A 144179-nucleotide genomic window follows, 5' to 3' on the forward strand; every position below is an offset into this window, starting at 1 on the left:
CAGAGCGCCACAGCATTGCCCCCATTCATTGCAGAGCGCCACAGCATTGCCCCCATTCATTGCAGAGCGCACAGCATTGTCCCCATTCATTGCAGAGCGCCACAGCCTTGCCCCCATTCATTGCAGAGCGCCACAGCCTTGCCCCCATTCATTGCAGAGCGCCACAGCATTGCCCCCATTCATTGCAGAGCGCCACAGCATTGCCCCCATTCATTGTAGAGCGCCACAGCCTTGCCCCCATTCATTGCAGAGCGCACAGCATTGCCCCCATTCATTGCAAAGCGCCACAGCATTGCCCCCATTCATTGCAGAGCGCCACAGCATTGCCCCCATTCATTGCAAAGCGCCACAGCATTGCCCCCATTCATTGCAGAGCGCCACAGCATTGTCCCCATTCATTGCAGAGCGCCACAGCCTTGCCCCCATTCATTGCAGAACGCCACAGCCTTGCCCCCATTCATTGCAGAGCGCCACAGCATTGCCCCCATTCATTGCAGAGCGCCACAGCATTGCCCCCATTCATTGCAGAGCGCCACAGCCTTGTCCCCATTCATTGCAGAGCGCACAGCATTGCCCCCATTCATTGCAGAGCGCCACAGCCTTGCCCCCATTCATTGCAGAGCGCCACAGCATTGCCCCCATTCATTGCAGAGCGCCACAGCATTGCCCCCATTCATTGCAGAGCGCACAGCATTGCCCCCATTCATTGCAGAGCGCACAGCATTGCCCCCAACCCATTCATTGCAGAGCGCCACAGCATTGCCCCCATTCATTGCAGAGCGCACAGCATTGCCCCCATTCATTGCAGAGCGCACAGCATTGCCCCCATTCATTGCAGAGCGCACAGCATTGCCCCCATTCATTGCAGAGAGCACAGCATTGCCCCCATTCATTGGCAGCATGATGATATACTACTTACCACCAGGCGATCACATGCTGGCGTGCGTGCAGTGTGGGAGACTGGGAGGGGGAGGGATCGTTGGCGCCAGACTCCAGTTGAAAAGATGCACCAGGCAGCCAGAGCCAGCAGCACCGCCGTCCACCGCGCAGGCGCAGCCGGCCAGCCGCCCCGCCGTGACGTCATGCCGCTCACAGGCACAGCGGGAGCGCAGAGGGGGCCGGGGCAGTGCACGCAGCCTGGCTGCACAGCGTCAGCGGCCGCCGGCCAATCGGCGAGGAGCGCCGCGAGCGGCCAATCAGCGGCGAGCGGCCCCAATGGAATCCTTAAAGCGGCACCCAATGGAATCCTTAAAGCGGCCGGCAATATTTAAAGCGGCGCTCTGTGGGCGGCCCTATCAAAGCGGCCCCTAGGGCCGGCGGCCCACCGGGAAATATCCCGGTATCCCGATACGCCAGTCCGGCCCTGGGTCTAGCTGTATATACATGTGAGTCATTTTAGCAACCTAGGACAGGTTTTAGCTGGCCAGCTACATACCTCTCCCCCTTTTTTATCCCCTCTATCTCTGCGATTAAGGGAATACCCCTGAATGATTGCCCCCCAATCACGAGCTGTCAAACCAAGTCTTCAAAATTCCCACAAAATCAAAATCCTCCTCATACATTAGCAGCTCCAGTTCTCCCATCTTGTTGGCCAGACTTCTAGCATTGGCATACAAACCACGTAATTTTGTCCAGTAGCATACTATATCCTCATTAGATGTTATGAGGCTGCACTTTTGATTTGTCAGCCTACCTACCTTGGGTTTTGGATTTCTGGGCACCCTACCGCTAATGCCCCCTTTAATGCCCACTGAACCTTGCTCCCCGCTGGCTAATTCTACATCTGGACCCTCCCCCCCATCACCTAGTTTAAAAACCCCTCTAACTTTTCGGCCATCTTTTCTCACAGTACGGCTGCACCCTCCCCATTTAGGTGCAGTCCATCCCTACTAAAGATCCGGTAGCCGACTGAGAAGTCGGTCCAGTTCTCCATGAACTCGAACCCCTCCTTACTACACCAGCTCCCCAGGCCACTTGTTAACTTCCCTAATCTCCCGCTGCCTCTCTGGCATGACTCGTGGTACAGGTAGTATTTCTATTTACAGGGCAGCCTGAGGAAGTCATGTGTCTGTTGACGTAACACGTAGGAGGAGCTAGTGAGGTCAGACTCTGCTGTCTGAATGCGATACAAGCTGGGTAGCCATTGAGCGGGGCTCCTCCAGGCTAGATTGAATCAAGACAGCCTATACTACTGCTATTAATGCCTGTATATACCTCCATAAATGTGAGTGTTCTGGATTACTTTTTAAGTAAAATAAAATGTTTTTAAGGATTGCTGTACTATGGCATTTCCTTCTCTATTTTACATAATTGTGGAGCTGGTCCACTGAGACAAGTGTAGCACCCTCCTAGGTAGGTGCTAGTAGGTAAACTATAGTTTGCTCCATCTGCTTATAAGGGGAGCCTGATCGGCAGTTCTGCCTGTTACATGTGTCCATGTATGATTCACTTGGTCTGAGGGAGTGTCCCTACTGTGTCCAATAGGTGAGCCTATTGGACAGTGGAGGAAACCCAGCCAGTGACACACAGGCTTTGTGACTGTCCCAGAGGGTTGGCACAGGCAGCGGTGCATCCTAGGTTTCATTATATAAGCCAGGGGCACATGTGACAAGGTATCTTTGGGCGGGAAGCCAGGTTCCAGGAGGAGGGTGATGGCTGTCTCTCCTCCTGTTGCTGAGAAAGGTGGTCACAGTCGGTCGCCCTTGTGGACCAGAAGTGTGGTGCTGAACCAGGAGGTCCAGGGGATGCTGACAAGGGAGTTGGAGGCAGAGTGACCCAGGGAAAAACAGTGTCCGTGAGTACCAGGAAGCTTGCCAGGGGTCTGCCCAGGAAGGGGACCACTCCGGTAGAGTGTCACCGGACAGGAGGTCAGCACACACAGCAAGTGAGAAAGGGGGTGCCAAGTTAGACCATGAAGAGTAACCTAAACAAGAGTTCATATTCTTATCTTCACTTCAGTGGCAAAGTGAAGCAGCGGCCTTGCCGCACACACTGCAGATAGTTGTCCTCAGGATTGTGCATAGTTCAAGTTGGAGTATCCCACTCATTCTTTTCTCCAATCCAAGTTCTTCTAAAATAAAATACAAAAAAAACACATCCCCTGGACTGTTTATTGACTGAACCAAGAACTGTTAATGCCGTGTATCTGCTATCAGTTGCTAATGGTAACCCAGGGGAACCCAAGAAGTGTAATTCTCAGCAGCTCCCTAGGGGGCAGTGCTACGCAAGGAAAAGTGTTCATGCAAAGCTGATTAGTCCCTCAAGTGGAGGACTCTGACATCTTATTGTACGCATTTGCTACGCTGCACTTAAAGGTGCCTAGGTAGAAGTGTTTGGCACAACGGCACCCTGTCTGTATATGAAAGAAGAGGCACTTTGTTACAAACGTTTTTTGTTTGGTTTTAATGAAGAAGCACTGCATGTAAAATCACGAAACTATAATACTGATCACTATTATTATTTGCTCGTTAAGGAAAGAGTTTAGGCTTTTGATTATTGTTTTGCTAATTTTAGTTCATTTATGTTTATAGTGAACACATATGAATAGCGCACCACTATCAATTCACATATTATTGATCATTTCAAGTTTTTAAATACTTGAACACGGTGGGAGCAGCAATTCACATCACATAATTATCAATTTTGTTGTCATACCACATCAGCGCACCTTTTTTCACTTATTCACTATACCCCACTGTTAGTGTCGGTGGAAGGCATGGTGCCTCATCCTTGGTGTCAGTGGAAAGAATAAGAGTAACAGCAAGAGTAACAGTGCTCCAAGGGCAAGATACCACTGCCATGGACTAAACAAGCAATCAACCCTTGCATCAAGGACGCAGCCCCACTGCAAAGGATCCCAGAGAATAAAATGAACTGTCAATAAATGGACACGTACTGTAGATATTTATGCCTGTGTTAGGCATTGTATAGAAAGGAACGTCTTAGTGCCTGAAGGCCAACTTCATTCCCCACTCAAGGCTCCAACATACATTGCACTTGACCATATAACATACGGAACACATGAACACACTTGGGCTTTTTTTGGAACAGAAGCTGTAGAATACGTCCCCGTGGCTTTGTATGTGGAGATTTAAATGCGAGGACCCTGAAAATTAAACAACAAGGGAAGCTGTTGCCTTTTAAAATAATCCTGACCTTTCGAGCTGTCAGTGGGGACATTCCTGGCTGAAGAGCTATTCCTGTGCGCTGCACTGCTGCTGGGAAGCAGTTACCAGTTACTGATTGTTAACTAATTCACCGACCGAGGGCCAGAACTGGGTGACAGATGTATTTTAAGCATGCAGGTGCAAGAGCCCAGTATCGTATATTAGAGTAAGAGTCATTTTAAAAGCTACAATGGGACCTGCCCATTCTGTAAGTAATTATCATGGAGTTTCATGGTATAACTTCTTCACATACAGGTATGTTATGGATCTCTTGTAAAATAATAATAAAAAAAAAAAAGTAAAAAAAAAAAAAATACTGCACTAAAGGCTGATGTTGTATGGCCTTCTTAATCACATGTGCTATGGATCTCTTGGAAAATAAAAAATAGGAAAAAAAAAAAAAAAAAAAAAATATATATATATATATATATATATATATATATATACATAAACATAAATAATAAATAAAGCATTAAAGGCTGCCATTGTATTGTTTCCTTCGTCACATACACTATGGATCTCTTGTAAAAAATAATAAATATATGTAGCACTGCCTCCTTGGGGACTGCTGAAATGTGTACCTCGGGACCCCCCCTGGGCTACCGTTAGCAACTGCAGCATGCACAATTTAACTCTTTTCTTCCTGGCTCAGTCAATAAACAGTCTAGGGGTTGTAGTTGTTTTTGTGTTTTTATTTTAAATAGAGATGGGAGAAGGGAAGAGTGGGATATTCCACAACTGAACTATTCACAAAAGATGAGGACTCCTGTCTGTAGATGCAGACAGGCTGCTGATTCACCTTGCCACTTTAGGATTAAGTCTCTGAGTAGATGACTTAAATGAGTAACTATATTCAGGGTACTCGCCTAGCACCCCCCTTCACTCCACCAGCTGACACCCGTCCTCTGACTATACTACTCCGGGGTTTATTTGGATTTAGAGTGATCCTCCACGGGTGTGCCTCCCTCATTTATCAACAACAGATACGGAGTGTTATTCGCCTGCTGGGACTTGTGGTTCCTCTATTCATCACCTCTTTTTTCCTTTAAAATTTTTCACTGATATTGATTGGATTTTTATGGACTTATTTGGACTCACTATCACTTATAATGCCATTTAATGATATATTTGAATAATTCACTGGTTGTTTTTGTCTGTCTTTATTATTGGTTAGCGCTACACATATTTGTATATTGCAATTTTTAAGTCTTGCCACAGATTCTCAATTGGACTTAGGTCTGGACTTTGACTGGGCCACTCTAACTCATGAATGTGCTTTGATCTAAAGCAGGGGTGTCTAACTCAATTTCATCGCGGGCCGCATCACCATTATGGTCGCCCTCGGTTCTTTCTGTAGCTCACCCCTATCAGAAGTCAAGAGCCCCCACCCTCCCTTACATCACAGTGCATCTCTTTACCATGTGCTCCTACTGGGAGTGGGAAGAAGCTGGAAGCAGCAACTGCAGGGTCTGGAGGAGGGCTAGAGTCAGCTGCCAGAGTCTGCTGAATGCTGAGACCAGTGGAAGGAGAGAGAAGTGGCTGCACAAAGAGGTGCAGGATCTGGCAGAGGAGTTGTGACCTCCTCTCTGCTGTCCACTGCTGAGTTGGGGGGGTCCTCTCTGCAGCTGCAGGGGGCGGCACAGGATCTGGGAGAGGAGTTCTGTCCTCTCTGCTGCGGTCTGCTGAGACAAGGTGGGGGCAGAGATGAGGGAGATGCTGCAGAACAGGTGCAAGGGCCACATGAAATGGCCTGGAGGGCCGGATTCGGCCCGCGGTCCTTGTGTTTGACACCTGTGATCTAAAGCATTCCATTGTAGCTCTGGCTGTATGTTTAGGGTGATTGTCGTGCTGGAAGGTGAACCTCCACCCCAGTCTCAAGTCTTTTGCAGACTCTAACATGTTTTCTTCTAAGATTGCCCTGTATTTGGCTCCATCCATCTTCCCATCAACTCTGACCAGCTTCCCTGTCCCTGCTGAAGAAAATCATCCCCACAACATGATGCTGCCACCACCATGTTTCACAGTGGGGATGGTGTGTTCAGGGTGATGTGCAGTGTTAGTTTTCTGCCACACATAGCGTTTTGCTTTTAGGCAAAAAAGTTAAATTTTGGTTTAATTTGACCAGAGCACCTTCTTCCAAATGTTTACTGTGTCCCCCACATTGCTTCTCAAAAACTGCAAACGGGACTTCTTATGGCTTTCTTTCACCAATTGCTTTCTTCTTGCCACTCTTCTATAAAGGGCAGATTTGTGGAGCGCACGACTAATAGTTAACCTGTGGACAGATTCTCCCTCCTGAGCTGTGGATCTCTGCAGCTCCTCCAGAGTTCCCATGGGCCTCTTGGCTGCTTCTCTAATTAATGCTCTCCTTGCCCAGCCTGTCAGTTTAGGTGGACGGCCATGTCTTGGTAGGTTTGCAGTTGTGCCATACTCTTACCATTTTCGGATGATGGATTGAACAGTGCTAAGTGAGATGTTCAAAGCTCAGGATTGTTTTTTATAACCTAACCCTGCTTTAACCTTCTCCACAACTTCATTACTGACCTGTCTGGTGTGTTTCTTGGCCTGCATGATGCTGTTTGTTCACTAAGGTTCTCTAACAAATCTTTGAGGGCTTCACACTCTATTTTTATTGAGATTGAATTACACATAGGTGGACTCTAATTACTAATTAGGTGACTTCTGAAGTCAGTTGGTTCCACTAGATTTTAGTTAGGGGTATCAGAGTAAAGGGGTCTGAATACAAATGCATGCCAAACGTTTTGGATATTTGTAAATACATTTGAAAACCATTTTCCTTCCACTTCACAATTATGTGCCTCTGTGTTGGTCTATCACATAAATCCCAATAAAATACATTTATGTTTTTAGTTGTAACATGACAAAATTTCAAGGGGTATGAATTATTTTTACAGGCACTGCATATAGATCCCACTCAGCAGACTGGAGGTGCAGATTGGGCCAGTTTTGGCAACTTGAGTGGCTACACTACATTAGTTCCGTAATTGCTCACTTTAGCTTCATGCTACCCAACATTCCCAAGCAATTTACCACTCAAAACCAAGAAAAAGAACAAAGAGGAACATTTTTATCAACTTTTATTGCTGGCAAAAAGTGCAAACAAGTACATAATATGACAGGAAGAAACCAGTAAAAGACTGCATAATGACTTATATAAAACTACATTAATCAATATGAAATGCAAGAAGCTGTAAAACCATTCACATTACAAAAATAAATCTCATTTCACTATAAAGTATTCTTATCTTTCCATATAAAATATCAGGCCAGATTCAAAAAGCAGCGATAGCTCTTAAGGTGGGCCAAAACCACTTTAGTGGTCACTTTAGCCTGCCTTGATTGCAGCTGCTGTTTGATGAACCAGGGCCATTAAACACTCAAAAACAAAAAAAAAGAGCAAAAAATTGCATCAGTCCAATTCTTTAATTTCTGGCTTACTGGATGGCTTGTGGCCTTAGCAACTAATGACTTCCTCACCGCCAAGCATAGTGCACATAGGTATACTTCTGTCATAAGTGATAGGTGTAGTCACTGAAAGTAACCAATCGGATGTCAGTTTATTGTAATCTTATCAGACGAAGATGAATTCTGATTGGCTGCTTACACTTTGTATAATGCTTCTTGTCCTATCAAATATCACATTTTGTGTTTGCATAAAAAAAAAAATAAGGTAATAGGTGAATAAAAAAAGACCTGATGCAGAAAATTTGGAGGAAAGGATTATAGGGGCATTGCCTTCAGTAACCAAACTGATTTTAGGTGTAATATTTCCAACATTCAGAAAATGAAAGCTATCAAAGAGATGTTCTCTTTAAGTAACACTGACAATTTCTTGTTTCTCATTCTTTTCTATTTGAGAATGAAGGGAGCCAGAGGAGTAACTATAACCTTCAGGGCTCAAGTGCAAGAAACCATAAAGGGCCCCCCCTTACCCAACCCATTAATCCTGGGGCCCTTTCCATCAGTCCTGGGGCCCTTTCCTTTGGTCTCATTGCCCTTCCCTCCAGACCCTACTGATCCTTTTGCCGGGCCTTTGATTATGGGGCCACAGTGGAACCCTTTCACATGTTTTGCAGTAGGTCCCGTTGCTGTCCTCTTGGCGCCCCCCCCCCCCCCAATGTAACGGAACACCAGGACCCAGTCGCAGGTGCGACCTTTGCGACCCTGGTAATTCCACTACTGATGGGAGCTTTGATGGAAGATATAGATCTATGTGCTAGAATTGTAATTAAAGTGCACCTGTCATTATGGTGTTTTAGTAATAGCATTCATTCATATTAACACGTTACAAGCTATGTTATCTGCCTATTGGCTCCTTCCTCCTTTAGGTGTATGCCACCCAACTGAAAATCAATAATAAAAAATGCCAAAATAACAAAGCTGTGTGCAGGGGTGGCTACATACAGAGTGCAGAGTCCAGGGGTGCACTACATACAGAGTGCAGAGTCCAGGGGTGCACTACATACAGAGTGCAGAGTCCAGGGGTGGGCTACGTACATAGTACACAGGTGTGCTACATACAGAGTGCAGAGTTCAGGGGAGCACTACATCCAGAGTGATCGGCCAATATCGTTTTTTTAATGCCGATACTGATATTTTGGTAATCGGATATCGGCATCGGCGATATTTTTGGACATGTAAAAAAAACATTTTTTTTATATTTTCCCACAAAGGTACTCCTTGTGGAGCGATCTGGGAGTCTAAAAGACCCCAAACCCCTCCTCGGCACTGAAAAGCATTCAAAATGCCAAGTTTGGCTGTTTTGAATGTGGCAGTTTTTTTAATTTGGCGCCGAGTACCCAGAAGTGATGTCATGACATCACTTCCGGGTTTTTTACATGGAGACCCGATCAGAGCCGAATGCAGCTTTGATCGGGTCTTCTCTTCGGCAGCGGTGGAGGTAGGATGCAGAAGGCGGCGGGAGGCTCCTTGTAATGACAGCCGAGCGGCTTCTCAGCCGCATCGGTTGTCATTACAAGTCAGCCAACCGTCGGCTATGGACACCGGTACCGGGGTGATGCCTCTAGCTGCAGGCATCACTCCGATACATGCACTTTCCCTATATATCGGCAATATGGGTAACCTCAGGGGCCGATTCCGATATATCGGGGAAAGTGCATATCGGCCCCCGATATATCGGTGTTGCCGATAATCGGTCGATCCCTAGTACAGAGATGCGCTACATACAGAGTGCAGGGCCCAGAGGTGCGCTACATACAGAGTGCAGTATTGAGGAGTGCGCTACATACAGAGTGCAGGGTTTAGGGGTGTGCAGGAATCAGCTCTCATTGCAGGCTGTTCATATCACTTCTACTCCTTCCCCTGGGTGCGAGGGCTGAATGAAATGGCCTGGAGGGCCGGATTCGGCCCGCGGGACTTGTGTTTGACACATGTGGCTACATGGTCAAAATGTTCAACTATATTTGTTACCATATGGCAGCGGTTCCCAACCTCAGTCCTCAAGTACTCCAATAGGGCATATTTTTAGGATTTCCTGCTTAAAGCCTAATAATTTAACAAGTTACCCCCAGAAAACTGACAAGCCCTCTGGGAATAGTTATGCGCTATTTTAGCATCCTAGAATCCCTAGGATATGATTTTATTATATACCTGCTGTATTCACAGAGCCATCTAATGTCAATGGAGGGAAGATTCACATTTGTAGGGAAACAATGGATGCCAGGTTTTATCAATTTTTTTTGTTACAGCCGCTTGCAGTGATGCTCAGAAGAGGAGGGGGGAGCCACACATAAAGGGAGAGGATTATTTTGCTAAATTCTTTCAGCAGGACTTTGTTAAGGGTGCAGTTTAGATATAAAATACCAATTTCTGAAGTTTTTCACGCCATATAAAATAAAAACAAGATTAGTAAATACGCTTGAAAGCATTACTTTTTACATTGCCCCACCTTTTAAAATTAACCCTGTAAGCAAAAGTGCAATTTTGAGTATGATAATTTACTAATAAAAATTGTGGAATAAAACAAGCAAAAAAACACTTTTGTTAACTCATGTGCAATAAGCTATCAGTATACTATCAAATCTGTATTATATTTCCAGTATGGTAGAAAACCTAGCCACGCCTGTCCTTTTTTGATTCGGTTCATACACTTGACAATAAAAGATGTTTCCCTCAAGTATGAGGGCTTTGTTCACAACATTTCGGTGTACTTTTTCCTTACCTTAAGGGCTTTGAAAGCCGTCCACCCCAGGTGCATCCACTAGACCACCCGGCTGGACTAATCTTTTTCACTCACTTATTGATTCAATTTTTTATATATACAATTCATATTTGCCACATTGGAAATGTTTTTGCAGGCAGGTCTTCCACTGTCTCACTGGGAGTTCCAAACGTGACCCCCTGCATGTCAGTTCCTTTCTCCACCTGCCCTGAGTTTTGGGAGGACTCCTTTGGGATGATTCTGGACCAATGGAAATATTGTTTGGTAAAAAGATATCCATCAGCTTTATGGTAAATATACAAGTGTTATTTTTTAGCTATTTTATTATGTGATGTACACTATATCTCTAACTTTATAATGCATTTATAGGCATCACATACCCCCTGAAGAAGACCTTACGGAATAGGTTGAAACGCGTCGGGGTACAATTTTGTTGGTTGTGATTGTTAATTCATTTTTTGTATATATTCTTACCAGTTATGTTATTACCTTTGATGGATCAACAGTGTAACCAGAGCTCATATTTTATCCTATGTGGAAATTATTTTAACAATTTGTCAATACAATTTAATTTTGTAATTACTGTCTAATAAGACTTTTTCGCTGCTTAAAAACCCCTGGGGGAATCCCTTTTCCTTTTTTTTTGCAATTAATTTGGGGTGTGCAGCCCTCTCCTTCCTATATGTGTTTTTCTAATCTTTAAGTACGAGGGCTGTACCCAAAGTCATGCAAAAGTGCAGATCACATTTTTTATTAACTTACATACAGCAGATTGTTCAAATTGAACACGTTGTTGGAGTACCTCTTTCTCTATAGCAGGGGTCTCCAAACTTTGTAAAGAAAGGGCCAGCTTACTGTCCTTTAGACTATAGGGGGGCCAGTGGGAGTAAACAATGTCCGATCTTTGGTATTAGGAGGAGAAATAGTGCCCCATTTTTGTTGTCAGTGGAATGAATTATGCCCCATATTTATATAAAACAAGGGGGGGGGAACGATTTGGGACTTTGTATGAGACTTGTGACCAACAGAGTCTCCATCCCTGTATGCAATAAAGCAAAAGGACAAACACAAATTGGGACTTTATATGAGGTGTGACCAGCTAGCTCACCTCACACCTCATATAAAGTCCCAATTTGTGTTTGTCCTTTTTCTTTATATGCCCCATAATTAATGTCAGTGGAAGGAATAGTGCCCCATTGTTGGTGTCGGTGGCAGGAATAATGTCTCAAAGGCTGGATAAAGGCAAGCAAAGGGCCACATTGGGCCCCAGGGCTGAGGTTTGGAGATAGTAAGTCTTTTTCTTTTTTTTTTTTATTGCAGGTAAATTTTGGAATCCAAGCAGAAGCAACTTGTTGTCATTGAGATCTTGATGAAGGAGGGGTGCAGGCTGTCAAACATCCACAGAAGGCTACAGAATATTTACAGAGATGTCACCACCAATGATAGGACATTGCTCTTGCCAATGGGGTAATCTCTGGTAATATTTGGTAGCCTTCTCTTAGACAGCCTACACCCCTCCTTCATCAAGAACTAAAGGGGGGCACGTTGCTTCTGCTTGGAATCCGTTTACCTGCAATGAAGAAGAAGAAGAAGAAGAGCTACTATAGAGGAAGAGTTACTCTACCAACATGTGAAATTTGAATAACCTGTATAAGTTATAAGGGAAGTCCACCCTAACACTAAACAGTCTCTGCGAAACATGTTGGACCCCATCTACATATCATATTATGTTTATATTGGACTGTACTGTCTCAGCTGTACCAATATTGAATTTTATCAATGATGTTTTTACTGAATTGGAATACTAATAAAATCTGTAAATTTTAATCATGGTGGCATTGTGCTCACCTCATTGACATCAACACTTCCTCAAGAGTCCCTTGTTCTTCTGGGATACATCCTAGATACATGATCCAAGCCTAACCTATCTAGCCCTGTAAAGAAGAAATCGCGATACATACCTTTTTTAAAGGCTGCTCTGGTCCAGTCTCCAGCGGCTGAAGCTCTGCAGAGGAGACAGTTGGCAACAGCTGTGAAATGAATGGGAAGTGACGTCACCTGTAGACTTACTATGGGGCTTCCCGCTTTCACAGCAAAGCCGCCCCTAACAGCTCATCCTGGGACCGTACCGGAGCGGCTTCAAAAAGGTATGTATAGCGGTTTCTTCTTTACAGGGTTAGATAGGTTAGTCTTAGATTGTGGTTGCCTGTAGACTTAGATATTTTAGTGTTAGGGTGGACTTCCCCTTTAATAAAAAAAAAGGCATGTCCACTTTTGCATCACTTTCGCTACAGCCGTCGTATATGAAATCTATTTTTGGTAAATACTTATTTACATGTGGGCATTATTTTTAGTGTACTCATTATAGAAAATGGAAGCAAATTATCAACTGGTTGAGTCTTTCAGCAGCTACTAGTGCACTTATTTTCCTAAATGATCCCACGTGAGCTGCCATGTTTATGTCTGGAGGTCTCTCTTGAGCTTTGCATTTATATCATGCATGTAATGTTAAGTAGTCAGTCTTCTCACCTTACCTTAAATGTCACAGACAAGCGGTCTTTAGGATCTGCATTGTTGGTGTGCTTTATGACCTGGCATCAGCAATAACTTCATACCTCAGGCTCGTTTATTTATAGAAATATACACTGTGTGGTTCAAGCAAGTCAATTAACGTGCCTTAGCTGTGCGCAGAAAATGGCACTAAAACTGTCTACAGAACATAATGGGTACTTAAAGATGCCCCCATGTTGCAGTAATTATGCTCTGGAGTACCCTGGGAACTCCAAAACTTGGCATGCATATGTACATATTGACTATAGGTGATACCGGAGCTCTGCCTGTCATCTGCTGATCACTTTTGGTTCCTTAGAGTGTTTGTTACCCTAACATTTCATATTCCTGATATGTGCCTGCTGTACTATGTACTTGTATGAGAAAGCTTCCTGTTCTCTTTGTGTTTCCTCCTTTGTGTGAAGTCCCTGGTGTTCCTGCCAGTCCCTTTGCTTTCCTATGAAAAACTGACCACACTAAGTAGGAGAGCACACCATGGTCAGTTCTCTAGCTGTGCTGGGAACTCAGCCTGCTCTCCTCCAATTATCAGATTTGTCCTGACACGCCCCTGCTACACAGGCAATCACTGGCAAGCCCAGTGTGCTGCTGCTTCCCCCCCCCCCCCCCAGCTCTTATGCGACTGAGAACAGAGGGACTGTGATCAACTCTAAAAAAAAGAGAAAAAAGGTATTTATAATGTTTTTTTTTTATATCTATACAAAAATGTTGTGCATTGCATTTCTATTTTAAACTGAATGGGTTGTTTTACAAGGTGATTGTTTACAATCACTTTAACCTCCCTGGCGGTATCCCCGAGCGTGACTCGGGGTGGATTTTTTAGTCCAGGATCGGTATCCCCGAGTCACGCTCGGGGTGGATGTGCAGAGAGCGCAGCGGTGTCTCTTACCTTCTCCTGGCGATCCAGCGATGATCTCTCATTGCTGTGACCGCCAGCCGAGATCCCTGCCGCTCGTCCGTCGGTATGATGACTTCCTAGTTCCGTTCCCTGCAGCAGCAATGCTGCACGGGAGCGGAACTGGGAGGGAAATTCAAACGTTGCACAAAACACAAACATATAACACATTTTATATAATATATATATATATATATATATATATATATATATATATATATATATATATATATATATATATATATAGCATGTATATATATATATGTGTATATATATATATATATATATGTATATATGTGTATATATGTATATATATATATATATATATATATATATGCACACACACATATATATATATATATATATATATATATATATATATATATATATATATAATTATATTATTGATTCGATTATAATTCATGCGTTATATATTATATATATATATATGTGTGTGTATATATATACACACACACACACACACACACATATATATATATATATATATATATATATATATATATATATATATATATATACATATATATATATATATATACACACACACATATATATATATAATATATAACGCATGAATTATAATCTAATCAATAATATAATTTTATTATATATATTATATAATAAAATTATATTATTGATTCGATTATAATTCATGCGTTTGTGTTTCAAATTTATCACATCTGGGATGTCTACTAGACTCTTGTTTTGGTCAGGTTTAAGTCAGTAATTACTAAGAATTGTAGGCCTATAATACATAACGGCAAATTTCCATGAAAAGAATTGTACCGCTTTTGGTACATAATTCCTGACATAATCATACCGCCAGGGAGGTTAAGGCCCAACTCCAATAATGAATTAAAATCTACCCTTGAAGCAACCCCCCCCCCCCCCCACCTCCACACACACACACCTTTAAAGAGTTGATTGGGGCCCCCCACACTGCAAAGAATACTTTTTTTTTGAATTATTTGTATTTATATAGCACAACATACATACGGTATATATTGTACATTCACTTCAGTCCCTGCCCTCGGGGTGCTTACAGTCTAAGATCCCCAACTCACATTCATTCACATAATAGGGCCAATTTAGACAGGAGCCAAATGACCTACCAGCATGTCTTTGGAGTGTAGGAGGAAACCAGAGTACCCCTCAAAACACATGGAGAACATTGGAGAACATGGAGGTTTTAAATCAATGGAATTTCATTGTTGGTGAGATACTCCCTAATGCAGGGTTTCTTAACCAGGGTTCCATGGAACCCTAGGGCTCCTCCAGAGGTTGCTAGGGGTTCCTTGAGCAATAAGCAATTTTTGATAAGTTTCCACTGACAATATTGATCTTTTTAGCTATCTGTAAAGAAGTAATTTCCTCCCAATGACCACAAGTGTAAGGAGCATTCTTCCCACTGACCCCCACTCTAATGTGTCATGATATGTAGATATTGTCTTTTTTAGTAGGGGTTTCCTGAGTCCAGAAAGTCATTTGAAGGGTTCCTCTGTGTTCAGAATGTTGAGAAAGGCTGAGCTATGGTCACAACCTTCCACTACTCTGAAGGCCTCTTACAGCTACTTAGGATATTACACTGCCTACTCACTACGAGGGGTCCCTAAGCCCACTCACATGGCTAATTATGGTCAGTGCTGTATTTTGGCCTAGGCCAACAAGGCCCAGGCCTAGGGCGGCACTTTTGCTGGGGGGCAGCAAAAAAGCTGCCCCCCCTCCACCTGAGACTCTTTTGGCCACTGGTTGCTAGAGCTGCCTCTCTCTTACCCCCTCTCTCCTCTCTCATTCCCCCCTCTCTCTCTTTCCCCCCTCTCTCTCTCATTCCCCCCTCTCTCTCTCATTCCCCCCCCTCTCTCTCTCTCATCCCCCCCCGCTCTCTCTCTCTCATCCCCCCTCCCCCACATCCCCTTTCAACCCCCTCTCGTGAGATCTCAGGGGTTCATGCTGGGACTTGCAGTCCTTCAATTTTGGAGGGAGTCACATCTGTTAAAAAAGGAGTGGGGCAAATTTACATAGGAGGAGGAGGGGGGGGGGGGGCGCAAATTTTAGTCTTGCCTAGGGCAGCACAAAACCAAAATACACCACTGATTATGGTGACAAAAATTGGCCAAACTGAGGAATTACAGCAGGCACTCTGTGCCCCTACTCTACAGCATGTGTATGCAGCGCATATGAATGATCAGTATTGCTGCCCCTTCCTCCCGCCAATCTGAATCCTTCTTTAGGGGATTACAAGAGGTTTATATCAAGTCAAATTAAAGCTGAAAGTCCAGCCTCACCTAACTGAAACTATTTCCTCTGATTTCACTACAGTGTGAGTAAGTTTTTTTTAGGGGATCACTGAGACTGGAAAGTTATTTGAAGGGCTTCTCCATGTTTAAAAGGTTGAGAAAGACTGCCCTAAGAGTTAATAACTTCTAATGCAAGGCCCTGCAACTTTTCTAATTAGAACACTGAGAGTGCACCAAGTGATTATAATGAACCCAACCTTTCCATTCAGTCTGCAGGACATGGTGAAACAAACAGCTTTTTTCTTCAGAGCAGAAAAGGATAAGACACCCTTTCTCAACCTTTTCAACACAGAGGAACCCTTTAAATACATTTCTGGTCTCGGGGAATCCCTGCTAAAAATTTAAAATCTACAACTCATGACACATTAGTGTGACAGTCAGTGGGAAGAATGCTCCTTACTCTTCTCACCATTGAGAAGAATTACCCCCTTACAGAGAGCTAAAGGAAACAATGGTGTCATTGGGAACATATCGGAAAGGCAGAAATTGCCCATTGCTCTAGCAACCTGCTCTAGTACAAGTTTGTTAAAATCCCTGCAATGTACATAGATCACCGAAAGGGGATTGTTTTTTTTTTTTTTTCCTCAACAAAAGTGGATTTAAACCTTAACCCCTTTATGACTGCCTACCAAATATGTGCAGTGGCAAAAAAGTGGGCTTTAATACCCACACGCGGCATATATGTATCACTGGGTGGCCGATCTTTATGTGCTAAGAGTACGCTTACTGGGTGCTCCCAGCACAAAGACTAAGCTGTCAAAACAGCTCTTGGTCCAGACTAAAGATCAGTAGCTGGCTTCTGATCATGTGAAGGCCCAGGGGCGACCCGTCCATTGGGGGCGCAGCCCTCCCTATTCATGCGTCCGGCCCCCTAATCTACATGCAGGGCGCCGGACGCATGGATTTCAATAGGGGATTTTTTATTTATTTTTTGAAGCACGGCTTAAAAAAAGGGTGGGATTGGGGCACAGAGCACTGCGCCCTGAGCCCACCCAGTTGTGTGACAATAGCGAATGAATATTCGCTATTGTCACACTGACTCTCCTCCCAGCCAATCAGGAAGAAGGTTGTGAGACCCCTTTCCCGATTGGCCAAAAGGAGAAGCGATTTTACTGGCCAGTGGCCAGGAAGAGGCAGAAGAGACATGGCTGGAGGAGAAGGACATCGGCTCATCCATCCAGCACTCCCCGGCTCGGACAGGAGGAAGAAGGAGGTAAGGAGGCAGACCATTGGGGGGAGGAATGTGTCATCTGCCAACTGACCGAGGGGGGGGGGGGTGTGCATTGGCCCCCCTCCGAATTACTGAGCACCAGCCGCCACTGTGAAGGCCGATCCTTACTGCCCCCCACGGGGTTCAGAACTGACTAAAGGGATTGAAGCACGTTTACCCTCTGTACATGGTTCACTCACACAATTCCCTTATCCATACCAGTGCAATTTGAATTGCTGCTAAAAACTTTATAATTAAAATTCATTGACAACAGAGGCTTCTGTATGACACAAAGATACTTTTTTTCCAAAACTGCTGTTTTTGGCACAAATTGTAATTCTGCTAAGTACACCGGGGACTACGTAGGGTCAAACTAAAAAACTATTGTTATTCTATCATACTCACCCATACCGCATACCAACTGTGTTTTTAGAAGTTTGAAGGTAATGACAGTGGGGACACAATGATGAGTCTTCCTAATCACGCTTTGCTACATCAGATCCATTTTGTTTTTTAAAAGCCGCATGGGGCATTTTGTGAGATAAAAGGTGCCTCATTGGAATCACAGGTGGGCATCTGCTGAAAACTGTTTTTTTCAAAGTTGAAAACCCAATGTTCCAAAAACACTTTTCCAACAGTAGCCTAACATTTGGGAAATTGCCTGTCACTTTTCATCGACAGTGACTGCGTGATCTGTTTATTTTACTTCCCGACTGATTGTCTGTACTAGCTAAGCTTGGCAAGATCATTCTACTGCTAAGCCACTCTTTCACACAAACTGAAACCCTATGGTGTTCATCTACTGAATGACTCTATTACTCATCAAAGCTAGGTGAACACATTACTGCAACACAGAAAAAAAGCAATAGGTATACAATAAGTATACAACGCATCAGGTACAGGCTTTCAGATACACAGGATGAAGCTGTGCGCATATAAACCTACTATAAACAATAATAACGTGAACAGCAACCATAATACACACATGGAAAACGTGTTATTAAAAAAAGTTATTTTTGCAGTTATGTACCTATCAGATATAAGACACCTCCACACACACCCCAATTTGTAACTATGCCCAGATTCTAAAGGGGGGTAGCTTAAAATGTATCTTAGAAACAAATGATACCATAGGTATCAACCCCCAGAGGGTTTTTAGGCAGCAATAGTGATAGTCAAAAACATGAAAAGATTCTAAGATTCTATAAAAAATATATTCTTTATTAACCTATCCAATATGACAAGAAAAAAATAGTGCGTATGATAAAAAGCCCCATATTGGGGAAATGTAGATTATGAGCTCCGGTTACAAAAAATGGTAACAGCATAAATCTCATACAATATCATCACATGATCATAAACGGCATCAACCCCAAATTGTAGGAAGTGGGGGAGCAGAGGCCCGACGCGTTTCAACCTATAAAAGGTCTTCCTCAGGGGGACTGTAATATCTAAAGATACCTACTTTGCTCCCTGCTCTTTCTTTTTTCTTCTGTCTTTCTTTCCCTCTCTTTTCTCCAGTCTACTTGGCTCCAATTGCTCCCCCGTCCTTCTCTACCATACTGCAGCTCCATTAATCTACAACCTATTACTCTTTCGGTAAATTCTTAAATGAATTGGATCATAATCTTCACAATCCCCCATTAGGTGTTCCGTACTCCCTTGCTTGGTGGTATCTTTTGGTGACTCCCTGCAGACCTTCACGCCTGTCTTGCTACCTGGGGAGGGAGGGGGCTGTGCTTTCCGGTCTTAGAGGATGCTATGAATTCTTTACTTGCTCCTTGGTTCCCAGCTGACCTCATCCTTATGGTAAAGTTCAATACATAGCTGCATGAATATCACTGATCTGCTCTGCAAACATATTGTAAATTATAATGTGTTTTCTTTAGATATTACAGTCCCCCTGAGGAAGACCTTTTATAGGTCGAAACGCGTCTGGGCCTCTGCTCCCCCACTTTCTACAATTTGGGGTTGATGCTGTTTATGATCATTTGATGATATTGTATGAGATTTATGCTGTCACCATTTTTTGTAACCGGAGCTCATAATCTACATTTCCCCAATATGGGGCTTTTTATCCTACGCACTATTTTTTTCTTGTCATATTGGATATGTTATTAAAGAATATATTTTTGATAGAATTTGACTATCACTATTGCTGCCTAATAACCCTCTGGGGGTTGATACCTATGGTATCATTTGTCTCTAGTAATTATTATTGGGTGAGCAGCTACTCCACTTTCAGTGTTGTATCTCAAGCTTAAAATGTATCTTAACCCAAAACCAAAAATGTAATATGAGGGCTGTATCAAAAATAATGCAAATTTGTGGCATAACATATTTAATAACTTGCATAGGTCATTAAAATTTCATGTTGGTAGAGAAACTCTTCCTCTATAGTAACTCTTCTTTCTCATTGATGGTAAATAATGGATTCCAAGCAGAAGCAACCTGCTGTAATTGAGTTCTTGAGGAAAGAGGGGTGCAGGCTGTCCAACATCTAGAGAAGGCCACAGAATATTTATGGAGATGACACCATTGACAAAAACAAAGCCTTATCATTGGTGTCTCTTTGTCTAGTAACTCTTCTTCTTTTTCATTGCAGGTAAATAATGGATTCCAAGCAGAAGCAACGTGTTGTCATTGAGTTCTTCATGAAGGAGGGGTTCCGGTTGTTCCACAGAAGGCTACAAAATGTTTAAGGAGATGGCACCAATGAGAAGAACATTGTCTTGCCATTGGTGACTCTCCTCAATGGTGTCATCTATGTAAACATTCTGTTGCCTTCTGTGGATGTTGGACAACCTCTACCCCTCCTTTATCAAGAACTCAAAGATGGCATGTTGATTCTGCTTGGAATCCATTATTTATCTGCAATTAAAAAGAAGAAGAGTTACTAGACAAGAGTCACCAATGATAAGACATTGAGGTTTATTTACTAAAGTCAAATCCACTGTGCACTACAAGTGCACTTGGAAGTGCAGTCACTGTAGATCTGAGGGAAACATGCAAGGACAATAAAAAACAGCATTTCTGCTTGCACATGATTGGATGATAGAAATCAGCAGAACTTCCCTTTATTTCAGATCTTCCCCTCAGATTTACATGACTGCACTTCCAAGTGCACTTGTAGTACACAGTGGATATGCCTTTAGTGTATAAACCCCAAAGCTTTTGTCAGTGGTGTCATCTCCGTAAATTTTCAGTGGCCTTCTGTGGATGCCGGACAGCCTACACCCATAAGAGGAATATACATCATAGGCTGTTGTTGCTTTGGATTACGTTTTGAGTAACTGACCTGGAACAAGCATGCAGCAGGTGAGGTCAAGATTCCAGATATATATACTTTCTCTGGGCCAGTAGTTCAAAAAATACTTTAAGCAGTATTGAACCCAAAAACAAAAATGTATTATATTGCAGCTTACCAATTCTTGGAAGTGGTGACTGCCAAGTGCTTTCTCCAAAGGCATCTATCGGTCATCAAAATATAACTGCTTGAGTACAGCTGGGCAAAATCTGTTAAGTACATCCATTAAGCGCCCACAGTGGAAAAGGTTAAATTGGAGACACTTTAGTTATGATCAGATTGTGACCTTGGCCAACTGGTTCTGCAGAAATTACAACATTTTGGTACAAGGAAAATTTGTTACTAGTGAAGCGGTAGGTTTTATGATACCTGGAAATTGGTTTGGTCCATAAAACCACTATCACCACTGTGAGTAACTGACAGATGTATTTTAACTAACAAGTAAATATAAGTTGAGTACTTGCCCATAACAGATAATGGGGTTGCAGGAACAAAATGGGTTGATTCAGCTCTTAAAAGTATATTGTTGCAACAAGTGTAAGATAAGTGCAGTACTCAATTCAATTCTTTAGCAAATAAAATTTCAGTGCATTATGGCAATTTCTAATTTATACAAATGCTAAAAAATTCACGCCATTGGGCCACGCTTTGTGTGGTTGTGCTAGTCAAAGTTTATCTTTTATATATACACTTTTTTTGGTTGGCTGTATATGGATTTCAGAACGAGCGCCTAAGATAATCTTGATCTGCATCCTCTTCCTCTTCTTCTACTTCTTCTTCTTCATCAAGATACACAATGGCCACTTTTTTCTCAGAAGAGATCATATGACCCTGATGTATCATTCTTTTTATTTGAACTTCTTTTTCAAGCTCTGATGTTTCAGTGATGTTCTGGCTCTGGGGCAGGATTTCGTAAGCAAACTGAGAGACGCCAGCAATTTCTTCCTCACCGTATCCACTTTCTGCCACCTCTGGGTCATCCATTAATTCAGTGCTTGACTGACTATATCCTGGCTGACCTTCAGATTTACTGGAAGTAATCACCATTCCACTATCTTCAGCTCCTTTTCCTTCTGAATGCTTTGTGGCAAATTTGGTTATGTCCATCTGAAAAGTGAATGTCTTCTCTTTTGGACCCAGTTTGATATGCTTTATCGATCTTTCACTCTCAGTGGAATCTCCAGATGGTGAAGAAACAAAAAAATCTGAAGATTCGTAAGATTCTGTAGTTGGTTCTTCAAAGGTTACTGGCATATGTGTTTCTGGGGAGCCGAGCTGTATATGTCTAATGGGTCTGTTTGTATCTTCTACATATGTTTTGTCTTCTCCACTAATGTGGAAATTTGCAGAGAAGGGGCCTCCAAAAACAATATGTTCTTTGCTTGGACTCAGTTTTATGTGGTGGATAGAAGTGTTGACGTTGGTTTGATCATTTCTCTCTGCAATGTTGCCATGATCTTCCAAAGTATGTTGTTCAGAAACATAACCTTGATACTTAACTTGTTTTGTCACATTAATTTTCTGAGTAGCAGAGCTATGTTCGATTGGTCTGATGTCATCTTCTGAATTATCAGTTTCTACTCTGCTAGGTCTGCTGAAGTCATAAGTTGTGGGAATGCTGCCCTCAAACATAACTTGTGTACTGAGGGATTCACTTGGGTTCACCTTAAAATGTGATGTTGTCTTACTTGATCCTGCAGTAAACTCATTGCTATGGCTTGTAGTTTCCTGACTACCAACTTGGATTCTCTCAAAGAACGAGCTGTTATTTGCCCGACTAACACGCTCCACATATTTTTCTTGAGCTGCTAATTCTCCTGTGGCTCCAATGCCAAGAGTATTGAATAGAGGTCCCTGAAATATGATCTGTTCTGTGGGAACATTTTCTGTTGGACTTATTTGTATATGTCTTATAGATCTGTTCTGTTCAGATGTTTCTTCTGTGTTTTTCACAATGTCCAGTTTAAGGGTTTCAGAGATAGGGCCCTCAAAGATGATTTGTTTGTTGTACAATGGTTCCTTGGATGCAAGCTTAATATGATGCTCAGATCTGTTTGATTCTGTTGGGGAAAGGGAGGCAGCTGAACTCTGAGAACTTACAGGCTCCACTTGAAATATCTGCTCAAGGTTATCCAGCTCTATACGTTTTATGAATCTGCTAGCATCAGTGGAGCTTTGCCCAAAGGAGACTTCCTGTGTAGGACTAAATTGGACACTTGCAGAAGTTGGGCTTTTTGCAACATTTTCTTCAGATGTGTAATGCTGTCCTCTAGTATTTATTCCCAGTGTAACAGAATTGTATGAGTCTTCACTAGTATTATCGGTAATTATGTTTCCAGCAGTGCTCTCTTCTTTTTGCAGTACATCTTCAGTGGACATTATCTGATGAATAGTCCTCTCTTCGCTTTCAATGATTTTACTTAAATCTAGATCATTGACATCATCTGCATCTAAAGTTTTTGATATGTTGATTTCTGCCACGATGGTCATAAGGCCACTTTTATCTGCTTGGTCAAGCTTTTTAATATCCATCGTCATGCTGCTGATTTGTGTTTGCTCTTCCCCAGCAAGTGTTGACAGCTCTTCAACTAGCTCCTTAGGAAGGCTTCCTTGCAAACAATCTAGTGTCCCTTTTAGTTTTTGCTGGGAATCTTTGAGGTCTTTAGAAAGAAAATCAATTAATGACGACTGCATTTCAGGAGAAGCTTTAATTGTTTTCTCAATTACAACAGTTTCAACAGGGCACTCTCCTTCGTGTCCCTCGGTGTCAAATATTTTGCTGCTGTCCATTGAGGATCCATAGCTGACTACTTTCTCAATACCAATAGTTTTGATATGTAATTGTCTGTCTTGTTTTGTCATGTCAGAGCTATCATCACTGTCCACTGATGACCCATAGGTGTTTGCTTTCGCAATCCAGCTAGCCTCAACATGTGCGTCTTCGTTTTGTTGTTGTGTTTGCAGTTCATTATCTCTATCCACTGAGGATTCATAGGTGTTTGCTTTTTTAATCACAACAGTTTTCACAGGAGATGTTTCATTTTGTTCTTCTTTGTCTAGTGTGTCGCTGTATTCTGTTGTGGTTCTATAGTTTGTGGGGCTTTGTTCAGTGGTTGCAGCTTCTTTTAACATCTCACTCAAACTTTTACGACCTTGGGAGCCCTGTAAGAATTCATCCTGCCAAGAATACGTACCATGGGACTCTTCCTCTGTGTAAATTTGTCCTCGTATAGTCTCCTCTTCCTCTTCCTGTACATATGGATTATCATCTGGAATGGAAACAAAGTAATCGATTTCTTCATCGACATGCTCACCCTCTATTATTTCCTCAACTCGAGCTGGACTTTCACTGGGTTGAATTTTATCCTGTGTTTGAACTGATCTTACAGAAGCAGGTATTTCTTCAGTATTTACTGATTCTTCCTTATTATAGTTATCCTCTGCTTCTTCTACATGGAATGGTATAGAGTACTCCCCTTTTTCATATGCAAATGTGCCAATGGATTCTTCAACTATCTCCACATTAACAGATTTTCCTGGAGACCCCTTAAGTCCAGTGTGAATGGCGTTTCCTATCCATTCTTCTGCTTCTGCTCCTGTAATATCTTCTTGTGTTTGATCTGTTCTTATAGAAGCAGGTATTTCTTCAGTATTTACTGATTCTTGTTCATTATAGTTATCCACTGTTTCTTCTACATGGAATGGAGGAGAGTACTCTCCTTTTTCATATGCAAATGTGCCAAAGGATTCCTGAACTATCTCAACATTAACGGATTTTCCCGGAGACCCCTTTAATCCAGTGTGAACGACATTTCCTATCCATTCTTCTGCTTCTGCTCCTGTAATATCTTCCAATATTGTTTTCTTGATTTTCCTGCTCTGACGTTCTTCAACTGGGAATTGAGCTGCCTCAGTCTTCTGAGATGATGAAAAAGATGCTGTGTTCCACAAATCGGTTAGGTCAGGTTCATCAAACAAATCCAGCTCTTCTTCCACTTTAGACTCTACCAATATTTCTGTTTTTATGGATCCATCACTGCACTTTTGTTTTCGTTCCAAATAGGTAACATTAGTATCATCCAAGTCTGAAGGATGACCTAATTGTTTAAGTATATCGGTAACTAAGACTTTGTTCTCAATGGTATCTGATAAAATACCTGAAGATGCCTCTGCTCTGCTAAACTCATTGTTTTCAAAGTCTTTATGTAAATTGTTCTTCGTATCAATTCCAACACTTTCTTTTTCACTAATATTAATTCTATTTACATTTTCTGAAACTCTGCTTTGCCCTGATTTTTCAACATTTTCTTTGTATGAACTAGTTTCTTTTCTGTTATCGTCAAGTTGTATTGGTATTTCCATGAAGACTTGCTTATCTTTTGATGTTTCTCCAAGAACAAAAGTTTTTATTAACTTGTTGCCCTGATTATTTTCTCCCAATACGATTTTAGTCTCATTCTTGTCAAAGACAGAAGACTGTCCTAACTGTTTAAGATAATCATCAACCAATATCTTTTCCTCTCTGTGTTCTAGGCTAGTTTTACCAGATTCCCCAATTTTCTTTTGAGAAGTAGTTTCTTGATTCACATACGTTTGACTAACGTTTCTTGCTTTGTGTTCTTCAACGTCTTCTTGTTTTCTTTCCTCAAATTTTATTGGCATTTCATAGAAAATTGACTGATCATTTTCCTTATCACCAAGGACAGTTGTTTTCCTCACCTGGGTAGTTTCATTTACCTCCACCCATGAACCTCCTGCCACATTCGTGTCACCTATCACAACATTCTCCTCTTCTTCTTTTCTTTTTTTGGCTTGTTCTCTTTTTTTCCTCTCCTTTTTCACAGGCAGCTCTTGTGTTTTAGGCTCTTGAATTATCGCTTTCTGCACTGTTTCTGTTACACTTACTGTTTCATCATAATTTTTTCTATTTTGATTTGCACCCATTTTTTCATTGCCCTCCATAACATGCTTTGCTTCTCTTACAGATTGTAATTCTAATTTCCTGTCTTTATCAACTTCCATTGCAAATACTTTTTGAGAATCAGATTCTTGTTGCTTGTTTTCCACCTTAATGTCAACCTGACCTCTTCTAGACTCTTTAGAACGAGATCTTGGGCGAGCTACTGGCTTCTGATCTTTTATTTGCTCTTGTTGGCTTGTTTGACTAAATATTGTTGATTGCGTGGATGAATATGGTGCCACGGGTATTGGTTGTACTGTCTGATACAGCACAGTTGGTGTGGCTTCTGACTTATGTGAAGAGTCATATCTTGGAGACAAGCTTGAGCCCCACCTGCCATATCTTTGTTGAGATGTAGTTTCATAAATATGTGAGCCAAAGGAATTGCTCGTGTTTCCTAAATTTGTATACCTTGGTGAAATCTGTGTTTGTGGTAATGTCCGAGTCAGGTATCTGCCTGAATCAGCTGCCTGAACTTTCCATTGTGTCTCGCCTTGGCTTTTAGTAATTGGATATTGAAAGTTTTCTCGTCCTCTGTTAGAAAATCTTGTGGTCTCCTCCAATGTTGATGTCACGTACCCTAGACAGAAAAAAGGATTATTAGTATATGTCTAGGTTTATTTTATTTTTTACATCCTTTGCTATGAAACAGAAGAAATAAAGACATGAAGGGGGAGATTTACTTAAAGCAGAGTTCCACCCTGGGAAAGTTTTTTTAATAAAAATACCCCCAGGATAGTCAGGGCTAGTGCATTCCAAAATGGCTACCCTCTGATCTGTCCCGGGTTGCACTTACCTTTTAGAAGAAATACTTACCTTGAAAATTTCTTCTCCAGCGCTGCCATCTCAGGTGGGCAGCTTGAAGCCAGCGCGATCCTCTTCTGTGTCCTCTTCCGTCTTCTTCGGTCCCACGATGCACTGCACCGGCCCCGCCGTCACTTCCGGTGCCGCAGCGTCATCCCTGCACAGCTTCTAGGCAAGCCCAGAAGCTGTTTAGCAAGGTATGATGGCGCCTGCACCGGAACTGACGCCGGGGGCCGGTGCAGGCGCATTGATTTCTGGGAGCGATGACGTTCAGCTCCCAGGAATCATTGCAAGCCATGAAGTGACAAATCGCCGTGGCCGCCGAGGGGAGGAAGAGGAAGTAAGGTAAGTATATTTTCTTCTAAACAAGGTAAGTAAAAAAAAAAAAAAAAATTGCGATTATCCATTTGTTTTTCAGGTGACCCGGAGCAAGAAGATGGAGGTAAGTATAATTTTAGGGTGGAACTCTGCTTTAAGGCTCATACACATGATCAGAAAATCGGATGAAAAATACTGCTTTCGAAGCGATAGTACGATAATCTGATCGTTAGTACACAGCTTTCCTCCCAAATTATCCAAAAGGACAAACAAGAAAATTTTTCTTGATACGAATTTCGTTTAATCGCTACAATTTTCATCCAAAAATACAATATAAATGCAATACAATGCATTACATAACTTCCGAGTTTTTATTTGTCGTATGAGAATTTTCATACTTTAGTAGCTTCTTCTTTTTTGATATGGAGACTGGCATGCAGAAAAAAAACAGACGATAATTTTTCCTATAATCTCATCGTGTATCCCAGGCTATAAACTGGTGAACACAGATTATGGTGCACCTGTGCATACTAACCAATCAGCTTCTAACTTCAGCTTGTTCAATCAATCTTTGACAATAAAACCTGGAAGCTGATTGGTTACTATGCAGAGCTGCACCAGATTCTGTGTGCACCAGTTTTAGTAAATTTCCTCCTAAGTATTTTCTTTTTAATTTGCCTAATTTATTGTACGTTCTTTTCTCTGTTTAAAGTTTTCAAATTGTGATCTGAGATTTATATAAACATTAAATAAAACACCAAAAATATGTACTTTGGTTTTAAGTTGTAGATAACAATTCACCATATAAGGAAAACTGTATTCTACAGAGTAATTCAAGTAATTGTAAAGGATAGGAACCATGGTTGTTTTAGGAAAATATTTGTTTTATCAAAGGAAGATGGCCAGAAGTATTCCATATTTGGAGCGTTTCACTATTTTTCAGTATGATAGTCTATATAAAATATCAGCAGGTATATTTTCATAGGTTTCTAAGAGTCGGTTCACACTGGGGCGACACGACTCTGTACTACTTCGGGGGCGACTTGTGCATTCCCATGCACCACGACTTTCGGAGCGACTTGCATGGACTTCACATAATGGAAGTCTATGTAAGTTGCTCCGAGGTCGCCCCGAAGTAGTACAGGACCCTTTTTCTAAGTCGGAGCGACTTGTGTCGCTCCTATTAGAACGGGTCCTGTAGCGGTCAATGGGCTGCGAGGGAGCGCGACTTGTCAGGCTGACAAGTCGCCTGACAAGTCGCGCTAGTGTGGATCGGCTCTAAGTGTTTTAAAGACAATTGCAAACTAACAATATGTAACAGGTCTAGACATAATTGTTTTTCTGTTGCTTTGCTATTTACAGCCATGGCCAAACGTTTTGAGAATGACACAAATAATTGTCACAAAGTCTGCTCCTTCAGTTCTTATGATGGCAATTTGCATATTCTCCAGAATGTTATGAAGAGTGATCAGATGAATTGATCCTGATGAACTTAATCCCATAAAAAACATTTATACTGCATTTGGGAAGAAGGCTTCAGGGCGCCTAAGAAAGTCCAGCAAGCGCCAGGATCATCTCCTACACTTAATTCAGCTGCGGGATCGGGGCACCACCAGTGCAGAGCTTGCTCAGGAATGGCAGCAGCCAGGTGTGAGTACATCTGCACACATAGTGAGAAGACTTTTGGAGGATGGCTTGGTGTCAAGAAGGGCAGCAAAGAAGCCACTTCTCTCCAGGAAAAACGTTAGGGACAGATTGATATTCTGGAAAAGGTAAAGGGATTGGACTGGGGTAAAGTCATTTTCTCTGATGAATCCACTTTCTGATTGTTTGGGGCATCCGGAAAAAACCTTGTCCGGAGAAGAAAAGGTGAGTGGTACCATCAGTCCTGTGTCATGCCAACAGTAAAGCATCCTGAGACCATTCATGTGTGGGGATTCTTCTCAGCCAAGGGAGTGGGCTCACTCACAATTCTACCTAAGAACACTGCCATGAATAAAGAATGGTACAAAAACTTCCTCCGAGAGCAACTTCTCCCAACCATCCAAGAACAGTTTGGTGAGGAACAATGCCTTTTCCAGCATGATAGAGCTCCTTGTCAGAAGGCAAAAGCGATAACTAAGTGGCATGGTGAACAAAATATTGAAATTTTGGGTCCATGGCCAGGAAACTCCCCAGACCCCAATTCCATTGAGAACACAAATTCTGACAAACTCCAAGCATTGATTATGTAAGAATGGGGTGCCATCAGTCAGGATGTGGCCCAGAAGTTGAATGACAGCATGCCAGGGGGAATTGCAGAGGTCTTAAAAAAGAAGGGTCAACGCTGCAAATATTGACTCTTTGCATAAACTTCATGTAATTGTCAATAAAAGCCTTTGACGCTTATGAAATGCTTGTAATTATACTTCAGTATCCCATAGTAACATCTGACAAAAAGATGTAAAAACACTGAAGCAGAAGACTTTGTGAAAATTATATTTGTGTCATTCTCAAAACTTTTGGCCACAGGTGTACTAGCGAGACATTAATGTATAACAAAACTCACCCATAAAAATGAAAAATACACTGAAAAAATAATGTGTTCTTTTTTTTTTTTACTATGTAGAACCGTTGATCACTGTTCCTACACCTCAAGCCACAGCCAATCACAGTTAGAATCACACCCCTAGGGACACACATAACCCCTCCCTCTAAAAAAAAGTTAACCCCTTCACTGCCAGTGTAACTTTAAAGTAACAGTGCATATTTATAGCACTGATTACTGTAGTAATGTCACTGGTAACCCAAAAAGTGTCAAAAATGTCAGTCAAGGGTCCGACCTGTCCGCCGCAATGTCGCAGTACCGCAAAAAAAAAATCACAGATCGCCGCCATTACGCGTTAAAAAAAAACAACAAAAATCTTTCCCTTTGTTAGTAAACGCGATAACTTTTGCGCAAACCAATCAAAATACGCTTTTTGCGATTTTTTTTACTAAACATATGTAGCAGAAAACAAATTGGCCTAAAATGTTAAAAAATTTAGATTTATACATTTTTTTGGGGGAATTTCATATAAAAAATGTGAAAAATATTGTTATTTTTGCAAAATTGACGCTCTTTTTTTGTTTATATCAAAAAATCGCACAGGTGATCAAATACCACCAAAAGAAAGCTCTGTTTGTGGGAAAAAAGGACGCCAAATTCGTTTAGGTAAGGCGTCACACGACCGCGCAATTGTCTGTTAAAGTCACGCAGTGCCGAATCGCAAAATACCCCCTGGTCAGGAAGGGGGTAAAATCTTCCGGGGCTTAAGTGGTTAACAAAGACTGGTGCACGCCAAATAATGCACAATTTTCTATATGTATGCTAAAAGTGACACTAAACAATATCCCTATTCTCTAAAAACAAGCCATACACATCCACTACCTATCGTCCCTGTAATCTGATTTTCTTGTTCAATGTTTTTATTCTTTTCAAGATTAACCTCTTGCCGACTGCTCACAGTAATATTACTGCGGCAGTACGGCTCCCCTGGGTCCAGCCACGTAGACCTACGTCACTGGACTGCTAGTGATTCTGGCGGCGCGCGTGCGCCACCGGATCCGCGCTCCCGCTGTGTTTAGACACAGCGGGAGTCTGGCCGCGGGAGGAGCGGCTACGATTGCCGCTGCCCTCCCCCGATCGTCAGGGAAACGGAGAGAAGACCAGCCTGCTTATGTAAACAAAGCAGGCGGATCTTCTGAGTGATAGACAGGAAGAGTTTAGCAGATTCAGCATAGCTGAAACTGCGATCTCTGTGTCTGTCACAGAACCCCCCCCCCCCAACCCCCCACACGTCAGCATACATTTAACTCCTTGATCACCCACAGTATTAACCCCTTCCCTGCCAGTGTCATTATTACAGTAACAGTGCATATTTTTAGCACTGATTACTGTAGTAATGTCACTGGTCCCCCCCAAAAGTGTCAAAAATGTCAGTTAGTGGTCCGATCTGTCCGCCGCAATGTCGCAGTCCCGCAAAAAATCGCAGATCACCGCCATTACTAGTAAAAAAAAACAATAAAAATTACATAAATCTTTCCCGTAGTTAGTAGACGCAATAACTTTTGCGCAAACCAATCAAAATATGCTTATTGCGATTTTTTTTACCAAAAATATGTAGCAGGAAACAAACTGGCCTAAAATGTTGAAAAATTTTGATTTTTTTATTTTTTTTTGGGGAATGTCATATAGCAGAATGTGAAAAATTGTAGTTTTTTTTCAAAATTGTCGCTATTTTTGTTTATAACGCAAAAATTAAAAATTGCACAGGTGACCAAATACCACCAAAAGAAAAAAAGGACGTAAATTTAGTTTGGTTAAAGTAACACAGTGCCGAATCGCAAAATAGTGCCTAGTCAGAAAGGGGGCAAATCCTTCTGGGGCTGAAGTGGTTAAATACAGATATACAAAATAGGCTTTGAGTTACAGGTAAATGCAATCAAAGTAGTTTAACAGCAGTAAACCTCAAATTGTTGAGATGCGGAAGGTATTACCCCCTTCGTGACCAGGCCATTGTTTGCTATTCAGCACTGCGCTACTTTAACTGGTAATTGCGCGGTCATGCAAAACTGTACCCAAATTAAATTTACACCATTTTTCCTCAAAAATAGAGCTTTCTTTTGGTTGTATTTGATCACCACTGGGTTTTTAATTATTTATGATATAAAACAAAAAAAGATTAAAAATTTGAAAAACAAAAAACAATATTTCTTTCTTTCTGCTATTAAACATATCCATTAAAAAAAATAAAAAAAAATAAACTTTCTTTGTAAATTTAGGCCAAACTGTATCCTGCTATGTCTTTGGTAAAACAAAAATCCCAATAAGTGTATATTGATTAGTTTGTGTGACAGTTATAGCGTCTATAAGCTATGGTATTTACAGTATACTGGAATTTTTATTTATTTATTTTTTATACTAGTGATCAGCGACTTATACTGAGACTATGACAGTGCGGCGGGCAATCTGACACTAACTTGGTGGTTTTGTGTATTTCACAACACGTTTATTGTTGATTCATCATTGTATGTATTTTTTATTTATGCATTTTAATGTATAGGTATTTGTAGAGTGCACTTTCTATTTCACAAATCTGACACTAACTGACACTGGGTGGGAACTGACTAACACTGACATTATAGCGTCTATAAGCTATGGTATTTATAGTATACTGGAATTTTTATTTATTTTTTTATACTAGCTGTGGCAGTGATCAGCGACTTATAGGGAGACTCTGATAGTCTGGCGGACAATCTGACACTAACTGACACTGGGTGGGAACTGACTGACACTGACATTATAGCGTCTATACGCTATGGTATATACAGTATACTGGAAGCAGACAAGCGGAGCTTCCCCTTTTGGCTGGAGCTTCACTTTAATGTGATAACTCTTTCTCTTGCGGTAAAAGTGCACAGGATTTGACCCCATCTTTAGTGACCAGGTGCCTCACTTTTGTGACATCCCTTTTATCCTGCATGTCACTCCTTTCTTCTGGGTTCCAATTTATATACCAGAGTTTGTAGCTGCTATAACTTTCACACAAACTAATCAATATACACTTATTTGGATTAATTTTGTTTTACCAAAGACATGTTACAGAATATATTTTGGCCAAAATTTGTGAAAAAATTTAATTTAAAATGTTTTTTTATTGGATATTTTTTACAGCAGAAAGTAAAAAATACTGGTTTCTTTCCACAATTTTCAGTTTTTTCATCATTTAAAAAATAAAAGAATGCAGAGCTGATCAAATACCACCAAAATAAAGCTCCATTTGTGGGGAAAAAATGATAACAATTTTATTTGGGTACAATGTTACATGACCACACAATTGCCAGCGGTAGTAGACCGCTGAAAAAAAAACCTGCAAGACAATAGCATAATGTGCTAGTAAGCATCGCATACTAGCACATTATGAAATACTTACCTTAGGACGAGGTCCCCTCAGTAGCGCCTGGTCACCGCTGAGGGTCCTGACACTTTCCCCCAGCGTTTTTTCCGTGTTCGTGGGCTCCGCCGCTGTTAGTGGCATGCATGGGAGCCCTTCGTTCCGACGAGGAGCTCTGAAGTTCTGGCATGATACGCCGGACTGTCAGAGCGAATGCGCTGCTGATATCAGCGGCTGCATGCAGGGTGAATATCTCCCAAACTGTACAGGTTTAGAAGATATCCATTTTACCTACAGGTAAGCCTTATTATAGGCTTACCTGTAGCTAAAAATCACCAAGTGGGGTATACAACCGCTTTAACCACTTCTGGACTGGAAGATTTTTCCCCTTAATGACCAAGCCATATTTTGCGATTTGGCACTGCGTTACTTTAACGGACAATTGTCCTTTTTTTCCCACAAATAGAGCTTTCTTATGGTGGCATTTTTTACGCTATAAACAAAAAAAGCAACAATTCTGAAAAAAAAAAAAAAAAAAAAAAAACAATATTTTTCACAATCTGCTATATCACATTCTCAAAAAAAAAAAGAACTTAAAAAATCAAAATCTTTTTACATTTTAGGTCAATTTGTTGTCTGCTACATATTTTTGGTAACAAAAAATCGCAATCAGCGTATTTTGATTGGTTTTGATTGGTTTGCGCAAAAGTTATCACGTTTTTTTCTTTAGTAATGGCGGCGATCTGCGATTTTTAGCAGGATTGCGACATTGCGGCGGACAGATTGGACCCCTAAATGACATTTTTGACACTTTTGGGGGTACCAGTGACATTTCTACAGTAATCCGTGCTAAAAATATGCACTGTTACTGTAATAATGACACTGGCAGGGAAGGGTTTAACAGTGTGAGTGATCAAGGAGTTAAATGTGAGCCTAGGGGAGTGATTCTAATTGTGGGGGGGGGGGGGCGTGCCTTGTGAAATGGCCATAGAGACCTGTGATCCTATATAGAAGGATCACAGGAGCTCTGTGGTCATTCCAGGGAGAATAATGGTCAGCTGTGTTTACAATAGCTGACCGTTCTTTTCTCTCAGCGGGGAGCGATCGCGGGTGTCAGGCAGCAATCGGAGCCACCTGCCCCGTGCATCGGCTTTCCCGCTGCTGAGTGGGGACGGGAGGGTGATGTCCCCACTCAGCATTAACCTTTGTTAAATGTAATCATATTGCTACACTTAGAGATGACCTCTCTTCTCTTTTATACCCTGTAGCTCCTGCTAGATTTTGCTTCTAATCCCCTTCTGAAGGCGCCATTTGTGGATGGACATTTTATTATTACACAACCTATCACATTGCTATAATCTTTTTAATGGACTATAAACTGAAGGACTTATAAATAAATAGTTGTGGAACCATTGTTGAGACTCCCCTAGGCACAGCGCGGGTGTGCGTGCCTAGGGGAGACTCTGCAGACACCGCTGCCCACTTCACATGGACCCAGCAGACCCCAGACAAGGCTGTTAGCCATGATAAAAGCCACCCCCAAGGACCAGCAGTGGGGTTCCCTGGATTATGGGTCATTTAGCCAAGACACCAGGGACTGCGTCCAAGCCTAATCCACACCCCCAACGGTGTATGCGAGCAAATGAAAACAGAAAACAAAATATGCATAAACATTATGAATAAACACATGAAAATAAAATAAAAAAAGCTGTCAATACCATATAAACTAAATGCCATTTTGGCCATAAAAAAAAGAAAACAATAATCGAAGGTCTGAGTGGCAGCAGCATCTCAGGATACCAAGGCTGCAGCCCTGGGGTACGGAGGGAGACAAGGAGACTCAGAAGAATTGGCGTAGCGGAGGTCCCTGATCCGCTCACACCAGGTGATTGCTCCTATACAAATTCTAGAAGTTAAAACAAACTTAAGTCAACACCTCAATAGGAGAGAGGAGGAAGAGAGGGGACTCTTCTGCAAACAAGGAACAATCAGGGAAGTGAAACATACCCATGTGTAGGGTTAAAATGGTGACGAGACCATGTAGGGGATCTAGAAGAATAGTCAAGGTGTGCTCAAATTGGCTGCCGATTGAGATGAGAATGTTGAGGTGTAGAGGAGGGTCTTCTCCCTCTTCCCCTGACTGGGGTCCAGATCCTGGATGGAGCAGATGGGGCCCTTGGTGTGGAGGGTAGCGGCATCAGATCTTCAGCATCTAATGGTGGAAGGCCTAGGTTCCAATAAAGGCGTCCCCTTCCTGCAGGTCACGTAGAACATGTTGGACCCCTTCTTTCATGACACTCACGAAATGGGAAACCTCAAAAATAAGGAATTTTTTGGGGATTGGAGGTGGGAGGTTATGGGTTGTAGGGAGCGTCTTTTTGCCAGAGTGATAGGTGAAAGCTCGCTAAAGATCTGGATCCCGTCTCCTTTGTATTCAATATGTGGTTACGGGTAGCCAAGGTAAGGGCTTCTTTGTTCTCATAGTAATTAAATCTTTCCACAATATCCCACAGTCTGGCTCCAACAGGGGGTTTAGGGGCCAGTGATCTGTGGGCCTTATCCAAGCGCCAATCAATGTCCCCAGTGCAAGGATATTGAACAGTCCCATAAGATACGATCAGATATTTTTGTTACTCACATTTTCTGAGACTCCCCGTATCCGGAGATTTTGATGCGGTTCTCATTTTTCAAGATCTTCTTGATGTAATTGGAGCTGAGACACAGTATGTTTGAGGGAAGAGTTCTCCTCCTCCAGAGCATGGACATAGTGATTCATATCATCAAATTTGGTCTCTAGCACATTAGTACGTTCCCCCAGTTGGTCCAATTCTCCACGTAGTTCCTGGGATATCTTCCCTATTTCCTGAGCTATATTATGGGTGATTCGATGTAGTAAAGTCTGGAGTTTTTAATCCAGCAGCTTGGGGGTTAATAGAGATTGGGAAGCCTGGGGCTGTAGTGAGGAGAGGCCCTGTGGAAATATTTCCCGGTCTGTGTCGGCGCGATTGTGTTCGGCCGGGCAACTTGTGAAATTGAGGCCAGGGATGCAGGCCTAGTTAGGAAGCGGTCAATAGTGGAAGGAGGCCGCGGCTCAGAGGGAGATTGGGGAGTGGATCTTTGATATCCAATCTTTACCATGAGGTGGGCCAGCGATGTAGGGGATTTAAGCTGCCTACCCCTAGAGCTATTGGAAGCTGATAAAGCAGTACAGGGGTCGATGAGAGCGGAGTCGGACCGGAGCTCTCTTAGTGTGGGTCCGCCATCAAAGCCTTGCATGTGCCTGCTGCATTAATATTGCTTTTTTAAGCAACCAGAGATGAGGTTGATGATACTGAATAGGTTGTCTTATTCATGAAACAAGTGGCCAATACACTCAAGTGTTAAGCCCCGTACACACGCGTCTAAAATTGGCAGGGAATTTTCGTCCAACGACTGATCTGCTGATTTTCGGCTTGTTAGTACGATGCTTCTGACAACCAACTTCCGACTTTTCGGCCGAAAAAAATCTGGTGTGCAGGCTATAAAATTTTTTTCTGCCATCAAAACACGGCTGATTTTCGTGCAGTCAGTACAGATTTTGACAGGGAAAAATCTGATGAGCAAGTCTGGGCATGCTCAGAGAAGAAAGAACACAAAGAAAGCAAACCAACACATGACATCACTTCTGAAGTAGAATTTTGTCGGGCGAGAAAATTTGTGTGCAGTCTTGGCACATTCCAACCAACAAAACACCACTCTGGACAAAAGACGGACGACCGGTCGGCTGATAATCGTTGCGTGTGTACGGGGCTTTATTTCCACTTACCCTGTGAAGGGGTTATATGCTCTGGCAAGGTGAGGTTTCATAGCTTTCCCAAGCAAAACATCCCTCTTCAGACTCTACAAGAGGAAGACGCGAGTGGGCATGACAGTATGTATCCTACTGGCTCAAGCAGCCAGGGCTAGAGATGACACCTAATAAGATGTCACATTCAATAAGCATGTTGTCGATACACTGTAAAGGAGTGGTTTCTGCTCACCCTTTGAAAGGGTTATCCTATCCTAACCATATCAGACGAAACAGCCTGTTTTCTGAGTTTCCAGATGGACACGACTGCATGAATATTGCTTTGTTCAAGCAACCATGAATAAGACACCTAACAGATTTTCACATGATGAAAGGGTTATCTTCTCTATCAGTGAGCAGTCTCATAGCCCTCCTGGCAAACAATATTCTTCTGACTCTTGCAAAAAGAAGAGATGGATGAGCATGACTGTATAAGCCCTACTGGTTCAAGCAGCCAGGGATAAAGATGCCCACACCTGCCAGGTTGTCACATTCATTAAACATTTGTTCAATACATTCTAAAGGAGTCACTTCCACTCATTCTGTAAAGGGATCATATATTGTGCCAATGAGAAGGGCCTCCTCAGGCAAATCAACCCTTGAATGGTCAGATTCTTCCCAAGAAGATGTCAATGAACAAGGCTGTGTGATTCCTACTTTGTTCAGGGAAACCGTGATTAAGATGATGGTGACCAAGTTGTCACAATTAAGCATTCTAAAGGAATTACTGAATTCATCTTCTGCAAGGGCCATCTATTCTGGCAATGTCCACTGTCCAGTCTTCCTTTCAGGACTGGTCTCAAAACCACAAGCCAATCAATCCTCTTCAGTCTCTTCTGAACAGGTCGACCTTTGTCTAGATGTTTTATTCCTCTTTTGGTAAGGTTGGTGAAATGCCTTGAAATGGAAGCGGAGCTGTGGAAGTTTTTCAAGTGCCTCCAGAGGACAGCTTGACCATTCCCTTTTGGTGGCTGAATCAAATACTCGTTCTACAAGATTGGAGCATGTTGTCACAGGAGGATGTCACAGAGGATGGCTCCTCTGTGGACATCAGTACAGCTTTGGTGATGGACTGGCAGACTGAGCCGTAGAAATCTCGCTCCAGCAGCTCAGGTAGGCTTAGTTGAACTCTCGCTCATATTCAAGTTGGGTTTCTGGACCAGTTGCCTAAACTTGTGGTTGGAGAAACTAAATCATATGCAATGTCATTCCCTTCTGAAGACCTAGTGGCTGGTGGTGCAGTCAGAGTAGTAGCAAAGTAGTTGGGGAGACCTACTTCAAGAGCAATGGGCTCAGGGCCAATGGTCTTTTTCAAGGGTCCAAGATGGTGTCAACATCCTGGAGTTGGGAGCAGAATTTCAGACTCCTAGCCTTCAGTCACCCCATCCCGGTTGAACATGTCCTGGTGAAGTTAAACAGCGCAACGACTGTGGCCTACATCTGGAAACAAGACTCAGTCTCCCCCTCCTGAAGGAGGTTTCTCTGATTCTAGAATCCACGCAAATCAATCTCCTGCAGCTATCTGCAGCCTATTTTCCTGGTCAGAAGAATCTTCAGGCAAACTATTTGTCCAGGACAAGTCTGGATGACTATCAGGTATCAAGTGCTGGAGGCCAATGGAGAGAGGGCTTCCCTTGCAGCTAAGTGCCAAACTCCCCTGGAGATGAGACAGGAGGAGTTAGGCCCAAAGTCGCACAGGTCGCCTGCAGAGTTGCTTGCAGAAAAGGGTTCAGGGATACCGCTGTGGTGCTGCGGGGTTACTGCAGGCAGGTGACACCTGTGAGATGAAGCAGGTACTTAGGATTGCTGAGACAGAGGGTGGTTGATTCAAGCCGAGGTTCAATGCCAGGTGGGTAGCGGAGGAGACAAGGTCAAGTGGTAGCCAAGGTCTGGACAGGTAGCAGGCAGAGGAGATCCGTTAAACAAGCCGAGGTCAAAGTCAGGAAGCAAGCTGGAGATGAAGGTGTAACAAGCCGAGTCAGGAACCAGGAATCACAGGAAACAGGATGTTGGTAGAAGCTGAAGATCAAACAGCAATTAGAGAAGGGCTGGCTTCCTTATAAAGGCCCAGGTAAGGGGCTGACAGAGTTGCTGGGTCCTAGAGCCCTTCTCCTATTCTGACGGACACTGGGTCCTAGAGCCCTCCTGCTATTGGTACCCTGACAGTGCCCCCCCCCCCCCCAATGGGCAGCCTCCGGATGCCCAACCGGGCCATCTTCCTTGGATATCTGGCATGAAATTCCCGAAGGAGTCTAGGGGCATGGATGTTGATCTTTGGTCCCCAGAGCTTTCTTCGGGTGGATACCCCTTCCATTTGATCAGATATTGTATTTGCCTGCCTTGTTTCCTGCAATCCAATATTGACTCCACCTCATATTCTGTTTCTTCATCAACAGTTACTGATGGAGGAGGAAGTTCCACTCTCCCAGGAAATGGATCTAGAATGGCCGTTTTTAGGAGAGAGGCATGAAAAACTGGGTGAATCCTATAAGAATCCGGCAGGGATAATTCAAAAGCCACTGGGTTTACCTCTCGTTTAATTGGAAACGGACCAATGTATTTAGGCCCTAGCTTCTTCGATGGGCAAGGCAGTTTCAGATTGGCCGTAGACAGCCATACCTCATCCCCAATTTTAAAGGAGGGATTCCCCCTGCGTTTCTTGTCAAAAAATTTCTTGTAGTCGGTTTGAGCCTTCAGTATGCATTCTTGAAGGGTTTGATAGTTTTGCTGTATAAAAGCAAGTCTGTCCTGGACCGCAGGTACTGCAGATTCGAATATAGTGTCAGGCAAGGCAAGTGGGTGGAATCCATAGTTGGCCCAGAATGGAGACTGGTTTGTGGCTGAGTGTAGTGAATTGTTATAAGCAAACTCCGCAAATGGAAGCAACGAGGCCCAGTCATCCTGTGAAAAGGCTGAGAAACAGCGGAGGTACTGCTCCAAGGTTTGATTCGTACGCTCTGTTTGCCCATTGCTCTGAGGGTGGTATGCTGATGAGAGGCAAAGTTCTATTTTCAGGGCGTTACACAGAGCTCTCCAAAACTTGGAGGTAAATTGTACCCCCCGATCAGAAACAATGCTTCCGGGAAAGCCGTGGAGTCTCACGATTTCCTTGAGGAAAATGTGGGCAGTCTCAGTTGCTGAAGGAGTGCCTACCAAGGGTAGAAAATGGGCCATCTTCGACAGGCGATCCACCACCACCATAATGGCAGTAAAATCCTCCGAGGGCGGAAGCTCCACAATAAAATCCATCGAGATACCTTCCCATGGACGGTTAGGAATAGGTAAGGGTCTCAGTAGTCCCCAGGGCCTTGTCTTGTCACCCTTGCTACGTAGGCACACAGAGCAGGATTTAACATAGGCTCTACAGTCTCGACTAAGGTTGGGCCACCAGAAGGACCTTTGGATGAGCTCACTTGTTTTACGAAATCCAAAGTGGCCGGCTAACTGGTGGTCGTGGTACGTCTTGAAGACCTGAAGCCTTGCCTCCTGAGGCACGAAGACCTTATCCTGGTGCCAGAGTAATCCATTTCGTTTCCTTAACGAGACCTGCTCAGATTCAGGGCATGAAGCAGAGGCTCGTTCAATGACCGATTTCAAGCTGGGTTGAATCAATAAAAAGTTCTGGGCCGAAAGAATAGTGCTCGGTGGAGCAGGTTCTGTGGATTCAGGGAACATCCGGGACAAGGCGTCTGCCTTCCCGTTCTTGGATCCTTTTCTATAGGTTAAATGGAAGTTAAATCGTGAGAAGAATAATGCCCATCTAGCTTGTCGGGGTCTTAGACGTTTGGCGGACCTCAGATACTCTAAGTTTTTGTGGTCCGTAAAAATCATGATCGGGTGATTGGCGCCCTCCAATAGATATCTCCACTCTTCAAAGGCCACTTTAATAGCCAGAAGCTCTCGGTCACCCACGTCGTAGTTTCTCTCAGCCTGGTTTAATTTCTTAGAGCAGAAGGCTACTGGGTGTAATAGAGCTTTTGGGCCCATCTGCTGAGAAAGCACGGCTCCCGTCGCCACTTCAGAAGCATCTACTTCAAGAACGAAAGGGAGCGCTGGGTCCGGGTGTTGCAGCACCGGAGCAGAGGTAAACAAGGTTTTGAGTTTTTCAAAGGCTACTTGGGCTTCCTGATTCCAGAGGAAACGGGTGTGGAGACGTGTGAGTTGAGTAATTGGGGCGATGATAGTGGAGAAGTCCTTAATAAATCTCTGGTAGAAATTGGCAAAGCCTACGAATCTTTGGACTCCCTTTCGGTCTGTAGGTGCAGGCCAGTCTAGGATTGCTGTGACCTTCTGGGGATCCATAGAGATTCCCCCAACGGAGATTACGAGGCCCAAAAATTGAATAGATTGTTTTTCAAAATCGCATTTCTCGGCCTTGGCATACAAACCGTGCCTGCGGAGGGTACTCAATACCTTCTTGACGTGGATTCGGTGGAGCTCGAGAGAGGGGGAGAAGATCAGGATATCATCCAGGTAGACGATCAGAAATAAGTCAAGGTATTCTCGGAATATATCATTGACCAGGTGTTGAAATGTTGCGGGGGCGTTGCATAACCCAAATGGCATTACGAGGTATTCGAAGTGGCCAAAGCGTGTTCTGAAGGCCGTTTTCCACTCGTCCCCCTCTCTGATGCGAACAAGATTATAAGCCCCTCTTAAGTCCAGTTTTGTAAATACCCGGGCTGCTCGAAACCTCTGGAACAACTCCGGAACGAGGGGAAGAGGGTACCTATTCTTGATGGTAATTTTGTTGAGCTCCCGGTAGTCGATGCAGGGTCTGAGGGAGTGGTCTTTTTTTTCAACAAAGAAGATGCCTGCGCCAGCAGGTGAGGAAGAGGGACGAATGAAACTTTTGGCTAGGTTCTCATCTATGTATTGTCTGAGAGCCTCCAATTCCACCTCGGACAAAGGGAAGATGCGCCCGAAGGGAATTTCCGCTCCAGGGAGCAATTCAATAGGACAGTCATATGATCGGTGTGGAGGCAAGGTTTCAGCTTTCTTTTTGTCAAAGACGTCAAGGTAGTCATGGTAGACTGAAGGGACTACTAGGCTGGTGTCTGTTGCTGGTTGTATGGTCAGGCAGGTATGGGGGTTGGTTAGCGTGGGGATACCGCAATGCTGGCAGCAGTAGCTGGATGAGAAGGTGACCTCCCCTCGGGACCAGTCCACTGATGGGTTGTGGGCTTGTAGCCACGGGATTCCAAGAATAGCTGGAAAAATTGGAGAACTGATCACATCAAAACAGAGAAGTTCCTGGTGCCCTGTGTCTGTGGTTGTGAGAATAGGGACTGTTTCTTGGGTAACAGGTCCTGAACTAGGTTGACTTCCATCAGCTAGGTGTATGTCTAGTCTTTGATCCTTGGTAGTCAGAAGAATGTGCAGGTCTTTAGCCAGGTTGATGTCCAGGAAACAGCTGCAAGCTCCAGAGTCAATTATTGCCTGCAGTTTGACCTCCCTTCCAGCCACATGCAGAGAGATGGGGAGAATAATGTGAGTAGATAGTGATCCGGACAGCTGAAGATATGTAGGGTACAGGTACCTGGACTTACTTGGCCGAATCGGACAGTTGCGAAGGTAGTGTCCTGATGCTCCACAGTAGAGACAGAGATTGTTTTGCCTCCTGCGTCCTCTTTCTTCTGGGGTTAAAGCGGGTCGAAGCAGACCAATCTGCATTGGTTCTATATTGGAGGTATTTAGAGGAGCAGCGGCAGGAAGTGTTGGAGCCGGGACCTTGGGCAGTACCCAGGTTGGCCGAAAGGTCTGAGAACGCTCAAAGCGTCGCTCCCGCAGACGCCTATCTAGCTGGATGGAAGTTTGGATCAGAGTCTCTAGCGTGTCGGGAGCTTCAGACCTGGCCAGCTCATCCTTGATTGTTTCGGATAGGCCTAAACGGAATTGAAACTTCAAAGCTGCATCATTCCATCTGGTATCAGCTGCCCATCTACAGAACTCCCCAATGTAATCCTCTACTGGTCGTCTTCCCTGCACCAGGGAGTGAAGGGCAGACTCTGCGGTGACAGTTTTCTGTGGGTCATCATATAAAGTAGCCATGGCTTCAAAAAACATGGAGACTGAGTTCAGCACCTCATCCTTTCGTTCTAGGAGGTTATGGGCCCAGGATTGTGGTTCATCAGATAGAAGGGAGATGATGAACCCCACTCGGACAGTTTCTGAAGCGAAGGTCCTAGATTGCAGGGCAAAGTAAAGTTCGCAGGCATTCCTGAAAGCTCTGAACCTCCGCCGGTCCCCTGAAAAACGCTCAGGAGTGGGAACTCTGGGCTCTGGAGGAGGCAGTACCACAGCGGGTGGAGCGGCAACAGCTGATGTGGAGGACGCTGGTGTAGAGGCGGGGCTAGAGGCTTGGTTGGATTCGGTGGAAGTCATGGAACCTGTGAGGGCATGGAACCGCCCCTCAAGTTGGAAGTAACCTTCCTGCAGATTTTTGACTGCTTGTGTCAGAGCCGTTATCTGCTGACATAGGGTTTCAAGTGCAGAAGCACCTCTCTCGGCCTCAGACATCCTGGCTGTTTGATACTATCAGGTATCAAGTGCTGGAGGCCAATGGAGAGAGGGCTTCCCTTGCAGCTAAGTGCCAAACTCCCCTGGAGATGAGACAGGAGGAGTTAGGCCCAAAGTCGCACAGGTCGCCTGCAGAGTTGCTTGCAGAAAAGGGTTCAGGGATACCGCTGTGGTGCTGCGGGGTTACTGCAGGCAGGTGACACCTGTGAGATGAAGCAGGTACTTAGGATCGCTGAGACAGAGGGTGGTTGATTCAAGCCGAGGTTCAATGCCAGGTGGGTAGCGGAGGAGACAAGGTCAAGTGGTAGCCAAGGTCTGGAAAGGTAGCAGGCAGAGGAGATCCGTTAAACAAGCCGAGGTCAAAGTCAGGAAGCAAGCTGGAGATGAAGGTGTAACAAGCCGAGTCAGGAACCAGGAATCACAGGAAACAGGAAACAGGATGTTGGTAGAAGCTGAAGATCAAACAGCAATTAGAGAAGGGCTGGCTTCCTTATAAAGGCCCAGGTAAGGGGCTGACAGAGTTGCTGGGTCCTAGAGCCCTTCTCCTATTCTGACGGACACTGGGTCCTAGAGCCCTCCTGCTATTGGTACCCTGACAATGACAATGAATGGTCCAGACTACTGCAAGTCTTTTGAGAACTAACGGAGCTTGGTATTTTCTTCCAGAGGTAGACCCGCTCGCATCCCCAATAAACACCAAGTTGCTGGAGTTCTTTTCCAGGGTCCAGAATCTGCAAGCAATCAGGGTGGAGGTGCTGAGTGGATCTCCACGAAGGCTTATGCCTCTCTGCTGTTCCCTTTGATTCTCAGTTTCCAGTTGAGGTTGTGGCGGGGGAAGGTGATAGTTTTGGTGATGATCCCAGATTGGCCAAAAGGGCCTTGGTACCCTCTGCTCCTCCTAATGAGTGTCAAGGATCGACTCCCTCTGCCTGTAAGATCAAATCTTCTCTAAAGTCCCATTGGTCAAGCATCCGACAGGCTCAGGCTGATGGCTTGGGTCTTGAGAGGCAGAGACTAATGGATCTTGAATGCTCTGTAAAGGTTGTGAATACTCTTACAAAATCAAGAAAAGACAGCTCTAACAGTGCCTATAGTAGAATATGGCATAAATTCACTGGGTTACTGCTGATCAAGATTTTACACTGGACTCTTCAGAAGTCTGTCATGTTCTAAAGTTGCTGCAAGCGGGGCTTGATTTAGCTTTGTGTAAGTATGCTATAGCCACACATTTCGACTTTCTCTGCCTTCACTGGCATACAGTGGGCATCTAAAACTTAATTATACCGTTTTTCAAAATGCTATTTGGTTGAAACCTTGAACTGTTTCTGAAATGGGATCTCCCATTGGTGTAGGACAATTTTGCATCAGATGCCTTCAATCACTCTATGGCACCTCTCACTGAAAACCACTTTCCTGGTGGCAATTACATTAGCCAGAAGAGAGTCAGCATGGGCAGCCTTAGGGTTTAAAGAATCCATACTCACATTCTTCGTAGACAGGGTGGTATTCAGGCCAATGCTCAAATTTGTGCCTGAAGTGACCTTCAGAGTCCATCACACAAGAGTTTGTGCGTCCTAGATTTCCTTTTGGGGAGTACCCAAGAAATTAGCCCATTGGATGTGGGCCAAGCTGTAAAATGTTTATTCAAGGCGAGTTCTGGCATCAGGAAGTCGGAGCATCTGTTTGTCATCCAGGTGGAACGCATAATGATTTCATGTCTTCCAACAAGATTATTGCCTCTTGGTTAGTGAAGCTCATCTTCTTGGCTTACAAGTTGAAAGGGTTGGCTGCGGCAGGGGAATCATGGCACTCTTCAGTCTTCACTAGATGGGGTTTGACCTTGAGAGTGACAGCAGGCAAGTGTCCCAGAGAGGATCTGCAAGGCAGCTACGTTGGCATCAAAATATATATACAGTATATTCATGGCTCATTACTGTATGGAAGCTTAATCACAGTTGAGTTTGGCATCCTGGCTTTTGTTTTTAGCCAGAATTGAAGAGTGTGTAGCATTATCCCTCCACTGTGTGGCTAGTTAGTTCCCAGCTGTGGTGACATGGAGCCATCAGGAAAATGGAAAATTGAATGACAAATACTTACCGTAATTTTCCTTTCCTGATGAGCTCCATGGCTTGGTAGGACTAGTTACAGAACGCAGATGCTGTAGGTAGGCTCAAATCTATATGAGTTAGGTCCTGGGAGCTGGTTGGGGAAGAGCCTATACCCAGCTGTGTTGCTATGGAGCTTGCCAGGAAAGGAAAGTTACGGTAAGTATTTGTTATTCAATTTTCCATTTTAATTTTGTTCCAGTAAGGCTGGCCATACATTATACTATTTTCTTGTAAGTTTTTCTTTGGATTTACCAAAACCATATATTATGAGGTCAATCCTAAACAATTTGTATGTAATCAGACAGGACTTTGTACTACATAGTTCAAGGTACAGTGCTTTAAAAAAGTATTCATACCCCTTGAAATTGTCCACATTTTGCCATGTTACAACCAAAAACGTAAATGTATTTTATTGGAATTTTATGTGATAGACACAAAGTGGCACATAATTGTGAAGTGGAAGGAAAATGATAAATGGTTTTCAATTTTTTTTACAAAAAGAAATCTGAAAAGTGTGGTGTATTTGTATTCAGTCGCCTTTACTCTGATACCCCTAACTAAAATCTAGTGGAACCAATTGCCTTTAGAAGTCACCTAATTAGTAAATAGAGTCCACCTGTGTGTAATTTAATCTCAGTATAAATACAGCTGTCCTGTGAAGCCCTCAGAGGTTTGTTAGAGAACCTTAGTGAACAAACAGCATCATGAAGGCCAAGAAACACACCAGACAGGTCAGGGATAAAGTTGAGGAGAAGTTTAAAGCAGGGTTAGGTTATAACAAAATATCCCAAGCTTTGAACATCTCATGTATGTATGTATGTATGTATGGCACAACTGCAAACCCACTAAGACATGGCCGTCCACCTAAACTGACAGTCCGGGCAAGAAGAACATTAGAAAAGAAGCATTCAAAGAGGTCCATGGTAACTCTGGAGGAGCTGCAGAGATCCACAGCTCAGGTGGGAGAATCTGTCCACAGGACAACTATTAGTCGTGCGCTCCACAAATCTGCCCTTTATGGAAGAGTGGCAAGAAGAAAGCCATTGTTGAAAGAAAGCCAAAAGAAGTCTTGTTTGCAGTTTGCAAGAAGCCATGTGGGGGACACAGCAAACGTGGAAGAAGGTGCTCTGGTCAGATGAGACCATAATTAAACTTTTTGGCCTAAAGGCAAAACGCTATGTGTGGCGGAAAACTAACACTGCATATCACTCTGAACACACCATCCCCACCGTGAGACATGGTGGTGGCAGCATCATGTTGTGGGGATGCTTTTCTTCAGCAGGGACAGGGAAGCTGGTCAGAGTTGATGGGAAGATGGATGGAGCCAAATACAGGGCAATCCTAGACGAAAACCTGTAGAGTCTGCGAAAGACTTGAAACTGGGGCAGAGGTTCACCTTCCAGCAGGACAACGACCCTAAACATACAACCAGAGCTACAATGGAATGGTTTAGATTAAAGCATATGAATGAATTAGAATGGCCCAGTCATAGTCCAGACCTAAATCCAATTGAGAATCTGTGGCAAGACTTGAAAATTGCTGTTCACAGACGCTCTCCATCCAATCTGACAGAGCTTGGGCTATTTTGCAAAGAAGAACGGGCAAAAATGTCCCTCTCTAGATGTGCAAAGCTGGTAGAGACATCCCCAAAAAGACTTGCAGCTGTAATTGCAGGGAAAGCCGGTTCTACAAAGTATTGACTCAGGGGGGTGAATACAAATGCAGCCACACTTTTCACACATTTATTTGTAAAAAGTTTTGAAAACCATTTATCATTTTCCTTCCACTTCACAATTATGTGCCACTTTGTGTTGTTCTATCACATAAAATACCAATAATTTTGATTGTAACATGACAGAAAGTGGAACATTTCAAGGGGTATGGATACTTTTTCAAGGCACTGTAAATCTAAAAGAAATTGAATAAGGAAATTGTATAATGTATGGCCAGCTTAAGATTGATAACATAGTTTTATGTCAGCATAATGTAAATTTATGTGATGAATAAAAAATCAACATCAAGAGATTCCCACCATTCCTGAATGTTTCTCACCTGCAGGCCTGTCTCTGACAGTGTGCTCTGTGATGATTACTGATCCTTTTTTGCTCTCTGCTTCCAGCAATGCCCTGCAAACACAAAGCCAAAGAATACTTCAGAGTAAATAGCAAAGAGTGGATGTCATCGTGGGCAAATTCGTGTGTAATAAAACAGATGATGAAATCAATCATACACTGAAGGTCAGTTTGGAAGTCTGATCTCCCGGGAGGCATTCAGCAAATACTGCATTATATATTTAAACCTTTTAAAGCTTATTTATTAAAGTGGAACTAAACTCTCTTAATCAGCATTAACTATTGTTACTCCTTGTGCTGTTAGCATTAGTAAATACTGATAGGAAGGTACACTAGCTAACCAAAAGTATTGGGACACCTGCTTTTACACGCACATGAACTTTAATGGAACCCCAGTGTTAGGGCCCTTTCACACGGGCGCTCCGTATGTCCGTATTTCATCCCATTTTTTTTTGCGGATGAAAAACGGACATATTGCATGTCAATGGAATTGCGGATGTCAGCGGATGACCATCCTCTGACATCCGATTTGCGTCCTTTCCTATGAGTTTCATTTTTTGGAATCCTATTTTTCTTCCGTTTAAAAAAAACGGAACGGAGGCAAAAATGGATGTCAGCGGTGTCATCCGCTAACATCCGCAATCCCATTGACATGCATTATCTCCGTTTATCGTCCGCAAACGGATGGAATGATAAACGGACATACAGAGTATCAACCAAATTCCATAAAAAAACACGATACAAATGTTATAAATTGAGTTGTAGTTCAGTGAGTAAAATAAGTATTTGATCCCCAAGCAAAACATGACTTAGGACTTGGTGGAGAAACCCTTGCAGGCAAGCACAGAGGTAAGACGTTTCTTGTAGTTGGTTATCAGGTTTGCACACATCTCAGGAGGGATTTTTGTGTACTCTATTTACAGATCTTCTCTAAATCCTTAAGGTTTATTGGCTGTCGCTTGGCAACTCAAGGTTTCAGCTCCCTCCATACATTTTATATAGTATTAAGGTCTGGAGACTGGCTAGGCCACTCCAGGACCTTAATGTGCTTCTTCTTGAGTCACTCCTATGTTGCCTGTGCGGTATGTTTTGGGTCATTGTAATGCTGAAAGACCCATCCATGACCCATCTTCAGTGTTCTGGCTGAATGAAAAAGGTTCTCATACAAGATTTCACAATACATGGCTCTGTCCATTGGCCCCTTAATGTGGCAAAATCAATCTGTACCTTTAGCAGAGTAACAGCCCCAAAGCATAATGTTTCCACCTTCTTGCTTGACTGTAGGGATGGTGTTCTTGGGGTCATAGTCAGCATTTTTCTTACTTCATTCCACTGTACTCAGCTCCATGCTGTAGCAGCATTGTGACACTGCCAACTCTAAGACCAAGGGCCAAGCAACCACCCAACTGCTGATCAGTCGGCTCTTGGTCTGCTTGCAGATGAGGTCACTGCACCCCATTTTGCTCCTCCAGCTCCGTCTCTCTGTAAAGTAGTGAGTGTACATCTTGTATAACAGTGTAAATTTGCTGTCCCCTCAAAATAACTCAACACAGCCATTAATGTCTAAACTGCTGGCAACAAAAGTGAGTACACCCCTAAGTGAAAATTAAAAAATTGGGCCCAAAGTGTCAATATTTTGTGTGGCCACCATTATTTTCCAGCACTGCCTTAACCCTCTTGGGCATGGAGTTCACCAGAGCTTCACAGGTTGCCACTGGAGTCCTCTTCCACTCCTCCATGACGACATCACGGAGCTGGTGGATGTTAGAGACCTTGCGCTCCTCCACCTTCCGTTTGAGGATGCCCCACAGATGCTCAATATGGTTTAGGTCTGGAGACATGACCCATCTTCAGGCAGCGTCCCATCTCTACCCGGTCTTTCTTCCAGGTTCCCGGCTCCGGCCAGTCACAGTCATGTGCGCATGGGCAGCCAGCCATGGCAAACTGTTCTGAAGAAACGACACGGGTAGCCGTTCCTTCAGAGCGCATGCGCTAGTGACGTAACTGGCTGCTAGCTCAGTAAATATCTCCTAAACAATAAACGTTTTGGACATATTTACACTACCTATAGGTAAGCCTTAATATAGGCTTACCCAGGGCTTTCTTTCAGCGGGAACGCGGGGGAACGCAGTTCCGGAACCTCCAGTCTGAATGTATGCAATGGCAAAGGGGTGCTGGGGTCAGTGGTGTGAGCTGAAGGGCCTATTGATGCTGGCTGCTGGGCGATCTATTGTTGCTGGAGGGCATTTTGTTGTGGGTGGGGCTATTGTTACAGTGGAGGATTTATTGTTGCTGAGGGGATCTATTGTTTTGGGGGTTCTATTGTTGCTGATTCTAGGGGATCTATTTTACTGCTTTTCTTGGTACCATTAACGAATTCCATACAAACTACTTAGCACAACAAAATGATACTTGGTTCTGTATTCTCTAAATTAGGTGGTGCTGGAAGGTGAGTAGGGGGTGGAACCAAGGGATGGTGCTCAGAGGGGGGTAGGGGGTGGAACCAAGGGATGGTGCTCTGAGGTGGGTAGGGGGTGGAACCAAGGGATGGTGCTCAGAGGTGGGTAGGGGGTGGAACCAAGGGATGGTGCTCTGAGGTGGGTAGGGGGTGTAACCAAGGGATGGTGCTCGGAGGTGGGTAGGGGTGGAACCAAGGGATGGTGCTCGGGGATGGGTAGGGGGTGGAACCAAGGGGTGGTGCTCGGAGGTGGGTAGGGGGTGGAACCAAGGGACGGTGCTCGGAGGTGGGTAGGGGGTGGAACCAAGGGACGGTGTTCGGAGGTGGGTAGGGGGGTGGAACCAAGGGACGGTGCTCGGAGGTGGGTAGGGGGTGGAACCAAGGGACGGTGCTCGGAGGTGGGTAGGGGGTGGAACCAAGGGACGGTGTTCAGAGGTGGATAGGGGGTGGAACCAAGGGACAGTGCTCGGAGGTGGGTAGGGGTGGAGACGAGGGGTGACTAAGAAGTGGGTTGTTCCAGCACCTATTCTCTGAGAAAAAAAGCCCTGGGCTTACCTGTAGGTAAAACTTAAAGATGGAAGTTGACTTCCTCTTTAAGTGATTTGACAGATGGTCCCGGGAAATCTGGCTTCTATTGCTGTTACTTTGTGCAGCAATAGAAACGTCTAAATATACTATCCAGTGGGACACCCCACATGTGGCAGCTGAAAACACAGGCTCTGTATTAATCTGACGCTCTAATCCGTGAGAATGTATTCAACCTAAAATAAAAAGCAAGCTCATATCTGACTCCACCCTGACGGATTCGGAAACTGACTCACTACTTCTCTGTTACTGGTGATAATTTCTTTTCAGTATGTTAGGTGCGAGTATAAATGATATCCAACATGACAACCACACCCTGTAGGAAAGCGAGCCATGGTGTGGAAATGTGACCGTGCACAGGTGGTCGTCCAAGTGGGAAGGCTTGGTTTACAGGAGCCACTTTAACAACTGTTAAAGGATATAGTGAAAGCTACTAAAGAGGAGCCACTCTACCAAATAAACAGAAGCAGCAATGAATGAATACAAAGACTAGAGATGCAGACAGATAAATAGGTGGAAAAAAAGAAAAGCAGGATCCCGTAGCCTGTTATCATTTAATGAATTGTATATGCGTTCTCTACTATACAGCACTAATCTGTTATTTTCAAAGTGAATATAGATAAACTAAATAAACATTCCACAAGATTGTGCATATACACTATGTTACCAAAAGTATTGGGACGCCTGCCTTTACACACACATGAACTTTAATGGCATCCCAGTCTTAACCACTTGCCGACTGCCGTCAGAATATTTACTGCGGCGGTCAGCCCCTCACAGGCAGAGCGACGAAGGGCTATGTCGCTAGCCTGTGAGGGTCTAGGGAGCGAGCGCGCGCCGCCGGAGGCGCGCTTCCGCTCCCGCGCGGTCACGGACCCCCCCACGCGTGTGCCCGGCGGACCCGATGTCCGCCGGTCACTCGCGATTGTCCATTAGAGCAGGAGAAAGGCAGGAGGCTAATGTAAACACAGCCGCCTGTCATTCTCCCCTGTGTATGTATAGTGATCATACGGTTCTACTATGTAGGACCGTTGATCACTGTTCTTACACATCAAGCCACAGCCAATCACAGTTAGAAGCACGCCCCTAGGGACACACATAACCCCTCCCTCTCAAAAAAAAGTTTACCCCTTCACTGCCAGTGTCATGTTACAGTAACAGTGCATATGTATAGCACTGATTACTGTTGTAATGTCACTGGTAACCCCAAAAGTGTCAAAAATGTCAGTCAAGGGTCTGATCTGTCCGCCGCAATGTCGCAGTACCACAAAAAGAACCGAAGATCGCCGCCATTACACGTTAAAAAAAAAAAACAACAAAAATGACAAAAATCTTTCCCTTAGTTAGTAAACGCGATAACTTATGTGCAAACCAATCAAAATATGCTTTTTGCGATTTTTTTTTACCAAACATATGTAGCAGAAAACAAATTGGCCTAAAATGTTAAAAAATTTAGATTTTTACATTTTTTTGGGGAATTTCATATAAAAAAATGTGAAAAATATTGTTATTTTTGCAAAATTGTCGCTCTTTTTTTCTTTATAGCGCAAAAAGTAAAAATTGCACAGGTGATCAAATACCACCAAAAGAAAGCTCTGTTTGTGGGAAAAAAAGGACATCAAATTCGTTTAGGTACAGCATCGCACGACCGCGCAATTGTCCGTTAAAGTCACGCAGTGCCGAATCGCAAAATAGGCCCTGGTCAGGAAGGGGGTAAAATCTTCCAGGGCTTAAGTGGTTAAGCTGGACACACACTATCCAACTTTTGTTGGTAGATTTCCATTAGATTTAAGCCCCGTACACACATACTGATCGTCGGCCGAATGATCGGCCGTCTTTTGTCCAGGCCTGTCGTGTCTGTTGAAAACTGCAAAAGACTGCACACGAATTTTGTTTGCCAACAACAGCCGACTGCAGAAGTGATGTCATGTGATGGTTAACTTTCCTTGTCTTTTTTCTTTTCTGAGCATGCCCAGTCTTGCTAATCTGCTGTCTGTCGGCCGAATTCTGTACTGACTGGCGAACAATCGGCCGTTGTGGTGTTGGCCAACAAAAATTTTAATGCCTGCACACCCGATTCTGTTCGGCCGAAAATGCGCTGTCGGCTGTCGGAAGCATCATACTAACAAGCCTACAATCGGCCGATCGGCCGGCGGCCGAATATTTACGGCCTACAATCGGTACGTGTGTACGGGGCTTTACCTTCAACTATGTAGTGCAAGGGCCTGTCTGATTTGCATACAGTTTGAAAGTGTTTAGGTCTGACCTCATATTATAAGGTTTTGGTAAGTCTAAAGGAAAAAATCTAAAGAAAATTGTATAGTGTGTATGCAGCTTAAAGCTGGATACACACTATACAATTTTCTGAAGACTTTTTCCTTTAGATTTACCAAAACCTTATAATATGAGGTCAGACCTAAACACTTTCAAACTGTATGCAATCAGACAGGCCCTTGCACTACATAGTTGAAGGTAAATCTAAAGGAAATCTACCAACAAAAGTTGTATAATGTATATCCAGCTTTAAGCCTCGTACACATGATAAGAAATTCGGCAGGGAATTTTCGTCCGACGACCGATCTGCCGATTTTCGGCTTGTTAGTATGGTGCTTCCGACAACCGACTCCGACTTTTCGGCCGAAAAAATCCTGGTGTGCAGGCTATATAATTTTTGTCGACCATCAAAAAAACGTCCGATTTTCGTCTTATTAGTACAGATTTCCATGGGGAAAAATCTTATGAGCAAGACTAGGCATGCTCAGAGAAGAAAGAACACATAGAAAGCAAACCAACACATGACATCACTTCTGAAGTAGAATTCTGTCGTACGGGAAAATTTGTGTGCAGTCTAGAGCACATTCCAACCAACAGACACCACTCTGGACAAAAGACGGACGATCGGTCGGCGGAAATTCGTTGCGTGTGTACGAGGCTTAAGTCCGTAGGGTTCGATGTTGAGTTGGCCCACCCTTTGCAGCTATAACAGCTTCAACTGTCCACAAGGTTTAGGAGTGTGTCTATGGGAATGTTTGACCGTTCTTCTAGAAGCGCATTTGTGAGGTCAGGCACTAATGTTGGACAAGAAGGCCTGGCTCGCAGTCTCCACTCTAATTCATCCCAAAGGTGTTCTATGGGGTTGAGGTCAGGATTTCTTTGTGCCCTGGTACACAGTCATGTTGGAACAGGAAGGGGCCATCCCCAAACTGTTCCCACAAAGTTGGGAGCATGAGATTGAAAATACCATACCACAAAATGTCTTGGTATGGTGATGCCTTAGGACAGTGATGGCAAACCTTGGCACCCCACTACATTTCCCATGATGCTCAACTACATTGCAGAGTGCATGAGCATCATGAGAAATGTAGTTCCAAAACATCTGGGGTGCCAAGATTCGCCACCACTGCCTTAGGAATTCCTTTCACTGGAACTAAGGGGTCAAGCCCAACCCCTGAAAAACAACCCCAAATTATAATCCCGCTCCACCAAATGATTTGGACCAGTGCACAAAGCAAGCTCCATAAAGACCTGGATGAGCGAGTTTGGGGTAGAGGCCCGCACTTCTGACCTCAACCTGATAGAACACCCTTGGGATGAATTAGAGCAGAGACAGATAGACAGACCTTCTCGTCCACATCAGTGCCTGACCTCACAAAAGCGCTTCTGGAAGAATGGTCAAACAGTCCCATAGACATTTAGTATCCCAGCGCTGGTGATATTATTGAATTTTTGTGGCTTCATTATATTAATAGGTCAGATATGGAGCCTGCCCAACGATTTCCTCCAAACCCCTAACCACTGCCAAGTGCTATTGTTCTTCAATGGACCAAAAATAAGTCATTATTCAAACAGAGACAAGTATTAATAACTATGTGAGAAATGGAAATTATATTTGTGTTTATCTATCATCTCATCAAGTGCCCTACAGTGCACCATGAAGAACAGAAATGTGCAAACAATAGCAGTTGGTTGGACTGCCTTTAAAGTTAACTTGTTGCTTTATCCTACATAGGCAAAAATCACTTTAAAGTGATATTAAAGCCAATATATATATATATATATATATTTATTTTATTTTTTTAACCACTTCAGCTCCGGAAGATTTTCCCCCTTAATGACCAGGCCATTTTTTGCGATTCGGCACTGCGTTACATAGTTACATAGTTACATAGTTATGTTAGTCAGGTTGAAAAAAGACACAAGTCCATCAAATTCAACCAAAAAAAAAAAAAAAAACAGTAATGAAAACCCAACCATAGAATCCCATATACACAATCCTATACCCGTTGTTGATCCAGAGGAAGGCGGAAATAAAACCCAGCAAAGCATGATCCAATTTGCTAAAGCAGGGGAAAAAAATTCCTTCCTCATCCCCCGAGAGGCAATCGGATATTCCCTGTATCAACTTTACCTACAAAAACTTTTAAGGCAGCTTACACACGATACTCCTGTTAGAGCATCCAGTTTTCTGGCGTAATTGTAATGCGCGCATTTTCACGCATTTTCGTGCTTATGCGCTCGCGTAATTGCGCGTAATTGCGCGTAAATTTATTCTAGCATTCTTGATATTCAATTGGCAATTTGGGTCATTTGAGCGCATTCGCGCATATTTGCGCGCGTTCAGGCGCAAATTACTGACCAAAATGCAGATTATTTTATTTTGTTCTTACTGAAGAAAACGCGGCGCTCATTTACGCGGCTGTGTGCATAGGCACATTAAGAATGAATGGGCTCTATTTTAGCTCAGAAAAAAAAAAAAGCTGTACTGAGCATTTTTAAGCTGCAGTGTGCAAGAGGCCTAATACCCATTTATATTATGTACACCTAGGAAAGAATCCAGACCTTTTTAAAGCAATCTAGTGAGCTAGCCAGAACCACCTCTTTAACAGACAATTGCGCAGTCGTTTCCTTTTTGTCCCACAAATAGAGCTTTCTTTTGGTGGTATTTGATCACCTCTGTGATTTTTATTTTTCGTGCTATAAACAAAAAAAGAGCAATTCTGAAAAAAAAAAAATATATATATATATATTTTGCACATTCTACTATATAACTCTCCAAAAAATTTTTTTTTTTTAACATTTTAGGCCAATTTGTTTTCTGCTACATATTTTTGGTAAAAAAATAATCGCAATAAGCCTATTTTGATTGGTTTGCGCAAAGGTTATTGCGTCTACTAACTACGGGAAAGATTAATGTCATTTTTATTGTTTTTTTTTTTACTAGTAATGGCGGCGATCTGGGATCTTTAGCAGGACTGCGACATTGTGGCGGACAGATCGGACCCCTAACTGACATTTTTGACACTTTTCGGGGGACCAGTGACATTACTACAGTAATCAGTGCTAAAAATATGTACTGTTACTGTAATAATGACACTGGCAGGGAAGGGGTTAACATTGTGGGTTATCAAGGGGTTAAATGTGTACCTAGGGGCGTGTTTCTAACTGTATGGGGGATGGGCATGTGAAATGATCACAGAGACCTGTGATCCTTTATAGAAGGATCACAGGTTCTCTGTGATCACTTCAGGGAGAAGAATGGTCAGCTGTGTTTACTGCGTTACTTTAATGGATAATTAACGAACGGACGGTCCTTTTTTTTCCTACAAATAGAGATTTATTTTGGTGGTATTTGATCACCTCTCCGTTTTTTTTTTTTTGTTTGTTTTTAAACAAAAAAAGGGCGACAATTCCAAAAAAAAAAATATATATACATATTTTTACGTTCTGCTATAAAACACATCCAATAAAAAAAATTAAAAAAATCTAATTTTTTCATCAATTTAGGCCAATATTTATTCTGCTACATAATTTTGATAAAAAAATCCCAATAAGCGTATATTGATTTGTTTGCGCTAACGTTATAGCGTGTACAAGCAATGCAATATTTTTATGTAATTTTTATTTATTTTTTATTTTTTACTAGTAATGGTGGCGATCAGTGACTTATAGTGGGACTGCGACATTGTGGCGAACAAATCGGACCCCTAACTGACACTTATGACACTTTTCTGGAGACCAGTGACATTATTACAGTGATAAAAATATGCACTGTCACTGTACTAATGACACTGGCAGGGAAGGGGTTAACATCAGGGGCGATCAAAGGGTTAAGTGTGCCCCTAAGGGGTGCTTTCTAACTGTGGGGGGGTTATATTGATTGGGGGAGAGACAGGGATCCGGTTTCCTCCATCTTGTCCCCTTGCAGAATGGAGATCTGCCTTGTTTACATAGGCAGGCCGTCCTCCTGCCTCTCACAGGGGATGATCGCAGATGGCCCATTGATTGACATCCCTGCTAGCCAATTACAGCGCAATTGCGCCATCTAGAGGCTACTGAACGTAACGACGTACAGGTACGTCATTTCGCGCAAATAGTGCTACTTTGCTGCAGTATATATGCCGCGGCTGGTTGGCAAGTGGTTAAGCCTTTAGAACCCCTTTAACCAGTAAGCGACTGCCTTACGCAGATATACTGCGACAGGGCGACCGCTCTGTGCCAGATCAAGCACATAGTATGTGATCTGACTCTTCCGGGTCTGGCGCGCGCGCCGCCGGCAACCTGCTCCCGCTGTGATTGGACACAGCAGGAGCCAATCAGCAAGTCCGGTGGGCGCTATGTCCCCCGGGACCCGCCGATCGTTCAGGAGAAAGGCAGAATGGCAGTCTGCCTATGTAAACAAGGCAGACTGCCGTTCTGTGAGAGAGGAATGTGTTGATCCTCTGTTCATACTAGGAAGACGGATCTGTACATTCCCCCAGTCAGAGCACCTCCCCCACACAGTTAATAATCACTCCCAGAGAACACAGTTAACCCTTTGATGGCCCCTAATGTTAACTCTTTCCCTGCCAGTGGCATCAGTACAGTGACAGTGCATTTTTTTTTTTGTGTCACTGGTCCCCAAAAAGTGTCAAGTGTCAGGTGTCTGATTTGTCCGCCGCAATATCACAGTCTTGCTATAGGTTGCTGATCGCCGCCATCACTAGTAAAATAAAATAAAATAAAAATAAATAAATAAAAATATACCATAGTTTGTAGCTGCTATAACCTTTGCACAAACCAATCAATATACGCTTATTGGGATTTTAGTTTTAGTTTTTTTGCCACAAATATGTAGCAGAATACATACTGGCCTAAATTGAAGACATTTGATTTTTTTAATTTTTTTTATTGGGAATGTTTAATAGTGAAAAGTAAAACATGTATTTATTTTTTTTCCAAAATTGTGGGGTTTTTTTTGTATATAGCGCAAAAAATAAAAAAAATGCAGAGGGGATCAAATAGCCCCCATGGTGTAGTAATTAAAATAAAACAATTAATTAAAAAAAAAACACTCACATTACTTACAAAAGAAACACTTGCATATTCTTGAAAAGAAATGTCTCTTCCGGTCTGCGTCGCCTTGGCTCCACTCTACGCATTGCGTCATGGGTCATCTGACTGATGAAGCACGGAGGGCGTGTGTGTGCTAAATCATTTATAGCACTGGAGATCTATTGGACTTACTGCATGTGTAGCACCCTCTAGTGCGCTACTAGCGGTAGTGAAGGTAGCTTCTAGTCTGGCCCAGGGCTAAGCCTGCAATCTGGGTCAGAGTTACTAGAGTTCAGGGCTGGATGACTCATCCTGGCAACTCTATGGTGCCTCCCCCTGGTTCTAGAATGTTGGAGAATATTCTAGAAATCAGTGGGCGGCAGCTAGGAGGGCTTTCTTGCATATTTAGGGGCCCTTAGCCAATTCCCAGGAAGTGGGCCTGGCAGGGAACTAAGGAGGCCTTAAAGTATAACCAAAGACAAAACTTTTTTTTTAGCTTTGTATAGAGTGGAGAAGGATTAGAACTCCTGTCACTTTTTATTTCTGTCTGCACCCCCGTTAGGGAGATTCACCCTCTCTATTTGTCCTGTTTTCCATTATCATTGAAACAGAAACAGAAAGTAAAAGAAAAATCCCAAATTTCGGGTTGTCCCCTGAAAAGTAATCTTCCAATGGGACAATAGTTCTGGTGACCTGGGGGTCTCTAAGAAACTCCCTTAATTTGCAGAGATTTCCTTTCACTTCCTGTTTGGCTATGGGACAGGAAGTGAAGAGAAATCTCCACAATGGGACACAGTTGGCTAAAAAAATTCTGACAGGGGTTATAACCCTCCCTTGCTCTATCCAAAATGAAAACATTTTTTTTTTCCTAAAGTATTACTTTAAATAGACAGGAGCCATGCCAGCAGGGGAGTCGGGTAGGAGATAGAGAAGCAGTGCGAGGGAGTCTGTGGCCCTTCATGGCCCCCATCTCGGGGGGGGGTTGCCCCAGGCGCAGCTCCAGTAGCTGGCCTGGAAGGATCCCACTTAAGGAGGCAGTTGGAGGAAAACTTTCCAGAGAGGCAGCAGGGCCAAAGAGAGACAGAGAGAGTCGGTCAACACGGTGCAGGGAGAGACTTCCAGCTGCTGCAGGTCTCTCTTGAAGACAGCGGTGTGCCAAGTCTTCATCCAACCTTGCCCTGGGAGGTCTCCAGTGTGTCAGTCGGGTAGACTGGGAAGAAGAAGCAGCCAGGTGGGGTAGCATTTTCTGCAGAAGTGGAGCTGGGATTAGTGTCTACAGGGAAGCAGAAGGGACTTGCAGGATGCAGTTCACTACATGTGTGCTACTTTTCCAAGAGACTGAGAGTTCCTGGCTGTAATTGGCTTTGCTGAGCTGACAAAGAGAATGTTAGTTCCTAAGTGAGTGAACCCAGCAAAGCTGTGCAAAGGAGCAGGATTTGTGCCGGAGGATAGAAGTGGAGGCTGTATATAGGGAGGAAGTTTTCCCTGGATTTATTGTTGTTAAATTGGGAATCCCATAATCCCTACCCCATCCAGGTTATCATCCACTAAATAAAACAACAAAAACAATGCAAAAGACAATGTTCTGTGTCTGGATGGAAGAAAATGCTGTGTGACCGGCTGTGCAGCAGTGGGGCACCCTGGCATCAGCAACTCCTATGGGGGTAGTGCTACACATGTTTGATGTATATTATATAGACAGGGCCAACTTTAATATTGATTGGACCCTGGGAAAACATTTTCTTGGGCCCCCTCATCATTACACAGGATCCCTCCCACGTACTACCCCCATCATTACACAAGACCCCCCTCTCCTATACTGCTCCATCATTACACAGGACCCCTCCCAGGTACTACCCCCATCATTACACAAGACCCCCCTCTCCTATACTGCTCCATAATTACACAGGACCCCTCCCACGTACTACCCCCATCATTACACAAGACCCCCCCTCTCCTATACTGCTCCATAATTACACAGGACCCCTCCCACATACTACCCCCATCATTACACAAGAGCCCCCTCTCCTATACTGCTCCATCATTACACAGGACCCCTCCCACGTACTACCCCCATCATTACACAAGACCCCCCTCTCCTATACTGCTCCATCATTACACAGGACCCCTCCCAGGTACTACCCCCATCATTACACAAGACCCCCCCTCTCCTATACTGCTCCATCATTACACAGGACCCCTCCCACGTACTACCCCCATCATTACACAAGACCCCCCTCTCCTATACTGCTCCATCATTACACAGGACCCCTCCCAGGTACTACCCCCATCATTACACAAGACCCCCCTCTCCTATACTGCTCCATCATTACACAGGACCCCTCCCACGTACTACCCCCATCATTACACAAGACCCCCCTCTCCTATACTGCTCCATCATTACACAGGACCCCTCCCAGGTACTACCCCCATCATTACACAAGACCCCCCTCTCCTATACTGCTCCATAATTACACAGGACCCCTCCCACATACTACCCCCATCATTACACAAGACCCCCCTCTCCTATACTGCTCCATCATTACACAGGACCCCTCCCAGGTACTACCCCCATCATTACACAAGACCCCCCCTCTCCTATACTGCTCCATCATTACACAGGATGCCTCCCAGGTACTACCCCCATCATTACACAAGACCCCCCTCTCCTATACTGCTCCATCATTACACAGGACCCCTCCCACGTACTACCCCCATCATTACACAAGACCCCAGGACCCCTCCCACGTACTACCCCCATCATTACACAAGACCCCCCTCTCCTATACTGCTCCATCATTACACAGGACCCCTCCCAGGTACTACCCCCATCATTACACAAGACCCCCCCTCTCCTATACTGCTCCATCATTACACAGGATGCCTCCCAGGTACTACCCCCATCATTACACAAGACCCCCCTCTCCTATACTGCTCCATCATTACACAGGACCCCTCCCACGTACTACCCCCATCATTACACAAGACCCCCCTCTCCTATACTGCTCCATAATTACACAGGACCCCTCCCACGTACTACCCCCATCATTACACAAGACCCCCCTCTCCTATACTGCTCCATAATTACACAGGACCCCTCCCACATACTACCCCCATCATTACACAAGACCCCCCTCTCCTATACTGCTCCATAATTACACAGGACCTCTCCCACATACTACCCCTATCATTACACAATGAATTACGATGTCCGCCGGTCACTCGCGATCTCCCGCTGGAGAGGGAGAAAGGCAGGCGGCTGATGTAAACAAAGCTGCCTGTCATTCTCCCTGATGTAACTGCAGAGATCATACGATCCTGCTATTTAGGATCGTATGTCTCTGTGGTTACATCAGTAGCCACACCCCTTTACAGTTAGAATCACGCCCCTAGGACACACTTAACCCCTTGATCACTAATAAAGTGAACCCCTTCCCTGCCAGTGCCATTTTTACAGTAACAGTGCATATGTATAGCACTGATTACTGTAGAAATGTCACTGGTACCCCCAAAAGTGTCAAAAATGTCAGTCAGGGGTCCGATCTGTCCGCCACAATGTCGCAGTCCCGCAACAAAAATCGCAGATCGCCGCCATTACTAGTTAAAAAAAAACAATAAAAATGACAGAAATCTTTCCCTTAGTTAGTAAACGCAATAACTTTTGCGCAAACCAATCAAAATACGCTTATTGCGATTTTTTTTCCCCAAAAATATGTAGCATGAAACAAATTGGCCTAAAATGTTAAAAAATTTTGATTTTCACATTTTTTTGGGGGGAATTTCATATAAAAAAATGTGAAAAATATTGTTATTTTTGCAAAATTTACGCTCTTTTTTTGTTTATAGCGCAAAAAGTAAAAATTGCACAGGTGAACAAATACCACCAAAAGAAAGCTCTGTTTGTGGGAAAAAAAGGATGTCAAATTTGTTTAGGTACAGCGTCGCACGACCGCGCAATTGTCCGTTAAAGTCACGCAGTGCCGAAACGCAAAATAGGCCCTGGTCAGGAAGGGGGTAAAATCTTCCGGGGCTTAAGTGGTTAAATCCAAATGATCCCAAATGATGGTTTTGAACCTTTCATTTTTTTTTGCAACAAACTCTGTTACAGTGGTTAAATACCATTGCACAGAGCAGGTAACCACACCATGTTTAATTTTATTCATTAATGAAACAAAATAAAATAAAGCCTTTGCACCTAATTTAATGTTTATTAAGGTTCTTACTTTGCCTGTATCCTGAATTAAAATTGAATGAATTGACTGTTACCTCTATTTCTGAACTGGATTTATTTTAGGTGTGATATTCAGTTACTGAGAAAAAAAAATCTCCTCCATCTGTTCTGTCCTGGCTTGGCGGTGGACTGCCAGCGACACTCGTATGCTACGTAGTGTAAATAGTATAGAGCGCCCTCCGCCATACTTTACAGGATATCGGAATTCATTACAGTTCTGTGACCATATAAAGACACTGACATGGAAGACCTGCATGCCATACAATGTATAACACAAACTTCCCCTCACAGTAAAAGGTTGTATTGTGTGAAGACACATGATGTGAGAACGTTCTTTCTGTTTTAATTAACTCCTCCACATATTTTCCTTTCCTTATAGTCTTGTTCTCCATCATCAAGAATAGATCTTGTATTAATATCACAGATGTTTACAGCAGCTCCCTTAGGGATGATCGTGCTCAGGAGGCCTTAGGATATGGGTGTAATAAATACGAGTTATTGCCTTGTATACTGAAAAAAATCAGCTTAGCCACTTTAATACCGGGCACTTTTTTCCCCTTCCTGCCCAGGCCAATTTTCGGATTTCAGTGCTCTCACACTTTGTATGACAATTGCACGGTCATGCAATCCTGTACCAAAATAAAATTTGTATCATTTTGTGAGACGGATAGAGCTTTCTTTTAGTGGTATTTAATCACAACTGTTTTTTTTTTTTTTTGCTAAACAATCGAAAAATGACCAAAAATTGTGCAAGTAAAGTTTTTCTTTTCTGTTATTAAATGTTCTAAATAAGAAATTTTTCTTCTTCACTGATGTGCGCTGATGAGGCTGCACTGATGCAACTGATGAGGCTGCACTGATAAGCACGGATGAGGCTACACTGATGAGCCAGCACTGATGAGGCGGCAGTGATGGGCACTGATGAGGCTGCTCTAATGGGCACTGATGAGGCTGCACTGATGGGCACGGATGAGGCTACACTGATGAGCCAGCACTGATGAGGCGGCAGTGATGGGCACTGATGAGGCTGCTCTAATGGGCACTGATAAGGCTGCACTGATGGGCACGGATGAGGCTACACTGATGAGCCAGCACTGATGAGGCGGCAGTGATGGGCACTGATGAGGCTGCTCTAATGGGCACTGATGAGGCTGCACTGATGGGCACGGATGAGGCTACACTGATGAGCCAGCACTGATGAGGCGGCAGTGATGGGCACTGATGAGGCTGCTCTAATGGGCACTGATGAGGCTGCACTGATGGGCACGGATGAGGCTACACTGATGAGCCAGCACTGATGAGGCGGCAGTGATGGGCACTGATGAGGCTGCTCTAATGGGCACTGATAAGGCTGCACTGATGGGCACGGATGAGGCTACACTGATGAGCCAGCACTGATGAGGCGGCAGTGATGGGCACTGATGAGGCTGCTCTAATGGGCACTGATGAGGCTGCACTGATGGGCACGGATGAGGCTACACTGATGAGCCAGCACTGATGAGGCGGCAGTGATGGGCACTGATGAAGCTGCACTAATGGGCACTGATGAGGCTGCACTGATGCAACTGATGAGGCTGCACTGATGGGCACTGATTAGGCCACACTGTTAAGGCGGCACTGATGAGCACTGATGGGCACCGATGAGGTTGCACCGATGTGCACTGATGAGGCTACACTAATAAGGTGGCACTGATGAGGCTGCAGTATTGAGCACAGATAAGACTACACTGGTGAGGCGGCACTGATGAGGCAACAGTGATGGGCACTGATGAGGAGGCACTGTTGAGGCTGCACTGATGAGGAGGCCCTGGTGAGGCTTCACTGATACGGCGGCACTGATAGGAGTCACTAAAGGGCACAGATAGGCAAGGCAGCACTGATAGGTGGCACGGATGGTCACTGATAAGCTGCACTAATGGTCTTTGATAACCTGCACTAATGGGCACTGATAAGCTGCATTGATGGGCACTCATTGGCACTGATGGGGCTGCACTGATTATCAGTGCCCTGATTATCAGTGTAAACAATGTACTCATTGTGCCCTGTCAGACTTGCCAGTTATTGGCTCTCCTTTCCTCACACAGAGACAGCATGTGAGGAAAGGAATGTCAATAACTGACAATTCTGTTTACATGTGACCAGCTGTGATTGGACACAGGTGATCATATGGTAAAGGGCCGATGTGATTGTCTTTTTTTTGCAATCTGTGTTCAGCTGTGGTCACAACAGTCACAGAGCATGCCCAATGCATGCCCCAGGGGGCACGCACATGGGAGGATGCCATAGATGTCCTCCCAGAACAAGGGAGCGGTGCTGTAGCAATATTTCGGCTATAGTGTGGCCTCAAACAGGTTTATTCATTTTTAATAATCAAAGCAAACTCCCCCATCCATCTATGTCTCCATTTTTCACTTTAAAAACAACCCCCCCCCCCCCCCCCCGCTTTTTAGATGGCTGTGACCATCTTGAGTAAGGTCATTCACCTGTCACAGCAGCTCTGCTGCCCTAACGCACAGCATATGTTTGGGTATGCAGACTATCTAAAACAGGGGTGGGGAACCTTTTTTCTGCTAAGGGCTATTTGGGTATTTATAAAATCATTCGAGGGCCATACAAAATTATCAACTGTAAAAATTAGCCTGTTATATTTGGTCACACATTTAATTAACTCACCCCTAATGTGATGGCTGCAACTGCTTCTCTTTGGTGAGGTGTGTAATGTTAGCTGGTATTGATGATGTTGCTACTCGCAACAGGTTTTCCAGGTTTGCCTCAGTCAGTCTGGAGCGCAGGTGACTTTTTGTGGTGGTAAGTTTTGAAAAGAACTGCTGGTGGTTACTGCTGGTTGGTACTGCTGGTGGGTACAGCTGGCTGGTACTGCTGGTGGGTACAGCTGGCTGGTACTGCTGTGGGTACTGCTGGCTCAGGCTGGTACTGCTGGCTTGTACTGTGCTGTGGGTACTGCTGGCTCTGGCTGGTACTGCTGGCTCTGGCTTGTACTGCTGTGGGTACTGCTGGTTCTGCTGTGGGTACTGCTGGCTCTGGCTGGTACTGCTGTGGGTACTGCTGGTTCTGCTGTGGGTACTGTTGGCTCTGGCTTGTACTGCTGGCTCTGGCTGGTACTGCTGGTTCTGGCTGATACTCTTGTGAATACTGCTGGCTCTGGCTGGTACCGCTGTGGGTACTGCTGGTTCTGGCTGGTACTGCTGGCTCTGGCTGGTATACTGCTTTGAGTACTGCTGGCTCTGACTGGTACTGCTGGTTCTGCTATGAGTACTGCTGGTTCTGGCTGGTACTTATATGAGTAATTCTGGTACTGCTGTGAGTACTGCTGGTTCTGGCTGGTACTTCTGGCTCTGGCTGGTACTGCTGTGGGTACTTCTGGTTCTGGCTGCTACTTCTGTGAGTACCGCTGGTACTGCTGTGAGTACTGCTTGTTCTGGCTTGTACTGCTGGTTCCAGCTGGTACTGCTGTGTGTGCTGCTGGCTAGGAGAAGTGTAGCAGCGCCACGCTGGAGGAAGAGATGAGGTTTCTTGTATTGGTCACAGGCGGAGTGCATTTGATATCACTCCGCCTGTGACTCACGCAGACTGTCATAACGAAGCAGGAACTATACAGGAAGCATTGTCTCCGTTCTGACAGATCAGCTGAGAGAGACACAGACTCAGCTGCACAGAGGGCTGGACCAAATGACTTTGTGGGCCGCATACGGCCCTCGAACCATAGGTTCTCCACCCCTGATCTAAAACAATGTTCACAATGTATTTTTTTAGTATAAAAAAATTAATCTTATCAGTTTGTGAAAAAAGTACACATATTGATCACTCACAATTTTTCTTCATACAGTATATGGTCTCTACCTGGCCAGTCATGGCTGTAACTTTGTGGTGTATATTTATAGCAAACTCACAGAGCTATTCCTTCTGCAAAATCATTGTTACTAGGCTTTTTTCTCTCTAGGTTCCTTCTGCAAAATCAAATGTTACTAGGCTTTTTTCTCTCTAGGTTCGATGTTCTTCGTTTACAAGAATAGCATGAATCAGTAAAATACCACAATATGGCCATTAGATGGAGCTGAGGATAATAGTAAATAAGTTGTCAGAACCTGGATCACCTGCTAGAGGCATTGTGACTCCCAGAGTGAAAAGTTGTATTTCCGCCGGTGTCCAACAGCGGGTGTCTCCTAAAAGCCAGCAGATCCAAGTAATCAGTCTCCACCTGATGCTGGCTGCTGGGAGGGTATTTAATCCCTCCTCTACTATTCCCTTGTGCTTCAGTGTTTTGCTCTGCTAGCCAGATATTGCTTGCCATTAATCCTAAACCTGATTCCTGCTCTTGACTTGTACCTAAACCCTGTGCCCTGCTGCCATGTACTATACCTGCTTCCCTTGTTCCTGATCCTAGTCTTGGTTTCCCCTTCCTGACTGTTTCTAACACCTCCAGTTTCGCCCTGTTGACCAGTGTACCTGCTTGTATATATTGTATATAGTTAGTTTGCTAGTTAGGCTTTTTGTTACTTAGGTTGTTTGTTAGGTATTTTGTTAATTTTGTTATACGGTTCAGTCTTATCTTCACGTTTGCTGTGTGTCCTGTTTGCTGGTTATTAGATGTGTTTTGTTTCACTGTTAATAAAAAAGGGATGAGCGTACAGTTCAGCCAGAGCATGAATTCGGGACAAACATTTGCCTGTTCGGCCATTCGCAGAACATGAATTTGCAGGGTGTTCGCCCCGACAAACACCCTGCAATACACTGAGCGCTGCACAGTGCATTCTGCGCCCTGATTGGGCAAAGCTTTTCCCAATCAGAGTGCAGTGTAAGCTGGTTGTTGGAGGTGTTCTGCCCCCCCCCCCCTCCAAAAATTTAAAGTCAGCAGCTACACATTCTGTAGCTGCTGACTTTTAATATTAGGACACTTACCTCTCCAGGAGTCCAGCGATGTCGGCACCGCAGCCGATGTTTTCATCGGTTGTCGGATGTTGCTGCCGTCATTGCCGGTAAAGGAACCTACTGCGCATGTGCAAAACGCGCTGCACTCTCTTGCTGACCTAGAAGCAGAGGAAGGTGGAGGGAGGAGGAGGGGGCCGAACTTCTCAAGTAAGGTCTGACGGAAGTGGGGACAGTGTACCTGTCAAAAAGGGGTACCCGCTCTCCCCCGAAAAGTGCCAAATGTGGCACCAGAGGGAGGGAGGAGACAGATAAGCGGAAGTTCCACTTTTGAGTGGAACTACGCTTTAAGGAGTGGTGCCGAAAAGCCTGCTGCAGTGTCCTTAACAACCGATGATTCATTAGCTGTCAATGGGTTTCCCGCTGACAGCTGAATAAAAAAAAAAAAATTAATAAGTGGCGGTAAAATAAAGAAAAAAAAGGCGTAGGGTGGTCAAATCTATTTTTAAAAATGCCATAATGTGGTATTTCCTGATTTACATGATTTTTTTGAATCATGAACATCCAACTTGGAGAGAAAATAGTCTAATAGCATTTGATTTTGCCAGCATTCCCTACATGTAGTTTAATAGGAGGAATAGCTCTGCAATTGTTTTTATAAATACACCCCTATGTATATTCTTATTATATAATTCAAAAAATAAATGAATAAAAGGGCATTTAAGAGATGGGTGCAAAATAGAAGCAGCTTAATAGCAGTTTTTTATATTTTCCATGGTACATTACCTGTATGCTGCCACTTCAAGGCTGAGTCCGCTCTTTACTTGCATGAGGTCATGATAATCTTTTAGTCGTTCTGTAATGTGCACAGTAATAGTTTTCCTCTCAGTCTCCAGCTCCTCTATTATAATCTGTGGGGCAAAAAATAAAAAGAACCAAATAATCAGGAGGTAATGTGACCATTATTAGGTGACTGCATGTTCATGAATGAATGTCTATATCATATGGAATTTGTGTTCTGCTGAACTGGATCAGTCATACCGTGTTTTCCCGAAAATAAGACCTACCCTGAAAGTAAGACCTACTGTTATTTTCGGGGAGGGCTGCAATATAAGCCCTACCCCATAAATAATCCCTAGTTTAGTGTCTGTAAAATCCTAGCATCCACTTTATTACTGTTTTATATAATGTCCAGTGTGTTTCTGTAATATAATAGTGTGAAATACCTTCGTTACAGCACCGCTCGGCGCTCAGCTGATCTCTCGCTGCTCTCCTTCTCTGCTCATAGCTGTCAGTGGGGGATCTCAGCCCCTCCCCTCTGCAGTGCTCAGAGTGGGTCATTGAAGCGCCAAGTATTGGATTATAATTGTGTGAAATACCTTTGTTACAGCACCACTCAGTGCTTCCGTGACCCCCAGCAGTCAGCGGGGGAGAAGAGAAGGAAGAGCAGAGCGGGAGATCAGCTGAGCACCGAGCGTCGCTGTAACAAACGTATTTCACACTATTATACTGTATTATAATACTCGGCGCTTCCGTGACCCCCAGCTGCCAGCGGGGGAGAAGAGAAGGAAAGCAGCGGGGGATCAGCTAAGCACTGAGCGGCGCTGTACCGAATGTATTTTACACTATTAAATTATAATACCCGGCGCTTCTGTGACCGCCAGCAGTCAGCGGGGGGAGAAGAGAAGGAAGAGCAGAGCGGGAGATCAGCTGAGCGCCGAGCGTCGCTGTAACAAACGTATTTCACACTATTATACTGTATTATAATACTCGGCGCTTCCGTGACTCCCAGCTGTCAGCAGGGGAGAAGAGAAGGACAGCAGCGGGGGATCAGCTAAGCGCTAATCGGCGCTGTACCGAAGGTATTTCACACTATTAAATTATAATACTCTGTGGGGAAGAAGGGAAGGAAAGAAACGGGGGATCAGCTAAATGCTGAGCGGGGCTGTACCGAAGGTATTTCACACTATTAAATGATTATACTCTGCGCTTCCGTGACCCCCAGCTGTAAGCGGGGAAGAAGAGAAGGAAAACTATAGCGGGAGATCAGCTGAGCGCCGAGCGGCGCTTTACCAACCGTATTTCACTCTATTATATTTTAATACTCGGCGCTTCCGTGACTCCCAGCTGTCAGCAGGGGAGACGAGAAGGACAGCAGCGGGGGATCAGTTAAGTGCTGAGCGGCGCTGTACCGAAGGTATTTCACTATTAAATTATTTCTTGAAATTTCCCACACCTCAAGATGTAACAAATTGTGCTTTTAATCCAACCTCCGCCTGACACCACAATGCTCACCGAACTCTCACCTTTGTGTGGAGGAAAATGCCTTGTTGATGTCAGAGGTCAGAGGAGAATGTGCAGGCTGGTTCCACATGATAGAAAGGCAACAGTAACTCAAATAACCACTCATTACAACCAAGGTATGCAGAATACCATCTTTGAACACACAACACATCGAACCTTGAAGCACATGTGCTACAGCAGCAGAAGACCACACCAGGTGCCACTCCTGTAAGCTAAGAACAGGAAACTGAGGCTACAATTCGCACAGGATCACCAACATTGGACAAAGGAAAACATTGGAAAAGTATTGCCTGGTCTGATGAGTCTCGATTTCAGCTGCGACATTCAGATGGTGGGGTCAGAATTTGGTGTAAACATGAAAGCATGGATCCATCCTGCCTTGTATAGACAGTTCAGGCTGGTGGTGTAATGGTGTGGGGGATATTTTCTTGGCACACTTTAGGCCCCTTATTACCAATTGAGCATCGTTTATACGCCACGACCTACCTGAGTATTGTTGCTGACCATGTCCATCCCTTTATGACTACAGTGTCCCCATCTTCTGATGGCTCCTTCCAGCAGGTTAATGCACCATGTCACAAAGCTCCAATCATCTCACCACTGGTTTCTTCACCATGACAATGAGGTCACTGTCCTCCAATGGCCTCCACACTCACCACATCTCATCCAATAGAGAACCTTTGGGATGTGGTGGAACGGGGGGGGGGGGGGGGGAATCACATCATGGATGTGCAACCGACAAATCTGCAGCAACTGCGTGATGCTGTCATGTCACTATGGACCAAATCTCAGAGGAATAATTCCAACACCTTGTAGAATCTATGCCATGAAGAATGAAGGCAAAAGGGGGTCCAACCCAGTACTAGCAAAGTGTACTTAATAAAGTGGCCTTTGAGTGTATAAATTTATATATATATTTATATACAGTGGGTACGGAAAGTATTCAGACCCCCTTAAATTTTTCACTCTTTGTTATATTGCAGCCCTTTGCTAAAATCATTTAAGTTCATTCTTCTTCCTCATGAATGTACACATAGCACCCCATACTGACAGAAAAACACAGAATTGTTGACATTGTTGCAGATTTATTAAAAAATAAAAACTGAAATATCACATGGTCCTAAGTATTCAGACCCTTTGCTGTGACACTCATATATTTAACTCAGGTGCTTCATTTCTTCTGATCATCCTTGAGATGGTTCTACACCTTCATTTGAGTCCAGCTGTGTTTGATTATACTGATTGGACTTGATTAGGAAAGCCACACACCTGTCTATATAAGACCTTCCAGATCACAATGCATGTCAGAGCAAATGAGAATCATTAGGTCAAAGGAACTGCCTGAAGAGCTCAGAGACAGAATTGTGGCAAGGCACAGATCTGGCCAAGGTTACAAAAAGATTTCTGCTGCACTTAAGGTTCCTAAGAGCACAGTGGCCTCCATAATCCTCAAATGGAAGACGTTTGGGACGACCAGAACCCTTCCTAGAGCTGGCCGTCCGGCCAAACTGAGCTATCGGGGGAGAAGAGCCTTGGTGAGAGAGGTAAAGAAGAACCCAAAGATCACTGTGGCTGAGCTCCAGAGATGCAGTCAGGAGATGGGAGAAAGTTGTAGAAAGTCAACCATCACTGCAGCCCTCCACCAGTCGGGGCTTTATGGCAGAGTGGCCCGACGGAAGCCTCTCCTCAGTGTAAGACACATGAAAGCCCGCATGGAGTTTGCTAAAAAACACCTGAAGGACTCCAAGATGGTGAGAAATAAGATTCTCTGGTCTGATGAGACCAAAATATAACTTTTTGGCCATAATTCTAAGCGGTATGTGTGGAGAAAACCAGGCACTGCTCATCACCTGTCCAATACAGTCCCAACAGTGAAGCATGGTGGTGACAGCATCATGCTGTGGGGGTGTTTTTCAGCTGCAGGGACAGGACGACTGGTTGCAATCGAGGGAAAGATGAATGCTGCCAAGTACAGGGATATCCTGGACAAAAACCTTCTCCAGAGTGCTCTGGGCCTCAGACTGGGCCGAAGGTTTACCTTCCAACAAGACAATGACCCTAAGCACACAGCTAAAATAACGAAGGAGTGGCTTCACAACAACTCCGTGACTGTTCTTGAATGGCCCAGCCAGAGCCCTGACTTAAACCCAATTGAGCATCTCTGGAGAGACCTAAAAATGGCTGTCCACCAACGTTTACCATCCAACCTGACAGAACTGGAGAGGATCTGCAAGGAGGAATGGCAGAGGATCCCCAAATCCAGGTGTGAAAGACTTGTTGCATCTTTCCCAAAAAGACTCCTGGCTGTATTAGATCAAAAGGGGGCTTCTACTAAATACTGAGCAAAGGGTCTGAATACTTAGGACCATGTGATATTTCAGTTTTTCTTTTTTAATAAATCTGCAACAATGTCAACAATTCTGTGTTTTTCTGTCAGTATGGGGTGCTATGTGTACATTCATGAGGAAGAAGAATGAACTTAAATGATTTTAGCAAATGGCTGCAATATAACAAAGAGTGAAAAATTTAAGGGGGTCTGAATACTTTCCGTACCCACTGTATATATACATACACTATCTTACCAAAAGTATTGGGACACCTGCCTTTACACACACATGAACTTTAATGACATCCCAGTCTTAGTCCGTAGGGTTCACTTTTAAGTTGGCCCACCCTTGGCAGCTATAACAACTTTAACTCTTCTGGGAAGGCTGTCCACAAGGTTTAGGAGTGTGTCTATGGGAATGTTTCTTCCAGAAGTGCATTTGTGAGGTCAGACACTGATGTTGGAGGAGAAGGCCTGACTCGCAGTGTCTGCTCTAATTCATCCCAAAGATGTTCTATTGGGTGGAGGTCAGGACTCTGTGCAGGCCAGTCAAGTTCCTCCACCCCAAACCCGCTCATCCATGTCTTTATGGACCTTGCTTTGTGTACTGGTCCAAATCATTTGATGGAGGTGGAATTATGGTGTGGGGTTGTTTTTCAGGGCTTGGGCTTGGGACCCCTTAGTTCCAGTGAAGGGAACTCTTAAGGCGTCAGCATATCGAGACTAGGGATGATCGAACGGTTCGGGTCAACCTACGGTTCGACCCGAACTTTGGGTGTTCGAAATTTGGCCGAATTCCGAACTTTTTGCAGTAAAAGTTCGGAATTCGGCCACCAGAACCGCCCAAAATGCAAAGGGACAGGAAGTGGGCTTTAAAAGCCTGTGATTGGCTCAGAAACGTCAGCAAAAGCCAATGAGGGGGCAGGAGTCTGCTAGGAACGTGATTGGAGTGACTACGGGGACCAGAGGCCAATCAGGAGTGAATACGCCCCCCAGTATATAACATAGCCCCGCCTAACCTCTAGCACTGTAATACAGAGGCTGTGGAAGAGAGTGGAAGCATTTGTGTTACTCCTGCTTTGTTACAGAACGTTTGCTGCATAGCCGATTGCTTTTAAAGCTCCATATCAGCAGAAGAGCATTCAGCTTACAGACAGTCAGTGTAGTTAGAAATACAGCGATTGTACTGTTTGTTTGAGTTAGAAAAAAAAAAAAAATAAAAGGGACAGTGTCAGTTAGAAATTGTCTTCTGTTGTATGGAGCTGTTCTTTTAGTGTGAGGAAAGGGATATGCAGTGTAGTTAGGGTACTATATACCACTATTAGGGCTGCAACTAACGATTAATTTGTCTGTCGACTAATCTATCGATTATTTTTACGATTAGTCGACTAATCTAACGATTATTTTTATTTTATTTTTTTGCTTAATTGAGTGTTTTTTTGATTAGCTAATTAATCCTGTAATTAATACAGACCCCTCAGTAAGCCCCCTCCCAGTACAGACCCCACAGTAAGCCCTCCCACCTAGTACAGACCACTTAGTAAGCCCCCCTCCCTGCAGCCAGTCAGTAGGAAAGACCCTATATGCCTCGTATGTAGGACTGTGCCTACCCATCATGTCCCAGGAGCTATGCCTACTCCTGTCCCAGGAGCTATGCCTACTCATGTCCCAGGAGCTATGCCTACTCATGTCCCAGGAGCTATGCCTACTCCTGTCCCAGGAGCTATACCTACTCATGTCCCAGGAGCTATGCCTACTCATGTCCCAGGAGCTATGCCTAATCATGTCCCAGGAGCTATGCCTACTCATGTCCCAGGAGCTATGCCTACTCATGTCCCAGGAGCTGTGGGCACCTACCCACTCATGTCCCAGGAGCTGTGGGCACCTACCCACTCATGTCCCAGGAGCTATGCCCACCTACCCACTCGTCCCAGGAGCTGTGCCCACCTACCCACTCATGTCCCAGGAGCTGTGCCCACCTACCCACTCATGTCCCAGGAGCTATGCCTACTCATGTCCCAGGAGCTATGCCTACTCATTTCCCAGGAGCTATGCCTACTCCTGTCCCAGGAGCTATGCCTACTCATGTCCCAGGAGCTATGCCTACTCCTGTCCCAGGAGCTATGCCTACTCATGTCCCAGGAGCTATGCCTACTCATGTCCCAGGAGCTATGCCTACTCCTGTCCCAGGAGCTATACCTACTCATGTCCCAGGAGCTATGCCTAATCATGTCCCAGGAGCTATGCCTACTCATGTCCCAGGAGCTATGCCTACTCATGTCCCAGGAGCTGTGGGCACCTACCCACTCATGTCCCAGGAGCTGTGGGCACCTACCCACTCATGTCCCAGGAGCTGTGGGCACCTACCCACTCATGTCCCAGGAGCTATGCCCACCTAACCACTCATGTCCCAGGAGCTGTGCCCACCTACCCACTCATGTCCCAGGAGCTGTGCCCACCTACCCACTCATGTCCCAGGAGCTGTGCCCACCTACCCACTCATGTCCCAGGAGCTGTGGGCACTCACCCATGTCCCAGGAGCTGTGCCTACCCACCCATGTCCCAGGAGCTGTGGGCACCTACCCACCCATGTCCCAGGAGCTGTGCCCACCTACCCACTCATGTCCCAGGAACTGTGCCCACCTACCCACTCATGTCCCAGGAACTGTGCCCACCTACCCACTCATGCCCCAGGAGCTGTGGGCACCTACCCATGTCCCAGGAGCTGCCTACCCACCCATGTCCCAGGAGCTGTGGGCACCTACCCACCCATGTCCCAGGAGCTGTGCCCACCTACCCACTCATGTCCCAGGAACTGTGCCCACCTACCCACTCATGTCCCAGGAGCTGTGGGCACCCACCTATGTCCCAGGAGCTGTGCCTACCCACCCATGTCCCAGGAGCTGTGCCTACCCACCCATGTCCCAGGAGCTGTGCCAGTACCCACCATGTCCCAGGATCTGTGCCTACCCACCATGTCCCAGGAGCTGTCCCTACCCATCATGTCCCAGGAGCTGTGGGCACCCACTCATCATGTCCCAGGAGCTGTGCCCACCTACCCATCATGTCCCAGGAGCTGTGGGGACTGATTACTGGTAACGAAAAGAAAGCCATGTGCACTCACTTATCGGGCCCCCTCATTGAACTCCTGCAGGCTGAAGTCCTGATCCAGGAAGGCGCTGACTCCGCTGCAGCCGGGGGCAGGAATGGGAGCCGCACGGGCCGACATACCGAGCTCGGTCCCCTCAGACTCAGCCAGGACACTCGGAGCGCCGTCCTCCACATCCTGTGCATATCCTGTGCGGGGCTAAGCATGGCAGTGTGGACGGAGCCCGGGAAAGGGGATTTCATCCGGCCGGCAATGCTTCAAGCGGCGCTGCGGCCGGCCAGGGTGAGTGTGACGTCACGTGTTGACGCGTCGACGCCTTTCACGCACGTCGACGATTTTTTGTAGTCGACGCGTCGTGGCAGCCCTAACCACTATAGTTAGATTCAACAATCTAGTTTTTGTAGGGATAGTTTCAAGTGTCAGGGTTCCGTCTAGTGAGCACGTTGCACTGCTGATATATCTACAGCAGGTATACGTGCTTGCTAGTCAGCAAAATACATTGCAGCGATACACACATCTGCTGTATTTAGCGACAACTTTGGGTCGCATAGCAGTGTGCGTTTTGCAGGTGAATTTCACCGCGCAGAGTTGCCAAAGCCTCAGTGACAACTTAACGCCTGTTCTTGTAAGCGTTAAGTCCACTGTGCAAAAGGCTTTGCTACTGTGCGTCACACACATCTGCTGTATTTAGCGACAACTTTGGCTTACAGTGGTATGGCTCCGCCAACACCCAAACAATTTTTGCGCACCTGTTTCACAGATGCATATCATTGCAATTTTTTTCCTTACAAAGGCAATTATTGCCTTCATGACCAGCACTTTCATAGGGTTATGGTGTCAAGGCATCGTCCGCACCACCAAATGCCCAATTTTTAAGCATCCTTTACTATTCAAAGTTAAGAGACAACAGTATTCATCCAAAACATCTCTAATCTTGTTCACTCTGCACTACATTGTGGCCCCTAACCCTAACCCTCAATGTATCCGTGCATATATGTCTGTTTCTTGTGAGAATTCAAGTTAAAGTGCACCAAAAGAGAAAAGGCGCGGTTAAGCAAAAAAGTCATTTTTGAAGGTTTGGTATGCTATAATTCTGGTTCTGAACATACTACAGAGCTGAAACTTCACAGGCACAGTTTTTAGACCCCCCAGACACCAAATCCAAAGAAATCTCATTTTTTTTTTCAATAATTTCTTCAATAATTGGCTCTCTATCAAAAACGACAATTTTTAAGAACTTTTTTTTGCCTGATTCATAGTCCCCGGGGCATCACCCAGAACCCTAGGCACTTCTTAGGGGCATTTATTAGGTTTTAGGGCTTCAAAATTGTGTTTTTTGATTCCCAAAGTCCGGGTCCCATTGATTTGAATGGGGTTCTGGAATCCGAACCGAACTTTCGGGAAATTCGGGTTTTCTGGTCGAACCGAACTTTTCAAAAGTTCGATCATCCATAATCAAGACATTTTGGACAATTTCATGCTCCCAACTTTGTGGGAACAGTTTGGGCAGGGGCAGACTGGCAACTTTCGGCCCAGGGGGCAAGAACAAACCAGAGGCCCATGGTGACTCGGTCCCCCCTTCCACTCTCCCTCTTCCGATCTTCCTCCTGACCCCCATTCCAAGCTGAAGCCCTGCCCCAGATACTCTCTACTTATCGGCTGAATCTGGGTTCCTGACCTGGCCAGCAGGGGGCGGTTGGGGGGAGGTGGGACAGCTCGATCGGGGCTGCCTGGGGGAAAAGAGTCTTCAGTGGGTCATGGAACCGGCCTCTGCTCAGACACATTTTATACCATCCATGCCGGGGGGGGGGGGGTCCTGCTCTCAGTAGGTCAGTATGTGCTTACCTCATTATTCACAATTTTTGTAAATAGTGCTATACCATATATCTCAATATATATTCACTATATTTTCCAGATATGGTGAACTCTCCCCGCTTCCTTGATAAAGGCAATATACTAATATGCCGAAACGCGTCGGAAGTTCGACAAGACACTCTCTCTCAACAAGCTCATACCTCTGAGCCTAAATAGACAGAGTTTCAAAAAAGTCACCATTTTCACCTTGTCACTTTTCGTTCCATTTTTCACTTCTTCACATGGGTCTATAGCCCATTGGCACCTATTGTGTTATTTTGTTTGTATTATAATTTTTGCTAACAGCAAATCAATATATTTTTAATAAACACACCATTTTACTGAGCCCCTAAAGTCCCATTTCCTTTGACCTGAGGCACCAAAACTGTTTAAAAACAGTTTATACCATCCATGCTGGGGGGGTCCTGCACTCAGAAGGTCAGTGGCAGAGACTTTTTACTTCTCTTCACCAGGTATGTCTGTGGCAGAAGCAGTGCAGCCTTTTTACAGGGCATCAGAGCGGCCCAGGGGGCAATTGCCTTCCTGCCCACTGGCCCAGTCCTCCCATGAGTTTGGGGATGGCCCCTTCCCGTTCCAACATGACTGCGCACCAGTGCACAAACAAGGTCCATAAAGACATGGAAGAGGGAGTTTGGGGTGGTTTTCAGAGGTGCGGCAGTTTAGACGCAAGACGAAAAAATGATAGCGATAATCTGGAACGTTCTTATGGGGCAACAATTCTGCCTTTTTTGGCTTTTGGCCACTACAGTGCCACTACCTAGTGTGCGCCTTCCTGTGCATCGCCTGTAAGGCAACCCCTTGATTTCAAAGTTCTGCCCCACCTTTGAGAAATGTGGGGGAAAGAAGTCCCTGATCCTATTGGTAAATCGCACCACACCAAACCGCACCATGTGGTCTGGCATGCAAGAAAACACATTCGTTTGCTGAGGCATGGGGGCGCTATTAGGAATCATTGGCACTCCCCTGCGTCTGCTAAGGAGCAGTGCATTTCTGTGCATATTGGGAAGACGCAGTGCGAGTTTGCAACACACAAATTTGTGAGCCAGGCCTTACTTATTATAAATGGACACTTATATGACAATATTCATGGCTGGCTGCCCAAATGATTACTGTGCCGGGGACGAGTCAGCTGGCAAACCTCGTACTGAACTCCATACATCATTAGGGGGACGAGCTTCGCCCACTACTGCCCTTTGCTCGTGTTATCTTCCAGTGCGTTGTGCTGACATCACCTTAGACACAGTTGCTTGTTGAACATCAACAAACTATTCACTCAACAGCCACTCATCTTTCTAATTATAACCCCCCCACTCAGCTCAGGATCTGTTGCTGGAGCCTAAAAATCCATTAATGTTACCGGTACATGCGTTTAACGCAATACACACTTACCGGCCACTTTATTAGGTACACCTGTTCATTTGCTTGGTAACACAAATTGCTAATCAGCCAATCACATGGCAGCAATTCAATGCATTTAGGCATTAGATTGTAAGCTCTTCTGAGCAGGGCCCTCTAAATCCTCTTATATTTTATTGTATTGTATATGTACTGTCTCCCTCTAATATTGTAAAGCGTTGCGTAAATTGCTGGCGCTATAAAAATTCTTAGGAATAATAATAATAATAATAATCTAGACATGGTGAAGACGACTTGCTAAAATTCAAACCGAGCATCAGATGGGAAAGAAAGGGGAAATCAGTGACTTTGAACGTGGCATGGTTGTTGGTGCCAGACGGGCTGGTCTGAGTATTTCAAAAACTGCTGATCTACTGGGATTTTAACACACAACCATCTCTCGGGTTTACAGAGAATGGTCCGAAAAAGAGAAAATATCCAGTGAGTGGCAGTTGTGTGAAAAAATGCCTTGGTAATGTCAGAAAGGCAACAATAACTCAAATAAACACTCATTACAGCCAAGGTACAACAACACATCGAACCTTGAAGCAGATGGGCTACAGCAGCAGAAGACCACACCGGGTGCTACTCCTGCCAGCTAAGAACAGTAAACTGAGGCTACAATTGGCACAGGATCACCCAAATTGGACAATAGAAGATTGGAAAAATGTTGCCTGGTCAGAGGAGCCTCGATTTCAGCTGCGACATTCAGATGGGAGGGTCAAAATTTGTCGTAAACAACATGAAAGCATGGATCCATCCTGCCTTGTATCATGGGTTTAGGCTGGTGGTGGTGGTGTAATGGTGTGGGGGATATTTTCTTGGCACACTTTGGGCCCCTTAGTACCAATTGAGTATCGTTTAAACACCACGGCCTACCTGAGTATTGTTGCTGACCATGTCCATCCCTTTATGACTACAGTGTCCCCATCTTCTGATGGCTCCTTCCAGCAGGATAATGCACCATGTCACAAAGCTCCAATCATCTCACCACTGGTTTCTTCACCATGACAATGAGGTCACTGTACTCCAATGGCCTCCACACTCACCACATCTCATCCAATAGAGCTCCTTTGGGATGTGGTGGAATGGGAGATTCCCATCATGGATGTGCAACCAACAAAGCTGCAGCAACTGCGTGATGCTATCATGTCACTATGGACCAAAATCTCTGAGGAATGTTTCCAACACCTTGTTGAATCTATGCCACGAAGAATGAAGGCAGTTCTGAAGCCAAAAGGGGGTCCAGCCCGGTACTAGCAAGGTATACCTAATGAAGTGGCCATTGAGTGTATATTCATATATATATGTATACACGCACACACGCACTATCTAACCAAAAGTATTGGGACACCTGCCTTTATACACACATGAACTTTAATGGCACCCTGATGTGAAAGCTCACACATATTTGCTATCCATCACTTTTGAGATGCAATTATAAAAAAAAAAAAAAAAATGCATAGCCATGCATCCAGGAAATCTGCATGTACATTCATTCTGTGTGAATTGGACAAAAAAACAAATGTTCTTTAGGCTATTTTCTTTACTGAACAAATGTTCTTTTATTTCCAGCAGTTGTAAAATACCGCACTATGGCCACCAGATGGAGCTGAGGGACATAAGAAGTACATAGGTCTTTGTAACAAGAAATACAATGCAACAATTCTAGCCACTTGCCGCCAAATCACGCACCTGGTACATCATTTGACATCAAGTGGTTGTAGCGGGATGATATACAGCTGCAGGTATCACGATCGGCTCCTTTGTAATAGCAATCGGAGCGGCTAACTAGACACTCAATTACTATTACAAGCAGCGGAGGGGACATCCTACAGTTCACTGAGGGAACCATGAATGCCAACATGTACTGTGACATACTGAAGCAGACCATGATCCCCTCCCTTCAGAGACTGGGCCGCAGGGCAGTATTCCAACATGATAACGACCCCAAATACACCCTCAAGACGACCACTGCCTTGCTAAAGAAGCTGAGGGTAAAGGTGATGGACTGACCAAGCATGTCTCCAGACCTAAACCCTATTGAGCATCTGTGGGACATCCTCAAACAGAAGGTGGAGGAGCCCAAGGTCTATAACATCCACCAGCTCCGTGATGTCATCATGGAGGAGTGGAAGAGGACTTCAGTGATAACCTGTGAAGCTCTGATAAACTCCATGCCCAAGAGGGTTAAGGCAGTGCTGGAAAATAATGGTGGCCACACAAAATATTGACACTTTGGGCCCAGTTTGGACATTTTCACTTAGGGGTGTACTCACTTTTGTTGCCAGCGGTTTAGACATTAATGGCTGTGTGTTGAGTTATTTTGAGTGGACAGCAAATTTACACTGTTATACAAGCTGTACACTCACTACTTTACATTGTAGCAAAGTGACATTTCTTCAGTGTTGTCACATGAAAAGATAGAATATAATATTTACAAAAATGTGGGGGGTGTACTCACTTTTTTGAGATACTGTGTATATACACACACACATATATATATATATATATATCGTGTTTGGGGGTTCTAAGTAATTTTCTAGCAAAAAAAAGCTGATTTTCACTGCAAAAAGTGCCAGAAAATGCCTGATCTGGAAGTGGCTAGAGAACACTAAGCCCCCGTTCTCACCGGTGCGATTTGTCATATGATTTGACAGTTCCAAATCGCATGACAAGTCACGCCTCATTTTTGGCAATGGAGCTGGAATGGAGTTTAAATTGCCGTGACTCATGACGAAGCAACTTTGGTTCCTGCACTACTTTTTTGCCGATTTCACTGAGACTTGAAAAGACTTCTGTTGTATGAAGTCGCAAGCCGCAATGAGATCAGCAGTGCAAATCGCACTACAGTGCGGCTTTGAAATCGCACTGAAGTAACGTGATTTTAAAGCTGCACCTGTGTAAATGGGGGCTATAGGAAATTGGCACACTGGGCTCTTCAAAATGCCTTTCTCCTGGCAGGCGAAAAACAGCATTTAGGCGTGTTAAGCATTTGGGCGTTCATTCATTTGGTTGGAATAATTATTCTGGCCATTGAAATGAATGAATACTCAAACCCTAAAGGTGTCTAGCGTTTAGACGTGTTTACACACATATAGGCATGCAGGGCCGGTGCTAGATTGTTTTGCGCGCCAGGCAAGATCAGCTACTTGCGCCCCCCCCAAAAAATAAAAAATAAAAAGGGAAGGGGTTAAAAAGTGCTCTATGTCATATCCAGTGACCCTGATCTGATGGTTCCTCCATGTAATGCTGTCATACCCAGTGACCCCCATATTCCTCCATGTCACGCCTGGGGACCCTGATGTCCCCCTATGTCACACCCAGGGACCCTGATGTTTTTCCATGTCCCATCCTGGGACCCCAATATTCCTCCATATACTGCTGTCATACCCAATGACCCTGATGTTCCTCCATGTCATACCCAGGGACCCCTGTGTTCCTCCATGTCATGCTGTCATACCCAGTTACCCCAATGTTCCTCTATGTCACATCAGGGGTCCCTGATGTTCCTCCATGTCATACCCGGAGACCCTGATGTTTTCCCATGTCACACCTGGGGAGCTCAATCCCCCATGGCACACCCAGGGATCCCAATTCCTCATGGCACACCTGGTGACCCCGAACCCCTGTTACGCTTGTGACCCCTCTCCCCCATGTCACACCTGGTGACTCCGATTCCCCATGGCACACCTGGTGACCCCAATTCTCTTTCACACCAGGGATCCTCCATGTTACACCCAGGGACCCTGATCCCCTGCAGTATGAAGAGAGTGGCCTGTACTCTGCCCTCCTTCACTGTGATCCTGCTTATTCCTTCTCCCAGGACGCTCCTCTCCTGGGCCACAGTGCTCACCACAGCTCCAACCGGCTCCTGGTGGAGGGAGAAGTAGCAGTCAGAGAGCTCCGCACCTCCTTCATCACCAACATCCTCAGACCATTCCGGTGATTCGTCGCTTCTGCTCCAGTAAAGGTTCCGCCCTCCAGTGCCGAGCTCTGGCTCAGGTTCAGCTCTCCCCCGCTCCCTGCTTAATACCGACCCAGGGAAATGAACGGCTGCCTACCAGCTCAGATTAGAGAGTCACTTCCCGCCCAGGGTTTAGGCCGCTCAGCTCCAGACGAAGAGGATCACTATGCAGCTAGCACTCCGGTGGGCTCCTTTTTCTGCCCCTTGAGGCTTCCCTAACAGTGGTGGAAAGCCAGGGCCAGGTAGTTCTGCCACTGCACCAGACACCTGGCATCTTCCTCTGTCCCTTCTTCCTCCCCCACTGCCAGCCCCCCCCCCCCACCTCAGCTCACAAGGATCATTCATGACGGAGAGTGAGTGCTGACTCGTGGCTGCGCCCCTAGGTGGCAATGCACCCTAGGCGGCTGCCTAGTTTGCCTAGTGGAAGCACCGGCCCTGTAGGCATGTCGGCGGTTTTTTCTACCCAGACACTCCTCTCCCGAACGTGAAGGAAATTTCTGTTCCTAAACCTTCCTGCCTGTAAACAATTAACACAGAGGGGCGTTTAGAGGCAGAAGAAAAACAAACGCCTGCAATACGGGCGTCTTTTTTTATCTACAGTGTGCCTGAGGCCTGACAGTATTTGCCAATGCCCTCTGGAATTTTTACATTGTATTTCTTGTTACAAAAAAGTATGTATTGCCATTGCTCCTCAGCTCCATCTAGTGGCAATAATGTGGTATTTTCCTACTGCCCATAATAAAAGAACACCCAATACTCTACATCAGGGATATGCGAACTGTGGCCCTCCAGCTGTTGTAAAAATACAAGTCCCATCATGTCTCTGGGTGTGATGCTTGTGGCTGTCAGAGTCTTGCTATGCCTCATGGAACTTGTAGTTCTGCAACATCTGGAGGGCCACAGTTTGCATATTCCTGCTCTACATCATACTGCAACATTCTTTCAGAGAAAAAAGCCTTAAGAACATTCATTTTTGTCCAGTTCGCACAGAATGAGTGTACATTCAGATTTGCTCAATACCGGGCACTTTCACCCCCTTCCTGCCCATGCCAATTTTCAGCTTTCAGCGCAATAACACTTTGAATGACAATTGCACGGTCATACAACACTGTACTCAAATTAATTTTTTAACATTTTCTTCACACAAATAGAGCTTTCTTTTAGTGGTATTTAATCACAACTGTGTTTTGTTTGTTTTTTTGCTAAAAAAAAATGAAAAAAAGATCAAAACATTTTGAAAAAAAATTTTTCTTGGTTTCTTTCAGAACATTTTGTAAATAAGTAATTTTTCTCTTTCACTGATGTGGCCTGAAGAGGCTGCACTGATGGGCACTGATGAGGTGGCACTGATGGGCACTGATGAGGCGGCACTGATGGTTACTGATGAGGCAGCACTGAAGGGCACCGATGAGGTGGCACTGATGAGGCGACACTGAAGGGCACCGATGAGGTGGCACTGATGTGGCGGCACTGAAAGGCAGTGATGAGGTTGCACTGATGGGCACTGATGAGGCGGCACTGAAAGGCACCGATGAGGTGGCACTCATGGGCACTGATGAGGCGGGACTGAAGGGCACCGATGAGGTGGCACTGATAGGCACCAATGAGGTGGCACTGATAGGCACTGATGTGGCGGCGCTAAAAGGCACTGATGAGGTGGGAACTGAAAGGCACAGATGAGGTGGCACTCATGGGCACTGATGAGGCGGCACTGAAGGGCACTGATGAGGATACACTAATATTCAGCACTGATGAGTACTGATAGGCGTCACTGATGGGCACTGATAGGTGGCACTGATGGACATCACTGGTGGGCGACACTGACTGGCCTGACTAATGGGCACCGACTGGTGTCACTGATGGGCCCTGTTGGGGCTGCATTGTAATTAGAGCACTGGTGATCACATATTCCGCTTATCAGCTCTCCTCACCTCACACTCTATCAGTGTGAGAGGAAAAGCCGATAAACGGCACTTCCTTGTTTACTTGTGGTCGGCTGTGATTGGACACAGCCAATCACATAAGTTTAGAGCCGCGGCTCTTTGCCGATATCGGGGACGTGCCGCGTCCCAGGAACACTGCGCGCCCGTGATCGCCGTGCCACATGCTCCCGTGGGCATTTGATCCTGGCTGAACTGGGAGCCGTCATATGACGTGTGCCAGCCTGAGAGCGGAACCGATCCATTGTCATCTGATGGTGGGCAGAGATGTATAGTAACTAAGTAGAACTACTTCACTACTGTAAGTACCGAAAAGCGGTATCTGCACTTTCCTAGAGTAGAAATTTTTTCTCCTACTTCCACTTTTACTTCACTACATTTTTTCAATGATTTCAATACTTCTACTCCGATATTTTTTTTTGTGCTGCATAGTTACTCGTTACAATTATAAAACTTACCACTGCCAGAACAGTAGATGGCAGGTTTCATGAAGCTCAAAACATGTGTATTATCAGCGCATATGAAAATAAAAGCTACTGTATGTATAAATAAAAGCTGCATTTGAAGTAATAAAAAACAATATGATGTTCAAACTTTTGACTTCTTTCTTTAATAACTACATAACACAGTACTTGTACTTTTACTTTCAGTACTTCAGTAGCAAAATTTTTAAAAAAACTACTTGCAATACTTAAGTACAAAAAATGTTGAATACTTTAGTACTTCTACTCAAGTCACTTTTTGATCGAGCACTTGTACTTTTACTCAAGTATGGGTTTCGAGTACTTTATACAACTCTGACGGCGGGCGGGCGACAAGTGGTTAATTACGAATATAAATGCGAATGTTTTGTAAATAGTCCTCTTAGTAACTCTCTTTTAAAAAAATAAATATAAATCATGTTTTTTTTTAAGCATAGGGAGCACTGGTGGTACACTGTGTGTTATTTTTAGTTGACATAAAATCATTGGGGTATTTTTAGCCACTTGGAGTTTGGCACCACTGAAAGTCACATCCTCAGTTTATTTATTACAGGTATTTAAATATCACCAACAATTTACACAGCACTTTACAATCACATCAGTCCCTGTCTTCAAGGATCTTATAATCTAGGGTCCCTATCTCACATACTAGGGCCATTTAACCCATCAGCCCGCCAGAACATACAAACTCCATGCAGCTAGTGTCCTGACCAGGATTTAAACCAGGAACCCCAGTGTTGCAAGGCAGAAGATCTAACCATTAAGGAACCTTGCTTGTTGTATGGCTCAAAAATTGACTAATCACATCTGAAGATGTATTGTATTACACCTGAAAAATTGGAATTAACTAATTTACTACTTCAATGGACCTTCCTCCTAGCTGTTGATCACAAATTTACCCATAACAACAATCATCTACAGTACCTAAGCATAACTCAAAACCTGAGCACAACCACTAACTCTAAATTTTAACCTAAAGTGTATGTCCAGCCAAAATGGTTTTCTTAGTTTTGGAGGGTTGTGTTGGTGAGTATCTTGTGGAGTGTTGGGTGCGCTGGAAAGTAGGGTGTGGATTGTTGGGTGTGCTGGAGAGAATGATGTGGAGTGTTGGGTGTGCGCTGGAGAGTATGATGTGGAGTGTTGGATGTGCTGGAAAGTAGGGTGTGGAGTGTTGGGTATGCTGGAGAGTGTTGGGTGTGCTGAAAAGTATGATGTGGAGTGTTTGGTGTGCTGGAGAGTATGATACGGTGTGCTGGGTGTGCTGAAAAGTAAGATTTTGTGTGTTGGGTGTGCTGCAGAGTAGGATGTGAAGTGTTGGGTGTGCTGGAGAGTATGATGTGAAGTGTTGGGTGTGCTGGAGAGTATGATGTGGTGTGCTGGGTTGTGCTGGAGAGTATGATGTGGAGTGTTGGGTTGTGCTGGAGAGTATGATGTGGAGTGTTGGGTTTGCTGGAGAGTAGGATGTGGAGAATTGGGTGTGCTGGTAAGTATGATGTGGAGTGTTGGGTGTGCTGGAGAGTAGAATGTGGAGAATTGGGTGTGCTGGTAAGTATGATGTGGAGTATTGGGTGTGCTGGAGAGTAGGATGTGGAGGGTTGGGTGTGCTGGAGGGTATAATGTGGAGTGTTGGGTATGCTGGAGGGTATGATGTTAAATGTCGGGTGTGCTGGGGGTATGATGTGAAATGTTGGGTGTGCTGGAGAGTATGATGTAGAGTATTGGATGTGCTGTAACGTATCATTTGGTGTGTTGGGTATACTGGTGAGTATGATGTGGAGTACTGGGTGTGCTAGAAAGTATGGTATTCGGTGTTGGGTGTGCTGGAGGGTATGATATGCAGTGTTGGGTATGCTGGTGATTATGATATAAAGTCTTGGGTGTGCTGGAGAGTTGGATGTGAAGTGTTAGGTGTGCTTGAGCGTATGATGTCGTGTGCTAGGTGTGCTGGAGAGTATGATGTGGCGTGTTGGGTGTGCTGGGTTGTGCTGGAGAGTATGATGTGGAGTGTTGGGTTTGCTGGAGAGTATGATGTGGAGAATTGGGTATGCTGGAGGGTATGATGTTAAATGTCAGGTGTGCTGGGGGTATGATGTGAAATGTTGGGTGTGCTGGACGTCGGCGGGGGAGACCTAATGCGCATGCGTGGCAATGCTTTCCTATGGGCATTTCAGCAACGTTGGAGCCCTCACATAGCGTGGCTTGCTGTAGTGCTCAGGCGGCGCACAGCATGAGGAGTGCCACACACCGGCCGGTGACCAGTAGTCCATTACTGATTCTGGGTGCAGGATGCCAGTGCCCCCTGCAAAGTTGCGCCCTAGGCAGCTGCCTAGGTCGCCTTACAGGTACAACGGGCCCTGTGTGGGGTGTTGGGTGTGCTGGAGGGTATGATGTGGAGTGTTGGGTGTGCTGGAGGGTATGATGTGGAGTGCTGCATGTGCTAAAAGAAAACGGATGGGGGATCCATTCCCCATCCGTCTGACGGATCGGAGGAAAGTTGGATGTAAACGGACAGACAGTCCATTGACATTAGACCACCCATAGAGGAGAGTGGGCTGTGTCTGTGTTTGCTCTGCATAGGCGGGGCAGACACGGATCGGTCATCTGCCTGCACAGTGCGGACAGATCCCCCGCTGAGCAGTGTGAAAGAGCCTTTACAGATAGCTAAAAAGATTAATGGTGTCAGTTGGAACTTATGTGAGAGGCAGAAATTGCTCAATGAACCCCCAGCAACCTCCAGAGGAACCCTGATTGAGAAACCCAGCATTGAAGTGATGGTCCTGGGAAGAATGCTCCTTATACTTGTGGTCATTGGGGAAAATGACCTCCTTACTGATAGCTTAAATGTTTAATGGTGTCAGTGGGAACTTATGTGAGAGGCAGAAATTGCTCAAGGAACCCCTAGCAACCTCTGGAGGAACCCTGATTGAGAAACCCTGCATTGGTGTGATGGTCCTGGGAAGAATGCTCCTTACACTTTTGTGGTCATTGGGGAAAATTACCTCCTTACTGTCAGAGATGTATAGTAACTAAGTAGAACTACTTCACTACTGTACTTAAGTACCGAAATGCGGTATCTGTACTTTCCTAGAGTAGAATTTTTTTCTCCTACTTCCACTTTTACTTCACTACATTTTTTCAATGATTTCAATACTTCTACTCCGATATTTTTTTTTGTGCTGCATAGTTACTCGTTACAATTATAAAAATTACCACTGCCAGAACAGTAGATGGCAGGTTTCATGAAGCTCAAAAAAATGTGTATAATGTCATGTGTAAATCAGCGCATACGAAAATAAATGCTACTGTATGTATAAATAAAATGGTCTACATATCTGCTGTTAAGGGGAAAGAGAACCTCCCCCAACCAAGGAGAGTCACAAGCGTACATAGACCTTTTTTCTGGTAAGAGGCTGATTTTGCTTTTTTCACTGGAAGTTGAGAGCACAGGTTTTGCAGTTTTGTTTCACTGGAAGAGTCTATTTGGATATTATTTTGCACTTACCTTCATCCGCCGGGTAAGGCTCCATGTACACGGGACGTTGTAAAAAGTCCCTTTGAATGCTGGAATTTTTAGGACGTTTGAAACGTCCGTTCGGTCGCGTTTGTACCCGCGTTTAGCGGGCGTTTAGCAGGCGTTTGCAGGCGTTTGCGTTTAGAACCGTTCCTAGAGGTCAAAAAAATTATTCCCCTTTATAATGGAAAAACGCGAACGCCAAACGCGGGTCATCGCGTTCGGACGCGTTCGGTCGCGTTTTTGCGTTTGAAACGCCGGGAAACACATGTTCGAACGCAAATAATTGCGTTCTAAAAACAGTCCCTGAACGCAACTGCCCGCAAACGACCGCAAACGACCTGCTGTACATGGACAGATAAGATAAAATGTAGATGGGTTCAGGGGCTTCTAAAAAAACGCCCAACTGCTCCTAAACGGCCATTTCCAGCGTCCCGTGTACATGGAGCCTAAGGGGTAAGGGGGAAATCCACAAGGTGGTGAAAGTCTGCACCTATTATTTGGAATAGCACCTGTTTGATTCCTGCACTGTTGAAAATATATTTATCTTGTTTTGTCACATATATACATTTGAAGATTCACAATATTTTGGACTTTTTATTGACTTTATCTGTTTTTGTTTACAAAACGTTACAGTCAATTGTGATTGTCCTTAAGGCCCCCGTTCACATTGCCGCGATCCGACTTCCAGGGGCGACCTCCGAGGTCGCGGTGCGAGCAGCGCGCCGCGACCTCGGAGCGGCCGCCACGGACTTCATAACATTGAAGTCTATGGCGGTCGCCTCCGGGTCGCCCCAAAGAAGCTCCGGACCCTTTTTCTAAGTCGGAGCGACTTGTGTCGCTCCTATTAGAACGGGTCCGCAGCTTCCCTATGGAAGGCGACCTACGGCGACCTGTGAGGCGACCAGGTCGCCTCACAGGTCGCCTTAGTGTGAACGGGGACTTAGGTTAATCATTTGAAATAATAAAAAACAATATGATGTTCAAACTTTTGACTTCTTTCTTTAATAACTACATAACACAGTACTTGTACTTTTACTTTCAGTACTTGAGTAGCAAATTTTTTTTAAAACTACTGGTACTTTTACTTCCAGTAGTTGAGTAGCAAAATTTGAAAAAAAAAAACTACTTGCAATACTTAAGTACAAAAAATGTTGAATACTTTAATACTTCTACTCAAGTCACTTTTTGATCGAGCACTTCTACTTTTACTCAAGTATGGGTTTTGAGTACTTTATACAAGTGTGCTTACTGATAGCTTAAATGTTTACTGGTGTCAGTGGGAACTTATGTGAGAGGCAGAAATTACTAATTGATCAAGGAACCCGTAGCAACCTCTGGAGGAACCCTGGTTGAGAAACCCAGCATGGGTGTGATGATCCGTGAAAAAAGAATGCTCCTTACACATTTGGTAATTTACAAAAAAATACCCTCTTACAGATAGCTAAAAAATTCAATGGTGTCAGTGGGAACTTATCTGAGAGGGAGAAATTGCTCATTGCTCACAGAACCCTGAGGAACCTCTGGAAGAACCTTAGGCTTCCATGGAACCCTGGTTGAGAAACCCTGCGTTAGATGGTAGCTATGATTGTTAGGAAGAGTCCCAGCAGTGAAGCCATGACCATATAATGATATTATATATGGTTCAAATCCCAATCACTGCACTACCTGCCTGGAGTTTGTATTTTCTCCCTGTGCCTGTGTGGGCTTCTTCCGGGTATTCTGGTTTCCTCCCACACTCCAAAGACATGCTGGTAGGTTCATTGGCTCCTTCCCTAATATGTGTATGTATGAATGTGAGATAGGGACCTTAGATTGTAAGCTCCTTGAGGGCAGGGACTGATGTGAATGTATAATATAGGTATGTAAAGCACTGTGAAAAACTGACGGCGCTATATAATTATCTGAAATAAATAAATTAGTAAATAATGGACAAAAAACTCAGATTTCACCAAACTGTTGAAAATGATGTCTTTTCTCACCAGGCATAGAAATCTCGGAATACCGCGACCTTTCCGAGTCATCCGGCCATTTCCTCCCAGAAAGATAAGCATTGCTTTCAGTAACACTTGGGACATTTTGGAGGACATTTATTCCCATGCTTGATTTCTATTTATACAAACTTACTGGGATAGAAAGACGCAGACGGTGATAAAAACACAATATTTTATTTCCTCTCCATTTCAGCTAAAAATAATGTTTTTTTGCGGCAGTTTGTGTCATGACTTAACCACTTTAAGACCGGAAGATTTTCCCCCTTAATGACCAAGCCCTATTTTGCAATTCGGCACTGCGTTACTTTAACGGACAATTGCGCGGTCGTGCGACGCTGTAGCTAAATAAAATTGATGTCCTTTTTTTTCCAACAAATATATAGTATTAATGACACTGGCAGGGAAGGGGTTAACAACAGGGGCGATCGAAGGGTTAACCATTTGTGGACCGGAAGGATTTCAATTTTTTCTTACAAACAGAGCTTTCTTTTGCTGGTATTTGATCACCTGTGCGATTTTTATTTTTTGCGCTTTAAACAAAAAAAGAGCGACAATTTTTCCCCCTTAATGACCAGGCCATTTTTTGAGATTCGGCACTGCGTTACTTCAACGGACAATTGCGCTGTCATGCGACGCTGTACCCAAATGAAATTGATGTCCTTTTTTTTCCCCCCACAAACAGAGCTTTCTTTTGGTGGTGTTTGATCAGCTCTGCGATTTTTATTTTTTGCGCTATAAACAAAAAAAAGCAACAATTCTGAAAAAAAAAAACAATATTTTTCACATTCTGCTATATAACATCCCCCCCCCCCCCCAAAAAAAAAAATGTAAAAATCAATTTTTTAACATTTTAGGCCAATTTGTTTTCTGCTACATATTTTTGGTAAAAAAAAAAAAAATCGCAATAAGCGTATTTTGATTGGTTTGCGCAAAAGTTATTGCGTTTACTAACTACGGGAAAGATTTATGTCATTTTTATTGTTTTTTTTTTTTTTTTACTAGTAATGGCGGCGATCTGTGATTTTTTGCGGTAATGTGACATTGCGGCGGACAGATCGGACCCCTAACTGACATTTTTTACACTTTTGGGGGGACCAGTGATATTACTGCAGTAATTAGTGCTAAAAATATGCACTGTTACTGTAATAATGACACTGGCACGGAAGGGGTTAACAGTATAGGTTAGTGATGGCGAACCTTGGCACCCCAGATGTTTTGGAACTACATTTCCCATGATGCTCTTGCACTCTGCAGTGCAGTGGAGCGTCACGGGAAATGTAGTTCCACAACATCTGGGGTGCCAAGGTTCGCCATCACTGGTATAGGTGATCGATGGGTTAAATGTGATCCTAGGGGAGTGATTCTAACTGTGGGGGGCGTGGCTTGTGAAATGACCATAGGGACCTGTGATCCTATATAGAAGGATCACAGGCGCTCTGTGATCATTCCAGGGAGAAGAACGGTCAGCTGTGTTTACAACAGCCGACCATCCTTTTCTCTCCTCGGGGAACGATCGCGAGGGTCAGGCGGCAATCGGAGCCACCTGACCCGTGCATCGGCTTCCCCACTGCCGAGTGGGGGCGGGAGCACGCTGCCGGCAGTGCACGCTCGACCCCTAGCTTCCTGCGTGCGATTGACGTAGATCTACATCAGTTTGCACAGGAGAGCCACCCTGCCGCAGTAAATCTGTAGCGGGTGGTCGGTTAAGCGATTTCCCATCAGGGGTGTATTTATTAAAAAAATTGACAGAGCTATTGGTCCTGTGAAACCGCATGTACATTCATTCTATGCAAATGCCAGCAAAATCGAATGTTGCAAAGCTATTTCCTTTCCCGGTTGGATGTTATTAATTAATATGAGTAGTGTGAATCACAATAATTTTGCATTAGGTCCACCAGATAGAGCTGGTAATCATGATATTTGCTATGCTTGTCAGCGCCATCTGGTGGCCACAATGTTGTATTTTTCTGATTTACTCTATTCTTATGAACGAAGAAGAACATCCAACCTAGAGAGAAAATAGCCTAATAATATTCAATTTTACAAACGACATTAGAAACAGCTCTGCAAATTTCTACTGTCCTGATGGGAAATGATGGGATTAATCCTTCCCATGGGTGTAAAGACTGTAGTAAAAAAATTAAATTTTTTTTAACCAGTTAAGGACCAGACCTATTTCTGACACTTGTTGTTTACAAGGTAAAATCAGTATTTTTTTGCTAGATAATTACTTAGAACCCCCAAACATTATATAAAATGTATTTATTTTTTTTAGTAGAGACCCTGGAGAATAAAATGGAGGCCGCTACAGGCGGCTCTGATAGGCGGTGAAATTGACCGGGAAGCGGACGGAGGGGGGGCACCTCTCCTGTCGCCCATAAATGCGATCCCACGGCAAATCCACTTTTATGTGAAGGAGGACCGCCAGCCCAGTAAAAAAATACTAGTGTTATGGCAGCTATCTGCGCCCATAACCCCGGTATTTAACGTCAAAGTAGCGACGTAAAACTGCGGCGGGCGGTCCAAAAATCTTCATCAAATGAATACAATGACTCTCTAGCCACTTCCCGTCCGTCATATAGTAAAATGACAGCGGCAAAGTGGTTGCCCCATCCTGACTGGGCGTCATATGACGTCCAGAAGGACAGACCGCCCCCCGGGGGCGAGCAGAGCGCACACACCGCATCTCCGATCCCAGTAAAGAACCTATGACGTCGGCTCTTTACCATGTGACCAGCTCTGTCCAATCACAGCTGGTCACATAGTAAATAGGAAGTGATCGGCTTTCCTCAGTTCGTGCCTGACAGGCGCGAGTAGAGGAGAGCCGATCGGCGGCTCTCCTGACGGGGGGGGGGGGTTTGTGCTGGCAATCAGAGCATTGATTAACAGTGCAGACCCTTGGGGGATGCCACTAGAGCCACCAGAGATTGCCCACCCATGGCCACCAGGGATTGCCTACCCATGGTGACCAGGGATGCCCACCCATGGCCACCAGGGCTGCCAATCACTGCTCAGTGGTGCCTGCCAGTGCCCTCCTCATCAGTGCTGCTCATCATTGCCATCTATCAGTGCTGCCCACCATTGCCCATCATTGCCATCTATCAGTGCTGCCCACCTATGCCCATCATTGCTGCCTATCAGTGCCCATCAGTACCGCCTAACAGTGCCCATCAGTGCCGCCTCTCAGTGCCGCCTATCAGTGCCCACCAATGCTACATATCAGTGCTACCCATCAGTGCCACCTATCAGTGCCCATCAGTGCTGCCTAGCAATGCCCACCAATGCTGCATATCAGTGCTACCTATCAGTGCCACATATCAGTGCCCATCAGTGCTGCATATCAGTGCCGTCTATCAGTGCCCATCAGTGCTGCATATTAGTGCCTCATCATCAGTGCCACCCCATCAGTGCCTGTCAGTGCGGCCTCATCAGTGCTCATCAGTGCAGGAAAAAACATATTTATTTACAAAATTTTATAACATAAACAAAAAAACTTTTTTTTTTCCAACTTTTCAGTCTTTTTTTATTTGTTTAGCAAAAAAGAAAAAACCTTGCGGTGATCAAATACCACCAAAAGAAAGCTCTATTTGTTGGAAAAAAATGACATAAATTTGGTTTAGGTACAGTGTTGTATGACCGCGCAATTGTCATTCAAATTGCAACAGCGTTAAAAGCTGAAAATTGGCCTGGGCAGGAAAGGGGTGAAAGTGCCCGGTATTGAAGTGGTTAAATCACCTTTTGGCTTAAAAAAAAAAAAAAAAAACAGCATTATTTGTAAATGGTAATCTAATAACACACAGTCTTTGATTTATGTTTACAGTTCAATTTCTACTGGAATTCGATGTAAAATTCGATTCAAATTTTAATTAAAATTTTCAAAATTCGGACAAATTTAATTTCGTTATTTGGAGCATTCGGTAAACTTCTTTTAAAATCCATTTTGGGTATTCGGATATATCCGAATCTCCGAATAACGAAAAATTTGTCTGAACATTTATTCATAACGAAAGGAACCGCACATGTTTAGCTTCAATTCCAATGCTTTTTTGCAGTAAAAATTTGTTCTGCTCCTTCATATGGTATACAGTATATATAATGTCTACAGTGTTAACCACATAATGACCAGCCGCTGCAGATGTACTGCGGCAGGCTGGCTCTCCCAGAAAAAGTCCCGTACCTGGGAGCAGCTAAGGGGCGAGCGTGCGCTACCTGCGGCGTGCTTCCGCCGCTGCTGGTCAGCGGGGAAGCTGCCATGAGTGTCAGTTGGCTCCGATGGCCGCCTGACACCGGCGATCTCTCCCCGCTGACAGAGAAGGACAGACGGCTGATGTAAACACAGCCGTCTGTCCTTCTCCCTGACCTGATCACAGAGCGCCTGTGATCCTTCTATATAGGATCGCATGTCTCTATGGTCATCTCACAAGCCACGCCCCCACCCCACAGTTAGAATCACTCCCCTAGGCTCACATTTAACCCCTTTATCACCCACAGTGTTAGCCCCTTCCCTGCCAGTGTCATTATTACAGTAACAATGCATATTTCTAGCACTGATTACTGTAGTAATGTCACTGGTCCCCCCAAAAGTGTCAAAAATGTCAGTTAGCGGTCCGATCTGTCCGCCGCAATGTCCCGCTAAAAATCGTAGATCGCCGCCATTACTAGTGAAAAAAAAAAGCAATAAAAATGACATAAATCTTTCCCGTAGTTGGTAAACTCAATAACGCAAACCAATCAAAATATGCTTATTGCAATTTTTTTTACCAAAAATATGTAGCAAAAAACAAATTGGCTTAAAATGTTAAATAATTTTAATTTTTAATTTTTTTTGGGAATGTTATATAGCAGAATGTCAAAAATATATATATTTTTTTAAAAAAATGTCACTTTTTTTGTTTATAGCGCAAAAAATAAAAATCGCAGAGGTGATCAAATACCACCAAAAGAAATCTCTATTTGTGGGAAAAAAGGACATGGATTGAGTACAGTGTCGCACAACCGCGCAATTGTCCGTTAAAGTCACGCAGTGCTGAATTGCAAAATAAGACCTGGTCATTAAGGCCCCTTTCACACTTGTGTGACTTGAAAGTCGCGCGATTTTGTTGCCGCGATTTTACCGCGATTTTGATGCGATTTTGACTGGACTCGAAGCAATGTCTATGTCTTAGGACCTCAAAACGCATTAAAATCGGGCCAAAGTAATGCAGGAACTACTTTGAAGTTGCTGCAACTTTAAGTTGCGCATATATGAATGGGTATCATTGGAAAACATGGCAAACGACATGTCGTGCAACTCTGATGTCCAAAGTTGCATGACAAGTTGCACAAGTGTGAAAGGGGCCTAAGGGGGAAAATCCTTCCGGTCCTAAAGTGGTTAAAAGATAATATTTTGCACCCACTTGTTTTGCTGACTTGCCATCTGCAGTGAAAATTTACTGAAATTAGAAATTACATTGCAAAAATGACAGCTGGCGTAAGTCACCTTCCTCGATATCCCGGTGATAACGCTGCGATATCTGCTTTCACCAGCTTTTTAATTTCTTGATCTCGTACTGCCATGATGGAATATAGTCAGCAGAGACGCCCCGGCCCCATGCTATATAGTGAAATTCTTATCAGCAGGTTACAGATAGTTTCGGTCAGAAATAAATATTTATTTTTGGTAAACATGGTTTAACCACTTGCCTACCAGGGGAATTTTTATTTTTTGCACACATTAAAATTGGCATTTTGTGCTACAAATTACCAAAAATTTTATTTTTTTTTATGAAAATAGAGACCCTGGAAATAAAAAAAAAAAAGGCTGTATTTTAATTTTTTTTTTACGTCACATGACATTTGCTCAGCTATATGTCAATTGTCAAACACATATTTTCAGGAAAACGTACACTAAACTAAAGTGAATTTTATTGCAAATTAACACATTTTTTTTTTTTTTGTAAAATATAAAAGATGAAGTTGCATTGGGTAAATTGATACCAAACATGTCAAAAATAAAAATTGTGGAATCGCAAGAAATTACGGTACTCAAAATTCTCCATAGGTGACGCTTCAAAAACCTTTAGAGGTTATCAGTTTAGAGTTAATCATGACTTATAGCCCAAGTATGGCGTAATTGATGTTTACACGCAGGCGATCGCCCTAAAATGCGCATTTTATATAGTTTGTGTGGGTGGAGCAACAAGGTGGTGCTAAATTTTAAAAAAACAAAAATATTATTATTTTTTAAATACTTTTTCATTATTTAAAGTTAACCGTGAATTATGTCCCTAGAATTAATGCTCACACTTCAATGCTCGTGTCTATAACTCACAAGTATGGCGCAATTAATGTTTACATACATGTGCTCGCCCTACGATGCGCATTTTATGTGGTGTGCGTGGGTGGGGCAACAAGGGGGTACTTTATTTTTTTTTTTTAAATATTTTTATTCTATATAATTTTTTTAATACTTTTTTTTTTTTCATTTTTTTAAAGTTAACCATGAATTATGGCCCTAGAATTATTGCTTTTCACGCCAACGTTCGTGTCTATACCTCACATGTATGGCGCAATTGATGTTTACATGCACATGATCGTTCTTAAATGCGCATTTTATATGGTGTGTGTGGGTGGGCCAACAAGGGGGTGCTTAATTTAAAAAAAATATATATTATTTTTTGTCATTTTTTTAAAATACTTTTTTCATTATTTAAAGTTAACCGTGAGTTATGGCCCTAGAATTAATGCTCTCACTCCATTGCTCATGTCTATAATTCACAAGTATGGTGCAAATGATGTTTACATACACGAGAACGCCCTACGATATGCATTTTATAAGGTGTTTGTGGGTGGGGCAACAAGGGGGTGCTTAATTTAAAAAAAAAAACTAAAATATTATTATTTTTTAAATACTTTTTCATTATTTAAAGTTAACCGTGAATTATGACCCTAGAATTAATGCTCACACTTCAATGCTCATGTCTATAACTCACAAGTATGGCACAATTGATGTTTACATACATGTGCTCGCCCTACAATGTGCATTTTATGTGGTGTGTGTGGGTTTGGGCAACAAGGGGTTTCTTAATTTTTAAAAAAAAATATTTTGATTCTATAACATTTTTTAACCACTTTACCCCCGGAGGATTTTCCTGCTTAACGTCCAGGCCACTTTTTCAACTTGGCACTGCGCGATTTTAACTGACAATTGCACGGTCATGCAACGATGTTCCCAAACAAAAATTTACGGCCTTTTTCCCCACAAACAGAGCTTTCTTTTGGTGGTATTTGGTCACCTCTGCGCTTTTCATTTTTTGCGATATTAATAAAAGAAGAGCAAAAATTTTGCAAAAAAATTGACATTTTCTACTTTGACAGTTAAAAAATATCCAATATGTTCAATTTTTGTCATATATTTAGGCCAAAATGTATGTAGCTACATGACTTTAACAAAAAAATTCTCAATGAGCGTATTTTTAACTGCTTTATTAATTTTTTTTAAAGTTAACCATGAATTATGGCCCTAGAATTATTGCTTTTCACTCCAACGTTCGTGTCTATACTTTACAAGTATGGTGCAATTGATGTTTACATTCACATGATCGTTCTTAAATGCGCATTTTATATGGTGTGTGTGGGTGGGCCAAAAAGGGAGTGCTTAATTTAAAAAATATATATTATTATTTTTTGTAATTTTTTTAAAATACTTTTTTCATTATTTAAAGTTAACCGTGAATTATGGACTTAGAATAAATGCTCTCACTCCATTGCTCATGTCTATAATTCACAAGTATGGTGCAAATGATGTTTAAAGACACGTGGTCGCCCTACGATATGCATTTTATACGGTGTGTGTGTGTGGGTGGGGCAACAAGGGGGTGCTTAATTTTTTTTTAAATATTTGATATAATTTTTAAAAATTTTTTTCATATTTTAAAGTTAACCGTGAATTATAGCCCTAGAATTTTTGCTCACTCCAACGTTCGTGTCTATACCTCACAAGTATAGTGCAATTGATGTTTACATACACGTGTTCGCGTTACGATGTGCATTTTATATGGTGTGTGTGTGGGTGGGGCAACAATGGGATGCTTAGTTTTTAAAAAAATATTTTTATTTTATATAATTTTTTAAATACTTTTTTCATTTTTTAAAGTTAACGTGAATTATAGCCCTAGAATTAATGCTCTCACTCCAATGCTCATGTCTTTAGCTCACAAGTGTGGCGCAAACAATGTTTACATATGATGCACATTTTATATGATGTGTGTGGTTGGGGCAAGAAGGGGGTGCTTAATTTTTTTTTTCAATAATTTTTTTAATACTTTTTTTCATTTTTTAAACTTACCTGTGAATTATGGCCCTTGAATTTTTTGCTCTCCCTCCACTGTTTGTGTCTATACCTTACAAGTATGGCGCAATTGATGTGTACATACAAGTGCTCGCTCTACGATGCGCGTTTTATATGGGGTGTGTGTGGGTGGGGCAACAAGGGGATGCTTTTATTTTATATAATTTTTTTAAAATACTTTTTTCATTTTTTTAATGTTAGCAGTGAATCATAGCCCTATAGTGATTGCTCTCACTCCCAACGTTCGTGTCTATAACTCACAAATATGGCGCAATTGATGTTTACATACATGTGCTCGCCCTAAAATGCACATTTTTCGTGGAGTATGTGGTTGGGCAACAAGGGGGTGCTTAGTTTTTTTTTTTTATATATATATATATTTTTATTGTATACCATTTTTTAATACTTTTTCCGTTTTTTAGTTTCGGCACCAGAATTTTCATTTTGGTTCACCACTAATAATATTAATAATTTCCTCTCACTTCCTGTTTTGGCTATGGGACAGGAAGTGAAGGTAAATCTCCCCATTAGGACAAAGAGGGCAAAAATAAACCTTACAGGAGTTTTAACCCTCCATTGCTCTATCTATCCAAAAGGAAAAAAAAGTTTGCCTATGCTACTTTAAAGCGGTGCTCTGCCCCCCCCCCCCTCCAAAAATTAAAATTCAGCAGCTACACATACTGTAGCTGCTGACTTTTAATATTAGGACACTTACCTGTCCTGGAGTCCAGCGATGTTTCCATCGGCTGCCGATGTTTCCATTGCTGGTAAGGCAACCCAGCAGTAAAGCCTTGCAGCTTCACAGCCGGGTCCCTACTGCGCATGTGCGAAGCGCGCTGTGCTCGGGTACTGGAATGGAAGCAGAGGAAGGAGGAGGGGGCCGAACTTCTGACGTACCTCGCAGCCGTGAGGTCCGACGGAAGTTAGGACAGAAAGAATGGGGGGGGAAGTACCGCGCTTCAAGGGATATCTATATAGTGTACATTAACCTCAGTGATATTAAATGATTTAAAATGATAATGGAGATTATGTTGATAACATTATTGTGCAATGGATAATAAATAGTGTTGATATTCAATGTGTTGTGTCAGGAAAAAAAGTGAATAAATAAACAAGCTAATAATATATTGTACAGTATTTCCGTGTCCCGTAACGTCAATTCCGGTGCTATGATCTACGCGTTACGTCACGATGGCTCACGTGACTTCTTCAGGGGATCCCCTGAAGAAGTCACGTGAGCCATCGTGACGTAACGCGTAGGGCATAGCACCAGAAGTGACGTTACGAGACACGGAAATACAAGTCCCGCGGCATAGCGGCTGATAGCAGCAGTTTTAAATGTGAGTGGATATATTTTTTTCTAATAAATGTGAATCGAAAAATACTGCACTATATTGGCCCCTTATTTTTGAGATCCAAAGCTTTACCAAGTGAAGCCCAGCTGGATCCAGATAAGGAGGAGCATACCACCATCCCCTTTACAGAGGAGAGGAGGAGAGGCCATACCCTATACCCCACCCTATATACCTAGAAAAGGAGAGGAGGAGAGATCAGATCTTTAATAGATCTAAAGGCGCAATATCTGAGGCATTAAGGTGAGCATGTAGCACACCTATAGGTGATGAGCACCAAAGAGCACGTCTGAATCACAGAGGTAAAGGTGTAAAGGTGGAAGAAATATTAATGTGACATATAGAAGAGGAAGATCTGCGTTCACTGTTTAGCAATATCTGGGACACTAGAGCACCTGTTTGATATATTTTTGCACTTTATGTTATTGGAGAATGTATTGAGAGAACATCTATAAATATATACATATTTACACAGAGCACTTTATTGGTACACTTATATCACCTTGATTAATTTGAGAATATATTGAGTAAATAATTGTAATCATATTTATTGTCGCAAAGCACTTTATTGGCACATTTAATCATTTATATAATTTTTATACAGCACTACCATAAGCACCTTCTCTATCTATTTATTAATTATTATTTGTATATTGTGTTATACATTGTATTTATACACGGTGATTTGCAACTATTTATTTTAGTACCATCATTTATTATCATCATATATTAATAGCTTGTTTATTTATTCACTTTTTTTCTGACACAACACATTGAATATCAACACTATTTATTATCCATTGCACAATAATGTTATCAACATAATCTCCATTATCATTTTAAATCATTTAATATCACTGAGGTTAATGTACACTATATAGATATCCTTTGAAGCGAGCTACTTCCCCCCATTCTTTCTGTTTTTTAACTGTGCGGTTAACAGTTATAAGTACAAGCGGCATTAAGGGTATTTACACCTATATCTCTCAGGACAGCGTGAGATTCACACCCACACATATACAAGTGAGGACAGGGTACCTGCAGTGCCATCTTAAGAGCATTATAGGCCCCCGGGCAATGCAGTGCTCTGGGGCCCCGCCTACACAATCACCCACGAGAATAAAAATGCAAATTATCTATAAGGTGATATTTATTGGTACAGAAGTGCCAGGCTAATGACAGCTTCCAAGTTTGGCGGCTGGGTCCGGTGAACACACACATGGACGGGAGTCAGACTCAACTGTCCTGTGTGTGCCTGTTCCTGTGGAGGCAGACAGGCATTCCTGCAGTTGTTGGCTCCCCCTCCACGGTCCAAGTGGCCTGAAAGCAGCGCAGGGCCAACAGGCGCTTGCCACCTGCTAAGTTCGGCGGTGGGATGCACACGGGAATCCGGACTAATGCTTGGGTGCAGTGCCGGGACAAGGTCATCTAGAGCCCAGGGCAAACATGCCAAATCGGGCCCCCCCTCCCAATTAATTGAGCGCTAATCTGCATGCTTAGCTCCAATCCTCAATTCTCCCCTCCCCTTCAACACAAATCCTCTACCCCCTCAAATTTTCCCTCCGAGCACAAATCCTCCTCCTTCCACCACTCCAAATCCCCCATCCTAGCACTAATCCCCCCCCCCCAATCCCCCATCCTTGCACAAATCGCCTGCCCCCCAAATTTCCCCTTCTAGCAAAAATGCCCCCCAATGATCCCTACTTGCACAAATCTCCCTCCCCAAAAAAATTCCCCCCTAGCAAAAATCTCCCCCCACCATATTACCTTTTCTAGCAAAAACCCTCCAAATCCCCCACCCTAGCATAAATCCCCCCCCCCCCACCCTGCAAAGTTCTCCTTCTAGCACAAATGGCACCCAATCATCCCTACTAGCACAAATCCCTCTCCCTCCGCCATATTACCTTTTCTAGCAAAAACCCTCCAAATCCCCCACCCTAGCATAAATCCCCCCACCCAGCAAAGTTCCCCTTCTAGCACAAATGGCACCCAATCATCCCTACTAGAACAAATCCCTCTCCCCCCAACATATTACTTTTTCTAGCACAAACCCCCCAAAATCCCCCACCCCAGCACAAATCCTCTTCCCCCATCTCCCTTGTCAACACAAATCCCTGCAAACCACCACTAGCACACCTCCCCAAATTTCCTGCTGCATCCCCCAAATTCCCCCTCCAACACAAATTCCTATCCCCCCAATCTCCTTGTGGTGCCCCGGAACCTTGCGTGATGCCACAGTGCCCAGGGCAGCCACCCATCCTGCCCACCCCTTGTCCCGGCCCCTGCTTGGGTGGGACTGGGTCGCAGGTGGGGCCCCCCAGGCAAGTAGGGGTCCCCGGGCAACTGCCCAGCGTGCCCATTCGGTAAGACGGCCCTGGGTCCCTCTCAAAAATAGGTACCTGATCCCCCCGTTCTATCAAGAAGGGAGATTCTTACCTTCGAATACATTATGGTACATGGTACAGCTACTCACCTCCCCGGAATAATGTAACTTTGCAAAAACTGCCATACCTAAACTTCAGCAACTTACATTTTTGATGGATTTATTACACTCCATAATCTCTTCTGTACCCAAATAGCCTCACTTTTGCAAATATTCAGTACTGGGAAGGAAATTCGGACATGCAGGCGATGTCTGTTTTGTACATTTTCCACACTTTTTTGTTATTAGTCGAAAGAAATATAAAAATTCCATGTCACAGGAAATTACAGCATCAGCTACTTATCCAGGTGATGTAATTCCCCCCGGACACTTTGTCAGATTACCACTTTGGCTATGAGTGCGTATTTACTATCCTACCAGTATTTAACTCATAACTGCCGAGGAAGGTTGGAGTACGACCCATAGAGAACCTTTCATTTCTCCGTTTGGCTGCTCAGACACGAGCTGCAGCTTTGTGGGGATGCAGAGGGAGTCATGTGTTCCCCCATACTTGGAAATTCTAGGTACTTCCCAGGGCTTTGGTGGCATATTGATTGATGGGAGAGCATAGGGAAGGAATGCATACGGCAGCATACCTAACAACTTTTTGGGATGGGAACGAGAGACACCTATTAACCATTTAACCACTTAAGGACCGCCCACCGCAGTTATACTGCAGCAGGCAGCCCCTCCTGCACAAACCGAAGTAAGTACATGTCGGTCACGCGCCTGCAGCCAGGGGGCGAGCGCGCGACCGACAGTATGGTGCAAACTATGTTTACATACACGTGATCGCCCTACGATATGCATTTTATACGGTGTGTGTGGGTGTGGCAACAAGGGGGTGCTTATTTTTTTTTCAAATATTTTATATAATTTTTTAAATACTTTTTTCATATTTTAAAGTTACCGTGAATTATAGCCCACCCCCCACTCGGCAGGGGGGACTCCGATGCACGGGGCAGGCGGCTCCGATTGCCACCTGACCTGACACCCGCGATCGTTCCCCGCTGAGAGAGAAGGACGGTCGGCTGTTGTAAACACAGCTGACCCTTCTTCTCCCTGGAATGATCACAGAGCTCCTGTGATCCTTCTATACAGGGCTTTTTTTCAGCGGGAACGCTGGGGAACGCAGTTCCGGCACCTCTAGCACTGAATATATGCCATGGAAAGGGGTGCTGGAAGGTCTACTGATGCTGGAGGGGATCTATTTTTGGATGGCAATCTATTTTTGCTGGTGGAGGATCTTTTGATACTGTGGGTTAATTGTTGCTGGAAAGGATCTACTGTTTGGGGAGGGGGTCTACTGTTGCTGGCTGCTAGAGAGTCTATTGGTGCTGGCTGCTAGGAGATCTTTTGCTGCTGCTGGGGGTATATTGATGTTGGCTGTGGGGTATCAATTTTATTGCTTTTCTTGTTATCATAACCAAATTCCATACATTCAACTACAAAATTATACTTGGCTCCATATTCTCTAAAAGGGGCTGTACTGGAAGCTGGGGAGGGGGTGGATCCAAGTGTCGGTGCTCAGAGGTGGAACCAAGGGTTAGTGCTCGAAGGTGGGTAGGGGGTGGAGACACAAAGTAACTTAGAAAGGGGAGTTCCTGCACCTTTTCTCTGAGAAAAAAAGCCCTGCTTCTATACAGGATCGCATGTCTCTGTGTTCATTTCACAAGCCCCTCCCCCATACAGTTAGAATCACTCCCCTAGGTTAACATTTAACCCCTTGATCACCCAGTGTTAACCCCTTCCCTGCCAGTGTCATAATTACAGTAACAGTGCATATTTTTAGCACTGATTACTGTAGTAATGTCACTGGTCCCCCCAGAAGTGTAAAAAATGTCAGTTAGGGGTCCGATCTGTCCGCTGCAATGCCGCAGTCCCGCTAAAAATCGCAAATCGCCGCCATTACTAGTAAAAAAAACCAAAAAAAAATGACATAAATCTTTCCCATAGTTTGTAGACGTGATAACTTTTGCGCAAACCAATCAAAATACGCTTACTGTGATTTTTTTTTTTTTACCAAAAATATGTAGCAGAAAACAAATTGGCCTAAAATGTTAAACATTTTGATTTTTCAATTTTTTTTTTTTGGGGAATGTTATATAGCAGAAAGTGAAAACTGATTTTTTTCAGAATTGTCGCATTTTTTTGTTTATAGCGCAAAAAAATAAAAATCGCAGAGGTGATCAAATACCACCAAAAGAAAGCTCTATTTGTGGGAAAAATTTTGTTTTTAGGTACATCGTCGCATGATGGCACAATTGTTCGGTAAAGTAAAGCAGTGCCGAATCGCAAAAAATGGGCTGGTCATTAAGGGGGCAAATCCTTCCGGTCCAGAACTGGTTAAGGACCAGGCCTATTTCTGACACTAGTTGTTTACAAAATCAATATTTGTTGCTAGAAAAACCACCCAAACATTGTATATATATATATTTTTTAGCAGAGACCCTGTAGAATAAAATGGTGATCGTTGCAATACTTTAGGTCACACCATATTTGCGCAGCGGTCTTACAAATGCAATTGTTTTTGGAAAAAAATACACTTTTTTGAATTCAAAAATAAGAAAACAGTAAAGTTAGCCCAATTTTTTTCTATAATGTGAAAGATAATGTTACCCCGAGTAAATAGATACCCAACCTATCATGCTTCAAAACTGCGCACACTCGTGGAATGGTGACAAACATTGGTACCTTAAAATCTCCATAGGAGACACTAATTTTTACAGGTTACCAGTTTAGAGTTACAGAGGAGGTCTTGGGCTAGAATTATTGCTCTCTCTATAAGGATCAAAGTGATACCTCACATGTGTGGTTTGAACACCGTTTACATATGTGGGAGCGACCTGCGTATGCATTCGCTTCTGCGCGCGAGCTCGGAGGAACGGGGCGCTTTCAATTTTTTTTTTTATTTTACCTTTTATTTTTTAATTTTACACAGTCTCTTTAAAAAAAAAAAAAATTCCTTCACTTTTATTCCTATTACAAGGAATGTATACATCCCTTGTAATAAAAAATAAGCAGAGCAGGTCCTCTTTAACCGCTTCAGCTCTGGAAGGTTTTACCCCCTAAATGACCAGGCCATTTTTTGCGATTCGGCACTGCATTACTTTAACTGACAATTGCGCGGTCGTGTGACACTCTACCCAAATAAAATTGATCTCCTTTTTTCCCACAAACAGAGCTTTCTTTTGGTGGTATTTGATCACCTCTGCAATTTTTATTTTTTGCGCTATAAACAAAAAAAGAGCGACAATTCTGAAAAAACACAATATTTTTTACTTTCTGCGATATAACATTCCCAATAAAAAAAATTCAAAAATCAAATTTTTTTTTATTAGTTTCGGCCAATTTGTATTCTGCTACAAATGTTTGGTAAAAAAAACCCCCAAAAAGCGTATTTTAATTGGTTTGCGCAAATGTTATAGCGTTTACAAACTACGGGATAGATTTTCGGACTTTTAATTTTTTTTATTTATTAGTAATGGCGGTGATCTGCGATTTTTAGTGGGACTGCGGCATTGCGGGGGACAGATCGGACCCCTAACTTACATTTTTTACACTGTTTGGGGACCAGTGACATTAATACAGTAATCATTGCTAAATAATATGCACTGTTACTATATAAATGACACTGGCAGGGAAGGGGGTTAATACCAGGGGTGATCAAGGGGTTAAGTGAGAGACTAATTGTGCTTAATAGCTGTGGGGGGGGGCTCTGTGACAGGCAAGCAGAGATCGGTCAGCTTAGCTGAGACACACGATCTCACTGTGCCTGTCTGACAGGAGAGCCGTCTGCTTTGTGTACATAGGCAGGCGGCTCTCCTGTCAGTTTCTGTGAAGATGGCGGGAGGCCGGTGGCGATTGTGCCCGCTCCTCCTGCGGTCTGGCTCCCGCTGTGTCTAATCACAGTGGGAGCGCGGCTCCAATGGCATGCGCGGCTCTTGCGGAACGCACGCCGCCAAGACCGCGTGCACATGATCACGTAAAACGACAATGCCGCCCTGCTGCAGTAAATCTGGGTGGGGTGGTCGTAAAGTGGTTAATGTGAGATCTGGGGGTCACAAAGACCTCAGATCTCACACATCTACCCTTAAAAGAAAAAAAAAAAATATTTTTTTCTTTAAGAAAAAAAATGGGCCCTTTAGTCCTGGTTCACATAAGCGCGATGTCGGACATCGCATGTGATTTGGAGTGCACTGCTCTGAAAATCACATGCGATGTCTGTGTGATGCGAATTTAGTCATACAGGATGTATGGCTGAATTTGCATCGGATTCGGGCAGAGCACGCACAGGACCCTTTTTTGGGTCCGCAACAGAATTGGATCACATGGGTGTTCACACCTATGCGATCCGATTCATGACAGAACTGTCAGTTTGCACTGCGATATGCACACTGATCTGGGGGTGTCGTTAACTTTGTATTGACACCCCCGGCGATTCGCATATGGCAGTGTGAACTGCCTGCAATTTGAATGCGATGTGGGAACCCGCAGTGGATTTGAAGGGTTCCCGCATCGCATATATGTGAACCGGCACTTAGGGCCGTTGGGCGGAAATGACGTATGACGCCGCTCTGGTCCTCCATGGCCATAGAGTGGAGTGGAGGTCATCTTGCCCTCACTCGACTTCCGACTTCCTGCACAGCACCTCAGAGGACCGGATCGTTTGACGACTCCAGTAAGCGGAGAAAATGACCGAGAAGCAGCGGGAGGGGGCCGCCACCCTAAAATATGAAAGCGATTATGTGAAAGAGGACCGCCCGCCGGGCATGAAAAACTCCTCAGCGTGAATGCAGCCTTACTGAAAAAAGGGAGGTATTATTTTCCTCTCCTGTTATTTTCTAACTAGCAAAAAGAATGCCAGTTTCCATAGTTAGAAGTGTTCCTTATAATGACCCCATAGGAGTGTCTGGAATAGCTTCATCTCAACACTAGCATCAGATTCAGGGCAGAATCAGGTCAGAATTGTCCTCCAACTGTTGGAGCTGGAGAGAGTCCAGAGAAGGGCAACTAAACTGATTAGGGGATTGGAGGACCTTAACTATGAAGAGTGGCTGCAATCGCTCGATTTATTCTCCCTGGAGAAGAGACGCCTGAGGGGGGACATGATAGCAATTTATAAATATCTCAATGGTGATCTCAGCATAGAAAAAAAGCTGTTCAGTCGAAGGGATTGCATGAGGACTCGAGGACATACAATGCGATTAGAGGAGAAGCGTTTTAACCTCAGGCAACGTGGGGGGGTTCTTTACTGTTAGGGCTACAAGACTGTGGAATTCTCTAACACAAGAGGTGGTTTCTGCGGGAAGTATGGTGGCTTTCAAAAGACTCTTAGACTTACATCTCAAGGATCAGAACATTCAGCGGTATGTGAAAAGATTACAGCCACACACACCTACACAGGTTGAACTGGATGGACTATTGTCTTTATTCAACCTCAACTACTATGTAACTATGTAACTACTTGAACCATTAAGTTTAAATGAACCTGTGAAATAAAATTGTGCCATTCACCGACGGCATTTTGCACCATGACTGTCACAAGTACTCCAGGGGGAGCAGAAATGATTTTGAAGTCTGTATTTATCTTTTCGCACATTAAAGCCAGCATTTTATTCTCATTTGGCAGGAGGTCTGCCTGTCCATCTTGGTTTGCAGCTCTCCACCCTCACCGACCCGATCTTACATCATTCAGATACTAATGAATGCACCGATGGGGTAAGCAGGCCGCAGTGACTAGTTGTTGAAAAAAACACAATGCCTGGAATTCATAAAGCGTGTTGCAGACAGAATTTTGTTGGTGCTGGTGACAGGTTCAATTACCTATTGGAAACAGGTATACAGTATCTCACAAAAGTGAGTACACCCCTAAGTTAAAGTGTCCAAATTGGGCCCAAAGTGTCAATATTTTGTGTGGCCACCATTATTTTCCAGCACTGCCTTAACCCTCTTGGGCATGGAGTTCACCAGAGCTTCACAGGTTGCCACAGCAGTCCTCTTCCACTCCTCCATGATGACATCACGGAGCTGGTGGATGTTAGAGACCTTGCGCTCCTCCACCTTCCATTTGAGGATGTCCCACAGATGCTCAATAGGGTTTAGGTCTGGAGACATGCTTGGTCAGTCCATCACCTTTCTCCTCAGCTTCTATAGCAACACAGTGATCATCTTGGAGGTGTGTTTGAGGTCATTATCATGTTGGAATACTGCCTTGTGGCCCAGTCTCCGAAGGGAGGGGATCATTGCTTCAGTATGTCACAGTACATGTTGGCATTCATGGTTCCCTCAATGAACTGTAGCTCCCCAGTGCCGGCAGCACTAATGCAGCCCCAGACCATGACACTCCCACCACCATGCTTGACTGTAGGCAAGACACACTTGTCTTTGTACTCCTCACCTGGTTGCTGCCACACACGCTTGACACCATCTGAACCGAATACGTTTATCTTGGTCTCATCAGACCACAGGACACAGTTTTTATTAATCCATGTACTTAGTCTGCTTGTGTTCAGCAAACTGTTTGCGGACTTTCTTGTGCATCATCTTTAGAAGAGGCTTCCTTCTGGGACGACAGCCATGCAGAGCAATTTGATGCAGTGTGCAGCGTATGGTCTGAGCACTGACAGTCTGACCCCCCACCCCTTCAACCCAGTGCTGTATCTTGGCCTAGGCCAACAAGGCCTAGGCCTAGGGCGGCACTTTGCAGGAGGGCAGCAAAAAAGCTGCACAACGCAATAAAAAAAAAAAAATAGCCTCCTCCCAGCTCCCACAAGAAAAGGGTCCCCGCCGGCTTGCACAACACTTTTAGTTTAGTGCCAGTATTATGGGGCGAATTGTGCCAGAGGGCAGGGTCCAGGAGGCAAATCAGTCTGGCACCCTCATAAAGCAGTCACACTGCTACCTGCCGGTATGATAGGCTGCGCTAATGGGCACTGATAGGCTACACTGGTGGCCACTGATGGGGCTGTACTGATGGCCACTGATGATGCTGCACTGATGGGCAGTAATGAGGCGGCACTGATGAGGCTGAACTTATGGGAACTGATAAGGCTATGCTGATGGGCACAGATAGACTGTGGTTGTGGTCTGTGGTGGGTGGGTTGTGGTACAGATGAGGGGTGGGTCATATTTAAATTAGGGGGAGAACAAACTTAGTCAGGCCTAGGGCAGCACAAAACCTAAATACACCACTGCTTCAACCTCTGCAGCAATGCTGGCAGCACCCATACGTCTATTTCCCAAAAACAACCTCTGGATATGACGCTGAGCACGTGCACTCAACTTCATTGCTCGACCATAGCGAGGCCTGTTCTGAGTGGAACCTGTCCTGTTAAACCGCTGTATAGTCTATGCCACGGTGCTGCAGCTCAGTTTCAGGGTCATGAAGGAGTGGAAGAGGACTCCAGTGGCAACCTGTGAAGCTCTGGTGAACTCCATGCACAAAAGGATTAAGGCAGTGCTGGAAAGCAATGGTGGCCACACACAATATTAAGGCCCCTTTCACACAGGCGGACCGTTCAGATCCGCCTGTCCGTTTTTTTGGCAGATCTGAACGGTCCCCCCATGCATTCCTATGGGGCATTGGATGTCAGCGGAGACATGTCCGCTGACATCCGACCCGATCCGATCCGTCAAATCTGGACGGATGGAAACCCTATTTTCCATCCGTCCAGCGGATCGGATCGGATGGGATCGGGTGAGAACGGACTGACGGTCCGTTGACATCCGATTTCCCCCATAGAGATGCATGGGGAACTGTGAGCTGTGTCTCCGCACACAGCGCGGAGACACAGTTGTCCTCCTGCTGCTCAGCGGGGGATCGGCAGCTCGATCCCCCGCTGAGAAAAACGGACTCCGTCCAACGGACGGAGTGTGTGAAAGGAGCCTAACACTTTGGGCCCAATTTGGACATGTTCACTTAGGGGTGTACTCACTTTTGTTGCCAGTGGTTTAGACATTAATGGCTGTGTGTTGAGTTATTTTGAGGGGACAGCAAATTTACACTGTTATACAAGCTGTACACTCACTACTTTACATTGTAGCAAAGTGTCATTTCTTCAGTGTTGTCACATGAAAAGATATAATAAAATATTTACAAAAATGTGAGGGGTGTACTCACTTTTGTGAGATACTGTATATATTGGGCTCACTGCAGGTTGGACTAAGATCAATCCACCTGTGAACTATGCCAATGCCCTTCTTATGCACACCACTGATCAGAGGTAAGTACCTATTTCTGCTACTATTCATTATTTGGACACTCTATGCTGACAACCTCATTGGCTTGCCAGTTATATGCTCCTATATGTGGGGGTTGTTTTTACAATGAGGAAGGACATTGGTCCCTACTCACTATATATATATAGTTGCTATGTCCATTTTACACTACATATTTCTTACAGACCCCTACACCATCATCATTATTATTTTTCTATTTTTTCTATTACATTAGGAAAAGTCCCTGCTCTTCTTTTTGGATCCTTGTGAGCCCTCATATACGGCTCTCAGCTGGAGGACTGGGCCAGGGGGCAGGGGGGCAATTGCCCTCTGGGCTGCTCTGATGTCCTGTAAAAAGCCTGCACCGCTTCTGCCACAGACATGCTTAAAGGATTCCTGGTGAAGAGAAGTAAAAAGTCCCTGCCACTGACCTGCGTGTGGGTTGAAGACAAGGACAGAGCGCAGGCCTCCCTCCCCAACATGGATGGCGTAAACCAGTGGTCTTCAACTCCGATCCTCAGGGCCCACTAACAGGCCAGATTTTAAGTATTACCTTGGGGAGATGCAGACTAGAGTACTGCAATCACTGAGCAGCAAATTATATCACCTGGGATGTATTTTAGTTATCTTGCAAACCTGGCCTGTTAGTGGGCCCTGAGGACCAGGGTTGGGGACCAGGGGCGTAAACTATGTCCATTCCACCACTGGAGACTCTCCTCCCCTGGCCAGCCCCAACCAAGCTCCCCCAGCTCCCCCAACCGCCCTCTGCTGACCAGGTTGGGAACCCGGATTCAGCAAGTGAGTAGAGAGTACCTGGGGCAGGGCTTCAGCCTGGAATGGGGGTCAGGAGGAGGACGGGAAGAGGGAGAGTGGGCCAAGTCACTGTACCATGGGCCTCTGGTTTGTACTTGCCCCCTGGGCCGAAAGTTGCCAGTCTGCCCCTGCACTCAGTCACCAGATACTTCCCCTTTTCAATTTCTGCCCCAATTTTTTGGCTGGCTTTGGAAAGCTTCTTCATGCGAAGGGGCATGCGCTTTTTAGGTGGTTTCTTCTGTTACTGAACAATAACATAGAATGTGAGTGTATGTTTTCCATAATTTTGTGAATGTACCTATGGATTTGAATTTGTTACTCTAATACCATGTACAATAATATATTTATTGCTATTAAAGATCTGAATAGTGTTTTCCATCCTACTCCCCAGTGAAGAAGGAATGTCTCCATTCCGAAACATGTTGGGATTGTCATGAACCCCCACTACTCTATAGGTCTCCTTCCAGTGAGATCCAGTTGGTTTCCGACCTTTATGGATGTTATCCTATACTATATATTGTATGATTTTTTTTTCATTGTTCTTAATTATACTGTGATGTTTATTACCTTTTATGGCTTGTACTCAATAAACTGTTTTTTGACTTTTAAACTCCTGTTACTGCTTTAACCACTTGCCGACCGCCCGCCGTAATATTACTGCGGCAGGGCGACTCGGCTGCGTCTAGTCACGTAGTACTGCACGAATGGAGTGCATGTGGTTTCGGTGGTGCGCACGCCCCGCACCACGGAAACACAGCACACAGACACAGCGGGAGGCTGGCCGCGGGAGGAGCGGCAGCGATTGCCGCTGCCCTCCTGCAATCGTCCGAGAAACCGAGAGAAGACCCGCCTGCTTATGTAAACAAAACAGGCGGATCTTCTGTCAGACAGGCAGGGAGAGATCAGCAGTTTCAGCTAAGCTACAACCCCGACCTCTCTGTGCCTGTCACAGAACCCCCTCCCCCCCACACACACACAGTCAGTAAGTATATTAGGCATACACTTAACCCCTTTGATCACCCCCAGTATTAACCCCTTCCCTGCCAGTGTCATTTATACAGTAACAGTGCATATGATTTGGTACTGATTACTGTACTAGTGTCACTGGTCCCCAAAAAAGTGTCAAAAATGTCAGTTAGGGGTCCGATCTGTCCGCTGCAATGATGCAGTCCCGCTAAAAATTGCAGATCGCCGCCATTACTAATAAAAAAATAAAAATGAAAACAAAAAATCCAAAAATCTATCCCGTAGTTTGTAAACACTATAACGTTTGTGCAAACCAATTAAAATACGCTTTTTGGGACTTTTTTTTTACCAAAAATATGTAGCAGAATACAAATTGGCCTAAACTGGTAAAAAAAAAAAAATTTTTTTTTTAAATTTTTATTGGGAATGTTTTATAGCAGAAAGTAAAAAATATGGAGTTTTTTTCAAAATTTTCGCTCTTTTTTTGTTTATAGCGTAAAATCTAAAAATCGCACAGGTGATCAAATACCACCAAAAGAAAGCTCTATTTGTGGGAAAAATATGACATCAATTGTATTTGGGTACATCGTTGCACGACTGCACAATTTTCCATTAATGGCCTGGTCGTTAAAGCGGAGTTCCGGCCTCGGGGGTCAATTTGAGCCAAAAATACCCTCGGGACAGTCAGGGCTAGTACATTCCATAATGGATAGCCTCTGAACTGTCCCGGGTTGCACTTACCTGTAACAAGAAATACTTACCTTTAAAATTTCTTCTTCAGCGCTGTCATCTCAGGTGTGGGCAGCTGAAGCCGCAGCGTCCCTCTTCGTATCCTCTTCGCTGACTTTGGAGTCCCACAATGCACTGCACCGGCCCCGCTCGTCACTTCCGGGGCAGGCGTGTCATCCCTGCTCAGCATCTGGGCTTACCCAGAAGCTGTTTAGCAGTGAATGCCGTGCCTGCACCAAAAGTGACGAGCGGGGCCGGTTCAGGCGCATTGATTCCTGGGTGCGATGACGTTCAGCTCCCAGGAATCATCGCAAACCGGAAGTGACGGCGCGGGCCGCGGCCGCAGAGGGAGGAAGTGGAAGTAAGGTGAGTATATTTTCTTCTATAATAAGGTGAGTGACCAAAAAAAAAAATCGGCACTATCCATTTCTCTTTCAGGTTGCCCTTTAGCAAGCGGATGGCCCAAAATCGATTTTGAGGCCGGAACTCCGCTTTAAGGGGGTAAAACCTTCCGGGGCTGAAGTGGTTAAAAGTCCCATGGGGGAGCTTCTCTCTTTTCTGTTTCTAATGCAATAGGCTGCGCACACCTATGATTTGGTTACAAAAAGTAAAATAATAAATAAAGCATCCATTTAATCCACGCATTACACAGCAAATCATGCCTCCAGTAGGGAGTGATGAAGGACATGTGGGGAATGCAGCGAGTCTCTGGTTACATTGGCTCAGTCTGACTGTCTATGGGTACAGCAGGTGTATGAGCTCGCGCTTTATTATCAGAAGCAGCACACAGTAGACTTTGGAAGGATTATCATTTATGGGATACTATTATTATCTCGTGTAGCTATGATGTTGTGTTTGGTTATTTAATGCGGTAGGCATCTTAAAGTCCCAAACAAGGAAATGTTTTTCAAATACATCATAAAAGCTGCAAGGGTTAAATGCTCCTTTTTAGCTCTAGTGGGTGTGGTGTCTCACCTCTCTTTTGACAATACCCCACAGATTCTCTATGGGATTTAGGTCAGGTGAGTTTGCTGGCCAATCAAGCACAATGATACCATGATCTCAGTGGTGTATTTTGGTTTTGTGCTGCCCTAGGCAAGACTAAAATTGGGCACCCCCCCTCCTATGTAAATTTGCCCACCCCTTCCTGTTTAACGAATGTGACTACCTAACAGCAAGAACCCACAAAATCTTTTGAGAGGGGGTGGAAGAGAGAGGGTGGGAGATCAAGAGATGGTGGGTGAGGGGGGGGGGGTGAGAGAGAGAAAGGGGGGTAGGAGAAAAAGAGGGAGAGAGGTGGTGGGCAAGAGAGGAGGTGGTGGGCAAGAGGGGGGAGATGGTGGGCGAGGGGGGGGGGTTAGAGAAGAGGGGGGGGTGAGAGAGGAGGGGGGAAGAGAGGAGAGGGGGAGATGAGAGAGAGAGAGAGGGGATGAGAGAGAGAAAGGGGGGGCAGGGCCAGGAAGTCACAGCTGTGACATCACTGGTTGCTAGACGTCAGGTGGCTCTAGCAACTAGTGGCCAATAGAGTCTCAGGCGGAGACTGGGGCAGCCCCCCTGCAAAGTTCTGCCCTAGGCCAAAATACAGCACTGCATGATCTTCAAACCAGGTTTTGGTACTTTTGGTACTTTTTGCAGTGTGGGCAGGTGCCAAGTCCTGCTGAAAAATTAAATCAGCATCTCCATAAAGCTGGTTAACAGAGGGAAGCATGAAGTGCTCTAGAATTTCCTGGTAGAGGGTTGGGCTGACTTCAGACTTGATAAAACACAGTGGACCAACACCAGCAGATGACATGGCTCCCCAAATCATCATGGAATGTGGAAACTTTTGCATTTCATTTGGAAATGAAGGTCCCAGAGTCTGGAGGAGGAGTGGAGAGGCACGGAATCCAAGTTGCACAAGGTCCAGTGTGAAGTTTCCACAGTCAGTGATGATTTGGGGAGTCATGTCATCTGCTGGTGTTGGCCCACTGTGTTTTATCAAGTCCAAAGTCAGTACAGACCTCTACCAGGAAATTCTACAGCACTTCATGCTTCCCTCTGCTGACCAGCTTTATGGAGATGCTGATTTCATTTTCCAGCAGGACTTGGCACCGCCCACACTGCCAAAACTACCAATACCTGGTCACATGATCATGGTGTCACTGTGTTTGATTGGCCAGCAAACTCCCCTGAGCTAAACTCCATAGAGAATCCGTGGGGTATTGTCAAGAGGAAGATGAGAGATATCAGACCTATCAATGCAGATGAGCTGAAGGCCGCTATCAAAGCAACCTGGGCTTCCATAACACCTCAGCAGTGCCACAGGCTGATCGCCTCCATGCCACGCCACATTGATGCAGTGATTCATGAAAAAGGAGCCCCGACCAAGTATTGAGTGCATACTATACAGTATATGGACATACTTTTCAGTAAGCCAACATTTCTGTATTAAAAATCTTTTTCTTTTTTTATTGGTTTTATGTCATTTTCTAATTTTCTGAAACACTGAATTTTGAGTTTTCACTGGCTGTAAGCCATAATCATCAAAATTAAAAGAAAGAAATGCTTGAAATATATCACTGTGTGTGGAAGACGTCTATATAAAATATGAGTTTCACTTTTTGAATTGAATTACTGAAATAAATAAACTTTTTTGATGATATTCTAATTTTATGAGATGCACCTGTAAAGTGCTGCGTAAATTGGCAGGACTTTATAAGTACCTGCAATAAAATAATAAAAATAAAATGAACAACATCAAAACCAGGTACCCGCTCCCCCCCCCCCCCCTCAAAAAAGTGTCAAATGTGGCAGTGGAGGGGAGGAGGGTGCGAGCAAGCGGAACCTTTTGGGTGGAGCTCCGCTTTAAGAATAGTTGGGGCTTTAAAGTGGAACTTCAGTCTCCTAATCAATATTAATGGTTTTAAATTGAGTAAATAGATAGGAAAATAGATATCATTAGTGGACATTAAACATCTGGGTTATCCTATACAGGTCATTTATGTGCGCAAGGGACGATTTTATATTTTTTTATATTGTTTTAAATTTATGAAAAATATTTTTGGCGTTTTATAAAATATATATCTTATATATTGTATATTTATTGTTTTAAAGAGTTTTTTTTTTCCATTTCTTCAGTTAGTTCCTGTTTTTTTTTTGCCTAGGCAAAATGATGTCATATGTCCCAGGAGTTTTCAGGATGGGAGGAGAGGAGGAGGGGTTTTCTCAGCTAAGTACATTCTCCTACCCGCATGCCTGAGCTAAGGGCAGATGGATTCCAGGAAGTAAATGTTACATGAATCATCTGGTCTTCCGCTAGATGGCCACTGCCAGAAATGTTAGGGGTTCTTATATCAAAGTTATTTCTCAACAAAAGAAAGCATGGAGACATGGATGGATGGATGGATGGATCAGGGAGTTTGCTTTAAATATTAAAAATGAATTAAATAGTGTTTTTGGTTTGTGGTGCTCAGATGCAGTGAAGATCCGCTTTAAACATACTTAGAGGACATTGAGACATGCACACATGATCTGACCACTCTCCACCAAAGAGGGTAAAAAAAAGGGCGGGGCACAGCACACATTTGGAAGCTTGGCTTGGTTGCACTTGCAGCTTAAAGCTGAACTCTGATAAAAGTAAACGTTTTCCTATGCAGTAGGGGCTGCATCCACAGTGAAAAGGGTAACTGCTCATTTATATCCAGGGCATACCTCCCAACTTTTTCAGATGGGAACAAAAAAAACACCTATTAGCAAAAGTATGTAGGCATAGGACACACACCCTGCCACGCCCCCTTAAAGGAGAATAATACAAAAAAAAAATGATTAGTTAAACACACAAGTGCTTTTTTTTTTTTTTTTTTTATATACCATGACTATTCCTTTATATTGGCTTTTGAAAATTTACACATGAAGCAATTTAGAAATTGGATGAAAGGTTTAGCACTGGGAAACACTTTTTGAAAGATAAATAGTGCATTTTATATACAACTATATAGATCAGATCAATATGAGGGACAAATGAGGAGGAAAGAGGGACAGAGGGACTTTGTTCCAAATCAGGGAAAGTTCCTCGGAATCCGGGACAGTCCCTCGGAATCAGGGAAAGTCCCTCGGAATCAGGGACAGTTGGGAGCTATGCTGGGTGACAATGAAAAGTGATTTTACTCTCACAGTCTTATACAGACACAGGGGTCTCCAAATAGTGAACACGTGCCCCTGACATTATCAAGACTGATGCAGGGTCACTAGCCTGGGGAGTGCAGTCTGCCAGGGAAACGGAGGATCAGGTAAGTAAAAGTGATTTTACCATCCCCCACACTGGGGTTCTTTAAACTTTTCAATACAAGGACCACATAGTATATTTAATAAATATTTGCAGGCCACAAAAACACATTTTTTATTAAAGGGAGCCCCCCCCCCCCCCCATATCAAAGTCTCGCTTACATCAGGGAGCCCCTCAGAGTACCCCATACATCAGGGTCCCTATCAGAGCCTTCCTTACATTGGGGTCCCTATTAGGGTCCATATAAGAGTCTTCCTTACATCATGGTCCCCATTAGAGCCCCCCCCCCTTACATCAGGGTCCCTATCAGAGCCTTCCTTACATCAGGATCCCCATTAGAGTCCCCCCCCTTACATCAGGGTCCTAATTAAAGCCCACCCCCCTTACATCAGGGTCCCTATCAGAGCCTTCCTTACATCAGGATCCCCATTAGAATCCCCTATTACATCAGGGTCCCTATCAGAGCCTTCCTTACCTCAGGATCCCCATTAGAGTCCCCCCCTTACATCAGGGTCCCAATTAAAGCCCTCCCTTACATAAGGGTCCCTATCAGAGCCTTCCTTACATCAGGAACCCCATTAGAGTCCCCTCTTATGTCAGGGTCCCTATCAGTGTCTTCTTTACATCAGGGTCCACATTAGAGTCCCCCCTTACATCAGGGTCCCCATTACATCAGAGTCTCTCCTTACATCAGTTAAAAGCAGAGGCCATAGTCAGCCTCTACTGACCTGAATCCTCAATATGTGCACATTGAGGATATGCTATTGACCCTAGCCGCAGGCCGTATAAAATTCTGTAGTGGGCCAGATAGTTTGGACACCCCTGCACTAGATTAAATGAGTAGTTAACCATTTATATTTTTCTCAAGGTTGGGCTTTAATGTTATAAAGGAGGACAGGGCCATGATGTGACAGCTCTTGTACCAGTCTATCTGTAGGGGAACAACAACAACTCAACAAGGCTTTCCAACTTCTCTGAAGGACTATGTCCAGGGCTTTTTTTCAGCGGGAACGCGGGGGAACGCAGTTCCGGCACCTCCAGTCTGAATGTATGCAATGGCAAAGGGATGCTGGGGTCAGTGGGGTGAGCTGAAGGACTTATTGATGCTGGCTAATGGGGGATCTATTGTTGCTGGGGTGAATCTATTGTTGCTGGAGGGCATTTTGTTGTGGGATGGGCTATTTTGCAGTGGAGGATTTATTGTTGCTTGGGGGAACTATTGTTGCTGGGGGGGCTTTTGTTGTTGGGGAGGGTCTATTGTTGCAGGGGAGGATTTATTGGGGGGCGATTGTTGCAGGGGAAGATTTATTGTTGCTTGGGGGAACTATTGTTGCTGGGGGGGCTTTTGTTGTTGGGGAGGGTCTATTGTTGCAGGGGAGGATTTATTGGGGTGCGATTGTTGCAGGGGAAGATTTAATGTTGCTTGGGGGAACTATTGTTGCTGGGGGGCTTTTGTTGTTGGGGAGGGTCTATTGTTGCAGGGGAGGATTTATCGGGGGGGGGGGGGCGATTGTTGCAGGGGAAGATTTATTGTTGCTTGGGGGAACTATTGTTGCTGGGGGGCTTTTGTTGTTGCGGAGGGTCTATTGTTGCAGGGGAGGATTTATTGGGGGGTGATTGTTGCAGGGGAAGATTTATTGTTGCTTGGGGGAACTATTGTTGCTGGGGGGCTTTTGTTGTTGGGGATGGTCTATTGTTGCAGGGGAGGATTTATCGGGGGGGGGGGCGATTGTTGCAGGGGAAGATTTATTGTTGCTGAGGGGATCTATTGTTGGGGGGAGGGGTCTATTGTTGCTGATTCCAGGGGATCTATTTTACTGCTTTTCTAGTTATCATTACAAATTCCATACAAATTATCTAGAACCGTAACATGATACTTGGTTCTGTATTCTCTAAAAGGGGGGGTACTGGTGGGTGGGTAGAGGGTGGAACCAAAGGACAGCCCTCGGAGGTGGGTAGGGGGTGGAGACAAGGGGTGACTCAAAAGCGGGGAGTACCTGCACCTATTCTTGGAGAAAAAAAGCCCTGACTATGTCCAATGCAGGGCAGTAAACCCCAGCCCGGCCGGCCATGAGATCATTACCAGATAGGACTATAAGCCCTGTTGGGTTTTTCAAACTGGACCTTTTCCTATGAATCTATTATCCTGGTCCACCTACCTGATATTCCTCCACCTCCAGCCTGTACTTCGCCTTCATCCTAAGCAGTTCATCTTCAAGCCTAGTTTTGAGGGCCAGAAGCTCCTCGTATTCCTTGCGGATTTTCTCGAACTCTAGCCTGTGTATTGTGACTTCGTCTTCTGCTCCATGCCGGTCCTCCTCGCTCAGCCTCAGGATCCTCTCCAGTTCCTCAATCTTCTTCTGATAGAAGAGGAAAGCATCCTTCCATGAGTCGGACAGCTCCAGCGAGAAGCTCTGTACCTCGGTTAAGCTGAGTTTGGGTCGTAGAACCTCTTGCATGGTCATTTGCAATGGCCTCTGGAAAGCCTGATCTCTCAGGGCTGTCATTTCCTCTTCATGGGAACCCTGAAGTATTTGACACTCTTGCTGCAACTGAATGTACAGCTGCTCCAAGGCGGCTTGGCTTTTCTGCGCTTGTTGCAGATCTTGCTTGTGTTGGGCCAGCTGTTGGTCAATCTTGAGCCTCATTTTCCGCACTTGTTCCCATAATTCCTGTAATTCTTGCAGCTCTTGAAAAAGGTTGTCTCTCTGTAGCTCCGCTTCGCATTTCTGCACGGTGAGGTCTTCTACTCTCCTCCTCAGTTCGCACATCTCGGAGTGGTAGACTTGCGCCCACTCTGCCCCTCGCTCCGAGCGAAGACTGTGAACTTCTTCCACCAGGTGCTGGTTCTCTGTCTCTAGTTGCCTGACCCTGGACAAATACTGGTCCAGACGCCTGTTCAGTTCATTAAGCTGGGATTTCTCATCCCCAAATCCTCCTCGTACGTACAGCATCTTGACAAATGACTTGGACCCTTCCTTGCTCCTCTTTTTGTTTGTCTGTTGAAATGGTCCTTCTTCTAGGAGTCTTCTCTCATCAGCCTTTCCTCATCAGAGCCCCTTGGTGCAGTGACAGAGAATGAGCTGTGATGCAGTAGGGAGTGACAGTACAAGGAGGAGTTCACTGACACTGGACTTCTGAGCAGGACTTTCCAAAAAAGAGTTGCAACAGAAAGGGAACAAATATGCTGTGTTGTGGGTGGTAATCTATCGCCATCTACTGGAACAATAATGCTCTTACATCAAAGATAAAATAACACAGCCAAAACTTTTTTTCACTTTAGACAGAGCAGGAAATGTTCAAAGTAGAATAAAAGGCAAAGTCGTTTTTTTTATTTATTTTTTTTTTATATTGGATAAAGTAAAGATGCCCATAAATAAAATTATTTTTCTTTTCGATCAGCCAGCTGTCCGAACGAAAAAAAAACAAAACAGATTTCCCCATTCACACAAAGCGAGATGGACGGAGAACTCCTGTATTCTTTTTTTTTTTCCATAAAAGTTTTTATTGAGGAAATATAGGCAAAACATGAAAACTTCAAATAGTGACAATGGTAAAGAGAATGCGACGCAGCGCATAAACAAGTTACATTGCTTCAAACAAAATATCAAAAACATTTTATAACTTATAACTAGATAACTAAATAACTAGATAACTAGATAACTTTATAACTTATAACTAGAACTCCTGTATTCTGACAGCAGTACACGCTGATTGACAAACGTTTTCCAACATTCCCGTCCAACAGAAGTCGATTGTAAAGCCCCGTACACACGTACCGATCGTCGGCCGACAGAACGTCCTACAAATGTTCGCGGCTGGTGTGTTTGTTGTTTGTCTGTTGAAAAGTGCTCTAAACTTGCCCAGGACATTTGTCTTCCGACAGAAAATGACGTCACTACGTTCCACGCACGTTCGCCGCTACAAAAGAGGAAGTGAGTGTTTGGCCGTGACCCTTCTGGGCATCTCGCGCTGATTTCGGTAGCATTTGTTTGGTTGACGACATTTCGCTATTTTCCGAGACATCGTTCGAGAATTTATTATGGCGACCGTGAATTCGTCCGTTGCTGTCGTTAGTGTTGGAGTTTTGGCTCTGAGACGACGTACGAGCAATAGGAAGAAGAAGCGGACCTCCTGGACGAAAAATTGGCTGCTTAACCGTGATCAATTTTCTCATATGTCCTTGCTGAGGGAGCTCCAGGAAAATAATCCTGATGACTTCAGGAATTATTTGAGGATGACGGATCCCATCTTTTACCGTCTTCTTGCCCTGGTGTCCCCCTATATTCTGAAGCAGGATACTTGTATGCGGCTTGCAATTACTCCTGAGCAAAGGTTAATTGCGACGTTGAGGTATCTTGCAACAGGGAGAAGCCTGCAGGATCTGAAGTTCACCACAGGCATCTCCCCCCAAGCTGTTGGAGTCATCATCCCTGAGACCTGCTCTGCCATCATCAAGGTCTTGCAGAAGGACTATATCAAGGTATGTTTGATTTTTTACATTACATTACATGTATTACTAGTTTCACCCGAATTATGATGTTTTTGGATGTACAGCAATTGACACAGGCCATTATTTGTAAACTACCCTCTGTCCGCATGCACATAGTAGTAAAGATGTAGATTATCTTTAACCATTTGTAAAATTACCCACTAACCACCCCACCATTCTCTCCTATGTGTCCCTAAACGCATTGCCTGTTAACAGTATTTTGAATTTGGGTCATTTTATTGCTTTCCCTCAAACAATTATTCCTTGGCCAATGTTTTAGTACCTAGTTAATGATTTATCTAAAATACATCAGTCCATCCATTCCCACCTATGATTCTGTATGTTTATGTAATGATGTTAAAACCTTCACTGACCACAAGCCCTTATTGATGTATAAATGCCCAGTTTTACTTACCCATCCCCCACCCACATGCTAAATCTCAAAGTCAGCATATACCAAAGCTCAAGTTCAGAGGTCTTCAAACTATGGCCCACCAGTTGTTCACGAACTTCAATTTCCATCATGCCTAGTCATGTCTGTGAATGTCAGAGAATTACAAGGCCTCATGGGATGTGTAGTTCTGCAACAGCTGGAGGGCCGTAGTTTGTAAATCTCAGCTCTAGCTGGTGAGTATAATGGGCCATACACACTAGAAGATTGTCAGAACAATTTATCCTTCCGATTTACCAAAACCAAATAATATGAGGTCCAACAAACACTTTCAAATCCTATGCAATCTGGTAGGCCCTTGCACTACATAGAAAAGGTAAATCTGCACGAAAAAGTCTTCAGAGAATCTTCTAGTGTGTATGGCCCTTTACAATATAAGAACAATAGGAGGTTGAAAAGAAATGTATGTAGATGTTACATCCCCATATCCAAACCTTTGCCTTCCTGTTGTATATTTTTTTAGCAAGTTGCATAAGCATTTAACAGACAACTGTGTGTGTAATTAATAATGTGATGTGCTCAAGCACTAATTTTATTTTTTTTATTTTTTTTTATTTTTTCCCCACAGTTTCCTTCAAACGCAGAGCAATGGCTGGAGATTTCTGATCAATTTCTGGAGAAGTGGAATTTTCCCAATTGTGGGGGTGCTATTGATGGGAAGCACGTCCGCATTGTCCCCCCTCCGAATTCCGGCACATTTTATTATAATTATAAAGGTTTTTTTAGTATAGTCATGCTAGCCATAGTTAATGCAAACTATGAGTTTATTTTTTTGGATATTGGCAAAAATGGCCGCAATTCGGATGGGGGAGTTATTGATCAGACGGAGTTCGCTCGTCATCTAAAGAACGGCACTCTGAACCTGCCATCCAGGGAGCAAACTGTTGAGGGTATGAGCTTTGTGTTTATCGCAGATGAGGCTTTTGCGCTTGGGGAGCATCTCATGAAGCCCTACCCTCAGAGGAACCTCACCCCAGACCAAAGGATTTACAACTACCGGTTGTCCAGAGCTCGCAGAGTTGTGGAGAATGCCTTCGGGATAATGGCCAACCGGTTCCGGATATTCCTGACGTCCATAAACCTGGCACTGTACAAAGTGGATAATGTGGTCTTGTGTTGCTGCATTTTGCACAACTTCCTACGCAGGAATGCACAAAATTATGTATTGCAGCAACTGGATACTGACCCTGCTATGCCAGGTACAAGTGGAGAGGCCCAACCTTCTAACCAAGTGGAGTCCATGCCGTCAATGGAAGTTGGACGGTCAGCATTGGCATCACACAGGGCCCGTCAGATCCGCCAGGAATATCTGGACTATTTCGTGGGGAGAGGAGCTGTGTCCTGGCAGCAATCACTGTCACAAACACATTAATCTTGTTAAAGATTGGACACACAAGATAAATGTCAGAGATATATTATTTTTCAACACATTAAACAAAAATTGCAATGATTCTGTATTGTGGATTATAATCATTTGGGCACATATGCCAAACACAATTATTTGGGTTAATCATGTGTTATATATGTGTGACTTTGGAAGGGTTAATACATTCATCAGTGTGTTTCTTGACTGTAGTCTCTCACCAGCTGATCCAAAGTGATGATGGCCATGTGTTATTTTTTAGCCAGTGGTGTAAATACAAGGGCCTTCTGCACCCCACAAAATGTACACAAACCCTGTCACATTGAGAACTAGGTCACACCCAAGGTTCATCTAATGTCACCTTATATTGGTGTTCATTGTCCAGAAGTTGCCCATACTATATATTTCAGATAATACATTAGGGTATTAACAAAGTACCTACACCTGTTATGTTGTGTTCATTTATGACATCCTTCTCACTGCCCACCAATGTTAGGATATGTCAGTGTTATGTGAAACTTGATCATTGTTCATCTCAAAGTGTTATATATATATAGGTAATGGAAAGTGAACTAGAGCAACGAACAAGCAATACACTATAGATTACACTGATCTCCCTACACTGATTGCTACTGGCAATATCAATGCCATATTGAATCCTAGGACTGCTAGTACCTTGAGTGTTGAGTCACACTTATGCGATGCGGGAAGTCTGCGACTTTGCAGCCTTCCAGCATTGCATAAGGGTGACCCGCCACTTACTTTTTCCACAGGATTGTATTCCACAAGTGTTAAGCACTGTGCGATCCAATCCAGATACATCAGAAATAAAGGGTCATGTGCGACTTGTATGCGTGTTCAGTGCGAATGTAGCCATACAAAGTGTATGTCTCAATTCACACTGCACATCTGATGGCATGTAATATCGTAGAGCACTGCTCCTTTATTACATGCGATCAGATGTTCATGCGAAAATCAGCTATACAGTTTGTATGGCTCAATTTGCACTGCACTCGCACAAAAGTCGCACATGATGCATTTATTCAGCCGCATCAGGATAGGATCGCACAGTCGTTCAAACTTGTGTGATCCGATCCTGTGTGAAATGTCAGATCGCACTGTGATATGCGTTAAAACTGGGGGTATCTTTAACATTTCATTGACACCTCCAGCAACTTGCATATGGCAGTGTCCCAAATGCTTTCATTAACATGTAAATATGTGAATAGGACAGCCATCATACATTTAGTGCTTCTTTACACAGCTTTAGACCTCGACCCCCCAACGAAAGTCTAATAAAGAATTGAACACACATTGTTGAATGTAAAAATGTTTTAGTATCAAACATTCACAGGGTTAGGGTTAGGGTTAGGGTTAGGGTTAGGGTTAGGGTGTTGGAAAGTGCTTTTCCCAAACTTGGGTACACTCTTTAACATCTGAGTGTCATAAAACTGGCATAAAATATGATATAAAAATAGGAACATCCCAAAACAAACAGTAAAAAATTTAAAATTAATTTTTTTTAAAATTTGGCAAGCATGTCCACAAAATCACGCATCTTTCCTTGCAATGCCGTTGCAGTCTCTTTTATTTGCTCGAGGTCTGAGCAGCATTGAAGAGCCTCACGGGTCAATTTGGCCAATGTGCAACTATGTAATACATGATCTGGAAAATAAAATACAACGGAGTCAATGTGAATCACCTACATGAGGTCATAATATAGAAACATTTGGTGTGCAGGTAATCTTTAAATTCCTCTCGAGTTAATACCTACCCTGTTCTTATGCTCTTTTGCCCTAGGCTCTTCATCTTCCTCCTGACCTCCTCCAATGCTGTTGCTGATGATTCTGCCGGTCTCCTGAGCTTACTATATATTCATTAGGGGTGTGAACGCATGATGACGTCATTGTGAGGGCATGGTTGTAATGTATATATATTAAGATGCAGAGACCAGAGACGGGCAGAATGCACGGCAACAGCATTGGAGGAGGACAGGAGGAAGAAGAAGAGCCTAGGGCAAAAGAGCAGACAACATAAGAGCAGAAGATTGGACAGCAGAAGACTGGAGAGGAGAAGATCCAAAGAGCAGAGTGGAGAAGACCGGACGAAGATCTTTAAGAACATTTCATAAACGTCTCCTGTCGTTATTCACATACACTTCCATTTATGTGGTTAATGTGTAGGGGTACTATGTACCCCATACCCATTCACATAGTGATTGGGGTCTGGGATCTGGGGGCCACCCTTTGTTAAAGGTTGCTTCCAAAGTCCTAGGAACCCCCTGGCCGCATGACCCCCCAAAACCACCAGACAGGGTTGTGGGGATGAGGCTCTTGTCCTCCTCTACATGGGAGTAAGGTGCTTTTGGGTGTGCGGTGCAGAGGCCCCCTGGCCCAAAGCAACAAAACCCCCCCATGTTGAGGGCATGTGTCCTGCTGTGGTCCAGGGGGTGTTTGGTCCGCTTGCTCGTTCTCTTTCCTGGCCTGACAAGCTGCATGCTTGTATAAGGGTCTGGTAGGGGTTTTGGGGGTAACCCACGCTGTCTTTTTGTTGTGGGCATACCCTCAAACTCAATACCACACACAAAAGGCCTGGTTGTGAACTTGGGGGGACACCCACGGTGGGTTCTTCAATTTTTTGGTGTAGTTCCCCCTCAAAAATCTTCACAACGCAAGTGGCCCCGCAAGTCAGAGCATCCTGATCCGACTTACGGTGCGACTTCCATTCAAATAAAGAGGCTCCCATAGGGAACTAGTGTTGTAAATTGGAGGCTAAAAATAACACTGATAAAAATCATTCTGAAAAAACCTACGTGGGCACACAATTGGCTCTTGGACACTTGGTCCTGGTTCCTCCACAGTTTCTGAAGTGGCTTCCATGCTGCTTGGCAAGTTGACAGGAGATATTGGTTCAGACCTGGCTGGGGATGCCACATCCTGGCATGATGCAACATCTGCAATGTAAATTTGTAAGGGAATACAAGAATATAAGGTTAAACAATCATTGCAAATACACATATTTCTATGATCCCACTACACAAAAATCTGTGCCTACAAACCTTCATGTTGCTCTGGTGTCTCATCACTTGTTGGCTCCACCAGAATAAGTTCAGGAATAATGTCTTCATCTACATAATACAAAACATTGGCCGTATCATAAAAGTCACAAGAGGTACATTTGTTAGGACATGGTGCCCTGCTTGATAGCTCTTTTAGTAACAAATATGAAGACATGTACATGGTTATCTACGAAAAATATGGTACATTAATGTTTGACAGTGCATAGGAACCAATTACCTTTAGTGGAATCTGTGCCACCATCTGGGCCCATGTCCTCCTCTTCTTCCACAACTGCCGATGGAGCTGCCAAACCTCTCCTCCTCCTTTCCCATAGTTTGGCACGGAGTTTACGTTTTTCTCCTATTTAAAGGTTTGAATAATAATCTGTGATTAATAGGAATGTTTGCTGAGAAGATTCGTGCAGGAAAGAACGTTCGTTGCAACACAATACATATATTTTTAACTATGGCTTCCTGACTTTTAATGTCATATACTAAAACATCAACAATAGATCGATCAAATCACGACATGACAACTAAAATGAGTAATCTAACTTTTTACATAGACATTATAATCTAGACATGTTAATACAACATACACCAAATTATAAAAAACATATTGCATGATTAAAAAAAAAAAAAAAAATAAAACTTACTTTTTTTCAAAATCCGATGGATTTGGGAAAGCTGATCCTGCTCACGGTGTTTGAGGTCAGACCACCGTTTCCGAATCTGATCTTTCGATCGCTCGACACCGAATTTTTTGACCAAACAGGCCACCACCTTGTCCATGATGCCATCTTTCCTGGCATTGGGCCGATCGTAATTTGCCAACTTTCCATCGTAATCCATTTTTTCTAAAATGGAGACCATCTCCACCATTTCTGGCTTTGACATGGGTGTAGCCCTTGATTTTCGGGTGGCCCAATCACTTCGGCCCCCACTAATTGAGCTCCCAGATTGTTGAGACATGGTTCCTAATTAAACAATGATTATTCCACTGCCTCAGGTGTGAGTGCCGCGTGTAGGCCTGATCTTCGGCACGTACACACCCCTGCACAAGCCCGCCACTGGAGGAGGAGTTGACGCCTGCGCTGTATTTAAAGGACGCCAGATCGTTCGGCCGACGATTCGCTAGCGGACATATCGAGAGTTGGAGCACGATCGAGCGGCGAATCACGACTTTTCCCCACAAACAAAGGTACGACTCTTTTAATAGAAAGTGTGTGTTTTGGGCCCTATACAGCTTTTATTAGGAATATCTTTATTATGTGCCAAAATACATGCTATTTTAATATGTTTTGTGTTGTTTTGTGTCTTGCAGGCATATACTGTCCTGCAATATGGTGGACAATTTCACCACCCACAACTTTCTCATCAGTTTCATTGATGAATTCAGGCAACTGCCGTGTTTGTGGCAAGTCAAGTCCGCAGATTATAAAAATAGAAAACTCAGAAAACAGGCCATGGAACATTTGGTGGCCTTCTACAAGCCCGTCTGTCCTGGGGCAAATTTTGAGTATATACGCAAAAAAATAAACAGTATTCGCACTGCCTACAGGCGGGAGTTAAAAAAAATAGAGGAGTCCACCCAGTCTGGAGCAGGGGCACGGAATGTATATGTACCACGGCTGTGGTACTATGATAACATGCGATTCCTGGCAGACACCATGGAATCCAGGCCGTCAATTTCAACACTGCCTTCTACTTCGGCAGAGGGCTCAGTGTCTGTAGATCCAAGCCAGGATGAGGATTTCCTGGAGGAGAGTTTTACTCAGGTATGGCATTTCACAATATATTGTCTGCTAAAATGTAATCATGTAACAAAATTATAAGCTAAACCATAATTGACCCTTTATGTAAACGGGCATAGCAAGGGGTTGGCATGACAGGCAACCGCCAGGGGCGCAGGCCAAGGGGGGTGGGTCACAAAAACATTGGCATTGTTTTATTGTTTATTTTAACAATCCACTCAGCCTGCACACCCCAGAACCCCCAGTTTGCAGGTGGATTCATGCAGGTGTAAAACATTGAGAGCTGCTTCATGCAGGTGTAAAACATTGAGAGCTGCTTCATGCAGGTGTAAAACATTGAGAGCAGCTGAGCCAAAAAACCAGGAGACTGAGACTGCCTCTCACTGCATCCCCAGCACACCTCCGGTCTTACAAACAGTGCTGCATCCCCAGCCCTTCTCTGGTCCTAACAAACACTGCTGTAGCCTCAGCATTCCTCTGGCTCAACCTTTTTTAATACAAAACTAACAGCTCCTGCAAATGATCCATCCATCCTTGCTTCCATGTCTCTGGTCTCTCACTCTGGGTCAGCAAGGCAGGTGGCTTCCTTATTCCTGTTTCCCTGCACTGCTTCACCCTCAATGCCCTACATCAAGCCCTCTGCAAGTTCAGGCCCCTCTCTCTCTGCAACCCCCTCCTCTCTCTCTCACACCCCCTCTTTCTCTCCCTCTCTCTATCTCTCAACCCTCTCTTTCTTTTTCACACCTGAGACAATGATTGCCCACTACAGAGCTCTACACTGGGCAAACAAGGGGCAAATTAGAAACTTTTAATGCCCTTTAATTTTTTTTGGGGGGGGTGGGTTACAGTTTTACATTGATCTTGGGGGGGGGGGGGTTGTTGCCAAATACAGCTCCTCAACAAGGGCACTGGAGACCCTAGATACGCCACTGTATGTAAAGTCTGCTATTTGTTCACAATAATATAACAAACATGCATTTTTATATACACTATAACATTCTAATCAATTGTTCATTTCATCAACAGGGAAGTGTCACTGAGGAGGAGCCAGGTTGCAGCCAGGAGCCTGGGGAGCCTGTGGAGCCTGAGGAGCCTGAGGAGCCTGCGGAACTCTTTCCACCACCACCTCCTCCTGCCAAACGGAGGCAAAAGAGGAAACACATCGACGACATCACAGATGAATTCATACAGGAGGCCACCATAGCCCTCCGTAGGAAACCGGAGGCAAATGAGTCCTTCGGGAATATGACTGCCAAAATTTTGGATAAGGTGGACCTCAGGCAGTGTCAGTATGCCAGAAAAATTATTCTTGATGTGCTGCAAAAGGCTGAAAACGGCATACTTACTGAGCACAGCCATGCATGCCAGGAGCACCCGTGCCCTCCACCTCCACCTCCACCTCCACCTCCACCTCCACAACACCCACCACCTCGCCAAATGCCACATGGCCAGTGGCAATATGGCCAGCATGATCCAAACCTGCCCTCATGGCAACCTGATTACAGTTACCAGCAACTTTAATTTTTGTAACCCCCTATTATTTATTTTACCCCTGTTTGCCAGTTTCTAGTTTAATTTTGTCCAAATGGACCTTTTTTATGTTTAGTTTATTATACGGAAAGTATTGATGTTTGCTTTGGTTTTTTTTGCTGAGATCCAAAAAATAAAGAAATTGAAAATACAAAATGGCCTATCTGAATTTGTTAACATGTTTAATATTGTGCATAACCTGAAAAATATGTTTTAGACATTAATTCATACAAGAATAAAGGGTCATATCAATAGTTAGATCTTTGGTGTGAAAATACAAAAATAATGGTGAAGAGTTCAAATTATTTAATTATAAAATTTGATAGAACAGATAGAATAGACAAACATTATCTTCATCATAACAGAACACATGCCTTTTTATTAGAAAAGTATGGCATTATGAGCAGCATCTTCCTTCTTCTCACATTTATCAAGATGAGCATGTGCTCCGCATTTCACCTATTTCTTGGACTTCCGCGAGCCGAAAGTTCTTTCTGAATAAAATGTTGAGTTTACTAGAGAAAATTCTTCCGGGAACTCATTTGGTTTGATCATGCGTGTTGGGATTTGTAGCTGTGTGTCGGCCGAATTGTGTACTGACAGGCGAACAATCGTCCGTTCTGGTGTCGGCATACAAAAATTTTCATGTTTGCAAGAAAGACTTTTGTCCGCGGATTGTGCGCAGACATCTGTCGGAGGCACCATACTAACACGCGTACAATCGGCAGATCCTTCGTCCACCGACGTTTGTATGCCGACGATCGGTACGTGTGTACGGGCCTTTAGATTGACTTTTGTCAACCGCAAATGGCCATAGATGGATTGAAGTTGGATCCATCTATGGTCAGCGCAACATGTCACTAAAGAATTGCATCAGTAATGATTAACCACTTAAGCCCCGGAAGATTTTACCCCCTTCCTGACCAGGGGCTTTTTTGCGATTTTTCACTGTGTGACGCTGTACCTAAACGAATTTGACATCCTTTTTTTCCCACAAACAGAGCTTTCTTTTGGTGGTATTTGATCACCTGTGCGATTTTTTGATCATGCGCTATAAACAAAAAAATAGCGTCAATTTTGCAAAAATAACAATATTTTTCACATTTTTTTATATGAAATTCCCCCAAAAAAAAAAGTAAAAATTAATTTCTTTTTAACATTTTCGGCCAATTTGTTTTATGCTACATATGTTTGGTAAAAAAAAAATCGCAAAAAGTGTATTTTGATTGGTTTGCGCAAAAGTTATTGCGTTTACTAACAAAGGGAAAGATTTTTGTCATTTTTGGTGTTTTCTTTTTGTAACGAGTAATGGCGGCGATCTGCGATTTTTCTTTGTGGGACTGTGACATTGCAGCGGACAGATCGGACCCTTGACTGACATTTTTGACACTTTTGGGGTTACCAGTGACATTACTGCAGTAATCAGTGCTATACATATGCACTGTTACTGTAAAAATGACACTGGCAGGGAAGGGGTTAACTGTATTGGAGAGGGAGGGGTTAAGTGTGTCCCTAGGGGCGTGTTTCTAACTGTGATGGGACATGGCTACTGGTGTAAAAACAGAGATCAACGGTCCTACATAGTAGAACTGTCTGATCTCAATTTTTACACAGGGGAGAATGACAGGCGGCTTTGTTTACATTAGCCGCCTGCCTTTCTCCCTTCCCGGCGAACGATCGCAAGTGACCGGCGGACATCGGGTCCGCCGGTCACACGCACTGACTTGCTAGGGAACGAGCCGGGGCGGGCGCGCACGCGCTCGCCCGCTATTTTCTCACAAGCGAGTGACAGGCTAGTGACGTACCGGTACGTCACTTTGCCTGGCCGGGGCTGACCGCCACAGTATATGTACTTGCGGCGGTCGGCAGGTGGTTAAGCACACAGTCAGTGTGTGAAACGCGTCTACCTTGTCACGATTGTCATATTTGGATGTCCAGTCAATAAATCTGGATTTTGACTCAACCTGGAGTGCTGCCAATTCCTTTATCAAAGAATTGCATTACATGGGGACTTTTTGTCCCCCCCAATATAATAAAAAAATACATTTTACAAAAAAAAAAATCGAAAAATAGTTACACCCAAGCACTTAAAGTGATATTAACCAGTTCTGGACCCCCCCCGACCCCCCACGCAAATATACAGTGGCAGGGCGGGCCCTCCTTCGCAAAATGATATATTTCATGCACTGGCTCTGGGGCATGCGTGTGCGCCACCGGCGACCCGTTCCCGCTGTGATTGAACACAGCGGGAGCCAATCAGCAGATCTGGCGGACCCGATGTTCGACGGCACCCAGCGATTGTTCGTGAGAGAGGCAGTTCTGTGAGAAGGGAAGATGGAGATCTTGTGTTTCTTCTAAGCAGGAACACGGATCTCTGCCTTCCCTCAGTCAAAGCACCTCCCCCACACAGTTAGCAAGCACTTCAAGGGAACACTTCAAACCCTTTGAACGCCCCTGATGTTAACCCCTACCCTGCCAGTGTCATTTATACAGTGCTGAAGTGGCACAAAGTGATTTCGTGCACAAGGTCTCTTTAGACACAGCAGGAGGCAGGCCAAGGGAGGAGCGGTAGCGATCGCCGCCGGCCTCCTGCAATCCTCAGATAAACTGGCAGAAGACCCGCCTGCTTATGTAAACAAAGCAGGCGAGTCTTCTGTCACACAGGCTGAGAGAGATCAGAGGTTTCAGCTAAGCTACAACCCCGATCTCTGTGTGCATGTCACAGAGCCCATCCCCCCACACAGTCAGTAAGCATATTTAGGCATACATAAACCCCTTTGATCACTCCCAGTATTAACCCCTTCCCTGACAGTGTCATTTATACAGTAACAGTGCATAATATTTAGCACTGATTACTGTATTGGTGTCACTGGTCCCCAAAAAGTGTCAGACTTGTTCGCCGCAATGTCGCAGTCCCGCTAAAAAATTACAGATCGCTGCTATTACTAGTAAAAAAAAAAAAAATATTCCATAAATCTATCCCATATTTTGTAGACGCAATAACTTTTGCGCAAATCAATCAATATATGCTTTTTTTTTTTTTTTATACCAAAGACATGTAGCAGAATACATATTGGCCACAATTGATGAAGAAATTTTATTTTTAACATTTTTTATTGGATATGTTCTATAGCAAAAAGTAAAAAATATTGTTTTTTTTCTTCAAAATTGTCGTTTTTTTTTTTTTTTTTTTGTATATAGCACAAAAAATATCAAAGGTGATCAAATACCATCAAAAATAAGCTCTATTTGTGGGAAGAAAAGGACATCATTTTTATTTGGGTACAGCTTCGCACGACCGCGCAATTGTCAGTTAAGGTAATGCAGTGCTGTATGGCAAAAAATGGCCTGGTCATGAAGGGGGTAAACCTTTCGGGGCTGAAGTGGCTAAAGGCAAGGTTGTTTTTTTAAAAAAAATAAAATAACAAACATAATATACTTACCTCCTCTGTGCAGTTGGTTTTGCACAGAGCAGCCCAAATCCTCCTCTTCTCGGGTCCCCTGCCGGCACTCCGGGCCCCTCCCTCCTGCCAAGTTCCCCCACAGCAAGCAGCTTGCTGTGGGGGCACCTGAGCACGCTCGCTCCTGAGCCGCTGCTCTGTGTGTCTATTTAGACACAGAGCCTTGGCTTGGCCCCATCCCCTCTCTCTTCGCATTGGCCTACTGGCTGTGATTGACAGCCATTGGCTCCCTCTGCTTTCTCAGCCAATGAGGAGGGAGAGTACCCGGAGAGCGGAGGCTCTCATGCACAGCGCTGGATCGAGATGGAGTTCAGGTAAGTAATGGATGGGGGGGGGGGAAGCTGCACACAGAAGGTTTTTTACCTTGGATGCATGAAGGTAATATCCTTTCCCCCTGGTTTCCCTTCCCCTCCCCTTCCTTTCCTCCCTTCCCTTTTCTTCCTTCCCTTTCCCTTCTCTTCTTTCCTTTCCTTCCCCCTTCCTTCTTTTTTTTTCCCCCTTTCTTTCTCTCTTTTCTTCTGTTTTTCTCCTTTTTCCTCTTCTCTCTTTTTCTTTTTTCTATCTTTTTCAGGACACATGGTTGGTCTTGGGTAGCTTCTTCTCTTCTCCCTTCTCTGTTTCCTCCCCCTCCCCCCTTCTCCCCCCCCCCAACTGCAGTCATAAATATGGATACATTCTTTCCTTGTTTAAATTACATTATGTGGTTTTCCAGGCAGGTGTCTATGCCCCATTTTGGTGGGCACTATCTGTGACTCCTTGTAGCCCCGTGCATTTTTCCTGCCACCTCTGGTGAGGGAACCTATATCTCTATGCTTCAAGAGGATTTCTCAGCCATTAATTTGATTTCTGGTCCCTGTTTGACATCGCCAATCTGGTAAAGATATTCTTACATGTTTGTACACCTTTACGTGTTATCACACAAATGTTATATGAATGTACTATAATTGTAAAATATGTTCTCCTCAGACATCACAGACCCCCTGAGAAAGACCTTACCATATAGGTCGAAACGCATCGGGGTTCCTGCATCTCCATGTGATAATTGGTATCTTGGATGTGCACTTGCTTCAAGTAATATTAAGTTGATTTCTCTTAATATTCACCCTAGATACCTTAACTGTATATGTATATCATAAGTCCCTGACTTATTAGCTAAATCTAGTCTGTTCTATGTAAAATAAAGCAGAGCTCTGGAGAATGTTTTATCCTGTTGAAGGAGACACACACAACCAGTGTTCAGTCTAAAACATTCTTAGCTTTATTCCATATGCGGGGTAATTATTATACACAGAATTGAACAGGAAATACAGTTGGGAGGGGGAGTGAATACTCTCAGGAAGAGTCAAGTTCTCACAAAAGTCAAACAATGGGTTAATACAGAATGTTCGTTAGAAATTGCAAAATACGCCTTGTCTAGACCCTATAACTCAAAGTAGCCTAAAGAGGAAGCAAATGTGTTAGGTACAAAGGAAATGAAATGTATCTTTATCTTAAAGGTGTCAAAGTACTGCAAGCATAAGGAGATTTATATTTTTCATTGTTCATGTAACTAAAGTCTTAAAGTAACCTTAAGTGAAATAAGTCATTATAAGTCATAGCTGCATTTAAGAAAATGGAGTAACACAGGTCAAGCTAGAAAATGGTGGCAAGCAACTACTAAAGAGGTTCTGTCATTCCCCTTCAATCCCCTCTAAAAAATCATAATTTCATATGCATGATTTTTCTTCCTATCATTTATACAGTGTCATCAGAGGACACGAGGTCTCTCTGGAAAGGGATAGCAGGTTAGGCAACAATGTCCTTGGCTTCCTTAGTATAATCAAATAAGGACCTAAACCTGCCCACCTAAATGGTAGACTTAGCTTTCTTGGCTTTATAAAACGTTACATATTCCTGGTAATCAAAAGGGGTTTGGGTTTGTTGGATCAGCACACCTTGTCTAGCTGTTAGAAATGTGTCAACATTTTCAGCATCTCTGTTAAAGTACAAACTTACATAAGATCCCCCTCTGCTAGCTGAGTCTGGGTTCTTTGTGGTTTTAGCGATTGAACACATAATAAGCTTAAAACATGCATATAAAAATAGTAGAAAAAGTAAAATCATCACAATCATCATAGCAATGTCTTTTAACCAGGAAAACACTCCTCCAAAACCAAAACCTCCCATACCTACAAAGGGATCCCAGCTTTTAGCAATGTTACGAGCCTCTTCTTGCAACTTATTGACCTCCTTTCTGTGTTGGGCAATTATGTCATAGTAATTTGGCACTTTCAAAGTGGTATTGTATATCCAAGTGCAGCACTCATAGTCCTCAGTATGCTCACAGAGGCCAGTCAGTGCAGCACTCATACTCTCTATAGCTAGATCATGTAATTCTAACTTCTTCCTAATGGCCCTTTGTTCAAGATTTAGCAACTTAATATCATCTGAGTTTTTTTCCATGGTCTCATCAATGATTCCAGAATAATTATTTAATTTTTTCATCATATCGATTGACCACCCAGTCCAGGAAGGGAGCCACGCCCACGCTAGGTCTTCCTTGCTGAACAGATCTCTTTTGATTCTATGCCTTAAGGGGTATCTTGGATGTGCACTTGCTTCAAGCATGTGCCCATTGTTGTCATTATCCACAACTCCCATAATTGGGACCACTGAAGCTAAATAACACCACCCTGAGACATGGAGGGGGGCCCAGGGGTAACATTCCTTCCCACAACATACATATATACTCTTTCCCAGTGAAAAGGGTCTTTGGGAAATATATTCTTGTAGGCGTCTATTCTGTACTGCGGTCACAAGGTGGTCCAGTATTTTTTGTATGTCTTTAGAGAAATTCTGGTAGTTACTCATTATGGTCTTATTTAAACTAGGACTTGATATGTCAAACAGGGAACATGAGTTTCCTAATGGGGCTTGGCAGGAAGTAATATTAAGAATTGGCTTTTTGCAAATGGAAGGGTTAACACATGTGTTATTTCCCAGGCTGAAACACCAGTCTGGGAAATGGCTTCTACCATCTACTGGGAGGAAGGTGATATTATTATTACTTGGCACATTGGTTAAAGTAGCAGAGGTCTCATTAAGGAACTGGGTAATATTCAAAGGGACAGCAATAAGAGGGATGCGGGCTGTTTCTGGATGGCGTTTGCTACATATCCAACATTTCTCAAAACCTGACTTCCTGGCATAAGCATATTTAAATTTTGTTAATAAAATTTCACTATGAAAAGTGGGTGTATTCTCATCTACACATTTCTCAATATTCAATTCTCTCTTTGTTCTGTTATGTGTCTCATGTGCAGGGTATGGTCCGCATATACTTCTCATGACACCCAAATCTTCTGGGTGATAGATGTAGTTAGTAACAGTCCATACAAGGGAAAACACTGAAAATGGAATCAGGATTATCAGCAGCCATAGTTTTCCTGAGTCCGGTGCAACTAGAAAAGTCATTTTCTACAGGGTCTGGGCGGTCTGCCCCTGTCAGTACCCCCTTTTCTTGACTCTCCTGTTCAAGGTCAGTGCAATCTGCCCCCGTTAGTACCTCTCTTGCTTCTGGATCCTCCTGTTCAAGGTCAGGGCAATCTGCCCCCGTTAGTACCTTCTTGCTTGCTTCTGGATCCTCTGGCTCAGGTCCTGTCCGCACCAACTTCCCTCTAGTGGCATGGATCCAAGTAGGGCTGTGTTCGGTCAAAACAGCGGTCCTGGTAACTGCTACCACAGTGGTCTCTGGGCCGTAGGCGAAATCCTGTTGTTTCTTTCCTTTGGGCAGCAGCTTCATCACCACTACGTCTCCTTCTCTGAAGTGATGGGTATTTTCCTGTAAAAAGAAAAGAAAAGGTGCGAGCAACTTTTCGTTCCGTTCCACTTGATTCGAAGTTTCAATTACTCTTTTCTCAATTTGTCTTTATTTGTGCTATTCATTCTTTCCATTATACCTGAACTCTGCGGATAATAATCTATTTTCAAGATTTTAACTAGTTCCTGGCATATTTTTGATATGAAAACTGGAGCATAATTAAACCTAATTCAAGGCAGGCACCCCCATCCAGGAATAATCTCCTGATTGAGAATGCATGCCACCGTGTGGGCATCTCCCTTTTTGTGGTCCTAAAAGCTTGCACTCATCTGCTAAACACGTCCACTATTTGACTAAAAAGAACTCGTATTTCTTCCCAGCTTTGGGCCTATATGTGAAATCTATTTGTAGATGTGTGAAAGGGTTTGATGGGTATTGCAGATGCTCATGTTTGGCCTTATATGTTTGGATTGTTTGTTCCTAATACAGGTGATGCATCTAGCAACATATGTTTGCACTAAACTGTCAGCAATACTTCATATGTTCTTTCCCACCCCCTGTGTCCTATTCCATAATACTAGGCAATAAACAGTGGGGCGCTAGCTGTGGGGATACACACAAGATCTCCCCTCTTTTAGAAAAAGGCTACTCTCAACTTTTTCTAAAACATCACCTAAGTCCTTAAAACCTGTTCTGTAGTATGTGTTTTTTAGCTTCAACAATGTGTGATCTTTTGGCTTGGAGCAGGAAATTAACTACAAAAACATCTTCTGCTCCTTCTATGGCTGCCTATACATCATGTTGTGGTCTAACACACCCTTTTAATAACAGTAGCCCATTTAAAACTGGGGCCTACCTAGGGCAAATGACGTGGCCATCCCTATTACCATCTCACAAGATGCTATGTGCTATGTTCAGAGTCACTTCAGGCATGCCTTTAGGCCTGGACTGCGACCATCTTTGGACAAAAACTATAGGGCAAAGTCTACCACCATACTCCCGGGCAAGTACACCTGTCATGGTCTTACAATTGTCGCTTGCATAAACACAAAACATATTTCCATGATTTGGGAGGCTCAGTGCAGGCGCTACAAGCATAGCATTTTTCAGATAAATAAACGCATTCAACATTACTTGTGACATTTCTGGACCTGTGGTTTGTCTCAAAATGTTATTATAGATAGGAGCAGTCCGGATCCATAACAATCAATGATCCTGTGATGTGGGCGGGCAAGACCCACTGTGGGCTGGCAAGACCCACTAGAGCACAGCTCTTATGTGACTGACTCTACTATCACCCTCTGTGAGAACAAAACCAAGGTAAACAACACTCTCCTGACACCACTGTCATAATTCCTGTGACACTTTGTGTCCACGTACATGTACATTTCTTCAATAAACCCACTCGCTCTGACTGGCCTCCACAGAGTGACTACATATGTCATATACATATTGTAGCGGGACTGACCCATGAGCAGGTGTCCATCCCCTCTTGCATGGTCTGGAGAACTATAGAGCGGACAATCAAATTGTCTACTTATCCCTAAGGCATTTCTACACCAGGTCAGTTACCTGGGCTGAAAAATAAGAAACAAAGATGGCTGTGTCTCCTCGTCCAATAGGACGCTTAAAAAAACCACACTACTTAAACCAATCACTGTACAGTGGGTAGCATCGGATGGTATGGCTGTCAGTAGAGATGGCACATCAGATACCGCTTGCATGCTATGATCAGATAAAGAACTAAAAAACTTTTTTTTTTTTTTTTTTTCCGTGCCATTCTAACAAAAATCTGGCCAGAGGTTCCCCTCTTTTAATAGAGGATACCCATAAAATATAATTTAAAAACTATAATCAGATAAAAAGTTAATCTGATTTGAAACTTTTGGCTCTGTGCCCACAGGGTCCAATGGTCACACTAATTGCGGTAACTCTTTCTGTCCAAAAATAAATTCCATAGCTATAACAGGAATAATGATATGACATTTGAACGCTTTCTTGGCAAGTAGCCAATTTTCAAAATTTTGCAGGAAGGCTCCCCTTCACATAGGGGACCATTTGCCAAATATAATTTTTCATTATCTATAATTCTATAAAAAAATAACTTTAAAATATCCTGCCAACAACGGCAATTTATATTTTTTCCTAGTAAAATAGTGTTTTTATTCATTATTACTACACTCATACAAGATGGGCACAAATGTATAAATGGCAAAACTTCAAAACAATTCTATAAAAATAATTTTATATGTGTGGGAATGCTGAGACTGTTTGTTCTACAACTGTTCTGAATTAGGGAACTAATGCAGAAGTGCATTTGCAGAAGTGACCCCCCCTCTTTTCCCCTCGTGTAAGGAAATGTACTAGTTTTAAATGTATCTGACACATAAACATTTTCTGCTTGTCTGACATTACAAAGAAAACTACACCTGCCTTGGAGAATGAAACCGTGGGGTGCAGGTGTGGTCAGGGGTATTTGTAAGGTAATATTATTATTATAGGGGGGCCTATGTTGAAAATGTCCTACTCTTTTTTTTGCCTCTTCTGATATCGCCCTTGAAAATGCGTCCTGACAGGCTGCTTTTCTTTAGACAGATTAAAAGAGCCAGGTGTTGCATCGCTCTCTGTTATGGCTTTTTGAAAACCTTACAAAAGTTTTAGTAGCCCAATCAGAAACTTGCTGTTTTACAATTAACATGCACTGTGACTTTAAATTAACGACAAATGTTTGAATTAGAAGACTGTGCTACTCAGCAATGACACTTAACTGCAGCCCAAAACTTTTAAAGTCTCACCCGTCTTCTGTCTATAGGCAATCGCTGTGGTCTATATCTACATGTTTAAAGACTTTCACTTTCACTTCTAATATTCTAATAGCTCTACGTAGCTTTTTTTTTTCCTATTCTATTGTACTAATACGGGGCATAAATAAACCAATTCTCCCCGCTTTTTCCATGTACTTTACATTACAACTAAAAATTTACTAAAAGATTTACTTGTATCCTAATATCTCTAAGGCTGGCCACACATGTCCGGACAACTCTTTATCGTACAATTTTCTGTTAGATCCACCACAAACCACATAAGAGGTCAAAATTAAACATATTCATTTGCATTCAATTAGGCAGACGTTTGTACTACATAGCTGAAGGTAAATTTCAAGAAAACTGCACTGAAAATTGTAAGAAAATTGTATCATGTATGGCCAGCATCAGACCTAAAGCTTCAGTATAATTTCACAAAACCATAAACAAAACATTTCTCTAAGATTTACACATTCACAAAATCACTTAAATGTATCTGGGTCCTTAGACCCTCTTTATGGTTAAAAAACCCTCCTGAAAAGCCATTTGGTGTATGTATATTACACCTTATACTCCCAGGTATAGTGGCTATCAAGAAGGCTTTCCTACCATTATAGGCAAACAAACAATACACATAATAAACATTCATCTTGATTTGTCTGATAACCTACGATCGGTCAGTCAATTTTTACAGTAATAATGAAACTGTCGCTATCAGTGTTATATTAAAAGTCAGCAGGCGCAATTTTTACAAGTCATATATAATTATAGACACAGTTTCCATATATGTCAAACCAGCAATATAATACTCCAATACAATATGACAATATTTTCAAATGAAATAACAAAATAATTACGTGATCAACAGACTTATCTACTTACCAAATAAGTATTTTAGATCAAGCAAACAAATTATCTTATACTCTAAATCTTACAGTTTCTATGTAATAGAAAGATATAAGCAAGAAAAGAGGTAGTTGTTTTCCACACAGAACAGACTGACATCTATTTATTATTCACTAAAGGAACGGGGTTTTCCTAAAACCCCCTGGGCTTCCCTGAAACCCAAAGAAAAAAAAACTGTCTTTGTTGAAGACAGCTTCAACGCCTCCCAGAGACGTTTTATTTGTCCCTCCCAGAGGAATGGGATTCTTCCCGAGAAAAAATCCCCTGGGCTTCCCAGAAGCTCCGGATATTGTCTTTCCTTTTAAATGACAAATCCTGTGTCTCCCAGAAACACTGTCTCGATACGTTCCCAGAACGTATTCAGGTTCAACAACCTAACATATAATATCTTTCCCTGAAAAATATTATTCTGGCTTCCCTGAAGCCTCTCTCTCTCTCTCTCTCTCTCTCTCTCTATATATATATATATATATATATATATATATATATATATATATATATATATATAAATCCAGAGTGTCTTCCCAGAGCCGCTCTATTATCCAACACGCTCCCTGAGCGTTTGGTGTATGGCTCAGAGATCGGAACCAGGGCCAAAAGGCCAAGTCCCACCGGACAGGCAAACAGATAAAATAAAATATCTCCTTACCCAGACCGGTGAATCCTTGGACCCGTGATGACCGCTCTCTCTCCGACCCCGGACGAAGCCCCCAATCTGTTGGTGATTTCTCTTAATATTCACCCTAGATACCTTAACTGTATATGTATATCATAAGTCCCTGACTTATTAGCTAAATCTAGTCTGTTCTATGTAAAATAAAGCAGAGCTCTGGAGAATGTTTTATCCTGTTGAAGGAGACACACACAATCAGTGTTCAGTCTAAAACATTCTTAGCTTTATTCCATGTGCGGGGTAATTATTATACAAAGAATTGAACAGGAAATACAGTTGGGAGGGGGAGTGAATACTCTCAGAAAGAGTCAAGTTCTCACAAAAGTCAAACAATGGGTTAATACAGAATGTTCGTTAGAAATTGCAAAATACGCCTTGTCTAGACCCTATAACTCAAAGTAGCCTAAAGAGGAAGCAAATGTGTTAGGTACAAAGGAAATGAAATATATCTTTATCTTAACCACTTTACCTCCGCTCACATGGAGGCTACTGCGGCAAAGTGCCGCGATCCCGTCCAGCGACGTAGACCTACGTCGCTGGACTCCGCCCCTTGTGGGCAGCGCTCGCGCTCCGCCAGAGGCTCGCTCCCGCTGTGTTCATTCACAGCGGGAGTCGGGCCAGCGGAGGAGCAGCGGCGATTGCCGCTGCTCTGCCCTGATCGTCGGGGATCGAGTCTGGAGATCCGCCCGCTGTGTGTTAACACAGCGGGCGGATCTCCATAGTGACAGGGACTGACAGATCGGAGTGTTCAGCATAGCTGGACATCCGATCTGTCCTTCTGTCACACAGTCACCTCCCCCCCCACACGTCAGTAAGCACCAGGCATACATTAACCCCTCCCTCTCCAATAAAATTAACCCCTTCCCTGCCAGTGTCATTTTTACAGTAACAGTGCATATATATATAGCACTGATTACTGTAGAAATGTCACTGGTACCCCCAAAAGTGTCAAAAATGTCAGTCAAGGGTCCGATCTGTCCGCCGCAATGTCGCAGTCCCGCAAAAAAAATCGCAGATCACCGCCATTACGCGTTAAAAAAAAAAACACCAAAAATGACAAAAATCTTTCCCTTAGTTAGTAAACGCAATAACTTTTGCGCAAACCAATCAAAATACGCTTATTGCGATTTTTTTTACTAAACATAGGTAGTAGAAAACAAATTGGCCAAAAATTGTAAAAAAATTAGATTTTTACATTTTTTTGGGGGGGAATTTCATATAAAAAAATGTGAAAAATATTGTTATTTTTTCAAAATAAACGCTCTTTTTTTGTTTATAGCGCAAAAAGTAAAAATCGCACAGGTGATCAAATACCACCAAAAGAAAGCTCTGTTTGTGGGAAAAAAAGGACGTAAATTTCGTTTGGGTACGGCATCGCACGACCGCGCAATTGTCAGTTAAAGTCGCACAGCGCCGAATCGCAAAAAGTGGCCTGGACGGATTACAGCAAAATCCTCCGGTGGTAAAGTGGTTAAAGGTGTCAAAGTACTGCAAGCATAAGGAGATTTATATTTTTCATTGTTCATGTAACTAAAGTCTTAAAGTAACCTTAAGTGAAATAAGTCATTATAAGTCATAGCTGCATTTAAGAAAATGGAGTAACACAGGTCAAGCTAGAAAATGGTGGCAAGCAACTACTAAAGAGGTTCTGTCATTCCCCTTCAGTTACCCTGTAACATATGTCAATATCTGTAACCAGAGCTCATAACATACCTTTCCCCCTGTGAGGATGTTTTACCTATATGTTTTTTTCATTTTGCTATTGATAATAAAGGAATTTTTTAGAAAATGTTACAGTCTTTCACACTTTACTCTTAGAAGTCATTGCAGCTAAAAAAAACCCTGGGGGTTTGGACTTCAGTACCCTCTTTTTCTAGCATATTTGGGATGTGCAGCCTCTCCAGTAATTGTGTTGTTCTCTTTTTGATATCCTTGAGCCTTAAGAACCACTTTAAAATCTCCCCTCCAAAAAATCTGAGCCTCTCCCCCCATATACATGTTTTTTTTTTTCATTTAGAACCCCTGTCCGTTTTTATTGCTGTGGGTGGGGGGAAGATTCATCCTCTCTATTTGTCCTGTTTACCGTTATCATCGAAAGTAAAAGAAAATGATTATTATTATTAGGATTTACATAGCGCCAACAGCTTGCACAGTGCTGTAAGAATATTTAATAATAAATATCTTGCGCTCGTACTTATGTCAGAATATTTATACTGCTCTGAATATAGCAGTGTATTTATGGTTAATAAGCAAAGATCTATGAAAAAGGAGAGTCTTCACCTATTGCCATAAATCAATGTCGAGAATTCTTTTTAATTGATTAATTTCTTTTTAAAAGCATATACCAATCTTAGTGAGTACAGTCTACAGCGTGGAATATATATAAAAATATTTATTCTCAAGACATGCAAACACGATATATGATCAAACAAGAAATGACACAAAAAGATAACTTCTACAGAAAAATACTAACTTCAAATAATCAATGCAATGTGATGTTTAGCTCAATAATGAAAGTGAAACTAAAACAAAGTGAAAGTAAAACGAAAGTAAAACGAAAGCAAGATTACCATTTCTTCCCAGGTATAGTATAAGCCATAAATTAATGTTCTATATAAACAGACTACAATGGTCTGCGAATCACACGGCCCAAAGTCATTCCACTGCAGAAGGAATGAGAATAAGCCATGCAAAACGGAAGACTTAAAATTGCAAATAATGCACTGAATCTGATATTAATAAAAATGTATAAAAACAAAAATCAGCTTTTTAGAGAAAAATATACCATGGCTTATACGGCTGGGATTGTAATCTCATTACCCTTAAATATGCAATATAAAACATATAAGGAAAGAATAAACAATTGTTGAATAAAATCAAATAATACAGCAAGGCATAATTACCACACTTAAGATGGTGTTACCAGAGTCCTAAGATGGATGCCTTTCTTAAGATGGTGGATTCCCTTCAAGTTTCAGATGAATGATGGACCAGGAAGTATGTCTGGATGAGTCTATTGAAAAATGTAATAGCGTGTGTGGTGTAAGTGTGAGGTGTGTTGTCAGTAGTGTCAAGTCGTCCCTCATCTGGGTTGGTCTTTTATATGGTAAGAACAAAGAGCTATAAAAATTACCATAAGTAAAACCCAGAGGGATGAAACATTATCCCAATTGGTCGGGATATTCTATACCTAAACTAGTGAGGTCAGAGACACACCCCTTTTTATAATT

General features: G+C 43.8%; 1 protein-coding gene across 1 annotated transcript; it reads right to left on the bottom strand.

Moving 5' to 3' along the window:
- Positions 1 to 21382: 21382 nt before the first annotated feature.
- SYNM (synemin) lies at positions 21383 to 119761 on the bottom strand. The gene is made up of 4 exons (XM_082253175.1): positions 118818 to 119761; positions 67447 to 67571; positions 47169 to 47242; positions 21383 to 26206 (listed from the first exon to the last, which is right to left on the bottom strand). Exons 1-4 carry the CDS (start codon positions 119610 to 119612, stop codon positions 21384 to 21386), a joined length of 5817 nt encoding a protein of 1938 aa, XP_082109301.1. The 5' UTR covers positions 119613 to 119761; the 3' UTR covers position 21383.
- Between the last annotated feature and the right edge of the window lie 24418 nt (positions 119762 to 144179).

The sequence above is a fragment of the Pelophylax lessonae genome, assembly GCF_965119305.1.
Source record: "Pelophylax lessonae genome assembly, chromosome: 4".
NCBI lineage: Eukaryota > Metazoa > Chordata > Amphibia > Anura > Ranidae > Pelophylax > Pelophylax lessonae.

Excerpts from the sequence above, each read along its gene's own strand:
- SYNM (XM_082253175.1), bottom strand. The coding sequence starts at position 119,612 with ATGCTGTACGTACGAGGAGGATTTGGGGATGAGAAATCCCAGCTTAAT. Across the intron at positions 67,572-118,817 it reads TGGAGGTGGAGGAATATCAG|ATTATAATAGAGGAGCTGGA; the intron begins GTAGGTGGACCA and ends TTTGCCCCACAG. Across the intron at positions 26,207-47,168 it reads TGTCAGAGACAGGCCTGCAG|GGTACGTGACATCAACATTG; the intron begins GTGAGAAACATT and ends TTTTCTGTCTAG.